The following is a 124,739-nucleotide window of genomic DNA, read 5'->3' on the forward strand; positions in this document are numbered from 1 at the left end:
AACTGTCGAGGAATGCAGAAAATCGAGGCCCCACACCCTCTGGTCTGAAAATATCGTAAGAAGTCTCACAACACCAGGTTAAAGTCCAACAGGTTTATTTGGTAGCAGACACCATAAGCTTTCGGAGCGTGCTGCTCCTTCGTCAGATGGAGTGGAAAATATCCCCAGCAGAAGGAATATAGATCAAGAATCTGGGAGCTTTGTCCCGATCCTGACGGTACAGGTGTAATAATTAGAAAGTAGCAGTGGTGGAATAGCTGAAATTGATTATCACAGAGTCGCCTTCGAACTGTGTCGCTGTAACCCGGCTCCTGTGAGACCGAGTCTGCAGCATGAACACCTGCAGAAATGAAGAAATAGAGAACATTTTGTTGCCATTTTATTGCAGCCAAGATTGTCAAGTTAACAGAATATATTGCAAATGCAGGAAACACATGGTTAAAAGTAAAAATACTCTGTGAGCGGCATGGTAGCACAGTGGTTAGCACTGCTGCTTCACAGCTCCAGGGTCCCGGGTTCGATTCCCGGCTCGGGTCACTGTCTGTGTGGAGTTTGCATATTCTCCTCATGTCTGTGTGGGTTTCCTCCAGGTGCTCTGGTTTCCTCCCACAGTCCAAAGATGTGCGGGTTAGGTTGATTGGCCAGGTTAAAAAAAATTGCCCCTTAGAGTCCTGGGATGCGTGGATTAGTGGGTAAAATATGTGGGGGTAGGGCCTGGGTGGGATTGTGGTCGGTGCAGACTCGATGGGCCGAATGGCCTCCTTCTGCACTGTAGGGTTTCTATGATTCTTTCTATGAGTAACGTTAACAAGTTGAAAACTGAGTAACTTGGGAGTTAACAAGTTAGGAGGCCAGTAGCTGTGAGGAATGAATAAAGGGTATCACCCAAAATGCTCACAGAGCTGATGCTGGATCTGAACGCAGTGAGTTAAAGCTCAATAGTTTTAGGTAAGAGTTGAGAAGATGAGCAGTGACATTCGGCCTGGCAACCTGATTGGTCTATTCCTGACAGAGCGACAAGTGACAACCAATCGGTTCATTGCTCCATTGTCCCACATTTCATCCAATCAACTCGCAGTTTGTGCCGTCAGTGAGCTGGGTAGATGAAAGACCAGCAGTGGCCACTTTGCCTTGCAAAAATGCTCCTACTATCTACCTGTCTATCTCCCACCATCTTCATGCACTACCCGAAGTCCCATTTTACTCTTAAAATCCACAAATGTATCATCATCAGTTCGAAATAAACCCAAAGACTGCACAATCACTGCTCTGTGGTGTAGAGAATGATAAGAGTTGCTTTAAACTCAATATGGCTTCATTAACAGGGTCAATATTTAAGTTGGAGGTGATGGGTAATTGTTAAAATGGTTCTATTATCATGGCCGGAGTTTCTCATTAAGAGAGCTGCTCGCTGAAAATGAAAAATAAAATACTTACCGCTGATAGAAACAGGACTTTGATGTATAACGACACATTGTGCAGCACAGAACGTAAAAATTCTGGCAAATTGGTCTTTATATGATTTGGGTCATACTATAAAACCCTAATCCAGTTGACAGATCTGATTCAGTGAGAGGAGGCGAGAGTGCCCTTGCTGTTTTTTTGTGCGGGCTGACTGTGCCTCTGTAACAGTGCGGGGCTCAGCGCACAGTAATACACAGCAGAGTCAGACACACGGACCCCGGTGATATTTAACGGAACTGTTTTCTTGTCTTGGTCCAAATCAGCAGAATACCGGTCCGGGAAATCGGGAGACTTATCCCCCTGCCGCTTCCCGTAACTCTTCAGTAAATATCTCGGAGCTTCACCAGGATTCTGGATGTACCAGAAGAGAGTTGGCATTACTTTTTTTGTAGTGTAGTTGCAGTTCAATATTCCCTCCTGTCCTTCCTGAACCGTGAATTCAGGCGCTGCTGGGAAGCTGAATCTTGGCCATTGGTTCCTGTAACAACATATAGAATGTGTGAGAAATCTGTGAGTGAATATAACCCGTGAAACACACACTGAGGATTTGAGCTCAGACTAACCGGGCAATGTGACCATTATTATCAGTAAAGCACACAGGGAACACATGGTTCCTGATTGGCAGTAAACAGCGACACTGCTTAACATTTGTCGCTGTTTCCAGTCTTATATCACAGAGCGAACTCAGATCAGAGACAGCTTCAATTATAGGAAAGGGGGGGGGGGGCGTTTCTTAGTGCTACGATTGGCTAGTCTCCCTGAGGATCACCTTTGGACCTGGTAGCTTTGGACCAATCACTCTTAGTTGAGGAGGAAGTACAGCTGGCGATCTCCAATCAAATTGTAGCCCCGGCTGCGTGTGTCTTTCTCACTCTCACCTTCTCTGTCACAATATCAGTCATTCTTTCTCCGTTTAACTCGCTTGCCTTCGAACTCAATGTCAATGTATTTTTTTAGGTAGATCTTTCCCCCTAATTAAGGTGAAAATTGAAGCAGATAATTTGAAATCCCTCTGATGCACAGTTTTTGAGTGCCGCCCAGTGCATGAGGATAATTAATAGATGCCGTTTTAAGAACACTGGGGAAAAGTAATCACCCAGCTCCACATTGAGATGAGCTTCCACTGGGAAGGCATGGATTTCAGTCAGTCAATATTTTTAACCCAGCAACTTCAACATGTGGCAACTCTGAGTCTGCCTTTGATATTTGATCACTTCTGAAATGTGTGATCTGTCAGACAGTCAACTGATTAGGAACATTCAAAATACAGCTTGATGACGTTTTTCACTTGGGAGATTTGCAGATTTGTGTGAATGTGATATGGGAACGATTGGACTTGATCTGGTAGTAATATGAGTAAAAATGTCAAACTTCCCAACAGTGACAATCATTGACCTCAGTGAGCGAAAACCCTCAGACGGGACTGTATTGTCACCTTCTCTATGGTTGCATGCTCTCTGAATTTTCAACCCCATGTGTTGCCCTGACAATGAATCATTGATTTTCGACCTGTGCCAGTTTTTGTATGAGGCCCGCGGGATCCTCATTCACTGTGGGCCTCAGTGCACAGTAATACACGGCGCTGTCTGTCATCTTCTATCCTTTCACTGACAAGTGAAAAGTGCTTTATTTCAGGTTGTGATTCCCGCTGAGGTGTTCAAAGCCGGGAGCCGTATCGGTAAACCCATAACTCCCAAACCAGATCCTTGCGGTACACCACTAATAACTGAACTCCAGGATGAACATTTCCCATCAACCACCACCCTCTGTCTTCTTACAGCTAGCCAATTTCTGATCCAAACCGCTAAGTCACCCTCAGTCCCATGCGTCCGTATTTTCTGCAATAGCTTACCGTGGGGTACCTTATCAAACGCTTTACTGAAATCCATATACACCACATCAACTGCTTTACCCTCATCCACCTCTTTGGTCACCTCCTCAAAGAACTCAGTAAGGTTTGTGAGGCACGACCTACCCTTCCCAAAATCGTGCTGACTATCCCTAATCAAATTATTAATTTCCAGATGATTATTAATCCTATCTCTTATAATCCTTTCCAAAACTTTGCCCACAACAGAAGTAAGGCTCACTGGTCTATAATTACCAGGGTTGTCTCTACTCCCCTTCTTGAACAAGGGGACAACATTTGCTATCCTCCAGTCTTCTGGCACTATTCCTGGAGACAATGACGACATAAAGATCAAAGCCAACGGCTCTGTAATCTCCTCCCTAGCCTCCCAGAGAATCCTAGGATAAATCCCATTCGGCCCAGGGGACTTATCTATTTTCACACTTTCCAGAATTGCTAACGCCTCCTCCTTATGAACCTCAACCCCGTCTAGTCAAATAGCCTGTATCTCAGTATTCTCCTCGACAACATTGTCTTTTTCCTGTGTGAATACTGACGGAAAATATTCATTTAGCGCCCCCCCCTATCTCTTCGGAATTCCCACTACTGTCCTTGACTGGCCCTAATCTTATCCTAGTCATTCTTTTATTCCTGATATACCCATAGAAAACTTTAGGGTTTTCCTTGATCCTACCTGCCAAAGACTTATCATGTCCCCTCCTGACTCTTCTTAGCTCTCTCTTTAGGTCCTTCCTGGCTAACTTGTAACTCTCAAGCGCCCTAACTGAGCCTTCACGTCTCATCTTTACATAAGTCTCCTTCTTCCTCTTCACAAGAGATTCAACTTTTTTAGTAAACCACGGTTCCCTCGCTCGACCACTTCCTCCCTGCCTGACAGGTACATACTTATCAAGGACACGCAGTAGCTGTTCCTTGAACATTTCAATTGTGCCCGTCCCCTGCAGTTTCCTTCCCCATCATATGGTCCAATCCAGCTCCTGTTCCCTATTCTCTGATGTTCTTCTGTCCAGTTCATTGTTCTGAGAAAAGAATCAACTGAATGAAGAATTCCAGAAGAAGAGATAAATATCTCATAATGTAACTAGTACATAATAAGGAATAGCGTGATTTCGGAGGGCTGCTTGTTCATCTAGAATACTAGACAGCAGCATATCCACAATGCTATTGCTCCCGTAATCGTTGCAGCAAACATACAAACTTGGTGAGGCAGCTCCATCCGGTGGCAATCTGAGGTAAATGACCATTTCCTGGAAAATCACAGAATTCATAAATTACTGAAGGCTGTTCGTTTAATATTATTATTATGTCACATTATTCCTGAAAGTATTATTACTATTGCAATGCAGTGAACATATCCACCAGAGCTAATTCTACCTTAATTTGAAATCCCGGTGAACAGTGATAGGGCTAGTAGATGAGGGGAGGAATAGTCCCTCTTCGTATGAAAAAATATTTCGGTTACTATTGCTCACAAACTCAAAGTATCCAGAAAACAACGGGACCCGCAAATCTTGTCACTCCACTATGACGGTCAAAGTGACAACTCTTTCTGGCAGAGACCCATAAGACCCCGTGTCTTCTGTATAAATAATGTTTCTAACAACATTACAGCGGCAACACTGGAGATCAATTTCCATAGTGTGTAAAGTGCTTTCAAATGTCCAGGGTGCTGGACCAGTAGAAACTCTTCTTTCTCTTGTCGAGTAATAGTTCGTTCCAGGGGTTAAATTTATTGTCCGGCTGTTTCCACCGGGCCCAGTAATGTTTTTTTTAAATTTCCGTTTTTTAAATTTCGATCCAGCTTTTCCATGATTGGGTTGATGAGCAGTCACCACTTTCAGGAATTCCAAGTATTAGGTATCCAGTCTGTTCCGAGATTCTTTCCTCTCCACAGGAGTGCTTCAGGAAAAACAACCTGAATAGATACTTGGGTGACGTTGATGGAAAGTGACCGAAGCACTGAACGGCTGCTTGCTATCTATCTCTCAGTTCTGATCCTGGTCACCTCGATTAAAGGTTTACACTAATCTACCTTCATGTGTAAATATAAACTATATATTGATTGTTAAAGCGGTGCAATATCCAAAATTAGCAGTACAAGCGCTAATCTACAAACGCCGCTCCCCAGGTGAGGTTCAGTTGTTAGCTCTATCGTCTCTGGAGCAGATGTTTTCAGAATTCCACTCTCTCTACAGAGACTCTCCTTACAGGACCCATTCAGATGCGGCAGTGCAGCCCTAGGGGAATGGTGAATTGTCCGGGGTGCCGAATGAGATGTTAAATGGACGGCACCGACTCCCCTCTCAGAGGGAGGTGATAGTTCACAAGGACACGATTGTGAAGAAGAGCAGTTGAATTGCTCGAGTCAATTACTACCCAAAATAAACGTTCTGAAACAAGCGATCCATTAAAATGTTGCTGTTTGAAGGATCAACCGGGGATCAAATTGGCTGCCGTCTCTTCTCTACTCATTGTAACAGTGACGGTGAACACTCTGTGGTACATCAAGGAAGGCGCCATATAGATAGTTCATTCTTATTCACTCAACGACCCAAGTTTACATGCTGAGTGATATTCTAAGAGTATTTCGACAGCTTCAGCGCAGCTCTGCGTCTATGTGGGTCTCAGTGCACAGGAATACACCCTGGAGTCTGTCAGCTCAGTTTTAGATATCTTCATTGTGCTCTTCACAAAATCAAACTCCGCAGAGAAACGGTCCCCTCGGAATCTCTCTGTGCTCCCGCTGTATGTATATCTCTGCAGCAGAAACTCCATCGACCCGCCGGGATGCTGACGGTACCACAATATGTTAGGATAGTCGCTGGTTGTAGCTGTAAAGTTACAGAACAACTGAACATCCTTCCCTGTACTCACTGTGACGGCAGCCGGTGTCTGTGTAACAGAGTCTCCTCGACAATGTCCTGCAAGTGTCCAGAGAGACATCAAATCCAATATCAATTAACTACGTTTGGCTTTTTGACCCGAATTAAAGCCCGGTAAATAAATAGATGCCGCTAAAGTGAAAGATATTTTCCACAGCTCAGGATCTGTCACTGGAAGGGGTTTGGATCGAATATGCAAACTTTTCATGAACGCACATTTGGCGCCGTCTATCGAGATCAGTTCCCCAAACGCATTTCCTGCTATTTGAAGGGAAAACTGAAAACTGCCCCCAGTTTTAAATTCCAGTGTTTGTCACAGGCTGCGTGGAGACAATGTGGGTAGGATTAATTTACGGTTCTCTGATCAATCCATTGTTAGCTATGTATTAATGTAATGTGTTAAAGATGTCAAACAAGTTTGTGCAACTTGGGAACTTACCGATTAACAGAGCTGTCGCTGTGAGGACTGAACACAAAGTGACAGGAGGCATTTTCCAGACACCTCCCGGCACAGTTAACAGCAATGAGCTGAAGCTGAAGTTGTTTCACTCAAGTCTTTAGCTGAGTAACACGCACGACACTGCTGATTGGTTCATTGCCGGCTGAGTCATCAGTTGACATTCAATCATCTTAAAGCGTCTTCTCGTCAATCAAATATATCAAATTCCTTGGATATTTAATTCCTACCATCGGAATTGGGCGAAAAGAACAAAGGGTTTCTGTTCAAATCTAAGCTGAGTATTTTCTGAGGAAATACTCCAAGGTCGGTCCTTTCACAGGTTCAATCTGTCAGGGGGAGACAGAGAAAGAAAACAGTGAAAGTTGTTCTGGTCCTAAAGCCGGATTCCCCAATTGGGGGAGCTGCTCTCTGACTACATTACATTCCGCTTTCGGTACGGGGCGGTACGGTAGCACAGTGATTAGCACCGCTGCTACACAGCAGCCGGGACCGAGATCGATTCTCAGCTGCGGTCACAGTGTGTGTGGAGTTTGCACATTCTCCATGTGTCTGGGTGGATTTTCTCCAGTGCTCGCTTTTCTTCCCACATTCTGAAAGACGTGCTGTTAGCGGCATTGACCCGAACAGGCACCGGACTGTGGCGATTAGGGTAATTTCGCAGTTACTTCATAAGCCTTACTTGTGACTTTAAAAAAAAACTTACAACAATGAATGGAATAGAAGCACCAAATGTTTTTAATGAATTATATAGCGGGGGTTGTATGTGGAGGCGACTGTTTAATGGATTTGAGCTGAATGGGAGTGAGGAGACACGCATTGGCTCAGTGATCTTGGATTAGTTGATCATCAGAAATATTCGCAACACACATACAATAAAAATAACGTTTTCCCTGTAATTTATTGCTTAACCGTCAGAAACACAGGCGTCCATCGTCACCGATTTCCGAATTTAATATCATTAAATAAACAGGTTGAACCTTTATTGACAGCACCTCCCAAACCCGCAATCACTTCCACCAGATGATGCATGGGAACATCAGCACCAATATGTTCCCCTTCAAGCAATGCGATATCCTAACATATTGTGTTCATTTCACTGAAGCTCAAAATCATGGAAACCCCTCCCTGACAGTACTGCGAGTGTCGCCACATTACGTGGAATGCGAAAGGCAGCTCACCAAGATCTTTCCATGGACAATTAGTGGTAGGTAATAAATACTGGTCTTGATAGCAACGTTCACTTTTATTAAATGTTTTAAAAACACTCAATCTGTAACCAATCCCGAGCATCAAACCAACAACTGAACAAATCTCCTCCTGCCGCCTGGTGGCGAATGCTTGTAAAGTTTCTGAAACTAATTCAGAATAGGTGGATGACTCGGGCTAATTTTCACCAAGCAAAGACAAAGGAAGCTAAAATCGTGAACTAACACAAACAAATAACAGATTGTACGAATCAATGTTATTCACAATTGATCTGTTCTACAACAGACGTCAGCTGCAAGAGTTTCTATTGCACAAAGAGGCGAGATTTTCTTTCCGAGATTTAACTGTTTTTATCACTATAAGTCTCACGGAGCAGTAACAGCTCAGAGATTGTTCAAGTGAAATTTCTTGTCAAGATGTTGAGTTGTTCCAAAAATGGTCTTTGGCTTGAATGCTGAACCGCTCGGGTGTTTTATCAGAATAAACTCTGGCTGTATTTCAGAGTCTTGCCAATAGCAGTCTAATGCTTAACAGTCGCTCCATGTATTGTTAGAGATTCATTTTAAAGTAATCGCGTCTCCTTCCGTCTTAACTGCTGAGGGTAGCAGCTGGTGGCAACCTCCACGAATTAGATCTAAAGGACATGTCACCATGGTGAAAGATAAAACAAGCGGGAGTTTAAAACTCAGATTCAAAACACGTTGGAAATATTAGCCATGATGTGGAGTTGCCGGCGTTGTACTGGGATATATCTGGACTTTACCCTGATGTTGTGAGACTACTTACTGGAAATATTAGCAACATCTTTACCCCGCAAATACCATCATTATTTCCATTCTACAAACAATAGTGTGCCGCTTAGTGCAACCAAGGGGGAGAATAGATTTTTAGCCGGGAGAAAGTACTCACTGAGATGTCATAGGAAAAGCAAGAGGTGGTCACAAATGTCTCCGCCCTTGTCTGTAACTGCAGACCATGAACTCCTCTGTCACAGCAAATACAGATCCCCACCCACAGCACTGCTGACCCAACCGTTGGCAATGATGGAAGCGGAACAACAAGCGGAACAACAACAACCAGAGGGGCACCAATATCCTGGGAGGGAAATTTGCTACGGCTCTTCAGGGGGATTTAAACTAATTTGTCAGGGGAGTGGGAAAAGGAGTTGTAGTCCAGAAGTCAGTGTTGAGGGTGGTGAGGTATTGGGGAAGGTATCAAGGTCAAGGGTGGGTACCGGTAGACAGGAAGATGGGTTGAAGTGTGTCTACTTCAATGCAAGGAGCATCCGGAACAAGGTGGATGAACTTGGGGCGTGGATTGCTACTTGGGACTACGATGTTGTGGCCATTACGGAGACGTGGGTAGAACAAGGACAGGAATGGTTGTTGGACGTTCCGGGGTATAGATGTTTCAGTAAGTGTAGGGAAGCTGGTAAAAGAGGTGGAGGAGTAGCATTGTTAATCAAGGATAGTTTAACGGCTGCGGAAAAGCACTTTGAGGGGGATATGCACACTGAGGTAATATGGGCTGCAGTTAGAAACAGGAAAGGAGCGGTCACGTTGCTAGGAGTTTACTATAGGCCCCCAAATAGTAATAGAGATGTGGAGGAAGAAATTGCTAAGCAGATTATGGATACGTGTGGGGGTCACAGGGTAGTTGTCATGGGGGACTTTAACTTTCCAAATATTGATTGGAACCTTTGTAGGTCAAATAGTTTGGATGGGGCACTTTTTGTGCAGTGTGTGCAGGAGGGTTTCCTGACACAATATGTGGATAGGCCGACAAGGGGTGAGGCCACATTGGATTTGGTACTGGGAAATGAACCGGGCCAAGTGTTAGATTTGGTTGTGGGAGAGCACTTTGGAGATAGTGACCACAATTCGGTGTCTTTTGTTATTGCAATGGAGAGGGATAGGGCCGGACGGCAGGGCAAGGCTTACAATTGGGGGAGAGGTAATTATGATGCGATTAGCCAAGAATTAGGGGGCATAAGATGGGAACAGAAACTGTCAGGGAAAGGCACTGATGAAAAGTGGAACTTTTTCAAGGAACAAATACTGGGTGTCCTTGATAGGTATGTCCCTGTCAGGCAGGGAGGAAATGGCCGAGTGAGGGAACCGTGGTTCACAAAAGAGGTGGAATGTCTTGTGAAAAGGAAGAGGGAAGCTTATGTAGGGATGAGGAAACAAGGTTCAGATGGCTCGACTGAGGGTTACAAGTTAGCAAGGAACGAGCTGAAAAAGGGGCTGAGGAGAGCTAGGAGGGGACATGAGAAGTCCTTGGCGGGTCGGATCAAGGAAAACCCCAAGGCTTTTTACTCTTATGTGAGGAATAAAAGAATGACCAGGGTGAGGTTAGGGCCGGTCAAGGACAGTGGTGGGAACTTGTGTATGGAATCAGTAGAGATAGGCGAGGTGATGAATGAATACTTTTCTTCAGTGTTCACCAAGGAGAGGGGCCATGTTTTTCAGGAAGAGAAGGTGTGACAGGCTAATAGGCTGGAGGAAATAGATGTTCGGAGGGAGGATGTATTGGCAGTTTTGAATAAACTGAAGGTCGATAAGTCCCCTGGGCTGATGAAATGTATCCTAGGATTCTTTGGGAGGCGAGGGATGAGATTGCAGAGCCTTTGGCTTTGATCTTTGGGTCCTCGCTGTCCACTGGGATGGTGCCAGAGGACTGGAGAGTGGCAAATGTTGTTCCTCTGTTTAAGAAAGGGAATAGAAATGACCCTGGTAATTATAGACCGGTTAGTCTGACTTCGGTGGTTGGTAAATTGATGGAAAAGGTCCTTAGGGATGGGATTTACGACCATTTAGAAAGATGCGGATTAATCCGGGATAGTCAGCACGGATTTGTGAAGGGCAAATCGTGCCTCACAAATTTGATAGAATTTTTTGAGGAGGTAACTAGGTGTGTTGATGAAGGTAGGGCGGTTGATGTCATATACATGGATTTTAGTAAGGCGTTTGATAAGGTCCCCCATGGTCGGCTTATGATGAAAGTAAGGAGGTGTGGGATAGAGGGAAAGTTGGCCGATTGGATAGGTAACTGGCTGTCTGATCGAAGACAGAGGGTGGTGGTGGATGGAAAATTTTCGGACTGGAGGCAGGTTGCTAGCGGAGTGCCGCAGGGATCGGTGCTTGGTCCTCTGCTCTTTGTGATTTTTATTAATGACTTAGAGGAGGGGGCTGAAGGGTGGATCAGTAAATTTGCTGATGACACCAAGATTGGTGGAGTAGTGGATGAGGTGGAGGGGTGTTGTAGGCTGCAAAGAGACATAGATAGGATGCAAAGCTGGGCTGAAAAATGGCAAATGGAGTTTAACCCTGATAAATGTGAGGTGATTCATTTTGGAAGGACTAATTTAAATGTGGATTACAGGGTCAAAGGTAGGGTTCTGAAGACTGTGGAGGAACAGAGAGATCTTGGGGTCCATATCCACAGATCTCTAAAGGTTGCCACTCAAGTGGATAGAGCTGTGAAGAAGGCATATAGTGTGTTAGCTTTTATTAACAGGGGGTTGGAGTTTAAGAGCCGTGGGGTTATGCTGCAACTGTACAGGACCTTGGTGAGACCGCATTTGGAATATTGCGTGCAGTTCTGGTCACCTCACTATAAGAAGGATGTGGAAGCGCTGGAAAGAGTGCAGAGGAGATTTACCAGGATGCTGCCTGGTTTGGAGTGTCGGTCTTATGAGGAAAGGTTGAGGGAGCTGGGGCTGTTCTCTCTGGAGCGGAGGAGATTGAGGGGAGACTTAATAGAGGTTTATAAAATGTTGAAGGGGATAGATCGAGTGAACGTTCAAAGACTATTTCCTCGGGTGGATGGAGCTATTACGAGGGGGCATAACTATAGGGTTCATGGTGGGAGATATAGGAAGGATATCAGAGGTAGGTTCTTCACGCAGAGACTGGTTGGGGTGTGGAATGGACTGCCTGCAGTGATAGTGGAGTCAGACACTTTAGAAACATTTAAGCGGTTATTGGATAGGCACATGGAGCACACCAGGATGGTAGGGAGTGGGATAGCTTGATCTTGGTTTCAGATGAAGGTCGGCACAACATCGTGGGCCGAAGGGCCTGTTCTGTGCTGTACTGTTCTATGTTCTATGTTCTATGTCTCCACGAGCAGAGATCAGGGCAGGCGGGTCAAAGGGAAACTGTGTGAGACTCGATAACTAGCGCTCTTGTCCAACACAGTGTCAGTCTGTGATAAATTATTACACTTCTCTCACTTTCTAGCTCTGTGATCCCTTCATTCTTTCTGTGAAATAAATTCCTCAACAAGACAAATTCCAGCCACTGTGACCCGCTACAGAAATTACACATTTCCTTCAATCACAACCCGATCCAACTCACCGAATGGCGCCTACAACAATATCAGATGCTGCAGTCTTAAATCATATCCTGCAATTTTAATCCAAATTGAATTGTTGAGACTTACACCGAGAGATGGGTTTAAAGTATGAAAAATAATTATCGGATAATATCGAGACATCCATCTTATATATCCTGGAAAGTGTGAAATGTGTGAAATAAGTTTCCTGTTGGAATGGAAGAGGAGTAGACATTGAGATAGTTTAAGGAGGTGTCTGGAGGAACGTTGGGAAAGGAAGTTACTACATTTCCGGATTATTCATACAAAATTTGTCGCATGACCTCCCTCATTCCCAGTGGTCACATGAACCGGAATACAGCAGGAGAGGCTAAATAGTGTCTAAAACGTCAAAGCACAATTCTGGAATTGTTCAAATGGACTGGCTGCAGCTTTGAAGACAGAAATAGAGCGAACATTTTAAACGATTATGCTTATCAGAACTGGGGAAAATGTTGTTGATGCAACAGGTTTTAAGCATTTGGAGTGGCAGCTAAAGACGAGAGGGCAGAATGAAAAAGGGGCAGGTCAGTAATTCAGTGGAAGACAGGTAGCCCTAAATGATGAAGCCGATGATGGCCCAAGGGGAAGATGTGGTACTGGGACAGGTGGACAAACAATTAGTAATTGTGGCAGCGTTTTACTTATGAAAAACAGAACCATCACCCCAAGGTGCCGTCTAAAATACAAAGAGAAAACAATGTAAACTGTTGTACGGTGGAGAATCAGTAAGTGTTGAAAGCAATCTTGATTCCGGGAGGTGAACAAATCTGTTTTTTTTTTGTAAATGCTGCCGCCACCAGAGAGTAGTGAGAGGTTGCTTGGGTTTAATGTTGGGACGAGTTTCAGACTCACAACAGTGTTCAGTTCTTTGTTATATTAAAACAAATGAAACGAGCAGCTGTGGAAACACACTATTATTGACAGAAATAGGATGTTTATATTTAACGTAATGTATTCTTGTGCGTGGTTAATGTTGCGATTGATGTTACAAATATTCGACATTATGGCCGCGATTCTCCCATTGCGGCCCGCCACTTTTCTGGCGGGTCGGGCTGGGAGATGCGCGTGTCGGCCATTTAGTGGGTTCCCCAACAGTTCTTTTCGACCCGCGCGCATCTCCAAGCCAGAGAAAAATGGCGCCGCCGGGAACCCGCTGAAAATCGGCGGGCCGTTGTTTAGCATGAGTTTATATACTTCTGCATGCTATTATCGGAGTCCACATGGCAATCTCCGCACACGTCTGCGTCTCCCAATTCTTTGGCATGATGTAATTTTGGCACGAATCAGAATAGGTATTTAAAAGTTGCAACCTGGCGTGGCAGCCTTGAACTGGCGTGAGGAGGTAAGTGCTGCTAACAGGGCACGAGGGGGGTTGCAGGCACGCCCTGGAGATGTCTGGTGGCCTTCCTCCTGCTGCCTTTAGGTTTTGGCCCATTGACGAGTGACATCTGTGGGAGGCGTCAGGGGGGGGGGGGCTTCCATTTCCTCACAGATCGCTGGGTGATGTTCCATCAGGGAGTCCCGCTCCCCACCGCCCCAATCTACAAAGATATAAAATGAAAAAGAGTGGCTAAAGTAAACATTGGTCCTTTAGAGGACGAGAAGGGGGATGTAATAACTGGAAATGAGAAAATGTCTGTGGCATTGAACAGGTATTTTGTGTCGGTCTTCACAGTGGAAGACACAAATAACATGCCAAAAATCGATGACAGGAAGGCTATGGAAGGTGAGAACCTAGAAACTATCAATCTCACGAAAGGGGTAGTGGTGGGCAGTTTAATGGGGCGAAAGGTAGACAAGTCTCCTGGTCCTGGTGGAATGCATCCCAGGGTACTAAAAGAGCTGGTGGGAGAAATAGCAAATGCACCAGTGGTAATTTACCAAAATTCACTGGACTTTGGGGTTCAGAGTTAAAGATTTCAGAGAAAAGGGAGTTGAAAGCAGGTCCCATGGACAAGATGAACAATCAGAGGGTTTGATGGGAAATAGGAGAGAGACAGGAGAAAGATGTGAGTTCAGAGCTTGGACACAGAGGAGCTTTACAGACAGTCTGGCCCAGTGGGTGAGTGGAAGGGAAGGAAGCAGCTGATCAGATTGTCTCAATCTTAGTGACAGAAACTCATCAGCTCCTCACACTTTGTTGTTGGAGGTGAGGTTGGAGGAGACAAGAGAAAGGGAGAGTCCTTCAAAAGGAACTAACTTGTGTTAGAGATATTAGAAAGGCTCGACACAGCATGTTTAAATCAAAGACAACATGTTTGATTTTTGTCCAGAATATTAGTCTCTATAACTGAACTGAAGTTTATTAACATCAGCAGAAACAGACCCTAATGGACATAGCTCAGTTCTCAATCTGATTGACAACACAATCCAATCTCTGGAGTTAACTGTGAATTTGCTGGTGTCTCAGCAGATTGGATGACTGAGTAAATCCCATCGCACACACAGAACACGTAAATGGTCTCTTCCCAGTGTGAACTCACTGGTGTGTCAGCAGGTTGGATGACCGAGTGAATCTCTTCCCACAATCATTGCAGGTGAACAGCCTCTCCCCAGTGTGAACTCGCTGGTGTCTGAGCAGTGCTGATGATTGAGTGAATCTCTTCCCACACCGAGAGCAGGTGAATGGTCTATCTCCCGTGTGAGTGCGCTGGTGAACGGTGAGATGAGATGATCGCCTGAACCCAGTTCCGCAGTGAGAGCACCTGAACGGTCTCTCGTCAGTGTGAACTTGTTGATGGTACATAAGTTCCTGAGAGGTTTTATAACTCTTCCCACAGTCCAGACATTTAAACGGTCTCTCGTCAGTGTGACTTCTTTGATGTGTTGTCAGGTTGGATAAATTAATGAATCCTTTCCCACACTCGGAGCAGGTGAATGGTCTTTGCCTAGTGTGAATTCGCTGGTGTGTTAACAGCGTGGGTGACTGAGTGAATCCCATCCCACACACACAGCAAGTGAATGGCCTCTGCCCAGTGTGTGTGCTGGTGTGTCAGCAGGGTGGATGACTTAGTGAATCCTTTCCCGCAGTCCGAGCAGGTGAACGGCCTCTCCCTGGTGTGACCACGCCGATGAGTTTCCAGCTGGGATGGATAATTGAATCCCTTCCCACAGTCCTCACATTTCCACAGCTTGTCCCCATCATAACTGCATTTATGTTTTGACAGGGCAGATGATCGATTGAATCCCTGTCCACACACAGAACACGAGTAGGGTTTCTCTCCGCTGTGAACGGTGCTTTTTTCTTTCATGTTTAAAATATGACAATATTCAGGTTACGATAAATTAGCCGACAGTATCATTCCCTAATGTGATGTTTGGTTTCAGTTTCCCAACTGCAAATCGTCCCCTTCTAAAACCCTGTGAAATTGATTTAAAACAGAAAAAAGGGAGTGAGAGAGAACCCACAAAAGCACAAAGACAGGTTGTGAAATTGAGCTGAATGAATCTGGTCACTTGTGGGGCCGGCACTGGGAAAAAGTGACCATGAAAACTGCTGGATTCAATTGATTCACTCATGTCCTTCAGGGAAAGAAACCTGCCAACTTGTCTGGACTCTGCACCCAGGTCCTATCCCCGTAGCCCCACATATCCTGTTACTTCCCCGAACCTACACATCTTGGGGCACTAAGGGGCAATTTAGCATGGCCAATCCACCTAGCCTGCACGTCATTGGACTGTGAGAGGAAACAGGAGCACCCAGATGAAAACCCACGCAGACACGGGGAGACACAGTCACCCGAGGCTGGAGTTGAACCTGGGTCACTGGAGCTGTGAGGCAGCAGTGCTAACCACTGTGCTACCCTTTTTCAAAGAACTGGAACAATTTTGTGAAATGTCTGGGACTATTTTATTTTGTTAAAGACACAGTATGAATACAAATTATCTTCGCTGCCCTGATTTTGTTGTTCTGCTCATCAGTAAGAAATTGGAAGTGAAAGAGTGAAGCACTTTGATGGACAAGTTGTTCAAATTCTGTCACTGGGAAGAATTTCAAAACATTGCCCCTAACAAACATGGCGGCTACGCATGCGCCCTACTGTTCCACCTCTTTCTCCAATTCCTCTCCGATCCCCCATCCGCCAAGGAACAGCAGCCGGGCAGAGCGGGCAAGAAGTGACACCCAGGGGGAGCAGCAGCCGAGAGGGTTACAGCGAACCCTGGTGGACTGGAGGGGAAACAGCAGTAGCACAGTCTCTGCCCAAAGGCTTTCGCTGTTCAGCTGCTCAAAGACTCTGAGAACCTCTTCAAATGTAAACTTCAGCTTCTCACATTCACCTATCCATCCCTTCCTCCATCCATCTCGCCCTCTCTCCATCCATCCCTCTCCCTCCATCCACCCCTCCTTCCATCCATCTCACCATCCCTCCCTCTCTCCATCCATCCTTCCTGATAACAAGAACCATTCACTCTGCACAGCAGTTTCATCCTCATTCCTCCAGTCTGTATTCCAGCCTTCATCACATCCACTCTGCTCCCAGATATTTTAGACCAATAGATATTACAACTCAAACTTCACAATCTCTACAATTTAATATTTGTTTGGTAACCTTATAGACAGCAGAGAAATCATCAATTCCAAAGCAACCCGAGCTGGAGGATATATTTATACATTTTCTCATTTCACAATAAAACCCACGCACTGAGTTTCAAATTTGCTTCTGTCATTATTTTAGTGATGATGTGGAGATGCCGGCGTTGGACTGGGGTGAACACAGTAAGAAGTCTAACAACACCAGGTTAAAGTCCAACAGGATTATTTGGTAGCAAAAGCCACTAGCTTTCGGAGCGCTGCTCCTTCGTCAGGTAAGTGGGAGTTCTGTTCACAAACAGAGCATATAAAGACACAACTCAATTTACAGAATAATGGTTGCAATGCGAGTCTTTACAACTAATCAAGTCTTAAAGGTACAGACAATATGAGTGGAGAGAGGGTTAAGCACAGGTTAAAGAGATGTGTATTGTCTCCAGCCAGGACAGTTTGTGAGATTTTGCAAGCCCAGGCAAGTTGTGGGGGTTACAGAGAGTGTGACATGAACCCAAGATGCCGGTTGAGGCCGTCCTCATGTGTGCGGAACCTGGCTATCAGTCTCTGCTCAGCGACGCTGCACTATCGTGTGTCTTGAAGGCCGCCTTGGAGAACGCTTACCCGAACATCAGAGGCCGAATGCCCGTGACCGCTGAAGTGTTCCCCAACAGGAAGAGAACACTCTTGCCTGGTGATTGTCGAGCGGTGTTCATTCATCCGTTGTCACAGTGTCTGCATGGTTTCCCCGATGTACCATGCCTCGGGACATCCTTTCCTGCAGCGTATCAGGTAGACAACATTGGCCGAGTTGCAAGTGTATGTACTGTGCACCTGGTGGATGGTGTTCTCACGTGAGATGATGGCATCCGTGTCGATGATCTGGCACGTGTTGCAGAGGTTGCTGTGGCAGGGTTGTTTGGTGTCGTGGTCAGTGTTCTCCTGAAGGCTGGGTAGTTTGCTGCAGACAATCGTCTGTTTGAGATTGTGCGGTTGTTTGAAGGCAAGAAGTGGGGGTGTGGGGACGGCCTAGGTGAGATGTTCGTCTTCATCAATGACATGTTGAAGGCTCCGGAGACGATGTCGTAGCTTCTCCGCTCTGGGGAAGTACTGGACGACGAAGGGTATTCTGTCCACCGTGTCCCGTGTTTGTCTTCTGAGGAGGTCGGTGCGGTTTTTCACTGTGGCGCGCCGGAACTGTCGATCGATGAGTCGAGCGCCATATCCTGTTCTTATGAACAGGATTATGTAAATTATTTTGTAAATTGAGTTTGTGTCTTTATATGCCCTGTTTGTGAACAGAACTCCCACTTTCCTGATAAAGGGGCAGCGCTCCGAAAGCTAGTAGTTTGTGCTACTAAATAAACCTGTTGGACTTTAACCTGGTGTTGTGAGACTTCTCACATTATTTTAATGCCCAGCAGATTATTTGGACTGAAATTGGTCTCAGTGTGTCTCTGTGTTGTGAGTGTGTGTGTATTTGTGGAAGTCAGAGTGTTTTTTTGTCTGCATGTCTGTGTGTGCGAGTTTGCCTGTGTCTGTCTGAGAGTGTATGTCTGTGAATGTGTTTGTCTTCGAACTCGCCTGTTGCTATTTCTGAGGTTAGTTTCAACTCTCTAAATAGATTCGTCTGCGTTAATATAAAAAAATAGGAACAAGAAAAATATAGCAGCACAATCCTCCTACGTTTCTATGTTTGAAAATGACCCTTCAGTAGCCTGAGGGTTCAGTGATCTCCCAGGTAGAAGCCATTTACCTCATTTCGCCACTAGAGGGAGCTCCCTCACTGTGATTGTGTGGAATGAAGGAGTCTTGTGTTATTGTCAATATTTTCATGTTTAAAAGATGTTTTTGTTAAAAGCTCATTGTCCGTCCAGTGACTCTGTTCATCCACATTTCTAAAACAAAAAGGTAAAGGTTACGGTCAATTGAGCCAGGGTTTTATTCTGGGACCTTCCTGCCCAGAAGTAACATCAGCTGGGATTGTAACTTAGCAGCAGAAACCCATCTTCTGTTCTATTCCCCCAATTCCCACAAAATAGTTTTTAGATTTGGGTGAGTTTGTATAAAATTGACAACGGTGGAGATTCAAGACACTTAACAAGTGAATAAAGGCAAAAGATTCCACAGATTCTGCACAAACAAAATAAACTTTACTATACAGTGAGAAAGGGAAAACAAGTTACAATATGTGGAAGGTAAAACATTCAAGGACTTTAGAGAGGAAAGGGAGATGGGATGGTAGTTTACAAGGGCATGTGTCAAAGATATTTTATTGAGAAGTGGGTGATGATATCGGATTTGAAGGAGAGGAAGATATTGACAATATCAGCTGATGTAGAGAAGTTGTGCTGTCAGTAGCTCAGTGGGAATAGGATTGAGGGATCAAGAGGTGGGTCTCATGGACAAGATGAGCTCTAAGAGGACATGAGGGGAGGCAGGAGAGAAACTGCAGAAAGATGAGAGTTCAGAGCTCAGATAAAGGGGAGCGTTAGAGGAGGTTTGTTCCAGTGGGTTAGGGGAAGGGAGGGAAGCAGTGGAGACAGCTGATTCGATTGTCTCAAACTTAGTGACAAAGAAGATTGTGAGTTTTATTCCCAATGAGCACTTGTGGGGAGGTGAAGATGGGAGAGGGACAAAGGGAGAGCAACTCAAAAGGAATTCAGTTGTGCTGATGATATTAAAAAGATTCACAGCACTGAACACAAAGATAATTTATTTGACTTTTATTCAGAATATTAAACAGTATAACTGGCTGGAGTTCATTAACATCAACAAAAACAAACCCAATTAACATATTACAGTCCTGGATAGGATTAACAGCAGATTCCAATCACCATGGTTACTAGTGAATTCTTTCGTGTCTCAGCAGGTAGGATGACTGAGTGAATCTCTTCCCACTCTCAGAGCAGGTGAATGGCCTTTCCCCAGTGTGAGCTCGCTTGTGTCTCAGCAGGCTGGAGGACTGAATGAATCCCTTCCCACATTCAGAGCAGGTGAATGGCCTTTCCCCAGTGTGGGTGCGCTGGTGTAGAATGAGGTCATATGATCGCCTGAACCCAGTCCCGCAGTGAGAGCACCTGAATGGTCTCTCATCAGTGTGAACACGTTGATGGGAAGTCAGTTCATCAGAACTTTTAGAGCACTTCTCAGTCAGAGCATTTAATAGGTCTCTCCCCAGTGTGAATACGCTGGTGTGTCATTAGTTGGGATGACCGAGTGAATCCCTTTCCACACTCGAAGCAGGTGAATGGCCTCTCCCCAGTGTGAATTCGCTGGTGTACAGTGAGGTTATGTGAATGCTTGAACCCAATCCCACAGTGAGAGCACCTGAACAGTCTCTCATCAGTATGAACACGTTGATGGGACATCAGTTCCCAATAACTTTTGAAGCACTTCCCACAGTCTGAGCATTTAAAAGGTCTCTCCCCAGTGTGAACTCGTTGATGAGCAAGTAGATTGGATGACTGAGTGAATCCCTTCCCACACTCAGAGCAGGTGAATGGCCTCTCCCCAGTGTGACTGCGCCGATGAATTTCCAGCTGGGATGGGTAATTAAATTCCTTCCCACAGTTCACACATTTCCACAGTTTTTCCAAGGAGTGATTGCACTTACGTTTTGACAGGCCAGAGGATCGGCTGAAGCCTCGTCCACACACAGAACCTGTGTACGGTTTCTCCCCACTGGGAATAGTGCTTTTTCCTTCCATGTTCAAAATCCACTGATATTCAGTTATGATAAATTAGACGACTCTGGCAGTTCCTGATATGATATTTACTTTCAGTTTCCTGACTGCAAATCGTCCCCTTCTAGTCCCTGTGAAACTGATTTAAAACAGAAAAAAGGGGATTGAGAGTGAACCCATAGAGACAGGTGATGAATAGAATCCAAACCGAAGCAACAATAAATAAAACACGCAGGAGGCCAGGAACTGAGTATCGTCGAGATATTCAGCAGACTAGGCAGCCTGTGAGAGTTACAAACAGAATTGAGGGCTCCGGTTGCTGACTTGCCCTCAGTCTATAATGAAACATCTAGAGTCACGCACTGACTAATGGCGGTCGCATTTCCCACAATGCTCTGCGCCCCAGAAACCCCTCTATTCAAAAGTTGCTCACCGTAAATCACTAATCATAGAATCCTTACAGTGCAGAAAGAGGCCATTTTACCCATCGAGTCTGTACTGACTCTGAGAGCATCTTTCCCAGGCTCACCCCCTATCCCAGTAACCCCACGCACTTACTCTGCTATTCCCCATCCTGACCTTTTTCTTCACCCTGCCTGCAACCGCAACAATATATTCTGTACCCGACTCTGTTCCTTTCCCCCTGTGTACTTTACCAAGTTATGACTTTTTTCTGTATAACACGCAAGAAATAATTTTCACTGTATCCCAGAACACGCAACAATAATAAATCAAATTAGACCCTACACATCTTGGGACACTAAGGGACAAATTTAACATGGTCAATTCACCGAACCTGCACATCTTTGGGCAGTGAGAGGAAACCAGAGCACCCAGAGGAAATGCACACAGACAGGGGGAGATTGTGCAAACTCCACACCTGAGGTGAAGATGTTGGACTGGGGTGGGCACAGTAAGAAGTCTCACAACATCAGGTTATTTGGAACCACGAGCTTTTGGAGAGCTGATGAAGGAGCAACTTTGACAAACGGTCATCTGGACTCAAAATGTCAGTTCTTTACTCTCTTTACAGATGCTGCCAGACCTGCTGAGATTTTCCAGCATTTTCTCTTTTGGTTTCAGATTCCAGCATCCGCAGTAATTTGCATTGATTCCAAATGAATTTATTGGAATTTAACCTGATATTGTGAGACTTCTTACTGTGTAAACTCCACACAGTCACACACCCACGGCTGGAGTCGAACCCTGGCGTTGTGAGGCAGCAGTGCTAACCACTGTGCCACAGTGATGGGAGTTTGCCGCAAATTTTGGGTGATAACAATGGGCTGGATGTTGCTCAGAATGTGGAGCACTGCAGCAAAGTACACAGAGACAGAGACAGAGCAGCAGACTGGACTGAGAAATGGAGTCTGCAGACTGGAACTGGCAGCATGAGGAGAGGTTATTTAGTCTAACACTCACAGCAATCTACAACCCACCCCCATTACCGAGACAGTGAGACAGAGATTACAAACACTCACCAACACAGCTCCACTGAAACGTCCCAGGAAAAAGGGGGAATCTGTGGCAGTTCCTGTCCTGATATAACCCCAGGACTGTCACTCAAACCCCCAACCCGGCCCAGTTCACAGCTCAGCCTCTCAGCTTGCAGCTTCCTGCACCTCGAGCCAACCTTGAACAGGTGTGGGAGGGTCTGTGGAACCACAGAATGGGGGGAGGGGTGACCTCCTGCTGTGTCCCAAATAGTTTGTCCTTCCCCTCCCCCTTGGCGCTCTAAGCTCTCAATGTGGACAGATTGCTGGACTTTGCAGAGCCTCACTGAGCTGCGCCTGTCCCTTATCCTGGGTCACCCCCTCTCCCTGGGTTTAGTGTGTGTGAAATCGCTGCTTGTTTCCCTGCTGAACCTTCAGTTAAACACAAACAGAAAATGCTGGAGAACCTCAGCATTTCTGGCAGCACCTATGATCATCCAGACTGGAAGCATTAACTCTATTCGCTCACCACAGATGCAGTCAGATCCGCTGAGATTTCCAGCATTTTCTGTTTCAGATTCCAGCACCCGCAGTATTTTGCTTTTATCTTCGTTTAAACACGCATTCTGTGATGGCCATTGCTCCTTTCCAGAGCTTCCCACCTTCTGCTATTGTCCCTGACTCCCACATTAACTCTGTCATTCCTCCCCTTTACCCCGCTCACCCTGTCTAAAGTCAGGCTCAGAGTTTTCCCGCCATCTCCCCCTCCCCCAGCCTCCACATCCCAACACCCGGAATCTCTAACCCAGCGGTTCCAGTTTGTCTGGTTTGAGTTCAGATTTGCCGCAGCACCGACAGGATTTCACTTCAAACCAGCCGGAACTGACTGCTCACAAATCCCTAAATGTTTCTCCAGCAGCCCGGGCTTGTTAATGTTGTTTAAAGTCAGTTTCAGTTACTCTCTTCAGTTTAAAAAACTTCTCCATTTAATTTAAGATAACATTCGCACCAGACACAAATATAAAACAGTGAACATTATCCCCCCACCCTGACCCGAGCTGGGGTGTCCCGAGGAAGAGACATCTGTTCCGGGTGTGACAATTCTTACACATTCTCTGTGACATAAAGCAGGAAACGCTGGAAATACTCAACAAGTCAGGCAGCCTCTGTGGAGAGAGAAACAGACTGAATGTGACCTGTCATCGGAACTGGGAAATATAATATTTCCTGCAACTAAAAGAGACACTTTACAGCCTTCAGAACAACACTGAGTCCAACAATTTTACACCACAATCTCTGCCCCCATTGTGTTCTGTGTTTCGTTGTTGCTTCTTTCACCTCATTTCCCTCTTGTTTTCTTTACTTTGCATTCAGACTATTGCTAACCGGCTATTCACACCTCATCCAGATCATCTTTTGTGTCTTTACTTGTCCCATTAACACTCGTTTTGGTCTTGGGCTGTGAATCATGTTATCAGTTTGCAGATTTTTCATTTTGTTCTCCTCCACCTCCCTCTCTCCCTTCTTCACGGGTCTGGCTTTCCCTGTGTGGTTCTGGGGAGCAAGCTGGATTTAAGACTTCTGAAAGAGAGAGAATGAGATGGTTTTTTTTCTCTCAGAGGGTCTTTGGTCTGTGGAATTCTCTTTCCCAGAGAGCAGTGGAGACAGAGTCATTGAATATTTTTAAGGTTGATTCATTGGATTCTTGAGAGGAAAGTGGAGTTTTGGTCACAGTCAGATCAGTTGGGATCTTATCTGGAGCAGAGCAGCCCAAAGGTCTACTGCTGCTCTTGATTCATATGGATCTTTAACTGTGTGTTTCACTCTGTTTCTGCCTCCACACAAACTGCCGGGCCTGTTGACTCTTTGTGGCGTTGACTGTTTTATTTCAGATTTTAACACTCTAACCTCACGGTAAGCTATTGCAGAAGATACGGAGGCATGTGATTGAGGGTGATTTAGCGGTTTGGATCAGGAATTGGCTAGCTGTAAGAAGATTTTAAACTCTCTGGGAACTGTGCCCAGGGACACACACACACACACGCAATTAATCCAGTTCTCCTGGATTTCTGCTCTGTAACATATCACTGTGTAATCTAACAATTAATCCAGTTCTCCTGGATTTCTGCTCTGTTACATTTCACTGTGTAATCCAACAATTAATCCAGTTCTCCTGGATTTCTGCTCTGTTATATTTCACTGTGCAATGGAACCCGCTCCTGCTGCAGTGAACACACAAATACAGCCAGGGAGCTCCCTCTTGTGGTGATGTGAGGTAAATGGCCTCTGCCTGGGAAATCACTGAATTCTCAGATTCCTGAAGGATCTTGTTGGAGGATTGTGCTGCTATATTTTTCTTATTCCTATTATTTTTACTTGAATATATTTTAATGCAGACGAATCTATTCTCATAACTGACATCAATCTCGGAAACAGATACAGACAAACTCATAGACACACAAATACTCAGAAAAATGCAGACACATACATATGATTCCAAGAATAAATTAGATATAGCTCTTGGGGCTAAAGGTATGGGGGGAAGGGGGATCAGAATATTGAATTCGATGATCAGCCATGATCAAAATGAATGGCGGAGCAGGCTCGAAGGGCCGAATGGCCTACTCCTGCTTCTAGTTTCTATCTTTCTATAATCTCACACAAACTCACGCACACACATCGACACACATGCACAGATACACACTCATACATACACACGCTCAGACACACACTATCTCAGACACTCTCACAAGCACAGAGACAGACTGAGACCATGAAGGGTTGATGTCAGTCTCACTTCAAATAATCTGCTGGGCAAATTAAAATAACAGAAGCAAATCTGAAATTCAGTGTGTGAGTTTTATTGTGAAATGAGATAATGTATAAATATATCCCCATAGCTCAGAATGGGAGTGGAATTGATGATTTGTCTGCTGTCTGAACAAATATTAAATTGGAGAGATTATAAAGTTTGAATTGTAATATCTAATGGTGTAAAGTATCTGGGAGCAGAGTGGATGTGGTAAAGGCTGGAATACAAACTGGGGGAATGAGGGTGAAACTGCGGTGCAGAGTGAATGGTTCTTGTTGTAGGGAGGGATGGGAGGAGGGATAGAGAGAGGGTTGTGGGGATGACCTTCCAGAATGTCTTTTCCAGCCTTGACATCCAGGGAAGTTTTCAGTATTAAAACAGAAAATGCAGAAAATAAGAATCCACACTTTTCCATACAATCCACACAATCAACACTAGTTGATTGTGCCCCAGATTATGGATTTCATTTTTCTCCACCACTGATGTTAAGATGATAGTTCTGTAATTTTTTGAACAGGGATGTTACGTTTTTCCCAAGGTGGAAATGGCTGCTACGAGAGGACACAGGTTTAAGGTGCTGGGGGGTAGGTACAAGGGACATGTTAGGGGGAAGTTTTTCACACAGAGGGTGGTGGGCGAGTGGAATCGGCTGCCGTCAGTGGTGGTGGAGGCAAACTCAATAGGATCTTTTAAGAGACTCCTGGATGAGTACATGGGACTTAATAGGATGGAGGGTTATAGGTAGGCCTAAAAGGTAGGGATATGTTCGGCGCAACTTGTGGGGCTGAAGGGCCTGTTTTGTGCTGTAGATTTCTATGTTTCTATGTTTACAATCTCTCAGCCTTTTGGCACCACAACTCTATGAGAAGGATTGGAAGATTGTGGCCAGAGCCTCCACAAGCTCCATGTGAAGGACAGTGTGTGTCAGAGTGCAGCAGTCCCTCAATGTCAGACTGGAGTGTCAGCCTAGATAATGTGCTCAGCTTGATGAGTATTTCCTGTTGTTATTGATGTGGATCATTCAGAAACAATGGACTCTGATGATGTCATCCAGTCCTGCTGCGATGATGTCATAGAGACTATTACATCACAGCGGAGCCTTAGTGGTGAAAACAGTTTTGTTCCAGACGGCAGCAAGTCCATTACTGATAGATCAGCAACTAGAATTACTGGGTCACAGAGCACAATATTAGGATGGATGGTCAAAACCTTGTTTGGAGAGACAGACCTTAACAAACACCTTTAATTTGGACAGTTAGGGAGGGAGTTTCAGAATCTCATATCCAGGCCTTGTTACATTCACTCAAAATATTTTACAGAAATTGATAAGTTATAATGATCAGGAAGGTTTGAAAAGTATTAATCTCTTCTCTTTGGAACAATGTTGACCCCATTTTCTGTCTCAATCTGTTTCTCTTTGTCTCAGTTTACGAACTTCCATCCCATTCACTCTCACTGTCTCTTTTCCCCATTAATTTTGCTCCCTCTATTCACTTGCTCTCTGTCTGTAATAATCACAATGGCTCCCGGTGATTCTCTGACTACAATCAGATCAGAAATTAATCCGAAGTGTGCAGTCCCACCCAGCTGGACAATAATGGAGAGGCACTGGAGGAAGATGGTTTGGTCAATGGTGTCAATAACTGCAGACTGGCTAAAAAGGACAGTGACAGATAACTTACCTCAGTCATATTCACGCAGTAATTTGAGACTTTGGTAAGAGCTGTTTAATACTGTGTGAAAGACAAATGTAATCAGAGGGATTCACACAGGGAATTTCAGGACATATGGGCAGAGATTTGGGAGACGACAGGGATTTTGGAAGTTGTAATGAGAGATGGGCAGGAGGGGAACAAAGACACTGGTGTCAAGGATGGGCTCGTGGGAGGAAGGGAAGCAACAGAGGCAGCTTTTTAAATTTCATCTATGGGACATGGATGTTGTTGCATGGCCAGCATTTATTGCAAGTTGCCCTTGAGAAGGTGGTGGTGAGCTGCGTTCTTGAACAACTGAGTGGCTTGCTCGGACATTTTAGAGTCAACCACATTGCTGTGGCTCTGGAGTCCCATGTAGGCCAGACCAGGCAAGGACGGCAGATTTCCTTCCCTAAAGGACATCATTAAACCAGATGGGTTTTTACGACAATTGTTTCACGGTCATCAGTAAATTCTTAATTCCAGATATTTTTTATTGAATTCAAATTTCACCATCTGCCCTGGTGGGATTGAAACCTGGTACCCAGAACATTAGCTGAGTTTCTGGATTAACCGTCTAGTGTTAATACCACTAGGCCATCACCTCCCCTCAATCTTAGTGACTGAAGTCGGGAATGGGTTAATGAACTTTGTCACACTTAAGCATTAAGACCCAAACTCTGTGATTTTGTTGAGAAGACTGCAGAGTTCATGTTTTCGTCAGAGTTCGGTGTTTTTCATGTCTGTACCAGATAAGAGGAACAGCTATTCTTGTTATTAAGAAATGCGATTAACCCAGCTCGAAATAAGCTAAACAGTCTCCATTTTTATGTACCTTTGTTTAACACGATGGAGTTGACATGTATGCCGTCTGTCGTTGAATCACCATAGATTCATATATATATTCATCATACGTTATTCATCTTATCCTGATATAAAGTATTATACAAACTTGTATGTAGATTAGTTAACTTGTTTGTGCAAAACCTATGATGTTGTTTCAAGGATATAAATGACGAACAATCGTGGCCTTGGAGATCGAACAAACTACGCAGAGGAAGATACTGCTAATACAACAAGAATCTCACCATGAACAATGACAGACATCTTAGAGAATTGCAATGTAATGAGGGCGGGGCCCGGGACATATATAAATTCTGTTCTTACTTGTGTTCGATGAGAAGGCTGGGGGTCCACTGTTAGGAACCTCACTTCTCCCACAATTGTGAAAATAAACACTGCATTTTGAACCACTAATAGTGTCAGAGGTTTTTTACCTACAACAGTGACAAAGAAGCTCCATGCGCTCCTCACACTTGTTGTTGGAGGTAAGGATGGAGAAGACAAAGGAGAGGGAGAGCCCTTCAAAAGGATCCAAAGTGAACATAGAACATAGAAAAGCTACAGCACAAACAGGCCCTTCGGCCCACAAGTTGTGCCGAACAATTTCCTTACCTTCTAGGCTCATCTATAACCCTCTTTCTTACTATCCTCCATGAACCTATCCAAAAGTTTCTTAAAAGACTCAATTGAATCCGCTTCCACCACCACTACCAGCAGCCGATTCCACGCACCCGCCACCCTCTGAGTGAAACACTTACCCCGAACATCTCCTCTGTACCTACTCCCCAGCACCCTAAACCTGTGGCCTCTCGTGACAACCATTTCAGCCCTGGGTAAAAGCATCTGAGAATCCATTCTATCAATACCCCTCAACATCTTATACACCTCTATCAGGTCACCTCTCATCCTTCGCCTCTCCAAGGAGAAAAGACCTAGCTCTCTCAACCTATCCTCAAAAGGCATACCACTTAATCCTGGCAACATCCTCGTAAATCTCCTCTGCACCCGTTCTATGGCTTCCACATCCTTTCTGTAATGAGGCGACCAGAACTGGGCACAGTACTCCAGTTGGGGTCTGACCAGGATCCTATACAGCTGCAGCATTATCTCCCGATTTCTAAACTCAATTCCTCTATTGATGAAGGCCAGTATTCCATACGCCTTCTTAACCACAGCCTCTACCTGTGACGCTGCTTTGAGCGTCCTATGAACCCGGACCCCAAGATCCCTCTGTTCTTCCACACTGCCAAGCGTCTTACCCTTAATATTATATTCTTCCATCCTATTCAACCGACCAAAATGACCTACCACTCACTTATCTGGGTTGAAGTCCATCTGCCATTTCTCTGCCCAGTCTTGCATCTTATCTATGTCTCGTTGCAACTGTTGACATCCCTCTACACTATCCACAACACCTCCAACTTTTGTGTCATCAGCAAACTTGCCAACCCATTCTTCCACTTCCTCATCCAGGTCATTTATAAAAATCACAAAGAGCAAGGGTCCCAGAACAGATCCCTGGGGCACCCCACTGGTGACCGACCTCCACTCTGAAAAAGACCCATCTAGAACCACCCTTTGCCTTCTGTGAGCAAGCCAGTTCTGAATACACAAAGCAACATCCCCTTGTATCCCTTGCCCCTTCACTTTCTCCATAAGCCTTGCATGGGGCACCTTATCAAACACCTTACTGAAATCCATATAAACCACATTTACCGCTCTTCCGCCGTCTAAGTGTCTAGTCACATCTTAAAAAAACTCAATCAGACTCGTAAGGGATGATCTGCCTCGGACAAAGCCGTGCTGGCTACTTCTGATCATACTATTCCTTTCCAAATGTTCATAAATCCTGCCTCTCAGGATCTTCTCCATCAACTTACCTACCACTGAGGTTAGACTCACCGGTCTATAATTTCCTGGGCAATTTCTTCTCCCTTTCTTGAATAACGGAACCACATCCGCCATCCTCCAATCCACCGGAACCTCTCCCGTCTCCATTGATGACGCAAAGATCATCGCCAGAGGATCAGCAATCTCTTCCTCACCTCCCACAGTAACCTGGGGTACATCCCATCTGGTCCCGGCGATTTATCTAACTTAAGTGAGTTAGAGACATTAAATAGATGCAACACAGTGTGTTCAATATAAAAATAGTAATATGAAACTGATTTATTTGACCTTTATCCACAATATTAGCCCAAACAACTGGCTGGAATGTATTGACATCATCCAATAGACCCCAACGAACATAATCCTGGATGTCATTGACAGCAAAATTCAATCATTGTCGTTGTTTGTGAGCTTGTTGGTGTCTCATCAGTACAGAAAAATAAGCAAATCCCTTCCCACATTCAGCACATGTGAACGGCCTCTCCCCAGTGTGAACTCGCTGGTGTGTCAGCAGGTTCGATGACTGAGTGAAACCCTTCCCACACACAGAGCAGGTGAACGGTCTCTCCCCAGTGTGCACGTGCTGGTGCATCAGAAGTTTGGATGAGGAAGGGAAACCCTTCCCACACTCAGAGCAGATGAATGGTCTCCCCCCAGTTTGAACACACTGGTGTGTCAGAAGGACGGATGACTGAGTAAACCCTTTGCTACACTCAGGGCAGGTGGACAGCCTCTCCCCGGTGTGAATTTGCTGGTGTACAGTGAGATGAGACGATCGCTTGAATGCAGACCCACAATGAGAGCATCTGAACGGTCTCTCATCAGTGTGAACAGGTTGATGCTGCATCAAGTCCTGGGAACTTTTAAAGTGTTTTCCACAGTCTGGACATGTAAAAGGTCTCTCATCAGTGTGAACTCGCTGGTGTGTCAGCAGTTTGTATTGCTGAGTAAATCCTTTCCCACACAAGGAACAGGTGAATGGCCTCTCATTGCTGTGAACACGTTGATGGCGCACCTGTTCCCCAGAACATTTGTAACACTTCCCACAGTCTGAGCATTTAATTGGTCTCTCCTCAGTGTGAACTCGCTGGTGATTCAACAGGGTAGATGACTGAATGAATCCCTTCCCACACACAGAACAGGTGAACGGCCTTTCCCCAGTGTGAAGTCGCTGATGTGTCAGAAGGTAGGATTGACGAGTGAATCCCTTCCCACATTTGAAGCAGGTGAACGGTTTCTCCCCAGTGTGACTGAGCCAATGACTTTCCAGGCCAGACGGGGATTTGAATCCCTTCCCACAATCCCTGCATTTCCACGGTTTCTTCCTGGATTGACTGCATTTGTGTTTCAACAGGTCAGATGATTGGCTGAAGCCTCGTCCACACACAGAACACGTGTATGGATTTTCCCCACTGTGAACGGTGCTTGTTCCTTCCATGTTCAAAATCAAATGATATTCAGGTTACGATACATTGGAAAACTCCACCAGGTTGTGATGTGATGTTTCGTTTCAATTTCCCGACTGCAAATCCTGCTCTTCTAAAACCCTGTATAACTGTTTCAAAACAGAAAAAAAGGGAGTGAGAGAGAACTCATAAAAACACAGGCAGTTTGTGAAATTGAACTGACTTAATCTGGTCATTTGTACGTCCGTCACTGGGAAAAAGTGACAATGAAAACTGCTGGATTGTTGTAAAAATGCAACTTATTCACTGATATCCTTCGGAGAAGGGAACCTGCTACACGGTCTGGGTCTACAGAAGACTGTCCCCACTAATTTCAAAACTGTTCCTGAACACCAAGGTCTGGGTCATTTGTGAACATTAGGAAGAGCAGGGTGTTAACACCAGCTCCTGAGAACTCCCAAACATCCATTAACCAATATTTCATTAGTTTCCTGTCCCGTGGACAATTTTGTGTCAATGTTGTTACTGTCCCTTTCATTCCACGAGTCATAACTTTGTTCCTAAGTCTGTTGTGCAGCAATTTATCTAATGCCTTTTGGAAGTCCATGTTCACCATATTAATAGCATTATCCTCAACACTGGTGTCTGTAACCTCATCAAAAAACAGGTTAAGCAGGTTAGTTCCCTTCACAAATCCATGCTGGCTTTCCTTATTAACCCACATTTACTCAGGTGACTATTAAATTTGTCCTCAATTATTGTTTCAGGAATTTTCCCTATTGCCAAGACTAAACTGACTATAGTTTCTGGGATTATCTTCACACCAGTTATTGGCCACCCACCTCATCTGCACATCTTTAGACTGTGGGAGGAAATATGGGGGAGGACATGCAAACTCCACACAATCACCCGAGGCTGGAATCGAACCTGGGTCTCTGGCGTTGTGTTGCAGTAATGCTTAACCACTGTGCCACCCCAGAAATCTGAAATCGTTCCCAACAGACAGAGCAGACAAACCTTTGACCTTTCACATTCAAAAGCTGATGATATTCAGATTCTAAAGAACGGGATGGCTGCCAGATGTGATGTGATCTTCGGTTTGAATTTTCCAATTGTCGTATTCTGTAAATCAAGATTACAAAACAAAAATCACTGTTAATCCAGGACAGAAATTTAGAAGAGATAAATATTTCTCTTGGGTTGAGTTTTCTGTGTGTAAATCCTCCCCTTCTAACTCCCTGTAAAAGGAGTTTCCAAAGTCCATCCCTGTCAGTCCCGGAGAGAAATTCACAACATTCTCTCCTCCTGCTGACAGGAAGCAGCGAGCATGCGCACTCCTGCACATCGCCCCAAAGATGGTGGCCGTTAACCCGGGTTTGTTACCGAGCGAAGCGGCGCGGAGCAGCTGTTGCCCCAGAGATACAAATTCGGGACCGTTAGCACCTTATGCTGCTTTCAGGTCCATTACAAGTGCTTATGAAGCTTCTCCATCCACCCACCAGCTCTATCTCTCCGGCCACGCCGCAAACTCACCGTCTGTGAATCGGTCAAAGCTAATCCACACTGCGCATGTACTCCATACTGTGATTGACGGCGGCTCCGGACCAATAGGAAGAGGGGGCGGGGCTGGAGGACTGAGCGGGAGCGGCTGGTCCTCCAACCAATCGGAGTGAATGAGGGGCGGGGCTGACTCCGGATCGCTCTCATTGGCTGAAACTCTGCATCATTGTGAAAGCTGCTTTGTGTCAAACTCCAGGAGAAAACTGGACCTTTCTGTTTGTGGCTTCAAACAGATGGAGCCCTGTGGGTGCGGAGCAAACAGATGGAGCCCTGTGGGTGCGGAGCAAACAGATGGAGCCCTGTGGGTGCGGAGCAAACAGATGGAGCCCTGTGGGTGCGGAGCAAACAGATGGAGCCCTGTGGGTGCGGAGCAAACAGATGGAGCCCTGTGGGTGCGGAGCAAACAGATGGAGCCCTGTGGGTGCGGAGCAAACAGATGGAGCCCTGTGGGTGCGGAGCAAACAGATGGAGCCCTGTGGGTGCGGAGCAAACAGATGGAGCCCTGTGGGTGCGGAGCAAACAGATGGAGCCCTGTGGGTGCGGAGCAAACAGATGGAGCCCTGTGGGTGCGGAGCAAACAGATGGAGCCCTGTGGGTGCGGAGCAAACAGATGGAGCCCTGTGGGTGCGGAGCAAACAGATGGAGCCCTGTGGGTGCGGAGCAAACAGATGGAGCCCTGTGGGTGCGGAGCAAACAGATGGAGCCCTGTGGGTGCGGAGCAAACAGATGGAGCCCTGTGGGTGCGGAGCAAACAGATGGAGCCCTGTGGGTGCGGAGCAAACAGATGGAGCCCTGTGGGTGCGGAGCAAACAGATGGAGCCCTGTGGGTGCGGAGCAAACAGATGGAGCCCTGTGGGTGCGGAGCAAACAGATGGAGCCCTGTGGGTGCGGAGCAAACAGATGGAGCCCTGTGGGTGTGGAGCAAACAGATGGAGCCCTGTGGGTGCGGGGCAAACAGATGGAGCCCTGTGGGTGCGGAGCAAACAGATGGAGCCCTGTGGGTGCGAAGCAAACAGATGGAGCCCTGTGGGTGCGGAGCAAACAGATGGAGCCCTGTGGGTGTGGAGCAAACAGATGGAGCCCTGTGGGTGCGGAGCAAACACATCAACATTTACCACTGAGATGGGTTCATTCAGCACAGACAGCAGGGATTAATTCAAGAATTAAGCGCAGTAATTATTTATCTTTGAACTCATCCCTTGGAGAACAGAATTTCAATTTGAACGTACAATTTGATTTATTATTGTCACATGTATTAGTACAGTAAGAAGTCTCACAACACCAGGTTAAAGTCCAACAGGTTTATTTGGTAGCACAAGCCACAAGCTTTCGGAGCGCTGCTCCTTCATCAGGTGAGTGGGAGTTCTGTTCACAAACAGGGCATTTACAGACACAAACTCAATTTACAAAATAATGGTTGGAATGCGAGTCTTTAAGGTAATCAAGTCTTAAAGGTACAGACAATGTGAGTGGAGAGGGGGTCAAGCACAGGTTAAAGAGATGCGTATTGTATGCAGGCTGTAAATTTTGTAAATTGATTTTGTGTCTTTCTATTCCCTGTTTGTGAACAGAACTCCCACTGACCTGATGAAAGAGCAGTGCTCCGAAAGCTAGTGGCTTGTGCGACCAAATAAACCTGTTGGACTTTAACCTGGGGTTGTGAGACTTCTTACTGCGTGGAGCAAACAGCTCAATATTTGTCACTGAGATATGGGAACATCAAACAATTCACAAACAGTGTCTCGTCACTGGACGCATGTGAGGTCCCAGAGGATTGGAGGATAGCTAATGTGGTCCCGTTATTTAAGAAGGGTAGGAAGGATAACCCGGGTAATTATAGACCGGTGAGCTTAACGTCCGTGGTGGGGAAGTTGTTGGAGAAGATTCTTAGAGATAGGATGTATGCGCATTTAGAAAGGAATAAACTCATTACCGATAGTCAGCATGATTTTGTGAGAGGGAGGTCATGCCTCACTAGCCTGGTGGAGTTATTTGAAGAAGTGACCAGAATGGTTGTCGAGGGAAGGGCCGTGGATGTCGTCTATATGGACTTTAGTAAAGCGTTTGACAAAGTCCCTCATGGTAGGCTGGTGAAAAAGGTTGGATCTCATGGGATAAAGAGGGAGGTGGCTAGATGGGTGGAGAACTGGCTTGGTCACAGAAGACAGAGGGTGGTAGTGGAAGGGTCTTTTTCCGGCTGGAGGCCTGTGACTAGTGGTGTTCCGCAGGGCTCTGTATTGGGACCTCTGCTGTTTGTGATTTATATAAACGATCTGGAAGAAGGTGTAACTGGGGTGATCAGTAAGTTTGCGGACGACACAAAATTGGCAGGACTTGCAGATAGTGAGGAGCATTGTCAGAAGCTACAGAAGGATATAGATAGGCTGCAAATTTGGGCAAAGAAATGGCAGATGGCGTTCAATCCTGATCAATGCGAAGTGATGCATTTTGGTAGAAATAATGTAGGGAGGAGCTATACGATAAATGGCAGAACCATAAAGGGTGTAGATACGCAGAGGGACCTGGGTGTGCAAGTCCACAGATCCTTGAAGGTGACGTCACAGGTGGAAAAAGTGGTGAAGAAGGCATATGGCATGCTTGCCTTTATAGGACGGGGCATAGAGTATAAAAGTTGGGGTCTGATGTTGCAGATGTATAGAACGTTGGTTCGGCCGCATTTGGAGTACTGCGTCCAGTTCTGGTCGCCACACTACCAGAAGGACGTGGAGGCTTTGGAGAGAGTACAGAGGAGGTTTACCAGGATGTTGCCTGGTATGGAGGGGCTTAGTTATGAGGAGAGATTGGGTAAACTGGGGTTGTTCTCCCTGGAAAGACGGAGGATGAGGGGAGACTTAATAGAGGTGTATAAAATTATGAAAGGCATAGATAGGGTGAACGGTGGGAAGCTTTTCCCCAGGTCGGTGGTGACGTTCACGAGGGGTCATAGGTTCAAGGTGAAGGGGGGGAGGTTTAACACAGATATCAGAAGGATATATTTTACACAGAGGGTGGTGGGGGCCTGGAATGCGCTGCCAGGCAAGGTGGTGGAGGCGGACACACTGGGAACATTTAAGATTTATCTAGAGAGCCATATGAACGGAGTGGGAATGGAGGGATACAAAAGAATGGTCTAGTTGGACCAGGGAGCGGCACGGGCTTGGAGGGCCGAAGGGCCTGTTCCTGTGCTGTATTGTTCTTTGTTCTTTGTTTAATTCAAGAGGTAAATTAAAGGAATAACCGTGCCGACAGGTTAAAAAGGGAGAGAGTCCCTGGTTTCAATTAATGAACTGACAGGAGGTTTTGGACAGGTTAGAGAGAAGCTTAATATTGTCATCAAAGAACAATACAGCACAGGAACAGGCCCTTTGGCCCTCTAAGCCTGCGCTGCTCATGTGCCCACTAGACCATTCTTTTGTATCCCTCTATTCCCAGTCTGTTCATGTGGTTATCTAGATGAGTCTTAAACAATCCCAGCGTGTCCGCCTCAATCACCTTGCTTGGCAGTGCATTCCAGGCCCCCACCACCCTCTGTGTAAAATACGTCCCCCTGACATCTGTGTTTAACCTTGCCCCCCTCACCTTGAACCCGTGACCCCTTGTGTTCGTCACCTCCGACCTGGGAAAAAGCTTCCCACTGTTCACTCTATCTATGCCCTTCATAATTTTATACACAATTTTATATCATTCAGGAACGACTGATTTCAAAGACAATCTCTTTAGGTGGGGTGGGGGGGGGGGGGGGAGCGAGAAGGGGGGGGAGGGAGAAGGGGGTGGAGGGAGAAGGGCGTGTATGAATTCAAAGTGGCTAAAAGATGCAAGGTTTCTACATTGGACAATCACATTAAAATCCAACAGATGCGGGTGTGAAATGGTGTTAGCTGGGAAGAGCATGATCAGTTTATTGCACCAGGAAGCCTTAAAATCAGATTATTTGTGTTTCACAACTGATTTTGGACGGCACGGTGGCACAGTAGTTAGCACTGCTGCCTCACAGCACCAGGGACATGGGTTCAATTCTTGACTTGGGTCACTATCTATGTGGAGTCTGCACATTCTCCCTGTGCCTGTGTGGGTTTTCTCTGGATGTTCTGGTTTTCTTGTGCTGGTTAGGGCATTGGCTATGCTAAATTCTCCTTCAGTGTACCCGAATAGGTGCTGGAGTGTGGCGACTGGGGAATTTTCACTGTAACTTCATTGCAGTGTTAATGTGACACTAATAAAAAAGAACTTTAAAACTAATATTCCTGCTAGATAGTCACATGAGAAAGTCTGTTATCTATCACCTCAAGTGCACAAAACAGAGAAAGATCCCAAATGTAAGAAACTGTCCAATCATTTGTAAATATATTTTATATGTTGACATTCTAACAGTCAGCTTCCATCACATTGAAGTCAATGGAAGGGGAGAAATGGTTAAAGGTTCCATATAGAAATGTAACTTGATGTGTTGAAGATTATGAGGGGCATGGACAGGGTGCAGAGGGAGCAACTGTTCCCCTTAGTTGAACAGTCAGTTACAAGGGGACACAAGATAAAAGTGGGGGGTTGGAGGTTTAGGGGGGATTTGAGGAAAAACTTTACCCAGAGGGTGGTGACAGTCTGGAATGCACTGCCTGAGAGGGGGTGGAGGCGGGATGCCTCACATCCTTCAAAAAGTACCTGCATGAGTACCTGGCACGCCATAACATTCATAACATGGGCCAAGTGCTGGCAAGTGGGATTAGGTGGGCAGGTCAGGGCCTTTCATGCATCAGTGCAGACTCGATGGGCCAAAGGGCATCTTCTGCACTGTAGTAATCTGTGATTCTGTTACCATGACCTTACATTGGTAGATTCACAAATGTTACACTAACATTTTGAAACTTAAACCTGCCATTTTACTCAGTCAGGAACAGATCCCAATTTTACACCAATCTCTGATTTGACAGCCCGTTTCCATTATTCACTGTTGTTCTTCCTGACTCTAAAACACATTGTAAAGGAGTTTCTGTTCCGTGTCCAGGAGCTCAGAGTCATGGAAGAGAGCGGCTGGACACATTTCTCACGCACCTCAGGATTAACCCACATGGAGATTTTGCTGTCAGTGAAGAGAGGTGAGATAAAGATAAAGTGGGGGGTGAGCCCACTTGTGCTTCAGCCGGGGGGTTGGGGGGGGGGGGGGGGAGGGGGAGGGGGGGTGGAATGAACAAATGAATCACTTCCCACAGTCCCCACATTTCCATGGTTTCCCCCCAGCTTGACTGTGCTTTTATCTTGTGTCCCCTCATAACTGACTCTTCAACTAAGAGGAACAGCTGCTCCCAGTGCACCCTGTCCATGCCCTTCTTTCTTCAGCCAGAGAGTGGTGAATCTGTGGAACTCTTTAGCGCAGAAGGCTGTGGAGGCCGGGTCATTGAGTGTCTTTAGAACAGAGATAGATAGGTTCTTGATTAATTAGGGGATCAGGGGTTATGGGGAAAAGGCAGGCGAATGAGGATGAGAAAAGTTTCAACCATGATTGAATGGCAGAGCAGAATCGATGGGCTGAGTGGCCTAATGCTCCGATGTCTTATGGTTTTCTAGAAAGACCAAAGTGCTGTTTGTCCCTCTCAGTGTGACCCTGAAGGACTGTGTCCAGGTTGAAGTTCTCTTCCTGCCATATGATCCTCCCCTAGATTACCCTTTCTGAGTTCCAATCAAGTGATGTTAAACACTCAGGTGGGAAAGACAAAAATATACAATAGGTTTAAACAAAGCTCAGTTACTTGACAGTCTCCATTCCAGTTATAGGGACTGTCAGAATGAACATGGTTCAGTCCTGGATGTGATTAACAGCAGCAATTACAGCAGAATCCCTGACTAAGTGACAAAGAAGCTCCATGAGTCCTCATACTTGCTGTTGAGGTGACGATGGAGGAGACAGTGGAGGAGGGGAGCTCTTCAAAAGGAACTAACCTGTGTCAGAGAAATTATAAACATTCATCAAACCGTATTTCACACATCGCCGGTTTATTTGACTTTTAACCCACAACATAAGCTCTACAACTGGGCTGGGGCTGATTAACATCAGCAGAAACAGGTGCCAATGAGAACGGTTCAGTCCTGCGTGTGATTAACAGCAAATCCAGTCACTCATGAACTTGCTGGTGTTTCAGCAGCTGAGATAATGGAGTAAATTCCTTCCCACACACAGAGCAGGTTAACGGTCTCTCCCCAGTGTGAACCTCGCTGGGTGTTTCAGCAGGATAGATGACTGAGTGAATCCCTTCCCACACTCAGAACAGATAAACAGCCTCTCCCCATTGTGAATTCGCTGGTGTTTCAGCAGGTTGGATGAATCAGTGAATCTTTTTCTACACTCAGAGCAGGTAGGTAAAAGCTCTCTCCCCAGTGTGAACTCGCTGGTGATTCAGCAGGATAGATGAACGAGTGAATTCCTTCCCACACTCAGGGCATGTGAATGACCTCTCCCCTGTGTGAACACACTGGTGTGTCAACAAGATGGATGAGGTAGTAAATCCCTTCGCACACTTATGGCAGGAAGAAGGCCTCTCCCCAGTGTGAGCCCACTTGTGTTTCAGCAGGTGTTTCGGGGGGGAATGAACAAATGAATCCCTTCCCACAGTCCCCACATTTCCATGGTTTCCCCCAGCTTGACTGTGCTGGTGTCTTGACAGGCCAGGTGATGGGCTGGATCATTGTCCACTCACAGAACACGTGTACGGTTTCTCCCCACTGTTAACCGTGCTTTCCCCTTCCATGTTCAACTTACAATAATATTCGGATTACAATTATTTAGGTGATAGCGTCAGATGCTGCTGCGATGTTTTGTTTGAGTTTTTTGCCTTCCACCACTGAGCTTCTGAAGTCCTGTGAAAAAAATGTCCAAAGTTAAAGATTGATCAAAGACAAATATTTTTCTTAGTTTAGGTTTACGATGTGTAAATCCTCCCCCTCTAAGTCCATTTGAAAGGAGTTTCCAAAATCCATCACAGCGAGTCCAGGATAGAAACATTCCCTCACAGGGACAGTGATGATAGTTAACTGAAAAACGTAAGAACTAGGAACAGGAGTCGGCAATTCAGCCCCTCAAGCCTGCTCCACCATTCAATCTGATCATGGCTGATCTCACCTCTGTCTCAATTCCACTTGGGAAGGTCCACCTGATGTTCCAGATAGATTGGAAGAAACAGATTTTATAATAACTAATTGGAAATGAGGGAAGGAAGCACAATAACTGTTACCAGGGAGATCAGTGTAAGCTGTACAAATAGAAAAGGTCAGATAACTGGATGGAGAATAAACGCTGTGTTTGATTTTATTCAACAGGGACAAAATGTGGATGGTCACCGTGTTCCTGGACTGTGTCCAGCCTGAAGTTCCGTTCCTGCCGTACGATCCTCCCCCAGATTGTCCTTTTTGAGCCCCAGACAGGTGATGTTAAACACTTGGGTGGGAAAGATAAAAATCTAAAACAATAGGTTCAAAACAAAGCTGGTTTATTGGACATATAACCAGAATATAAAACTTCAGTTAAATTATTTTCAGCAGAAGGAAACACTAACTGTCAGAATGAACATGGTTCAGTTCTGGATGTGATTAACAGCAGAATCTAATCCCTGCAGTCATTTGTGAAGCCGCTGGTGTCTCACCAGATGGGGTGACTGAGTGAATCCCTTCCCACACATGGAGCAGTTAAACAACTTCTCCCCAGTGTGAACTCGCTGGTGTCTCACCAGGTGGGATGAATGGATGAATGCTTTCCCACACTCAGAGCAGGTGAACGGCTTTTCCCCAGTGTGAACTCGCTGGTGTGCCAGCAGGTGGGCTGACTGACTGAATCTCTTCCCACAGTCAGAGCAGGTGAATGGCCTCTCTCCAGTGTGAACTCGCTGGTGTATCCTGAGATCGGATGATTGAATGAATGCCTTCTCACACGTGGAGCAGGTGAATGGTCTTTCCTCATTGTGAGTGGTTTGGTGTCTCAGAAGGTCGGATGACCGAGTGAATCCCTTCCCGCACATGGAGCAGAGGAACGGTCTCTCCCCAGTGTGAGTGTGTCGATGATATTCCAGCCGAGATTGGTATTTGAATCCCTTCCCACAGTCCCCACATTTCCATGGTTTCTCCATGGTGCCAGTGTCATTGTCTCTCTCCAGGTTGGATGATCAGTTGAAGCCTCAACCACACATAAACCACGTGTACAGTTTCTCCTCGCTGCGAATGGTGTGATGTTTTTTTCAGGCTGTGTAACTGGTTTAAGCTCTTTCCACAGTCAGCTCACTGGAACACTCTCACTCGGGTGTGTGTGTGTCTCAGTGTTTTTCCAGTCACACTGATGTTTGAACAGAAAAGCATTTTTCCTTCCACATTGAACAGCCGATGATATTCAGGTCCTGATGAATTGTGTCACTCTGAAGATCTTAAAAATTATTTTTTTTCCTATCTGTAAATCCTCCTCTTCGAACATCCTGTGGAAACAGTTTACATAGAATTACACAGAATATACATAACAGAAACTGGCCATTTGGCCCAGTCAGTCTCTGCTGCTGTTGGTACTCCACAAGCATCTCCTTCCATTCCACCTCCCTCAGCTCAGTCTTTCACTTTCTCATTCTATTCTTTTCCCTCTTATCCACTCATTTTGTTTCATTTTGAAAGGTTTTTTGCCACAACTATTTCCTGTAGTAGCGAGTTTCACATTGTAGCTGCTCTGACCAACACATTTCTCCTTATTTCCCCTATTGGATTTGTCAGTGACTAACTTACATTTCTGGCCCCTCATTTTGGATGATTCTACTTATTTATTTATTAGTGTCACAAGTAGGCTTACATTAACACTGCAATTAAGTTACTGTGAAAATCCCTGCGTCGCCACACTTCAACGACGGTTCGGATACACTGAGGGAGAAGTTAGCATGGCCAATGCACCTAACCAGCACGTCTTTTGGACTGTGGGAGGAAACCCACGGAGAATGTGCAGACTCCGAACAGGCAGTGCCCCAAGCTGGGAATTGAACCCAGGTCTCCGACGCTGTCAGGCAGCAGTGCTAACCACTGTGCCACCCATTCTCCCACACAAGGAAACATTCTATCCCCATCTACAGTGTTCCCACATGGCAGACTGGGCAGAAACATCAAATCTCAAGAGATCCACGAGCAAGTTACATTTTGGATACAAAATTGCCTCAATAGCAGGAAATGCTAAAATGGGTATTTTTTGTGATGGAAGATGGTGACACAGTGGTAATATCACAGGACTAGTAATCCAAAGGCCCAGGCTAATATTCTGGGGACCCAGAAACCATCCGAAACCTCCATGGGCTGCTGTGGTTAGGGAAGACAGATTGTCATCACCTTCTCAAAAGTATTCAGCAATGATAATAAATGCCAGTGACACCTGCATTCTGTAATAAATGAAAATGAAAAGAGCTGCAGCCTGTTTCCAGTAATTCAGTTTTATTAGTGTGCTAACATGACTAAAATATATTATCTAAGTCATACACGAGGTCATACAATTACTCACTGATAGGATTCACTTGGTCAGTTCCTATGTGATTGCAGGGGTTGGTTTCTGCAGTTCTTGCCACTGCTTTGTGAACTCTTGATTCTCCACCAATTCGCACTTTCCTTCTTTCTATGGAGGATCTGTGCACTTGGATTTACATATTATTTGGTTCCTAACTTCATTTATTTGCCTCGCCGCCCTAATCCCCACATCATAGCAGAAAAACTAATTTGGACAGTAGATGGTGGGTACTTTACCCAGAGTTCTCCGCGGCGGTGGATGTCCCCTATCCAGGGCAGTGCGCAAACGCAATAGCGCTCTGTATTCGGAGCATGCGCAGCAATGGCCACGGAGTGTTCGTTGTTCGTCGTATCTCCAAACGGGTAAGAATATGGTGACCTAGAGAGAGTGATAGTGCCAGCCGTGGAACGGGGAATGTTTCGAAACACGTGGTGAAAGCCTCAAACCCCAAATACTGACCTGAAGGTCCCGTGTCTGCGGCTCCGTGTCTGTTTCCCGGGACAAAGCCGTAGTTAACGGCCGCCATCTTGTTCCAACGGGGAATGGCGCGCATGCGTGCCCCCTTGGTGACGCAATAGAGGGCGGGGCTTCAGTGTCTGTTTCCAATGAGGTCCGAGTTCCCGCAGAGTCACAGGAACCAATAGAAAGTTTCAACGTTTATTTATTAGTGTCGCAAGTAGGCTTACATTAACACTGCAATGAAGTTACTGTGAAAATCCCCTAGTCACCACACTCCGGCGCTTGTTCGGGTACATTGAGGGAGAATTTAGCATGGCCAATACACCTAACCAGCACGTCTTTCGGACTGTGGGAGGAAACCGGAGCACCCGGAGGAAACCCACGCAGACACGGGGAGAACGTGCAAACTCCACACAGACAGTGACCCAAGCTGGGAAAACACCCGGGGTCCCTGGCGCTGTGAGGCAACGTTGCTAACCACTGTGCTGCCCAGAGGAGTTTGTGGATCATTAACGTTTAAAGTTTATTTATTAGTGCCGCAAGTAGGGTAAATTAACATGGCAATGAAGTTACTGTCACACACTGGCGCCTGTTCAGGTCCACTGAGGGAAATCTAGGTGGCCCTTTTGGCAAGTGGTGTGCCACAGGAATCACTGCTGGGAACTGAACTGTTTACAATATATAGAAATGACTTTGATGAAGGGATTGCAGCGATGATTGCCAAATTTGATGATCACACAAGATAAACCATAGAAGCATTGAATCCGTACAGTGGAGAAGGAGGCCATTTGGCCCATAAGGTCTGCCCTGACTCTCCAAAAGAGCACCTTACCCAGGCCCACCACCAGCCCTATCCCTATAATGCCACACATTTCATCATGGTTAGTCTACCTAACCTACATATCTTTGGACACTAAGCATGGCCAATCTACTATAAGCAGGAAAATAAGTCGTAAATATGACATAAGGAGACTACAAAAATATACACATAGGATAAGTGAGTGGGCAAAAAACTGGTAAATGGAGTAGAATTGGGCGACTGTAAAATGTCCACTTTGGCAGAAAGAATAAAAGATAAACTTATCTAAATGGTGAGAGATTGCAGAGTTCTGAGGTGCAGAGAGACCTTTGTGTCGCAGTGCATGAATCACAGAAGGCCCTTATACAGGCAGGGCAAGTAATTAGGAAAGCTAATAGCATGTTACCATTTATTGTGAGGGAGTTGATTGCAAAAGTAACCAGGTTGTGCTTCAGTTGTGCAGGGCATTGGTGAGACCACATTTAGAATATTGTGTACAGTATTGGTTACCTTATTAAAGGAAGGATGTCAATATGTTGGAAGCAGTTCAGAGAAGGTTTAACAGACTAATAGCAGCAATGGGTGTATTGTCTTGAAAGGAAAGTTTGAACAGACTTGGCTTGTATCCACTGGAGTTAAGAATACCAAGAGAAGACTTGACTAAACCATTATAAGATCCTGAGGTGTCTTGACAAGGTGATTTTAAAGAGGCTGTTTCCTCCTGTGAGAGAACTTAGAACGAGGGGTCACTGTTTAAAAATAAGGAGTCGCCCGTTTAAACCAGAGGTCAGGAGAAATTCTTTCACTCAGAGGGTTGCGAGTCTGAAACTGTCTTTCTGAAAAAGTAGTGGAAGCAGAACCTTTGAATATTTTTAAGGCAGAGGTGGATAGATTCTTGGTAAGCAAGGGGGTGATAGATTATCAGAGGTAAGCATGATGCAGATTTGAGGTTACCATCAAATCAGCCACAGTCTTAATAAATGGTGGAGGGGCTGAATGGCCCACTTCAGCTCTTTATTCATTTGTTCGTAAAAAACATTCTGGTTTAGTTAAGAACATTCCCTTTCCTTTTGTGAGGACTTTGTTGCTGATTTTAGCTTATTTTAGTTTGATTGGATCACATATTTGGAAGAACAGAGGGTGGGAATGTTGCACAGAAACTAGATATTTCTGTTCTGAATTTCTATCCTGGACTGAGTGATACTGACACCATCAATTCTTTTTACAGGGGGTTAGTAGGAGATGATCTGAAGACAGAAAAACATTTCTTTGCGATCAGTCAGAGTCACTGAATTAATCAAGAGCTAAATATCATCGACCTTTCACTGTGCAAGGAGAAATGTTTCTCTGTTCTGCCTGTGGGGAAAGAGTTCAAGCATCGGTTTGACTGGAAAAGCACCGAGACACACACACACCCGAATGAGAGTGTTCCAGTGAACTGACTGTGGAAAGAGCTTTAACCAGTTACACAGCCTGAAAACAAATCACACCATTTCCAGCGGGGAGAAACCATACACGTATTCCATGTTTGGACGAGGCTTCAACTGATCATCCAATCTGGAGAGGCACAAGGATACCGGCACCATGGATAAACCATGGAAATGTGGGGACTGTGGGAAGGGATTCAGTTACCCATCCCAGCTGGAAACCCATCGACGCGCTCACACTGGAGAGAGACCGTTCATCTGCTCCACATGTGGGAAGGGATTCACAAAGTCATCCAGCCTCGGGTCACACCAGAGAGTTCACAGTGACAAGAGACCTCATAAATGCTTTTACTGTGGGGATTGCTTTAAAACCTCTCCAGATCTAATGAAACACCAGCTTGTTCACACTGACAAGCGACCATTCAGCTGTCCTCACTGTGAAAAGAGATTCAGACAATCATCTCATCTTATTCAACACCAACGAGTTCACACTGGGGAAAGAATGTTCAGGTGCTCTGTGTGTGGGAAGCAGTTCACACAATCATCCAATCTCCAGACACACCAACACACTCATAGTGGGGAGAGGCCGTTCACCTGCTCAGAGTGTGGGAAGGGATTCAATCGGCCATCCAACCTGCTGAGACACCAGCGAGTTCATGTGTAACTGCAGGGGTTGAATGCTGTTGTTAATCCTTTTTTTATTTCTCCTGTAACTGGACGGGAGTTTGATGCTCTTCACAGGGTAGGTGGTGTGCCAGAACTGCAGCATGTGAGAGTTTGTGCAAACCTGGACAATCATATCTGTGGCGAGTGTCTGCAGCTGGCGGAATCTGTGCTCAGGGTTATTGAGCTGGAGTCTGAGCTGCTGTCATTGTGGGGCATCAGAGAGGGAGAAAGTCACCTGCACACTTTCCTCCCCAAGGTTCAGGAGCTATTTACAGTTAATCAATGGTCAGGATATATCAGAATATGTAAAATAAATCAGTTTTAGTGTCCGTGTCTCACAGGAGCCAGTTACAATGACACAGTTTGAGGGAGATTCAGTTACCATTAATTAGAGTTTTTCGAGCACAGCTCATTCATATTCCTTACGGCTGTACCATCAAGTCCAGGATAAAGCTCCTAACTTCTTCATCCGCATCCCTAATTACGGAAGTGTTTTTAGAGCAGAGGGTGTGGGGACTTAATTTTCTGCACCATTCGACAGTTCGAAAAGTGAGGAACCATCCATGAGCTGCTGTCTGACAGCACGGTAAATTACTGCGGGCTGAGAGACACAGAGACAGGAATCAGAGGGAACCATGTACAAAAATGGAACAAGCTGAATGGAGAAATGTGCTGTGCAGGGAGATATGCAGAGTTCCAGTATTTTACTGAAAATAGTGTCCAGACAATGTGTTCTCAAGACTGCTCCCATTGACTCCAGTTGGAGAAGTCAGATTCCATTCAATGCCCATGTATTTTCCTGCTCTATTTGATATGTCAGGAACAGGATGACAAGACAAAATCTTCTCCTTGTATGTCCTCAGTAGAAGGTTCAGCCTGATTCATCAGAGTGAGCAAAATAAACTGAACTCTTCATTTATATTCAACACCTGTATTCTTTCCGTATGCTGACTTATTTCAAATTAATTGAATATCAAACTATGTCTCGTCAATGAGATCACTGCCATTATTTCCTTGGCATCACTAGGTTACATCAGTGATATTGTGATTCTAATCAACCTTGGTACAGTGGTGAGCGCTACTGCCACACAGCGCCAGGGACTTGGGTTTGATACCCAGCTTGGGTTACTGTTTGTGCGCAGTCTGCACGTTCTCCCAGTGTCTGCATGGGTTTCCTCCGAGTGCTCTGGTTTCCTCCCACAGTCCGATAGACATGCTGGTTAGGGTGCATTGGCTATGTTAAATTCTCCCTCAGTGCACCCGAACAGGTGCCGGACTGTGAGTACTGGGGGATTTTCACAGTAACTTCATTGCAGTGTTAATCTAAGCCGACTTGTGACTAATATAAACTTTACTTTAACTAATACATGCAAATTGTCCACCCTTCAGTTCTCATACTTGGAGGAAGCCGCAATGTTATATTTTTCTGTCCGTTGTAACTTGGCTGGAAGGATCAGCCCTTCAAGGCAGAATGTAAAATACTGCAGAAATGTGAAATAAAAACAGAAAATGATGGATAACATCAGCAGGTCTGGCAGTATCTGTGGAGAAACCCAGTAACATTGGATTGGTTTTGGTTGCAGAATGAGAAGGATAATCTGATCCTTTAGCTTTAGAGTCCCTCTAAGGTGATCGGGTGGGAGGGGGGTGAATCTCTGCCAAGGGGAGTGGATGTGCACGGGGGGGCGTTCAGGAATTGGCCAATTGGAGGGGGCATCATGGTGATTGAATAAGCAGTGACCCTTAATTGAGTTACAATTAATGAATCAGTCGTTATAGTAAAAGACTGAGTTTTTATTTGCTGTTAAAATGTAAAAGCTTAATTGCTGTGTATGTAACGAATGTGCAATGAAGATAAATTTTTAAAGTTTATTTATTTATTTGTGTCACAAGTAGGCTCACATTAACACTGCAATGAGGTTACTGTGAAAATCCCCTAGTCACCACACTCCGGTGCCTGTTCGGGTTACACTGAGGGAGAATGTAGCATGGCCCAATGCACCCTAACCAGCACATCTTTCAGACTGGGGAAGGAAACAGGAGCAACTGGAGGAAACCCACGCAGACACGGGGAGAACGTGCAGACACCACATGGACAGTGACCCAAGCCGAGAATCAAAACCAGATCCCTGGCTCTGTGAGGCAGCAATGCCAACCACTGTGCCACCGTGCCGCAGCTGGCGTAGTGTACCGGCGAGAGAGATCTTCAAGCTCTGATTAGCCTCAACATTTGAAACTGTGTGAATAAGGGGATTGTACACAATCAGATAAAGGGATAACATGAACCAGTTCTCTTGTATTCCTGTCTGAGACAGTGATAGAAAGTGGTGTCAGTAATTGAGGATCCAATTCAATTAATCTGGTGACCAAATTGATCAATTGTCATGTTACAACAGGCCCAACTCTGATGTGTGGTAACGGTCACTTTGGGGATAAAAGTAGAGGTTCTGAAGGTTTTTCATGTGAACCAAATTCTGAAGACTCCCAAGGCTGAATTCCAAGGAAATTCCTGTCAAAGAAGGAGCCAGACTCCCAAAGTTGATTTCCACAAGAATTCCTGACAAAGAAGGAGCCAGAGAGGGTTACTCTTCTACAGACTGATCACCCGCATGAAGTTGTGAAAGTCAATGTCTTAAAGTTTATTTATTAGTCACAAGTAGGCTTACATTCACGCTGCAATGAAGTTACTGTGAAATTCCCCTAGTTGCCACAATCTGGCGCCTGTTCAGGTACACTGAATGAGAATTTAGCATAGCCAATCCACCTAACCTGCACATCATTGGCTGTGGGAGGAAACCGGAGGAAACCCATGCAGACATGGGGAGAATGTGCAGACTCCGCACAGACAGGGACCCAAGCCGGGACGCTGTAAGGCAGCAGTAACCATTGTGCCACTGTGTTCAGTAAACCTTTTTCATTCAATAAACTTCTTTTTAAATTTGCGATCCAGAGAATTCTGCCTTTACCACAAAGAAGTCAGGGAACAGATAAAGAGAAAACATTTGTGTCCAGAACATTGTGAACATCCTTTTGCTCTGGTTGTCTTTGATCCTCAAGTAATTTTCTGTTTGTTTTAATCATGTTCTGTTTCATTAATAAACTTTTATCAGTAAAAATACTTGATTTTTCTGGACTTTTCCTGATGAGATTGATACACTTTAGGGAAAGTGGGTGAGAGGGGTTGGCAGGCTCTTTAACAGAAAGTGAGTCCCTCGAAGGTAATTGGCAAAGGGGTCAGAGGGGGAGATGAGATTTTATTTTTTGACACAACAAATTGTTCTGATCTGCTTGAAAGATTCAATAGTATATTTCCAAAGGGTAAAGACTTGAAAGGGAAGAATTTGCAGGGCTGTGGGGAAAGAACAGAGCAGTTGGATAAATCAGAGAGTTCTTTAAAAGAGATAGCAGGGACATGATGGGCTGAATGGTCTCCTCCTGCAGCCTGTCAATCTCAGCCTCCTGCTTTTGTGCAGGTTAAAAGGGACAGATTTCAGTGCAGCCTCTTCCCTGTATCTGTATTTAAAGAGACAGGTTTCTCTTTAGCTCTGAGTGACTGATATAACAATTGGTTGGAGGCCCATTTCCCACTCAGTCCTCCAGCACCTTCCTGTCTCTCTATTAGTGCGACGTCCATGGCAGTTTCCCAACTGGGGCGCAGGCCCCATTATTCTCAGCTAAATTCAGCTCTCAGCTCCGTCGCCTGGCTGTCATTGACACGAGCAATAGAGAGACAGAAAGGTGTCCCAGACTCAAATGGGAAGTCGAAACGTGGGGCTTTAAATGAACTGTTAGGATCTCTGACGATCAACAATTTTAAAAAATGAATTCTAAACCCAGTAAACAAATTAAAGATTCACACGACAAAACTTCAAGTTTTCTGATGTTTCCTCCAACAAACTGGAAGCAACAATGATTAAACACTTTTTCATAGGGAACATAGCCCTTAAACTGTAAAATTAAACTTTGCCCTTTTACTCTTAACACCATTAAATATCCACTCAATGGATATATTTTACCCTGCCTTGGAATGTTGACATACTTTCTCCAAAAACCAGTCCAAAGTGATTCTTCACTCCCCAAGGGTTTATTTCCATTGTTTTCCTTTTCCAGTCTGGCAACCTTTAATCCCAGAACTATCCTTCACAGTGATGGTTCTCCTGGACATTTTCCCACTAACACAAGCAAGGCGAATCTTCCAGCCTTGTTTCACAATCCTCAGGAATTTGTGACCAACATTCGACATCAGAGCAGAAGTCGGCCATTTGGCCCTTTGAGTCTGCTCCATCATTTATTTAGATCATGGATGATCTTTTTGTGTTGCGTTCTCGTGCTATACCTGATACTTTTGATGCCCTTATCCAACAAGAATTAGTATAAAGGCAAAATTCTGCTGTTGTTGGAAACTGAAACAAAAACAGAAAATGCTGGACAATCTCAGCAAGTCTGACAGCATCTGTAAAGAGAGAATAGAGACAACATTTTGAGTCAGGATTACTCTTTATCAGAGGTGAAGACAAGAAAAATCGGATAAAATTTATCCTGTGAGGGTCAAGAATTGGGAAGCAATCTATTAAACCTCCTCTGAGCCACTTTCAATGCATTTGTATCATTTCTTAAATAGGAGACAAAGCTGCAGCCAGTGTTCAAGATGCAGTCTCAGCAACGCCCTGTATAACTGAAGTACATGATGTGGAGATGCCGGCGTTGGACTGGGGTAAGCACAGTAAGAAGTCTCACAACACCAGGTTAAAGTCCAACAGGTTTATTTGGTAGCAAATACCATAAGCTTTCGGAGCAATGCTCCTTCGTCAGATGGAGTGGTCTCTGTTCTGAGACCACTCCATCTGACGAAGGAGCATTGCTCCGAAAGCTTATGGTATTTGCTACCAAATAAACCTGTTGGACTGTAACTGAAGTACAACATCTTTACTTCTCTGTTCAATTTCTCTCGTAATAGAACAAAGAAAATTACAGCAGTAACAGGCCCTTCAGCCCTCCAAGCCTGCACCGACCATGGTGCCTGACTTATCTGAAAACCCCTACCCTTCCGGGGCCCACATCCCTCTATTCCCATCCCATTCATGTACTTGTCAAGACGCCCCTTAAAAGTCTCGACCGTATCCACTTCCACTACCTCCCCCGCCAACGAGTTCCAGGCACCCACTACTCTCTGTGTAAAAAATCTGCCTCGTACATCTCCTTTAAACCTCGCACCTTAAACCTATGCCCCCTAGTAATTGACTCTTCCACCCTGGAAAAAAGCTTCTGACTATCCACTCTGTCCATGCCTCTCATAATCTTGTAGACTTCTATCAGGTCGCCCCTCAACCTCTGTCGCTCCAGTGAGAACAAACCAAGTTTCTCCAACCTCTCCTCATAGTTAATGCGCTCCATACCAGGCAACATCCTGGTAAATCTTTTCTGTACCCTCTCCAAAGCCTCCACATCCTTCTGGTAGTGTGGCGACCAGAATTGAACACTATATTCCAAGTGCGGTCTAACTAAGCTTCTACAAAGCTGCAATATGACTTGCCAATTTTTAAACTCAATACCCCGGCCAATGAAGGCAAGCATGCCGTATGCCTTCTAGACTACCTTCTCCATCTGCATTGCCACTTTCAGTGACCTGTGTACCTGTACACCCAGATCCCTTTGCCTATCAATACTCTTAAGGGTTCTGCCATTTACTGTATATTTCCTATCTGTATTAGACCTTCCAAAATGTATTACCTCACATTTGTCCGGAATAATAAAGGATAACATTCCATTTGTCAGAACTTTGATTTATTTGAACTAAGATTTATGGGGGTTCTCTTGTTTACAATAACCTCCCTAATCGTAAATCACACCAGGTTCCAGTGTCTTAACCATATGGCAAGAAAGAACACTTTAAATGGTGAATTCAGAAAGTTTATTAATCATTAAAAATTTAACAGGTCAGAAAGATAAAAAAAACAGAGTGTTGATTCACAGTTCATAGAGAAAGTTTAACATTAACAATTGAACAGACTTCTCTCCATCCCTCTCAGACCAGGACATGAAGTGACCGCTCCAAAAACATGGATAACTTGTAAAACCAACAGCTCTCAACACCTCTCTGTAAACATCTCTCCCTCCACCTCTCTCTACCAAATTGCATTCTCAAGACCACTTTTTTATACTTTAAAAATGTCAAAAGACCATCTGAGCCAATTCCCATAAATCTTCAATTATGAACTAAAATAGACACGAGTTTCCGGGCGATTTAAAAACAAATGAACTGTCTGCTGAAAGGGTTAACTTTTCTACAGAACCTAAAGGGGTGGTGAGTAAGCAGCAAAAACTTGGCACACAATTACATCACTTTACACAAGTTTAAAACAAAACAAATGATCTTAAACTTCATCTATTAATTATTTTTGTTATATTCCTCAACCTATTTAATTTGATCAGTTTTTGTTAGGGATGGGTAACTTCTGTTCTTTATAAACTGGTTCACTCATTTTGTTAATTCTACATGGGCTCGGAGAATCAGAACCCAGACTCTATCATCCATATCCTTTTTCTCCTCTCCCACCACTCCCTCTGTTTTGCGGGAGAGTTGTGGGGATTCCAATCAGACCAAATCAAATTATCATAAAAGTAAAATACTGCGGATGCTGCAATCTGAAACAAAAACAGAAAATGCTGGAAAATCTCAGCTGCTGAACACCAGCCGGTCCTGCAATAATCTCATAGAATCTCTACAGTGCAGAAGGAGGCCATTCAGCCCATCAAGTCTGCACCAACCACAATCCCACCGACCCTATCCCCATAACCCCATTCATTTACCCTAGCTAGTCCTCCTGACACTAAGGGGCAATTTAGCATGGCCAATCCATCTAACCCACATTTCTTTGGACTTTGGGAAGAAACCGGAGCACCCGGAGGAAACCTACACAGACACGGGGAGAATGTGCAAACTCCACACAGACAGTGACCCAAGCTGGGAATCAAACCCGGGTTCCTGGCGCTGTGAGGCAGCAGTGCTAACCACTGTGCCACCGTGCCGCCCCAGTTTAATTCTAACTCATTCTGAGTAAATATTCTCACCAGGTCCTCTGTTGGGGCTCTGCTAAGTAGCTTTAATGGTCCGTGATTGCAGAAACTGAGCAGTCACAGGAATGTGGTCAAGATAGTCCAGTCCCATAATGCCTCACATTCAATCTGCTGTCCTTCAATTATAACAGAATATGTGGCTGTATGTAGCTGCCTCGGTCATGGTCAACCCCAACACTGCCTTCCTGAACTGCTACAATGCCTGAGGTGTAAGTACACCCACAGTGCTGTTAGGGAGGGATTTCCAGCTACACATTCCAGACTTTCACTAACTGTTGGTGGATATCAGATTGATATATTCCATTCAACCACACCCAAGGTGAGTAATTCCAAATCCTTTATTGTCCAGGACAATATATTTACAATATCTTTAAAACAGAAATTAAACATTCCCATTTGATTTCAGGTATTAACATATTCTGTTAGTTTGTTCTTTATTGTCAATGTCAGGCTGGGGTTGTTCCTCTTGGAGCAAAGGAGGTTGAGGGGAGATTTGATAGAGGTGGACAAGATTCTGACAGGTTTAGATAAGATGGACAAAGAAAAGCTGTTCTCATTAGCTGACGGGACAAGGACGAGGGGGACACAGATTTATAGTTTTGGGTCAGAGAGGAAGGGGGGATGTGAGGAAGAATATTTTGATGCAGCGAATGGTAATGACCTGGAACTCGCTGCCGACGAGGATGGAGGAAGTGGAGACAATAAACAATTACAAAGGAAATTGGATAGGCATTTGAGGGGGTTTCAAACAGAAATAATGACTCTTAACTTCCTCACACCCGGTCACTCTGTGATCCTTGTGAAATTTGAAACCATGTATTTGCAACAAGACTCAAAGAGCATCAGCCCACTGGAGGCAAAGTTGTGAGACCGGCCAGTCCAGCAGAAAGAAACCCTCCGACCCTCCCCATTGACCAACTGTGAGAATGAACAAAATGCAGTCCTGGATGTAATTGAGAGCAGAAACAATTACAGCAGAATCCAGCCCCTGGAATCACTTGTGAACTCGCTGATGTCTCAGCAGCTGGGATAAAAGACTGAATCTCTTCTCACACACAGAGCAGGTGAACGGCCTCTCCCCAATGTGAATTCGCTGGTGTGTCAGCAGGCTGGATGAATCACAGAATCCCTTCCCACACTGAGAGCAGGTGAATGGCCTCTCCCCAGTGTGATATCGCTGGTGTCTCTGCAGGTGGGATGACAGAGTAAATCCCTCCCCACATCGAGAGCAGGTGAACGGCCTCTCCCCAGTGTGAACTCGTTGGTGTTTCCGCAGGTCGGAAGACTGAGTGAATCTCTTCCCACACTGAGAGCAGCTGAACGGCCTCTCCCCAGTGTGAATGCGCTCATGGACCGGCAGATCGGAAGATCGAGTGAATCTCTCCCCACACTGAGAACACGTGAAGGGCCTCTCCCCAGTGTGAACTTGCTGGTGTCTCTGTAGGCTGGATGACTGAGTGAATCCCTTCCCACACTGAGAGCAGATGAACGGCCTCTCCCCAGTGTGGCTGTGCCGATGAGCTTCCAGCAGAGAGGGGGCTCTGTATCTCTTGCCACAGTCCCCACATTTCCATGGTTTCTCCATGGTGCAGGTGTCCTTGCCTCTCTCTTGGGTGGACAATCAGTTGAAGCCTCGTCCACACACAGAACACGGGTACAGTCTCTCCCCGCTGTGAATGGTGTGATATTTATTCAGGCTGTGTAACTGGTTAAAGCTCTTTAGTCAGTGCACTGGAACACCCTCACTCGAGTGTGGCAGTGTGTTGGTGCTTTTCCAGTCACACTGACACTTCAAATCTTTTCAAATCAACAGACCGGACAATCATTTCTCCGTCTAGATTCAAAGTCCGATGATATTCAGCTCCCAAGGATTATGACTCTGTCTGATCTAGACGTGACGTTTGAGTTTTCAGTCTGTGATTCCTCTTTTAATATCCTGTAAAATGAGTTTATAAAAGTCATCAGTGTCAGGACAGGATGGAAATTCAGAACAGACAATTCTAGTTTCTATGGAACATTCTTTCCTATTTCAGTCCCAAAAAGCTGTGAACTCCATCCCACACACTCTCCCTCCATTCTCACTCTGCTGTATCTAATATTCACCCTCCCAATTCTCCTGAAGGTGCTGATTGAGGCTGATTGACAGATCCATGCTCACTGCTTCCTGTCCTGGACACAGAGACCATAACAAATAGGAGCTGCAGTCGGCTATTTGGCTCATCGAGCCTTTTAAACTATTCAATGAGATAATTCGTTCATCTACCTCAGCATCATTCTCCCCACACTAAACCCATATCCCTTGATATCTTCAATATCTAGAAACCAATCAATCCCTCTCTTGAAAATAGTTGATGACTGAGGCTTCACTGTCGTCAGGGGTTGAGAATTCCAAATCTTTACCACATCCTTGAGTGAAGAAATCCCCCCACATCTTAGCTTTTGCTCCATCTTCTTGTCTGTTCCCCATAACCTTTGACACCCTTGTCAGTCAAGGATCTGTCTAACTGGAATATATTCAATGATCCTCAGCCTCCACTGGTCCCTGTGGAAGAGAAATCCAAAAGACTAACAACCCTCTGAGGGAAGAGATGTCTGGAAATATATAACGTAGCTACAGTTCCATATTACAAAATATTCAGATCCCAAGGAATATGACTCTGTCTAGACGTGACGGTTGAGATTTTTGCCTGTGATTCCTCGTTCAAAATCTTGTGAAATGAGTTTGTAAAAGTCATCACAGTCAGTAGAGGATAGAAATTCAGAGCAGACAATTCTAGTTTCTATGGAACATTCTTTCCTATTTCATTCCCAAAAAGTTGTAAATCTCCATCCATATCAATGGATTCTCACCTGGTGTTGTGAGATTACTTACTGTGCTTACCCCAGTCCAACGCTGGCATCTCCACACTCTGAGTGGAAACAGAGAGAAGTAGGAGAGGCCGGAGGTGAAGAGAGAGATTTTATTCATCAACAACTCAACAGGAACTTTGACAGAATTTCCAAACCCTGTGAACACCATCAGCTCCAAGTTTCTCTCCAACCCACACAGCATCCTGACTTGTCTGACATCCAGTACTGAAAGAACAGAAATTTATTTCATTTAAATACTGGGAAGACTGAACCCATTGTGTTCAGTCCCCACTATGAACTCCACTCCCTCACCAACAACTTTATCTCTCCTCCTGGCAACTGTCTGAGGCTGAACCAGGCTGTTCACAACCAGGGTGAAATAGTTCATCCCAAGATGAGCTTCCAGCCACATGTCCACATCATCATCAAGACCACCTTCATTCATAGAAGCATTAATAGTAATTAATTAATAATAATGAATAATAAAATAGTGTAGAAGGAGGCCATTCAGCCCATCAAGCCTGCACCGACAACAATCCCATCCAGGCCCTATCCACATATTTACCTGTAAATTCCCCCTGATACCAAGTGGCAATTTATAATGGCCAATCCGTCTAACCGGCACATCTTTGGACTGTGGGAGGAAACCGGAACACCCGGAGGAAACCCACACAGACACGGGGAGAATGTAGAAACTCTGCACAGACAGTGACCCGAGGCTGGAATTTAACCCGGGTCCCTGGCGCTGTTAGGCAGCTGCACTAACCACTGTGCCACCGGGCCACATGTCAGTGCCATCGTCCGACTCCAGCCCAGTCTCAGCTCATTTGGAACCCTCACCCATTCCATTGTGACGTCACACCCTCACCCATTCCATTGTGACATCACACTCCGACCCATTCCATTGTGACATCACACCCTCACACATTCCATTGTGATGTCACACTCTCACCCATTCCATTGTGACGTCAGGGCTTCACTCTCCGATCACAATCCCTGCCGGCCTCCCACATGCAGCCTCAATGGCGGCAGTCAGCCCGGGTCTAACACTACAAGCTGCCGCTCCATTTGGTACAAAGGGGGGGACCGGGAAGTTCATTTCCGGGGTTTGGGTTTGAACAACATGTTTGCAAAGCCTCTCCACCCACCCGCCACATTTATCATTCCCCGCGCGCCCCCTCTACCTCGTATTGATCTCGCTTCCGAGTTAAAACCATCCGTCTGTCCATCGCCATTACCCGCACTTCCTGCCCCTCATTCACTCCGCTTGGTTGGAGGACCAGCCGCTGCCACTCGGTCCTCCAGCCCCGCCCCCTCTTCCTATTGGTCCGGTGCTGCCGTCAATCAGTGCACGGGCATTGTGATGTGGAGCATGCGCAGTGTCATTGCTGTCCTTGGCGCTTGTTTGTCCCGGAGAAGCGGAGTCAGCGTTAGGCGGTGGCTGGGAGGATTTGGAAACACTTTGTGGATCCGCAAACCCTTCAGAATCATTGTCAGCTCCCTGGTTTGCAGCTGCGGGGCTTCTCCCTCCCGGGAACAGGCCCAGGTTAACGGCCCCATCCTGGCTCAGCCACTGGAGGATGGTTCACATCAGAGGATGGGGGAGGGGGACAATAAATAAGAGGTTACACTTTGGCCTCAAATCAATGAGGACTCTGATCTCTGGGAAGGAAGGAAACCCTGGGAGGTGGGCGGGGAGGATTCACAAACACCCGCTGGAGGCCCCAACACCCCCAATAAGACCCATTGGTTTTATTGTCAGTCTGCAGATAGCAGCTGGAGAACTGAACCCAGTAAGAGTTTTAACAACACCAGGTTAAAGTCCAACAGGTTTATTTGGTAGCAAACACCATTAGCTACCATTAGGTGTTTGCTACCAAATAAACCTGTTGGACTTTAACCTGGTGTTGTTAAAACTCTTACTGTGTTCACCCCAGTCCAACGCCGGCATCTCCACATCAGAACTGAACCCAGACAGAGGAGAGGGAGGGAGAAAACTGGGAGTGGAGAAAAGAAATGGTGAGATGGGTTTGGATTTCAGCCCAGGGAGGAGGAAGAGTTTGTGGGACAGGAATTTATTGATTTGGGGAACAAGAGAGGAAGAAATATTCCAGAGAATTAGAATTGCCTGTTCAAAATTTCTATCTTGGACTGACAGTGATTAATTTTGTAAACTCCTTTTACAGGTGAGGTGAAGAAACATCACATCAAAATCAGACAGAGTCTCGATTCACTTGGACTGAAATATCCTCAGACTTTGACCGTGGAAGGAGAAATGTTTGTCTTCTGTCTGGAGGAGATGATTTCAAACATCAGCGTGACTGAAAAAGCACCAAGATACACGCACACCCGAGTGAGAGTGTTTCAGTGAATTGACTGTGGAAAGAGCTTTATCCAGTTACGCAGCCTTAAAAAACATCACACCATTCACAGCAAGGAGAAACTGCACACGTGTTCTGTGTGTGGATGAGGCTTCAACTGATCGTTTAACCTGGAGAAACATAAGGACACCAGCACCATGGAGAAACCGTGGAAATGTGGGGACTGTGGGAAAGGATTCAGTTACCCTTCTCTGCTGGAAAACCATCGGCGCAGTCACACTGGTGAGAGACCGTTCACCTGTTCTGTCTGTGGGGAGGGATTCATTCAGTCATCTGGCCTTTGGTCTCACCAGAGAATTCACACTGAGGAAAAGCCATTCACCTGCACCTCCTGTGGGAAGAGGTTCAGGCATTCTTCAGCACTCACTGTGCACCAACGCACTCTCACCGGGGAGAGACCATTCATCTGCTCCGTATGTGGGAAGGGATTCACTCAGTCATTCCACCTGCTGTCACACAAGCGAGTTCATTCTGGGGAGAGGCCGTTCACCTGCTCCGACTGGGAAGGGATTCACTGGGTCATCCCACTTACTGTCACACCAGCGAGTTCACATTGAGGACAAACCATTCAGCTGCCCTGACTGTGGACAGAGTTTCAGACAAGCATCCTCCCTCATTGCACACCAGCGAATTCACACTGGGGAGAGACCGTTTACTTGCTTTGTGTGTGGCAAGGGATTCACAGTTTTACCCAGTCTGCTGAGACACCAGAAAATTCACACTGAAGAGAAGCCATTCAGCTGCACTGACTGTGGAAAGAATTTCAGGCAGTCATCCAACCTCACTGCTCACCGACGCACTCACACTGCAGAAAGACCATTCACATGCTCCGTGTGCGGGAAGGGATTCAATCGGCCATCCAACCTCTCTGCTCACCAGCGAGTTCACACAGGGGAGAGGCCATTCACTTGCTCCGTGTGTGGGAAGGGATTCGCAAAGTCTTTCAACCTGCTGGCTCACCAACGCACTCACACTAAGAGGCCATTCAACTGCTCTGTGTGTGGGAAGGGATTCACTCAGTCACAATGGCTCCTTAGACATCAACAAGTTCACAAGTGACTGCAGGGGTTGGATTCTGCTGTTTTTGCTGCTGTTCAGTATTGACAGTCTGACAATATTTTATTTCTGCTGATGTGAACAAACCCTATAACTAGTTGGAATTTAATATTCTGGAAATGTCACTGATTTTCGGGGCTGCAATGTCACTTTTTAAAAGCAACACCTGTGATCTTCCCTCTTAACTGAAGAACTCTCACAGGAACCTGTTGAGAATAAAATTAAGAACTTTTGCTTCAATTCTAATTTGATCTTTGGGGCAAAATCTACAACTCATTCTCTGAAAGATCCATCTGCAGGGCACAAAGTATTTATTTTCAATGCTTGTATTGAGATTTTCTGGAAAGCTGCTCTTTGATTTTTAAGGGCTATTTTTTGGTTTCCAGGGCATCGTTTTCCATTCTCAGTAACTCCTTTATTAGTGATGTAGTCACGTAGTAACATTACCTTTTGTGTTTCTGTTAGTTTACTTCTTTGAATAAGATAGCACAAATACTGAAGACTGTGTATATATTAAATCTTTTAAATTGGAATCTATGAATGATATTTTTTGTTAACTTATTTTAAAAATACTCCCATACTCTCTTTCCAAAATGAGAATTCTAACTATTTGACACAAGGTAACTGAATCAGATGTTTACTGGTTCAGACAGTGGAGCAGGAAAAATCTCTCCCGATTCTGATCTTCATTGTGTGTGGATTTACATTGATAACCCATCAATAACCTCACTACACCAGCTGAGATCCGCTCTGACCGGGGATTCTGTATGTTGTCTGTGAACGTTAAACTGCAAATCAAAGCAGTTTAGAATATGAACCTGGATGAATGGATCTCAATTTCTAATGTGACGACCCAAGTGATTGTAAGTACGTTCACAATATCTGTTTACTCAAATTCCTGAGCTGTAAACCCCACCTCCTGAGATATATAAAAATAATCAAGACTTGTTCAGCAGAATGGGGAAAGCTCTGCCGATGGTCGGATCATTCCTTTTGAGGCTCACACTGCTATGAAACTAGTTCTGTAGCAGGAAGACACAACTCCTCCACACATCACCGATAGGCTGCTGACTCAGGGAACTTCTTTTCTCAAAATAGGTGGCAAAGCTGTTCCTCCAGTTTGAGACTGTCTATGCAGATGTAGCAACATCAGGAGAGACAGAATCTGTGATTGGAGGAGATGGTCCTCACAGTTTCTGTCTCTCCCATGTACAGGATGATTTATTTTTTCCAGTAGTTCCTCCCAAGACAGAATTTCTGCGGGCCTTTTGGCAAGTCATGTTGCAGCTTTATAGAACCTCAGTTAGGCCGCACTTGGAATATAGTGTTCAATTCTGGTCGCCACACTACCAGAAAGATGTGGAGGCTTTGGAGAGGGTGGAGAGGGTACAGAAAAGATCTACCAGGATGTTGCCTGGCATGGAGGGCATGAGCTATGAGGAGAGGTTGGAGAAACTTGGTTTGTTCTCACTGGAACGACGCAGGTTGAGGGCGATCTGACAAAGTCTACAAGATTGTGAGGGGCTTGGGCAGATGGATAGAAGCTTATTCCCAGGGTGGAAGAGTCAATTACTCGGGGGGCATAGGTTTAAGGTGCGAGGGGCAAGGTTTAAAGGAGATGTACGAGGCAGAATTTTTACCCAGAGGGTGGTGGGTGCCTGGAACTCGCTGCCGGGGGAGGTAATGGAAGCAGATACAATAGTGAATTTTAAGGGGCGTCTTGACAAATACATGAATAGGATGTGAATGGAGGGATATGGTCCCCAGAAGGGTAGGGGGTTTTAGTTCAGTTAGGCAGCGTGGTTGGTGCAGGCTTGGAGGGCTAAAGGTTTTCCCGTGCTGTAATTTTCTTTGTTTTCTTTTGAGAGTGAATTCACCATCCACAGCCGTTCACTTTGAACCCTGGTTTGAAATATTCTCACTCTGGGTTTAAGGCTTCCTGGCGTAATACACAGATTTAGATCTTACCACCGAACAGCAATTCATATCCTCATCCCAGTCCCAGATTTAAATGTTGTTGTCCAAACTAGAAAACATATATAATTTGACTCTTTTTAAACCTGATTCACCACACCCTGCCACACTAACTACAACAGATTGTGTTTGGGACCAGTTGTTCTGTTAAAGTCTGTGTTGTTCTCAATGATGACAGTTTTAACCTCTCCATAACCTGTCCTAACCCTTCTGCCCTCCAGGGGGCTCTGTTTTTCTGATGGTGACATTCCCTGTTTACCCAGTCAGCCCTTGAATTGTTTGTGAATCCAGTCACATGTCGGTTAGACTGGATCAGGGCGGCAGATTTCCTTCCTTAAAGGGCATTACAGAACCAGATGTGTTTTTACAACAATTAATTCATGCTCATCAATATTTTTATTGAAACGTGGTGGGATTCAAACCCAGGTCCCAAAATCATCATAATAAATAGAGAAAATGCTGGATAAACTCAGCAGGTCGGTTCTTTTCAGAACTCCAGCATCTGCTGGATTTTGCTTTACCTCCAAATCATTCTCCTGGATTACTCCTGCTCTGACTCTAATTCCAGTTAGCTCAGACAACAAAAACAGGTTTCACAAAATCACAAACGTTTAAAAAAGGGGGTAGACAAAAGGCAGGTAACTATAGGCTGGTTAGCTTAACTTCTGTCGGAGGGAAAATGCTTGGATCTATCATCAGGGAAGAAATAGCGAGACATCTGGATATAAATTGTCCCATGGGTAAGACGCAGCATGGGTTCATGAAGGGCAGGTCATGTTTGACTAATTTGGTGGAATTCTTTGAGAACATTACATGTGCAGTGGACAATGGGGAACCTGTGGATGTGGTGTATCTGGATTTCCAGAAGGCATTTGACAAGGTGCCACACCAAAGACTGCTGCATAAGATAAAGGTGCACAGTGTTACGGGTAATGTATTAGCATGGATAGAGGATTGGTTCACTAACTGAAAGCAAAGAGTGGGGGTAAATGGGTGTTTTTCTGGTTGGCGATCAGTGACTAGTGGTGTGCCTCAGGGATCAGTGTTGGGACCTCAATTGTTTACGATTTACATAGATGATTTGGAGTTGGGGACCAAGTGTAGTGTGTCAAAATTCGCAGATGACACTAAGAGCAAAGTGTGCAGAGGACGCTGAAAGTCTGCAAAGGGATATAGATAATCTAAGTGAGTGGGCGAGGGTCTGGCAGATGGAGTACAATGTTGGTAAATGTGAGGTCATCCATTTTGGTAGGAATAACAGCAAAATTGACTATTATTTAAATGGGAAAAAATTGCAGCGTGCTACTGTGCAGAGGCCAAGCTGATTGGAGGAGGGAAAGCAATTCCTCCTCCAAGACTTGATCTCATTTGCATCTTAGCCAAAAGGCCGAGATACTGCTTTTAAAAATTGCTTCATATGAAACATATGAAGCTTCAATGTAACCTAATGACCTCAAACAAACCTCTGCAAGACGTGCCGGATCATTGACACGGATGCCATCATCTCACGTGAGAACACCATCTACCAGGTACACGGTACCTACTCTTGCAACTCGGTCAACATTGTCTACCTGATACGCTGCAGGAAAGGATGTCCCGAGGCATGGTACATTGGGGAAACCATACAGACGCTATGACAACGGATGAATGAACACCGCTCGACAATCACCAGGCAAGACTGTTCTCTTCCTGTGGGGGAGCACTTCAGCAGTCACGGGCATTCAGCCTTGGATCTTCAGGTAAGCGTTCTCCAAGGCGGCCTTCACGACACAGGACAGCGCAGACTGTGGCACCAAGTTCAAGACTCCTTCATGAATCATCCTCTTGGCCTCTTGCCTGTCAACTGTCCATGAGAATCTTATAGGTTTCAGAATGTTCACTGCTCATTCTTCCAGACCTAATGAGTATAGGTGCAACCTTTCCCCAAAAGACAACGAGTTGGATTCTGTGGGATCACTTCCCCAAAACTGGAGAATCCCCCCCTGAGGTCAGAGGACCCCCCGGCCTGCTACGATTCCTGTGGTGGGTGGGATGGGAGAATTCTCCCCTACACCTTCACAACCTTTCCTCAAAAGCCAACACCTTCATCTTAGGAATGGGCCTGGTGAACTTTCTCTGAACTCATTCCAATGAAAGCATGTCATTCCATAAGTAGGGAGACCAAAACCGTACACAGTATTCCAGCTGCTATGTCAGCAATGTCCTGTGTAGGTGCAGCAAGTTCCCTTTTTCAAACTCCACCCCCTTGCAGTAAAGTCCAACACTCCATTTGCCGCCTTCTTTACTTGCTGTACCTTCATCCTATTTTTTCACGATTCATGTACAAGGACACCCAGATTCCTCTCTACGGCAGTATTCTTCAGTTTCTGTATATTTAAACAATTTTTTGCTTCTCTATTCTTCCTGCCAAAGCGGAAAAGCTCCCACTTTCCCGCACTATACTCCATCTGCCATTTTTCTGTCCATTCAGGTAACTTATCTGTGTCCGTTACAGATTTTTTGTAATAACCTCACAGCTTGCTTTTCTACCTATCTTTGTATCATCAATTCTGGCTTCATCCAAGTCATTGATCAAGGTGGCTGTTTTTCTCTCTCTCAGTTGTGGGTGATATTTGTCTCTATTCTCCTGGAAACTGAATGAATCTTGTTCCAAACTGGGTTCAATATCAGACATTTCAGGGAGTCTGGAATCATTCGCCCCTGAACCTACACTGGTAAAACCCCAGGCAGTTCCTCAGTAAGGGTTTTTCTGGTTCCTCACCATATATTAGTCAGGATACTGAAACCCAGCTTTTTTACAGTCCACTCCTGGAGGTCCCACTCCCTGAGCCGACAAAATTCAGCAGTGTCAGTGCTGAAGTTTCACAGTGGGAGTGATTCCCAGAGTAACTGTCAATCAGATCACCATTGATGTCCAGGTTTGTGTAGTTTTAGTTATCCTGATGTCTAACACACACACATCAATAAAACAGGGAATTCCTGCAAACAAACTGCAGCTTCTTCTCTATCTGGAGATCCAATGTTTGTCGAATAATTGTCCCAGCGGTTAACAGGCTCCTGTGAACTCATCCAACTCGTATTTTAATACTGACTTTAACAAATATATTTTAAACAGGTTTATTTTAAATGAGTTAAAACCAGCCTTAAAATGGTAGATATAGAATAATAACCAGAGTAATTTTCAGGCTGGAAACTTTAACCTGCTGTTTCACTTTGATTTAGGAGCAGATCCCAGTTTTACACCAATCTCTGATTCATGTATCCAGCATTCACCGTCATTCTAAAAGCAGAAGTTGCTGCAAAATCTCAGTACGTCTGACAGAATCTGTAAAGACAGGAACAGTTAATGTTTCCAGTTGAATGTGACTCTTCTTCAGTGTCAAAACATTAGCTCTGTTTCTCTCTCCAGAGATGCTGTCAGACCTGCTGAGTTTTTACAGCACTTCTTGTTTTTATTTACGAGTTCAGGACTCAGACAAGACAATCCACAATACAAATCTTACAACTGGGCCAGGGTTTATTAACATCAGCAGAAACAGACACCAATGAAAATGGTTGGGACCTCGATGTGATTAACAGCAAAATTCAGTCCTTGCAGTCACTCGTGAACATGATGGTGTTTCAGCAGGTGAGGTGACTGAGTGAATCCCTTCCCACACACGGAGCAGGTGAATGGCCTGTCCCCAGTGTGAATTCGCTGGTGCTTTACCAGGTTGGATGATTGACTGAATCCCTTGCCACAATCAGAGGAGGTGACAGGTCTCTCCCCAGCATGAACTCGCTGGTGTCTCAGCAGTTTGGATGAATCAATAAATCCCTTCCCACAACTGGAGCAAGTGAATGGCCTCTCTCCAGTGTGACTTGGCTGGTGTTTTAGCAGGTTGAATGACTGAGTAAATCCCTTCCCACACTCGGAGCAGATAAATGGCCTCTCCCTATTATGAATTCTCTGGTGTTTCAGCAGGTCGGATGAATCAGTGAATCCCTTCCCACAATCAGAGCATTCTCCCCATTGACCAACTGTGAGAATGAACAAAATGCAGTCCTGGATGTAATTGAGAGCAGAAACAGTAACAGCAGAATCCAACCCCTGGAATCATTCGTGAACTCGTTGGTGTCTCAGCAGGCTGGATGAAAGACTGAATCTCTTCTCACACACAGAGCAGGTGAACGGCTTCTCTCCAGTGTGAACTCGCTGGTGTCTCAGCAGGCTGGATAATCGAGTGAATCTCTTCTCACATTGAGAGCAGGTGAACGGCCTCTCCCCAGTGTGAACTTGCTGGTGTCTCAGCAGGCGGGATGAATCACAGAATCCCTTCCCACACTGAGAGCAGGTGAATGGCCTCTCCCCAGTGTGAACTCGCTCGTGTGCCCGCAGGCTGGATGACCGAGTGAATCCCTCCCCACACTGAGAACACGTGAACGGCCTCTCCCCAGTATGAACTCGCTCGTGTGTCCGCAGGCTGGATGACCGAGTGAATCCCTTCCCACACTGAGAGCAGGTGAACGGCCTCTCCCCAGTGTGAACTCGCTGGTGCCTCCGCAGGTAGGATGAAGAAGTGAATCCCTCCCCACACTGAGAGCAGGTGAACGGCCTCTCCCCAGTGTGAACTCGCTGGTGCCTCCGCAGGTAGGATGAAGAAGTGAATCCCTCCCCACACTGAGAGCAGGTGAACGGCCTCTCCCCAGTGTGAGCTCGCTGGTGTCTCTGCAGGTTGAATGACTGAGTGAATCCCTTCCCACACTGAGAGCACGTGAATGGTCTCTCCCCAGTGTGGCTGCGCCGATGAGCTTCCAGCTCAGTTGGGTATCTGTATCTCTTCCCACAGTCCGCACATTTCCATGGTTTCTCCATGGTGCAGGTGTCCTTGCCTCTCTCTTGGGTGGACAATCAGTTGAAGCCTCGTCCACACACAGAACACGGGTACAGTCTCTCCCTGCTGTGAATGGTGTGATAGTTATTCAGGCTGTGTAACTGGTTAAAGCTCTTTAGTCCGTGCACTGGAACACCCTCACTCGAGTGTGGCAGTGTGTTGGTGCTTTTCCAGTCACACTGATGTTTGAAATCTTTTCAAATCAACAGACTGGACAACAATTTCTCTTTCTAGATTCAAAGGACGATGATATTCAGCTCCCAAGGAATATGACTATGTCAGATCTCGACGTGACGTTTGAGATTTCGGCCTGTGATTCCTCTTTCAATATCCTGTAAAACAAGTTTACAAAAGTCATCATTGTCAGGACAGGATAGAAATTCAGAAAAGACAATTCTAGTTTCTATGGAACATTCTTTCCTCTCCCATTCCTCAAAAGCTGTAAATCTCCATCCCACACACTCTCCCTCCATTCAAACTCTGCTGTATCTAATATTCACCCTCCCAATTCTCCTGAAGGTGCTGATTGAGGCTGATTGACAGATCCATGCTCACTGCTTCCTGTCCTGGACACAGAGACCATGACAACGAGGAGTTGCAGTCGGCCATTTGGCTCATCGAGCCTTTTAAACTATTCAATGAGATAATTCGTTCATCTACCTCAGCATCATTCTCCCCACACTAAACCCATATCCCTTGATATTTTCAACATCTAGAAACCAATCAATCTCTCTCTTGAAAATAGTTGATGACTGAGGCTTCACTGTCCTCGGGGGTTGAGAATTCCAAAGCTTTACGACATCCTTGAGTGAAGAAATCCCCTCACATCTTAGCTTTTGCTCCATCTTCTTGTCTGTTCCCTATAACCCTTGACACCCTTGTCAGTCAAAGATCTGTCTAACTGGAATATATTCAATGATCCTCAGCCTCCACTGGTCCCTGTAGAAGAGAAATCCAAAAGACTAACAACCCTCTGAGGGAAGAGACGTCTGGAAATATATAACGTAGCTACAGTTCCACATTACAAGATATTCAGATTCCAAGGAATATGACTCTTTCTAGATGTGACGGTTGAGAGTTTTGCCTGTGATTCCTCGTTCAAAATCCTGTGAAATGAGCTTGCAAAAGTCATCACAGTCAGTATAGGATCGAAATTCAGAGCAGACAATTCTAGTTTCTCTGGAACATTCTTTCCTATTTCATTCCCAAAAAGTTGTAAATCTCCATCCATATCTATGGATTCTATTTACAAATGAAAGTGGATGGGCAGTTGAAGGAAATAACCTTTCAGGAGAATGGGGATATCGAGTGGGAATGGGACTGGAATGTTATACAGAGAGTCAGCATGAAATCAAGTTACCAAATGGATTCCTTCTGTGCTGTAATGACTTTATGACTGGAAGTGTATAACATCGCTACAGCATTATACTACAATGCAAGAAATAATAATAAATGTATTTTATTACAGAAGCATAAAGAATGTATCTAATCTGGGTACATAGAATAACACTAGACATATCTCTGTCCTATATTAAGTTACTGTACGCTTAAATGTCAGCCAGCTCCTGGGGAAAGCTGCCCTTTAATGTGAACATGAGGAAAATAACCATCCTTTTCGACAGACAAATAAATGTGTCAAGCTGAGGGAGCAAAGGATGTTTACCAGGCTGATTCAGGGAATCGCGGGACTGATGTAGGAGGAGAGATTGACTAGGTTAGGATTGTTTTCATTGGAGTTCAGATGAATGAGGGGGGAATCTCAAAGAGACTGATAAAATTCTAACTGGTCGAGGCAGGATAGATGCAGGGAGGATGTTCCTGATGGAGTTCCTTCGATGTTTCGATATCAATGTCTTTAAGAGAGAGAGAGAGTCCTGGGCCAACCTTTCCAGAGTTTGCACCCTCCCTGGATTCACTTCCTTTCCCTTCAGTTGCTGCAAGTCCCCAATTTCCCCCAGATTGAGAAAAGAAACTCACAGATGTTGGCCTCTTTTAGGTCAAACTCACAGATGTGGCCGACAGGAGAAACTTTGACTCTCTCTGAAACTCCATCTTCAGTCACACAAAGCCCGCGCTCTCAATGGCGGGAGGACCAGAGTCCTTCCGGTCCTCCAACTCTTCCTATTGGCCAGAGCTAGTAAGGGGCCCTGAATCAAAGATGCGCATGTGCGTATTTTGGGGGGAATGCGCATGTGCGGGTGTGGGGCGGGGCCCGGGACAAAGCCGGCGCGCTCACCATTGTCTGTCCGGATCTTCCAGCCTTTCCCATTGGACAACAGCTCAGCGCGGCTGGAGCACAAAGTCCCGCCCACCCCCACGTGGGGCTCCGCCCCTCATTGTCTGTCAGCGGGGGATTGACCAATGGAAACTCTGGAGGACCAGAAGTTCTTTGGTCCTCCAGCCAATCAGAGCTCCCCCATTGTCTGAATGCGGAAGTGGACAATGAACTTGTTCAGCTGCTCATTCCTGCCCAGCAAAACTAACTGCTTCTCTCGGTCTGAGTGAGAATTGAGCTTCAGACGGCCTGAAACGTGCCTCCTCTGGGGCAGCGCCTGCACTTTGTTTCCGGGGTGGGTTTGTTTAAGAAGACGCCCGGTTCTGTTTGTTTTTGTTTTGTTTGTTTGTTCTTGGCTCCCTGCGGGGAGGAAGGAGGGAGGTGAGCTGCTGCCTGCCTTGCCCGGCCTGCCTGTTGCCTGCCTGCCTGCCGTCTGGCCTGCTTACCTGCCTGCCTGCCGTCTGGCATGCTTACCTGCCTGCCTGCCGTCTGGCCTGCTTACCTGCCTGCCTGCCGTCTGGCCTGCTTACCTGCCTGCCTGCCGTCTGGCCTGCTTACCTGCCTGCCTGCCGTCTGGCCTGCTTACCTGCCTGCCTGCCGTCTGGCCTGCTTACCTGCCTGCCTGCCGTCTGGCCTGCTTACCTGCCTGCCTGCCGTCTGGCCTGCTTACCTGCCTGCCTGCCGTCTGGCCTGCTTACCTGCCTGCCTGCCGTCTGGCCTGCTTACCTGCCTGCCTGCCGTCTGGCCTGCTTACCTGCCTGCCTGTCGTCTGGCCTGCTTACCTGCCTGCCTGCCGTCTGGCCTGCTTACCTACCTGCCTGCCTGCCGTCTGGACTGCCTGCCTGCCTGCCGTCTGGGCTGCCTGCCGTCTGGACTACCTGCCTGCCTGCTTGCCGTCTGGCCTGCCTGCCGTCTGGACTGCCTGACTGCCTGCTTGCCTGCCATCCGGCCTCTGGAGGGTGCGCTCTCCCCGGGGGGAGGGAGGAAGAGAGGACAGGGAGTGACTGGAGGAGAAGGGGGGGGGGGGCGAAGGCGTTTGGACTGTCTCTTTTCCATCTGCAGTGGGGGGGGTGAAGACCTTTTCCTAATTCCCCTACCCACTGCTGCTGCCCCCGGGACCGGCACCCCCTCCCCTTTTTCCCTCCTGACTGGGGCACCGGCCTTGTGCCTCGTCTCCCTCCTGCTCCTCCAACCTCCTCTCTCCCTCTCTCACTCCGGGGAGAGAGCACCTACACCCCTCCCCGCCTACCCCACCCTGCCTTATCGTCCCCATCCCACATACGCCCTGCCGTACGTCTGGGCAGTCTCGGGGTGGGCGTAGCACTTCCCTTGATACCATGGCGACATCACCAGCGTCGCCGGTGGCAGGGCCTTCTCGGCCCACCTATGCGGGCGTGGCGGCTGCCAGAGCCCCCGCCGCTCCCAAGGCCCTGCCGCCATTCTCCCTAATCACGCGGCAGCTCGGGGTGAAGTGCTACGCCCACCCCGACATGTCTATCGAGGCCTGCGTCAAGGCAATGGCTGGGGTTGTCGGCCCCTCAGCCATTGTCGCGACCTCAAAGATGTACGGCCGGGCCGTATTCTTCCTGAAGGCCGAGCGGGCGGTTCGCCTCGCCCTGGAAAAGGGGCTCACGGTGGGCGGGACGTTCCTGGCGGTGGACCCTTTGGAGGCCACCGCCCACAAGATAGTAATATCGAACGTCCCGCCTTTCCTACCGAGTGAGCTCCTCCTCCCCCACCTCCATCTACTGGGGGAGGTCAGGTCCGGGGTGCAGCCGATCCCGCTCGGCCTTCGGGACCCCTCCCTCCGCCATATATACTCCTTCCGGCGCCAGGTTTTTGTCCGCCTGGCCCGGGAGGAGGAACTGGAGGGAGGGTTCAATGTCCCCCACGAGGGGACCACGTACCGGGTCTTTTGGTCCGCGGACGGTGTGCGGTGCCATGCCTGTAAGGAGGCGGGGCACGTGAGAAAAAACTGCCCCGTCTCCAAGGCCGCCGACCACCAACCCAAGGCGGCCGCAGCTGGCACCGCAGCCCCCTCTCCCCCCAAGCGAGTACCATCTGCCCCCCCGCGAGGGGAGGCCACGCCGGCAGCAGCTGCCACCTCAGCTGCCGGCGGGGGGGGAGCGGAGCCCCCGCGCGGCCAAAAGGCCCAGAAGGGACCTACAAAAAAGAAGGGGGGTACCGGAACCCCGGCCCCCAGGGAAAACACCCCAACCACCCCGGCAGCCGGCTCGGGGACCGCCTCAGTCTCCACCTGCGCCCCCCCCCCCACCACCACCACCACCATCTGCCGGGCCCGTGGGCTCTCCGGGGCCTAGTGCTGGGTCCGGCGCCCGGGATCATGGGCCCGAGCATGGGGGGGTAAGCGACCCCGAGCCGGCAAAACTGGCGACGCCGCCACCTCGGGGGGAAGTGACGGGAGAGCAGGGGGGGCGCGGCAAGGCGAAGAGGGGCGGAGGGCGAGGGGCCTCGCCTGCCCGAGGGCAGGTTAACAAAAAGAGGCGGGGCCCCTCGGGCACCGTAGAGTTCGAGGTCTGCGTGCCCCTCCCCCCTTGTGAGTCATCTCCTGCCGTGCCCCCACCTGTCTTTGTGCCTTGTCCCGCGAAAAAAGGGGGCAAGGCACCCTGTAAATCCAAGCATGTGTTGCCTCAGTCCCCCGGCGAGGAGTCTCCGGGGCCGGGTGGCAGCGGGGCCCCCACGGTTCCGTTCCACCCGGCCGGTTACAACCCGGAGTTCTTCTTCAGTCTGTCGGGGGACTGGGGCGACACTCCAATGTTCATGTCCTCGTGCGGCGGCGGCGAAGAGACGATCCACTCGTCCTCTCCGTCCCGACCTTGGACGCTGGACATCCCCAACCTCAGTCCGAAGGATACACCGGACCTGGGGGGTGTCCAAGCGTCTGGGGCGGGGGGGGGGGCTGGGCCGCCGTCGCACGGGGGCCCGCAATCCGGGAAAGGTGAGCCCGGGGGGAACCCCTCCTCCACCGATCCTGGGGGTGGGATCGGGGAGGGGCTAGGGCTAGTTGGTGGCTCCGTGCCGCCCGCCGTACGTCCTGCGGCGGGGGACTCGGAGTCGAGGGGCGACCGCCCTGAGGAGGTCAGCGGCTCGGTGGAGGGCACGGGGACACTTTCAGAGTCTGCCCAGAGCGAGGCGGGGGACTCCCTCGTGCCCCCCACCGAGTCGTCCCTCATCCCCTCCAAGGACCTCAGGGTCTTTATCCGTAGCCATTCCGGTCGCTCCGACATAATCCGGCTAGCCCTCGGCCGCTGGCCGGACCTGGCGCGGCTCGTCCGGTCCGTGAAGGCATGCTCGCATGCCTCCGCGGGCCTGAAGAAAATAGAGCGGCGCTGGGTACTGCGGTTCCTCCACAGGCTCGAAAAGGTGGGGGGTGGACTGGTGAGAATTGCGCCAGCGCCCCCCCACACACCTAGTTAAGTGGTGACGGTGGCACAAAGCTGCTGACATGAAGGTGACCATAGCCAGCCTCAACATCAACGGCAGCAGTGAGCCACACCGCAGGTTCCAGAACTTCTCGGTCCTCCGTGACGGGAAGTATGCGGTGTGTTTCCTGCAGGAAACCCACACCGTTCCGGGAGACGAAGCCCAATGGCTCCTGGAGTGGCGAGGGGGGGTCTACATGAGCCACCTCACGCTCGCTTCTTGCGGGGTGGCTATCTTGTTGGCCCCGCGTTATAAGCCGGAGATCTTGGGGGTCAAGGAGCCGGTGCCAGGCCGGTTGCTGCACTTGACGGTCCGTGAGGGGGGCGTGGTCATTCACTTGCTGAATGTCTACGCCCCGACCGCTGGACCGCAGCAAACGACTTTCTACGAGAAAGTGTCCGCTCACATCGACACCATCGCGGGGGGCGAATGCATTATCCTCGGGGGAGATTTCAACTGCATCCTCGAGGCACGGGACCGCACCGGCCCCTGGCTGCGCACTCCGGCGGTGGTGAAGTTGCGGGACCTGATCGGGTCCCACGACTTGGTGGACGTCTGGAGACATCTCCATCCTGGCTCCAGCGCCTTCACTTTCGTGAGGCCTGGAGTCGGAGCGTCCAGGCTCGACCGCCTTTACATTTCGAAGGCGCACGTGTCCGGCGTGTCCTCGGTCTCCATGCGGCCGGTGTCGAGCACGGACCACAGCCTGGTGTGGGCGGACTTTGCGCCGTCTCGCATCCGGCGGGGGTCCGCGTACTGGCACTTTAACAACACGCTGCTGGAGGACGAGCGCTTCCTGGACTCGTTCCGTCGATTCTGGGCCGGCTGGAGAAGGAAGCGGGGAGGCTTCCCCTCCTTGAGGCTCTGGTGGGATGTGGGCAAGACTCACGTCCGTACCTTCTGTCAGGGGTACGCGAGGGGGTCGACAAAGAGGCGGAAATCCAGGCTCGAGGAGTTGGAGAAGGAGGTGCTCGACCTGGAGGCACGTCTCAGTCGGCCTGACGCGGACCCGGCCCTGCGTTCGGAGTACAGGGAGAAGAAGGACGCGCTGCGAGACCTGCAGCTTGCCAGGTCTCGCGGCGCGTACGTGAGGTCGCGGCTCCAGTTCCAGGTGGACCTGGACCGCGGCTCCCCCTTCTTCTACTCGCTGGAAAGAGGGCGGGCTAACCGTCAGCAGCTCCTTACGCTGCTGGCCGACGACGGTTCCCCCGTCTCGGATCCGGAGGGCATCCGGGCCATTGCCCGGGAGTATTACACCTCGCTCTTCTCTCCGGATCCGTCCAGCGAGGATGCCCGCAGACTTCTGTGGGAGGACCTGCCGCAGGTCGGCCCGGAGGGCGTCGGCAGGCTCGAGGCCCCTACCACCATGGCCGAGCTGACCGGCGCCCTAAATGGCCTCAGCCGGGGCAAGGCCCCTGGGCTGGACGGGCTGACAGTAGAGTTCTTCAGGGCGTTCTGGGACGTCCTGGGGAGCGACTACGCGGGGGTCCTGGGGGAGAGCGTCGCTACCGGGGAGATGCCCCTTTCGTGGCGCAGGGCCGTCATTGCCCTGCTGCCCAAGAAGGGGGATCTCCACCTGCTCAAGAACTGGCGCCCGGTCTCCCTCCTCAGCACGGATTATAAAATCTTTGCCAGGGCTATGGCTTCACGCCTTGGATCCGTGCTGGACCACTTGATCCACCCTGACCAGTCCTACACGGTCCCGGGCCGTTGCATACATGACAATCTCCACCTGGTCCGGGACCTAATCCATCACACCCAGAGGGCTGGTCTGTCGGGCGCCTTCTTGTCATTAGATCAGGAGAAGGCGTTCGACAGGGTGGAGCACGAGTATTTACTCGGGACTCTGCGGGCATTCGGGTTCGGGACGCATTTTGTCGCCCGGATCCGATTACTGTACTCTGCCGCAGAGTGTCTGATTAAGGTTAACGGGTCCCTGACGGCGCCCCTTCGCTTCGGGAGAGGAGTACGGCAGGGCTGCCCCTTGTCCGGCCAACTGTATTCCGTATGCGTGGAGCCATTCCTGCGCCTCTTGCGGAGGAGGTTGTCAGGTTTGGTCCTGCGCGGACCGGACGTAGGGGTGGTCCTGTCAGCTTACGCCGACGACGTGCTCCTCATGTTCACGGACCCGGCTGACCTGCGGAGGATGCGAGAATGCCAGGCGGTGTACTCCGCCGCGTCCTCCGCCAGGATCAACTGGGCCAAGTGCTCCGGACTCCTTGTCGGTCCTTGGGAGACGGACCCCCTTCCGGAGGAGCTCAGGCCTTTCACCTGGAGCAGGACCAACCTCCTCTACTTGGGGGCCCATCTCTGCCCAGCCGAGGAATCCTGGCCGGCGAACTGGCGGGAGCTGGAGGCCAAAGTCTCCGCCCGCCTGGGTCGCTGGACAGGACTGCTCCGAGTGCTGTCCTACGGGGCGCGAGCTCGCGTCATAAACCAGCTGGTCGCCTCCATGCTGTGGTACCGGCTGGTCCCTTTGACCCCTCCCCCTGGCTTTGTCACCGATATCCAGAGAACCCTCGTGCGGTTCTTCTGGGGCAATCGACTGCACTGGGTCCCTGCTGCGGTCCTGTATCTCCCGCTTGAGGAGGGCGGACAAGGTCTGGTGTGCCTCCGCACTCAGATAGCGACCTTCCGCCTCCAGGCCCTGCAGAGGTACCTTTACGTTGAGCCCCCTCCACAGTGGTGTGCCATGGCGACGTATTTCTTCCGCCAGTGGCACGGCCTCAATTATGACGTGCAGCTCCTGCATATCGAACTGGGGCGTGCTTCGACCGCCCTGCAGGAGTTGCCCGTCTTTTACCAGGACCTCCTCACTGTCTGGAACAAGGTCGCCTCGCGACGCAGCTCTCCCCCGTCAGGAGTAGCGGCTCTCGTGCGAGAGCCGCTGCTCAGGAATCCGCTCCTCCAGCCGTATAACTTCAGGTGGCTGGCGGAGAGGGGGGCTGTGGACGCCGGGGTGACCAGAATCGGGGACGTGCTCGATGGCGGAGGAGCGGGCTGGATGAGTCCCCGCGTGCTGGCTGAGCGCGCGGGGACGTCCGTCCGGCGCGCGGCCAAAGCCATCCTAGACCTTAGGACGGTCGTGCTCGGCCCCGAAACTGCACGCAAACTTGAGACGGCACAGGCGTGCGGTGGGATCCCGCCCGAGCGTTCCCCTGTTCGGGCGGAATTCCACATTGGCCCAAAGCCTCAGCCCCCTCCCCTGGGTGAGGTGCCCCACAGCCTGAGCCGCCTCGCGGAAATGCCCTCCGTGCCTTTTTCTACCGCGCGGAGGCGTTTCCTGTGCGGGCTGCTGCTGCACACCTTCCACTACCGCCTCCTCGCCTGTCGCCCGGATACACCTTGGCGGGCCTTGTTGCCGCCGGGCGGCGGAGGTCCCCGCTGGAGGTCCCTCTACGGAGGGATCTCCCCCAATTACGTCGGGGACCTGGGGTGGAGGGTGATGCATGCAGCAGTTCCGCACAACCGTAGGATTCACTGGTTCACGGGCTCCGAAGACTGCCCTTTCTTTAAATTTAAAGCCCTTTGCTTTAAATTGAGGGGTGATAGATATAGGACAGATGTCAGAGGTAGGTTCTTCACTCAGAGAGTAGTAAGGGCGTGGAATGCCCTGCCTGCAGCAGTAGTGGACTCGCCAACATTAAGGGCATTTAAATGGTCATTGGATAAACATGAAGAGAGCAGGTGAACGGCCTCTCCCCAGTGTGAACTCGTTGGTGTCTCAGTAGGTCGGATGAAACTCTGAATCCCTTCCCACACTGAGAGCAGGTGAACGGCCTCTCCCCAGTGTGAACTCGGTCGTGGGTCCGCAGGTTGGATACCCGAGTGAATCCCTTCCCACACTGAGAGCAGGTGAACGGTTTCTCCCCAGTGTGAACTCGCTGATGTGCCCGCAGGTTGGATACCCGAGTGAATCCCTTCCCACACTGAGAGCAACTGAATGGCCTCTCCCCCGTGTGAACTCGCTGGTGCCTCCGCAGGTGGGATGAACAAGTGAATCCTTCCCCACACTGAGAGCAGGTGAATGGTCTCTCCCCAGTGTGAACTCGCTGGTGCATCCACAGGCTGGATGAACAAGTGAATCCCTTCCCACACTGAGAGCAGGTGAATGGCCTCTCCCCAGTGTGAACTCGCTGGTGTGACTGCAGGTAGGATGATCGAGTGAATCCCTTCCCACACTGAGAGCAGGTGAACGGCCTCTCCCCAGTGTGAACTCGCTGGTGTCTCCGCAGGTCGGATGACTGAGTGAATCCCTCCCCACACTGAGGGCAGGTGAACGGTCTCTCCCCAGTGTGAACTCGCTGGTGTCTCTGCAGTTCGGATGACCGAGTGAATCCCTCCCCACACTGAGAGCAGGTGAATGGTCTCTCCCCAGTGTGGCTGCGCCGATGAGCTTCCAGCTGAGATGGGACTCTGTACCTCTTCCCACAGTCCACACATTTCCATGGTTTCTCCATGGTGCAGGTGTCCTTGCCTCTCCCTTGGGTGACCAATCAGTTGAAGCCTCGTCCACACACAGAACACGAGTACAGTCTCTCCCTGCTGTGAATGGTGTGATATTTATTCAGGCTGTGTAACTGGTTAAAGCTCTTTAGTCAGTGCACTGGAAGACTCTCACTCGAGTGTGGCAGTGTGTTGCTGCTTTTCCAGTCACACTGATGTTTGAAATCTTTTCAAATCAACAGACTGGACAATCATTTCTCCTTCTAGATTCAAAGGCCGATGATATTCAGCTCCCAAGGAATATGAGTCTGTCAGATCTAGACGTGAAGTTTGAGATTTCAGTCTGTGATTCCTCTTTCAGTATCCTGGAAAATGAGTTTACAAAAGTCATCAGCGTCAGTGCAGGATAGAAATTCAGAACAGACTATTCTAGTTTCTATCGAACATTCTTTCCTATTTCAGTCCTAAAAAGCTGTGAATCTCCATCCCACACACTCTCCCTCCATTCTCACTCTGCTGTATCTAATATTCACCCTCCCAATTCTCCTGAAGGTGCTGATTGAGGCTGATTGACAGATCCATGCTCACTGCTTCCTGTCCTGGACACAGAGACCATAACAAATAGCAGCTGCAGTCGGCCATTTGGCCCATCGAGCCTTTTAAACTATTCAATGAGATAATTCGTTCATCTACCTCAGCATCATTCTCCCCACACTAAACCCATATCCCTTGATATCTTCAATATCTAGAAACCAATCAATCTCTCTCTTGAAAATAGTTGATGACTGAGGTTTCACTGTCCTCAGGGGTTGAGATTCCAAAGCTTTAGCACATCCTTGAGTGAAGAAATCCCCCCACATCTTAGCTTTTGCTCCATCTGCTTGTCTGTTCCCCATAACTCTTGACACCTCTGTCAGTTAAAGATCTGTCTAACTGGAATATATTCAATGATCCTGAGCCTCCACTGGTCCCTGTGGAAAAGAAATCCAAAAGACGAACAACGCTCTGAGGGAAGAGACATCTGGAAAGATATAACGTAGCTACAGTTCCATATTACAAGATATTCAGATCCCAAGGAATATGACTCTGTCTCGATGTGACAGTTGAGATTTTTGCCTGTGATTCCTCATTCAAAATCCTGTGAAATGAGTTTACAAAGGTAATCACAGTCAGTGTAGGATAGAAATTCAGAGCAGACAATTCTAGTTTCGATGGAACATTCTTTCCTATTTCATTCCCAAAAAGTTGTAAATCTCCATCCATATCTATGGATTCTATTTAAAAATGAAAGTGGATGCGGGGGGATCAACTAAAAATAAAGGTAAAAGAGGTGGAGGAGTGGCATTGTTAATCAAAGATTGTTTACCGGCTGTGGAAAGGCACTTCGAGGGGGATCTGCACACTGAGGTAATATGGGCTGAGGTTAGAAATAGGAAAGGAGTGGTCACGTTGTTAGGACTTTACTATAGGCCCCCAAATAGTAATAGAGATGTGGAGGAAGAAATTGCTAAGCAGATTATGGATATGTGTGGGGGTCACAGGGTAGTTGTCATGGGGGACTGTAACTTTCCAAATATTGATTGGAACCTTTGTAGGTCGAATAGTTCGGATGGGGCAGTTTTTGTGCAGCGTGTGCAGGAGGGTTTCCTGACACAATATGTGGATAGGCCGACAAGAGGTGAGGCCACATTGGATTTGGTACTGGGAAATGAACCGGGCCAAGTGTTAGATTTGGTTGTGGGAGAGCACTTTGGAGATAGTGACCACAATTCGGTGTCTTTTGTTATTGCAATGGAGAGGGATAGGGCCGTACGGCAGGGCAAGGTTTACAATTGGGGGAGAGGTAATTATGATGCGATTAGGCAAGAATTAGGGGGCATAAGTTGGGAACAGAAACTGTCAGAGAAAGGAACTAATGAAAAGTGGAACTTTTTCAAGGAACAAATACTGGATGTCCTTGATAGGTATGTCCCTGTCAGGCAGGGAGGAAATGGCTGAGTGAGGGAACCATGGTTCATGAATGAGGTGGAATGTCTTGTGAGAAAAGGATAAGGGAAGCTTATGTACGGATGAGGAAACAAGGTTCAGATGGCTCGATTGAGGGTTACAAGTTAGCAAGGAATGAGCTGAAAAAGGGGCTTAGGAGAGCTAGGAGGGGACATGAGAAGTCCTTGGCGGGTCGGATCAAGGAAAACCCCAAGGCTTTTTACTCTTATGTGAGGAATAAAAGAATGACCAGGGTGAGGTTAGGGCCGGTCAAGGACAGTAGTGGGAACTTGTGTATGGAGTCAGTAAAGATAGGCGAGGTGATGAATGAATACTTTTCTTCAGTGTTCACCAAGGAGAGGGGCCATGTTTTTGAGGAAGAGAAGGTGTTACAGGCTAATAGGCTGGAGGAAATAGATGTTCGGAGGGAGGATGTCCTGGCAGTTTTGAATAAACTGAAGGTCGATAAGTCCCCTGGGCCTGATGAAATGTATCCTAGGATTCTTTGGGAGGCAAGGGATGAGATTGTAGAGCCTTTGGCTTTGATCTTTGGCTCCTCGCTGTCCACGGGGATGGTGCCAGAGGACTGGAGAATGGCGAATGTTGTTCCTCTGTTTAAGAAAGGGAATAGAAATGACCCTGGTAATTATAGACCAGCTAGTCTTACTTCGGTGGTTGGTAAATTCTTGGAAAAGGTCCTTAGAGATGGGATTTACGACCATTTAGAAAGATGCGGATTAATCCGGGATAGTCAGCACGGATTCGTGAAGGGCAAGTCGTGCCTCACAAATTTGATAGAATTTTTTGAGGAGGTAACTAAGTGTGTTGATGAAGGTAGGGCAGTTGATGTCATATACATGGATTTTAGTAAGGCGTTTGATAAGGTCCCCCATGGTCGGCTTATGATGAAAGTGAGGAGGTGTGGGATAGAGGGAAAGTTGGCTGATTGGATAGGTAACTGGCTGTCTGATCGAAGACAGAGGGTGGTGGTCGATGGAAAATTTTCGGATTGGAGGCAGATTGCTAGCGGAGTGCCGCAGGGATCAGTGCTTGGTCCACTGCTCTTTGTGATTTTTATTAATGACTTAGAGGAGGGGGCTGAAGGGTGGATCAGTAAATTTGCTGATGACACCAAGATTGGTGGAGTAGTGGATGAGGTGGAGGGCTGTTGTAGGCTGCAAAGAGACATAGATAGGATGCAAAGCTGGGCTGAAAAATGGCAAATGGAGTTTAACCCTGATAAATGTGAGGTGACTCATTTTGGTAGGACTAATTTAAATGTGGATTACAGGGTCAAAGGTAGGGTTCTGAAGACTGTGGAGGAACAGAGAGATCTTGGGGTCCATATCCACAGATCTCTAAAGGTTGCCACTCAAGTGGATAGAGCTGTGAAGAAGGCCTTTCGTGTGTTAGCTTTTATTAACAGGGTGTTGGAGTTTAAGAGCCATGGGGTTATGCTGCAACTGTACAGGACCTTGGTGAGACCACATTTGGAATATTGTGTGCCGTTCTGGTCACCTCACTATAAGAAGGATGTGGAAGCGCTGGAAAGAGTGCAGAGGAGATTTACCAGGATGCTGCCTGGTTTGGAGGGTAGGTCTTCTGAGGAAAGGTTGAGGGAGCTAGGGCTGTTCTCTCTGGAGCGGAGGAGGCTGAGGGGAGACTTAATAGAGGTGTATAAAATGATGAAGGGGATAGATAGAGTGAACGTTCAAAGGCTATTTCCTCGGGTGGATGGAGCTATTACAAGGGGGCATAACTATAGGGTTCGTGGTGGGAGATATAGGAAGGATATCAGAGGTAGGTTCTTTACGCAGAGAGTGGTTGGGGTGTGGAATGGACTGCCTGCAGTGACAGTGGAGTCAGACACTTTAGGAACATTTAAGCGGTTATTGGATAGGCACATGGAGCACACCAGGATGATCGGGAGTGGGATAGCTTGATCTTGGTTTCAGATAAAGCTCGGCACAACATCGTGGGCCGAAGGGCCTGTTCTGTGCTGTACTGTTCCATGTTCTATGATTCAAGGTGAAGAGAGATCTTTTCTCTCAGCGGGCTGTTGATCTTTGGAACTCTGTCTTCACCAGTGAGGATTGGAGGCAGGTCATTGAATATATTCAAAGCTGAGGTTCTGATCCACAAGAAAGTCATGGGTATTGACGGGGTGGGGGTAGCAAAGTCATAGATTCATAGAGATTTGCAGCATGGAAAACGGCCCTTTGACCCAACTTGTCCATGCTGCCCTTTTTTTTAAACCCTTAAGCTAGTCCCAATTGCCCACATTTGGTCCATATCCCTCTCTACCCATCATACCCATGTAACTATCTAAATGCCTTTTAAAAGACAAAATTGTACCCGCCTCTACTACTACCTCTGGCAGCTTGTTCCAAGTACTCACCACCCTATCCAATTGCAACAGGATCTTGATCAATTGGGCCAGTGGGCTGACGAATGGCAAATGGAGTTTAATTTAGACAAATGCGAGCTGATGCATTTTGGTAGATTGAACCAGGGCAGGACTTACTCAGTTAATGATAGGGCGTTGGGGGGAGTTACATAACAAAGAGATGGAGGGGTATATGTTCATAGCTCCTTGAAACTGGAGTCACAGGTGGACAGAGTGGTGAAGAAGGCATTCAGCATGCTTGGTTTCATTGGTCAGAACATTGAATGCAGGAGTTGGAATGTCTTGTTGAAGTTGTACAAGACATTGTTAAGGCCACACTTGGAATACTGTGTGCAATTCTGGTCACCCTATTATGGAAAGGATATTATTAAACTAGAAAGAGCGCAGAAAATATTTACCAGGATGCTACCGGGACTTGAAGGATTGAGTTATAAGGAGAGGCTGGATAGACTGGGATTTTTTTCTCTGGAGCGTAGGAGGCTGAGGGGTGATCTTATCGAGGTCTATAAAATAATGAGGGGCACAGATCAGCTAGAGAGTCAATATATTTTCCCAAAGATAGGGGAGTCTAAAACTGGAGGGCGTAAGTTTAAGTTGAGAGGGAAGAGATACAAAAGTGACCAGCGGGGAAATTTTTTCACACAGAGGGTGGTGAGTGTCTGGAACAAGCTGCCAGAGGTAGTAGTAGAGGCAAGTACAATTTTGTCTTTTAAAAAGCATTTAGACAGTTACATGGGTACGATGGGTACAGAGGGATATGGGCCAAATGCGGGCAATTGGGATTAGCTTAGGGGTTTTAAAAAAAAGGATGGCATGGACAAGTTGGGCTGAAGGGCCTGTTTCCATGCTGTAAACCTCTCTGACTCTATGACCCTCTGTGTGAACAAATTGCCCCTCTGGACACTTTTGTATCTCTCACCTTAAACCTCTGCCCTCTAGTTTTAGACTCCCCTACCTTTGGGAAAAGATATTGACTATAGCTGAACTGTGCCCCTCACTATTTTATAGACCTCTATAAGATCATCCCTCAGCCTCCTATGCTCCAGAGAAAAAAAGTCCCTGTCTATACAGCCTCTCCAAAGTAGACATGATCTTGTTGAGTGATGGAGCAGGCTCGATGGGCCGAATGACTGACTCCCATTCCTAATTCTTATGTTCTTGTTCCGATGTTCTTGGATAGTTGCGCATGCGCCCTGCAACCTATTGTCCCCCTGAAGATAGTGGTTCTGAACCGAGCCCCCTGAAGCCACGCCCATTATGACCAGCCCGAGAGCATGTGCTCTCATTCCCCGCTGAAACAAGATGGTGGCCGGAAACCGTGGCCTGTTCCCGGGAAAAAATGATATGGAGATGCTGGCGTTGGACTGGAGTCAACACAGTAAGAAGTCTCACAACACCAGGTTAAAGTACAACAGGTTTATTTGGTAGCACAAGCCCCTAGCTTTCAGAGCGCTGCTCCTTCATCAGGCAAGTGGGAGTTCTGTTCACAAACAGGGCATACAGAGACACAAACTCATTTTGTGTCTTTATATGCCCTGTTTGTGAACAGAACTCCCACTTACCTGATGAAGGAGCAGCGCTCCGAAAGCTAGTGGCTTGTGCTACCAAATAAACCTGTTGTACTTTAACCTGGTGTTGTGAGACTTCTTCCCGGGAAAAAAGCCCGGGAGCTTTAAACCCGGGACCCACATTTTTTTTTCGGGCCTTGCGGCCTCCAGCAGCTGTTTGTGAAGCTTCCGCTCTCTCCTCACCCCGACTCCATTCCTCCCTCCCCACCCCGACTCCCGGCTCCATTCCTCCCTCCCCACCCCGGCTCCATTCCTCCCTCCCCACTCTGACTTCCGGCTCCATTCCTCCCTCCCCCTCCCGGCTCCATTGCTCCCTCCCGGACTCCCGGCTCCATTCCTCCCTCCGCCCCACTGTCTCTCACCCGCTGAAAAAAAGTCCCCGACTCGCAGAGCTCTGAGCAAAGTGACACTGCGCATGCTCCAGATACAGCAGTGTGCCTGCGGAATGAATGGGACACTTTCAAGCCCGCTGGGGCACCAGGGAATTAATGGCGCCATTATCAATCAAAGACATAATAGAAAACTGTCTGTGCAATTGAGATTAATTAATTTTTAAAAATACATTCCTCTGAATTTGTGATGTGTACTTATGTACTAAGCAGATATTAAGGTGCCACTTAAAATTAAAAGGTGCTGGAAAATCGCAGCAGAATTGAGAGGCAAGTTATGAATAGAGTTCAGACTGAAACAACAATAAATAAAACCCACACGGGGGAGTGCAGGAACTGAGTTCTGCATCCAACAGACAACCTGATTCATGCCAGCTCCTAACTGTGTTTCTAAACTCGAACTTATAAAACAATAACACAGAAACAAAACTCTGTAGAGACTGTTTCTGGGACAAAGAAAATAAATACTGGAGATATTCATCAGGCCAGGCAGCCTGTGAGAGTCACAAACAGAATTGAGGGCTCAGGTTGCTGACCTGCCCTCAGTCTACAATTAAACATTTAGAGTCAGTCACTGACTAATGGCGGTCACAATTCCCACAATGCTCTGCGCCTCAGAAACCCCTCCATTCAAAAGTTGTTCGCCGTAATTCACTAATCATGGAATCCTTCCAGTGCAGAAAGAGGCCATTCGATCCATCGAGTCTGTACTGACTCTACGACAGAGCATATTTCCCAGGCACACCCCCTACACCCGTAAACCTACGCATTTACCCTGCTAATCCTCCTACTGATCTTTTTCTTCACCCTGCCTGCAACGGCAACAATATATTCTGCACCCGACTCTTTTCCTTCCCCCCTCTGTACTCCATCAATTTACGTTTTTTTTCTCTATAGCACGCAAGAAATAATACTTTTCACTGTGTCCCAGAAGATGCGACAATAATAAATCAAATTAGACACTACATATCTTGGGACACCAAGGGACAAATTTACCTAACCTGCACATCTTTGGGCTATGAGAAAAAACCGGAGCACCCAGAGGAAATGCACACAGACAGAGGGAGATTGTGTAAACTCCACAGATGAGGTGGAGATGCCAGCGCTGAACTGGGGTGAGCACAGTAAGAAGCCTCACGACATAAGGTTAAAGACCAACAGGTTTATTTGGAACCACAAGCTTTCAGAGCGCTGATGAAGGAGCAGTGCTCTGAAAGCTCGTGATTCCAAATAACCAAAAGAGAGAATGCTGGAAAATCTCAGCAGGTTTGGCAACATCTGTAAGGACAGAAAAGAGCTGACATTTCGAGTCCAGATGACCCTTTGTCAAAGCTTTGACAAAGGGTCATGTGGATTCGAAGCATCAGCTCTTTTCTCTCCTGACAGATCCTGCCATATCTGCTGAGATTTTCCAGCAATTTCTCTTTTGGTCTCAAATTCCAGCATCCGCAGTAATTTGCTTTAATTCCAAATAAACTTATTGGACTTTAACCTGGGGTTATGAGACTTCTTCCTGAGCAAACTCCACAGAGACAGTCACCCACCGCTGGAATCGAACCCAGACTCAATGAGGCAGCAGTGCGAACCACTGTGCCACAGTGAAGGTAGTTTGCCGCAAATTTCGGGTGATAACAATGGACTGGATGTTGCTCAGAATGTGGAGCACTGCAGCAAAGTACAGAGAGACAGAGACAGAGCAGCAGACTGGACTGAGAGGTGGAGTCTGCAGACTGGAACTGGCAGCATGAGGAGAGGTTATTTAGTCTAACACTCACAGCAATCTACAACCCACCCCCATTACCGAGACAGTGAGACAGAGATTACAAACACTCACCAACACAGCTCCACTGAAACGTCCCAGGAAAAAGGGGGAATCTGTGGCAGTTCCTGTCCTGATATGCCCCAGGACTGTCACTCAAACCCCCAACCCGGCCCAGTTTACAGCTCAGCCTCTCAGCTTGCAGCTTCCTGCACCTTGAGCCAACCCTATCCAGGTGTGGGAGGGATGTGGAACCCCAGAGCGGGGGGAGGGGTGACCTCCTGCTGTGCCCCAAATAGTTTCTCCTTCCCCTCCCCCTTGGCGCTCTAAGGTCTGAATGTGGATGTGTTGATGGACATTGCAGAGCCTCACTGAACTGTGCCTGTACCTTATCCTGGGTCACCCCCTCCCCCTGGGTTCAGTGTGTTCAGTTCCCTGCTTCTTTCCCTGTTGAACCTTCAGTTAATCAAAAACAGAAAGTGCTGGAAAACCTCAGCAGGCCTGACAGCATCTGTGATCATCCAGACTGGAAGCATTAACTCTATTCTCTCCACAGACGCTGAGATTTCCAGCATTTTCTGTTTCAGATTCCAGCACCCGCAGTATTTTGCTTTTATCTTCATTTAAACACGCATTCTTTGACGGCCTTTACCCCCATTGCTCCTTTCCAGAGCTTCCCACCTTCTGCTATTGTCCCTGACTCCCACATTAACTCTGTCATTCCTCCCCTTTACCCCACTCACTCTGTCTGAAGTCAGCTCAGAGTTTTAGCGCCATCTCCCCCTCCCCCAGCCTCCACATCCCAACACCCGGAATCTCTAACCCAGCGGTTCCAGTTTATCTGGTTTGAGTTCAGATTTGCCGCAGCACCGACAGGATTTCACTTCAAACCAGCCGGAACTGACTGCTCACAAATCCCTAAATGTTTCTCCAGCAGCCCGGGCTTGTTAACGTTGTTTAAAGTCAGCGCCCAAATGCAGCTACTCTCCTCAGTTTAAAAAACGTCTCCGTTTAATCTAAGGTATTATTCACACCAGACACAAATATAAAATTGTGAACGTTACCCCCTCCCCCCCCCACCCTCCCCCCACCCCCCCGCCACCGCCCCCCCCCCGGCCACCGCCCCCCCCCCCCCCCCCCGGCCACCCAGACCCGAGCTGGGGTGTCCTGAGTAAGAGACATCTGTTCCAGGTGTGACAATTCTTACACATTGTCTGGTTGACATCAAACGGAAAACGCTGGAATTATTCATGAATGAAAGCAAATTGCTGCTTTTGTCAAAGGGGTCACCTGGACTCGAAACCTCAGCTCTTTTTGTCTCCTGCCAGACCTGCTGAGATTTTCCAGCGTTTTCTCTTTTGGCTGGAAATACTCAACAAGTCAGGCAGCCTCTGTGGAGAGAGAAACAGACTGAATGTGACCTGTCATCGGAACTGGGAAATATAATATTATTTCTCGCACCTAAAAGAGACACTTTACAGCCTTCAGAACAAAACTGAGTCCAACAATTTTACACCACAACCTCTGCCCCCATTGTGTTCTGTGTTTCGTTGCTGCTTTTTTCACCTCATTTCCCTCTTGTTTACTTTACTTTACATTCAGACTATCGCTCACCGGCTATTCACACCTCATCCAGAACATCTTTTGTGTCTTTACTTGTCCCATTACCACTCGCTTTGGTCTTGGGCCGCGAAACATTTTGTCAGTTTGCAGATCTTTCATTTTGCCTCCTCCACCTCCCTCTCTCAATTCTTCAGAGGTCAGTCTTTGACAAAGGGTCATCTGGACTCGAAACGTCAGCATTTCTCTCTCCTGACAGATGCTGCCAGACCTGCTGAGATTTTCCAGCATTTTCTCTTTTGGTTTCAGATTCCACCATTCACTGTAATTTGTTTTTATCCTGATTTTCCCTGTGTGGCTCTGGAGAGCGCTTGAGACGTTAGGGACAGAGAAAACGAGATTTTTCACTCTCTCTCAGAGGGTCTTTGGTCTGTGGAATTCTCTTCCCCAGAGAGCAGTGGAGACAGAGTCATTGAATATTTTTCAGGCTGAATAAATGGATTCCTGATTGACAAGAGAGTCAGATGGTTGGGGGGGGGGGGGGGGGCGGGGGGGGGGGCATTCGGGGGGGCGAGGGGGGAGACAGAAAAATGGAGCTCTGGCCACAATCAGATCAGTCGGGATCTTGTCAAATGCTGGAGCAGAGGGGCCCAATGGTCCACTGCTGCTCCTCATTCATATGGATGTTTAGCTGTATGTTTCACTCTGTTTCTGCCTCCATAGAAGCTGCTGGGCCTGTTGACTATTTGTGGCATTGACTGTTTTATTTCAGAATTTAAGACTCTGTAACATATCACTGTGTAATCCAACAATTAATCCAGTTCCCCTGGATTACTGCACTGTGGCATAGTGGTTAGCACCGCTGCCTCACAGCACCAGGGACCCGGGTTCGATTCAAGTTTCGGGTCACTGTCTGTGTGGAGTTTGCACATTCTCCCCGTGTCTGCGTGGGTTCCCTTTGGATGCTCCAGTTTCCTCCCACAGATCAAAGATGGGCGGGTTAGGTGGATTGGCCGTACTAAATTGCCCCTTAGTGTCAGGGGGACTAGCTAGGGTAAATGCATGGCGTTAAGGGGATAGGGCCTGGATAGGATTGTGGTCATGCAGACTCGATGGGCCGAATGGCCTCCTTCTGCACTGTTGGATTCTGTGATTCTAGTTAGAAGTCTCACATCACCAGGTTAAAATCCAACAGGTTCATTTGTTATCACGAGCTTTCGGAGCACTGCTCCTTCATCAGGTGAGTCAATCGTCTATGATTCTACATGCAGACATACTCACAGATGCACAAATACATTCAAAGACATGAATATATGATTTCAAGAAGTAATTAGATATCGCTCATGGGGCAAAAGGGATCAAGGGATATGGGAGGAAGGGGGGAATCAGGACATTGAATTCGATGGTCAGCCATGAACAAAATGAATGGTGGAGCAGGCTCGAAGAGTTGAATGGCCTACACCTGCTTCTAGTTTCTATCGTTCTGCACACGCGTACGCATACACTCCGAGACCACCTGCTGGGCACCAAAATAATAACAGAAACAAATCTGAAAGTCAGTGTGTGTGTTTTATTGTGAAATGAGATAATGTATAAATATATCCCCATAGCTCCGGGTGGGAGTGGAATTGATGATTTCTTGACTGTCTGTCTGCACTGCTGTCTCACAGCGCCAGGGACTTGGGTTCAATTCCCGGCTTGGGTCACTGTCTGTGCGGAGTCTGCACATTCTCCCCGTGTCTGCGTGGGTTTCCTCCGGGTGCTCCGGTTTCCTCCCACAGTCTGAAAGATGCGCTGTTTAGGTGCATTGACCCAAACAGGTGCCGGACTGTGGCAACTAGGGGAATTTCACAGTAACTTCTTTGCAGTGTTAATGTAAGCCTTACTTGTGACTAATAAATAATTTTAACTTTTAGTTTGTGATCTCATAGAATTGTAGAATCCTACAGTGCAGAAGGCAGCCATTCAGCCTATCGAGTCTGCACCAACCACAATCCCACCCAGGCCCTATCTCCATAACTCCACATATTTAACCTGCTAATCCTCCTGACACCAGGGTCAATTTTACATGGTCAGTCAACATAAGCAGCACATCTTTGGACTGTGGGAGGAAACCGGAGCACCCACAGGAAATCCACATAGACACGAGGAAAATGTACGAACTCCACACAGACAGTGACCCAAGCTGGGAATCGAATCCAAATCCCTGGCACTGTGAGGCAGCAGTGCTAACCACTGTGCCACTGTACCACCCAGTGCTCTAAGGTTAAGTTTCTTCTTCAAACCTAAGAAGATTCAGTGTCACATTAGGGCGGGGAAATGGGAGTCCATTCACTTCAGATGGATAATGGTAAAAGTTAATTCACTTTGGGATTCACTTTGGGATTCACTTTGTCCTCCGAGCTGCTGGGACACCAGAGCGATCACACTGATTGGAGCCTTTCTTGATGTTCTGACTCTATTGTATTGATTAATGTGAACTACACACATGTGGAGGTCATTGATTGGATGCTTACTTGAAGATATTTAAAGGGACAGTTAGTGACAGTGCCTGGAATTAGGAGATATATCTGTCATGTTTCACTCTATGAATAAATCAACACCAAATAAAGATTGACTCCACCCTAAGGCTGTCAGGATTATTACATTCATTGCAGCGCAGGTCTCTTTCCTCAACTCCAGTCGATGTTCCGACAGCTTCAGGATGCACTTCCTGTCAGGAAGCAGGGATCTCAGTAAGTTCCCCTTTGGATCATCGGTTATGGTCACTCGCTCCCTGTGAGGAGGCCGGATGTGGGTTATTGCCGAAAGTCTGCGTGTCATTGGGGTGTCTGGGGGGTGGAAGCAGAAACTGGAGTTGGTCACTGGGCAGTGGGTGTTACTGGTATTGAGGCTCCTGGGTGGTCACATGGGATGCCAGCTGCGTGGGTTCATGGTGGGCACTGGAAATTTCCAGAGTATAATTTAGTGTGGTGTTACATCCCCAGCCTACAGGGTGTGGGCGGACAACATTCCTCCCTTTCTCCCGACACCCCACAAACAAGATTCCCAGAGAGAGGGATTCACTCTGAGTTATAGTCAGTACATTTAATCAATGCAGTAGATTGTGTGGACATAAAAGATTCTCCAGCTCTCCATTCACCTGGGTCCACCTTGTGGATAAATGTTATGAAGTATTATTTCTCCCGAGCCTTCAATTGTCCCAATCCAAAATTCCTTTAGCTTTTTTTTTCATTGTCTCAACGTCCATTTGTCTATGGAGGTCTGTGTCAGTGCCTTGATCATTTCAAAATGTTTTCTTATTCTTCAGGCCATGTTAACCATTGCACGTCGTGTATTCTTAGGGAGTCTGTATCAGTGTCCTGTACACCCTGTCCTACTGGGTAACTACTGTTAGGAGGCTGAGGGACCACTCCCACCCTCTTTCCTGTGCTATTTCTCATCTCTACCCAGTCTGATTATTTGTGTTGCTCTTTCGAGCTAAGGACATCTCTCACTACTGTACTAATGTCATCCTTCATTAACAGAGCTACCCCACCTCCTTTTCCAAGCTTCCTAGCTTTTCAAAGTGTCAAATACTCTGCAATATTTAGTTCCCAGCCTTGGTCACTCTGTAACCATTGTTAGGATACCAGACTGGAACTCCAAGTTTTATTAGGAAGCCAGACGAGACACCAACATTTTTTCTTTCTGGCAAAAATGTGAGGAGAGGAGACTTTGCTCCAGGAGTGATGAGAAAATAGGGATTTTTTAATAAAATAAATTTTATTCACAACAGTTTAAATACAACACTAACAATGCAAACAATTAACAGCTGAACAATACTTACAATGAAAGGAAACAATTTAATTTCTAACTTAACAACATCCATTCAGAGGTTTAAATACAGTTAACAAACACAGATCAGAGAGTCATCGAGGTTTACAGCATGGAAACAGGCCCTTCGGCCCAACTTGTCCAAGCCACCCTTTTATTTAACCACTAAGCCAGTCCCAATTGCCCGCATTTGGCCCCTGTCCCTCTATACCCATCGTACCCATGTAACTGTCTAAATGCATTTAAAAGTCAAATTTTACCCACCTTTACGACTACGTCTGGCAGCTTGTATCAGACACCACCCTCTGTGTGAAACAATTGCCCCTCTGGACCCTTTTGTATCTCTCCCCTCTCATTTTAAACCTTTGCCCTCTAGTTTTAGAATCCTCTATCTTTGGGAAAATATGTTGACTATCTAGCTGATCTATGCCCCTCATTATTTTATAGATCTCTACAAGATCACCCTTAAGCCTCCTACGCTTCAGGGAAAAAAGTCCTCATCTATCTCGTCTATCCTTATAACTCAAACCAAGTCCCGGTAGCATCCTAGTAAATCTTTTCTGCACTCTTTCTCGTTTAATAATATCCTTTCAATAATAGGGTGACCAGAACTGTACACAGTATTCCAAGTGTGGCCTTGTGTCTTGTACAACTTCAACAAGACGTCCCAACTCCTGTATTCAATGTTCTGACCAATGAAACCAAGCATGTCAAATGCCTTCTTCACCACTCTGTCCACCTGTGACTCCACTTTCAAGGAGCTATGAACCTGTATCCCGAGATCTCTTTGCTCTATAACTCTCCCCAAAGCCCTACCATTAACTGAGCAAATCCTGCTCCAGTTCGATCTACCAAAATGTATCACCTTGCATTTATTTAAATTAAACTCTATCTGCCATTCATCAGCCCACTGGCCCATTTGATCAAGATCCCGTTGCAATCCTAGAAACCTTATCCACTGCCCACTATGCCAGCAATATACTGGCTATAATACGTGTAGACAATCTTGGAGCTTGAAGAGAGAAAGGAAGTTTCAGATCAGCTTCCAGAAGCTCGTGCCTTCAAACAGAACTGCAGCTAACTTCCAAACCTCGCCTCACTCCTCCCATTAACCCCATCATCACAACACCCCACATTCCTCAACCCACACTCCAATCCTTTTAGCAAAGCCCCAGGGCATCTCCTTTCAACAGACACAAGTCCATTAAAGTCACTCAGATAAACAACTGCGTGGCTGAAATGGGAAATTATCCTGCTCGTAGTCCCCTGAGCTGCATTCTTCCTGGACATAGCACTGCTTGTCGAATAAACCAGAAGCTTTAAACATTCTCCTGAAACAAATAAAAAACAAATTTTATGAATAAATATTGCACACTTTCATTTCACCATCACTGAAACAAAAATGAACCAACAATATGAATCCTTACAGAATACTGTAAGGCCTGGATAGAGCAGACGTGAGGAAGATGTTTCCATTAGTAGAAGAGATTAGAATCCGAGGGCACAACCTCAGAGTAAAGGGATGACTCTTTAGAACCAAGGTGAGGAGGAATTTCTTCAGCCACAGGGTGGTGAATCTATGGAATTCATCACCACAGAAGGCAGTGGAGGCCATCATTGAGTGGATTTAAGGCAGAGATAGATAGGTTCTTGATTAATGAGGGGATCAGGGGTTATGGGGAAAAGGCAGGAGAATGGGGATGAAAAAAGTATCAGCCATAATTGAATGGCGGAGCAGACTCGATGGGCCGAATGGCCTAATTCTGCTCATATATCTTATGGTCTAAAACTTGGCCGGTTCACTTAGTGAAGAATGATTGAAGACTAAGTGCTCGACACCCAGCTCTGTTCCAATCATCAAATGGTCTATTTTACAGCGGCGGGGATCAAGTCGCTGGTCTCACCTTGCAACCTCCACCCTGAACATAGAAAATCACACATTCTTATCCATTTACCGATGCTCATCCTGGCTGGTTCTAAACTAATCACAATATGAATCGATTCCAGACATATCCAATCAAGCTAACAATTAGGCATCATGTGGCTGTGTGATCAGCTCATGGACAGCTCTGGACCATCTCAACATGTGGACCAGACACCTTATAACAACTGACCTTGTGACATCACAATGACTCACTATACTCAGGACTTTCTGATCTCCACCACATCCCAGCCTATTCCGTTAGCAGTCGGTTACTCAGTGCAGCTGCCTGTGTGCTGATAAGAGGGGCCCTGCTGAGCAGCTTTAATGGTCCGTGATTGCAGAAACTGAGCAGTCACAGGAATGTGGTCAAGATAGTCCAGTCCCATAATGCCTCACATTCAATCCGCAGTCCTTCAATTATAACAGAATATGTGGCTGTCTGTAGCTGCCTTGGCCATGGTCGACCCCAACACTGCCTTCCTGAACTGCTACAATGCCTGAGGTGTAAGTACATCCACAGTGCTGTTAGGGAGGGATTTCCAGCTACAATTCCAGACTTTCACGAGACTGTAGGTGGATATCAGATTGATATATTCCATTTACCCAGACCCAAGGTGAGTTATTACAATTCCTTTATTGTCCAGGACAATATATTTACAATATCTTTAAAACAGAAATTAAACATTCCCATTTGATTTCAGGCAGTAACATATTCTGTTAGTTTGTTCTTTATTGTCAATGTCAGGCTGGTGTTGTTCCCTTTGGAGCAAAGGAGGTTGAGGGGAGATTTGATAGAGGTGGACAAGATTCGGACAGGTTTAGATAAGGTGGACAAAGAAAAGCTGTTCCCATTAGCTGGTGGGACAAGAATGAGGGGGACACAGATTTAAGGTTTTGGGCCAGAGATGCAGGGGGGTGATGTGAGGAAGAATATTTTGATGCAGCGAATGGTAATGACCTGGAACTCGCTGCCTATGAGGGAGGAGGAACTGGAGACAATAAACAATTACAAAGGAAATTGGATGGGCATTTGGGGTCTTTCAAACAGAAATAGTGACTAAATATCTCTGAACTTCCTCACACCCTGTCACTCTGTGATCCGTGTGAAATTTGAAACCAGCTATTTGCAACAAGACTCAAAGAGCATCAGCCCACTGGAGGCAAAGTCGTGAGACCGGCCAGTCCAGCAGAAAGAAACCCTCCGACCCTCCCCATTGACCAACTGTGAGAGTGAATAAAATCCAGTCCTGGATGGAATTGAGAGCAGAAACAATAACAGCAGAATCCAACCCCTCATGTCATCACTCATGAACTTGTTGGTGTCTCAGCAGCAAGAATGAATCTCTGAATCCCTTCCCACACTGAGGGCAGGTAAACGGCCTCTCTCCAGTGTGAACTCGCTGGTGTCTCCACCAGCTAGAGGACCGAGCAAATCTCTCCCCACTGTGAATTCGCTGGTGTGTCTGCAGAGTAGATAACCGAGTGAATCCCTCCCCACACTGAGGGCAGGTGAACGGCCTCTCCCCAGTGTGAACTCGCTGGTGTCTTTCCAGGCTGGATGACAGAGTGAATCCCTTCCCACACTGAGAGCAGATGAATGGCCTCTCCCCAGTGTGGCTGCGCCAATGAGCATCCAGCAGAGATGGAGATCTGTATCTCTTCCCACAGTCCGCACATTTCCATGGTTTCTCCATGACGCAGGTGTCCTTGCCTCTGTCTTATTTGGACAATCAGTTAAAGCCTCGTCCACACACTGAACACGAGTACAGTCTCTCCCCACTGTGAATGGTGTGATATTTATTCAGGCAGTGTAACTGGTTAAAGCCCTTTAACCACTGGTTAAAACCAGTGTAACTGGTTAAACCGCACTGACCTCCTCAGACGACAAACACGGGACAAGGTGGACAGAGTACCCTTCATCGTCCAGTACTTCCCCGGAGCGGAGAAGCTATGGCATCTCCTCCGGAGCCTTCAACATGTCATTGATGAAGACGAACATCTCGCCAAGGCCATCCCCACACCCCCACTTCTTGCCTTCAAACAACCACGCAACCTCAAACAGACCATTGTCCGCAGCAAACTACCCAGCCTTCAGGAGAACAGTGACCACGACACCACACAACCCTGCCACAGCAACATCTGCAAGACATGCAGGATCATCGACACGGATGCCATCATCTCACGTGAGAACACCATCTACCAGGTACACGGTACCTACTCTTGCAACTCGGCCAACGTTGTCTACCTGATACGCTGCAGGAAAGGATGTCCCGAGGCATGGTACATTGGGGAAACCATGCAGACGCTACGACAATGGATGAATGAACACCGCTCGACAATCACCAGGCAAGACTGTTCTCTTCCTGTGGGGGAGCACTTCAGCAGTCACGGGCATTCAGCCTGGGATCTTCAGGTAAGCGTTCTCCAAGGCGGCCTTCACGACACACGACAGCACAGAGTCGCTGAGCAGAAACTGCTAGCCAAGTTCCGCACACATGAGGACGGCCTAAACCGGGATGTTGGATTTATGTCACATTATCAGTAACCCCCACAGCTTGCCTCCTGGGCTTGTAGAATCTCACTCGCTGTTCTGTCTGGAGACAATACACACCTCTTTAACCTGTGTTGAATGCTCCCTCCACCCACCTTGTCTGTACCTTTAAGACCTGGCTGTCTGTAGAGATTTGCATTCTAATCAGTATTCTGTAACTTGATTTCTGTGTCTGTGCACTGTTTGAGAGCAGATATCCACTCCATCTGACGAAGGAGCAGTGCTCCGAAAGCTTATGGTATTTGCTACCAAATAAACCTGTTGGACTTTAACCTGGTGTTGTGAGACTTCTTACTGTGCTAAAGCCCTTTAATCAGTGCACTGGAACACTCTCACTCGAGTGTGGCAGTGTGTTGCTGCTTTTCCAGTCACACTGACATTTGAAACCTATTCAAATCGACAGATTGGACAATAATTTCACCTTGTAGATTCAAAGGCCAATGATATTCAGATCCCAAGGAATATGACTCTGTCGGATCTAGACATGACAGTTGAGATTTTAGCCTGTGATTCCTCTTTCAATATCCTGCAAAATGAGTTTGCAAAAGTCATCAGTATCAGTACAGGATAGAAATTCAGAACAGACAATTCTAGTTTCTATGGAACATTCTTTCCTCTCTCATTCCCCAAAAGCTGTAAATCTCCATCCCACACACTCTCCCTCCATTCTCACTCTGCTGTATCTAATATTCACCCTCCCAATTCTCTTGAAGATGCTGATTGAGGCTGATTGACAGATCCATGCTCACTGCTTCCTGTCCTGGACACAGAGAGCTGGAAATCTCCATGCAGGCTGCCAGACAGATATATGTCGATATGACTGGACCAAAAATGTCTGAAATATACAGACTGGGCTCACTTCCTTTCCCTTCAGTGGCTAAGGGCGGACAAGTCACCAGGACCCAATGAACTGCACGCTAGGCTTTTAATGGAGGTTGCTGAAGTGATTGTGGCGAATTTTGTTGAAATTTTTCGTAACTCGCTAGATTCCGGGAGAGTATCAGAAGATTGGCAATCAGCCAATGTGACTACCTTGGTCAAAAAGGGAGAAGGCAGAAGGCAGGGAACGATAGGTCAGTTAATTTAATATCTATTATTGGCAAGACGCTGGAGTCAATAATCAAAGAGCAAATAGAAAATCATTTAGGAAAGCTGAATATCATCAAACCTCATCAACATGGTTCTATGAAAGATAAATCATGTTTGACAAATTTGCTTGAATTGTTTGAGGATGTAAGAAGGAGGGTAAATCGAGAGAAATCTGTACTTGTAGTTTATTTAAAAAGGGCGCCACGGCAGCACAGTGGTTAGCACTGCTGCTTCACAGTGCCAGGGACCCGGGTTCAATCCCGGCCTTGGGTGACAGTCTGTGTGGAGTATGTGCATTCTCTCCATGTCTGTGTGGATTTCTGAGTACTCCAGGTTCTTCCCACAGTCCAAAGATGTGCGGGTTAGATTGATTGGCTGTGCTAAATTGCCCCTTTGTGTCCCAATAGATGTAGATTAGGTAGATTAGTGGGGTGAAAATGTAGGGCTACAGGGATAGGGCCTGGGAAAGATGAGTCAAGAGTTGGGGAAGATGCAATAAAGTCACCCCTCTGTCTTCAAAACCTGGCAAATGGAGTTTAAAGTGGGGAAGTGTGAGGTCATGTATTTCAGTTGGAGGAATCAACAGGATGATTATCTAAATAGAGAGAGGCTGCCGGTGAGTGAAGTACAGAGGGATCTTGGTGTTCTTGTGCATGAATCACAAAAAGCTAGCAGGCAGGTCCCACATGAGGTAAGAAGGAAAATGGCATTTTGGCTTTTATTGCAACGAGGTTGGAGTTTAAAAACAGGGAGGTTTTGTTGCAACTGTACAGTGTGTTGGTGATGCCTCACCTGGGATAATGCATACAGTTTTGATCCCCTTCCCTAAACAAGGATATAGTAACATTGGACATAGTCCAAAGGACATTCACCAGGCTAATTCCTGGATGGGTGGGTTGTCCTCTCAAGAGGGAGGAAATTGTCAAGGTCTGTGTTCCTTGAAGTTTTGAAGACAAAGGGGTTATTGAAACATATAAGATCCTGAGGGGGCTTGACAGGGTAGATGGTGAGATATTTTCACGAGTGGGAGAGTCTCAAACAAACTAAATACCTCATTGAAAGTTTTTAAGGCAAAGATAGATACATTTTTGAACAGTAAAGGAATTAAGGGTTATGGTGAGTGGGCAGGTAAGTGGAGCTGAGTCCACGAAAAGATCTTATTGAATGGCAGAGCAGGCTCGTGGGGCCAGATGGCCTACTCCTGCTCCTAGTTCTTATGTTCTTATAAGCACTGATTCCAGATTGTTCAATACTTCTACATTGAATCCCTCTCCTTTCCTTCTCCCATATGTACTCTATAATGTACCGATCATGGTGCCCTAACTAAACTAAAACAAAAACCTTCTGACTCAACTAGGGATGGGTAATAAATGCTGGCCAGCCAGCGACGCCCATGTCCCATGAATGAATAAAAGAAATCACAGAATTGTTTTGATTCAAAGTTGAGACCTCATCCACACACACAACACGAGTAGTCTCTCCCATTGTGAATGCTGTAATTTTTTTTAGGCTTTGTAACTAGTTAAAGCTCTTTCCACAGTCAGTGCACTGGAACACTCTCATTCGAGTATGTGTGTGTCTCGGTGATTTGACACTCACATTGATGTTTAAAACTTTCTGAAGCAGACGGTACAGAGAAACATTTCTTCTTCTGGATTCAAAGGCCAATGATAATCAGATCCTGATGAATTGAGTGAGGACGGGACGTTTGGTTTGAGATTTCTGTCTGTAAAGCCTCATCACCTGATATCCTGTAAAATAAATTTACAAAAGTCATCATTCAGTACAAGATAGAAATTCAGAACAGATAATTCTCGTTTCAAAGGAACATTCTTTCCCCTCTCATTCCACAAAGGCTGTAAATCTCCATCCCACACACTCTCCCTTCATTCTCACTCTGCTGTATCTAATATTCACCCTCCCAATTCTCCTGAAGGTGCTGATTCAGGCTGATTGACAGATCCATGCTCACTACTTCCTGGCAATCTTTACGGTTAGACAATTAAACTAAATCAAATCAACTGAGGGACAAATAAACATTCTGTTAATCTTTTTGGCAAAACAATTAAACGTGAAATAAATCACTAACTATTCTGTTAATCTTTTTGGCAAAACAAGTAAACCAAATTAAATTAAATGAGGGATAGATCAAAAGGGCTGACCTCAAAAAGAAGGTAATCGCCTGTCCTGGACACAGAGTACTGAAAACCTCCATGCAGGCGGCCAGGCAGATATATGTTTATCTGACTGGACTAACAATGTGTGGAATGTACAGACTGGATTCACTTCCTTTCCCTTTAGTTGCTGCAAGTCCCCAATTTCCCCCAGAATGAGAAATGAAATGGAAAGGGAGAAACATTGATTTCCTCCCAGATGTGGCCCAGAGGAGGAAGTTTCACTCTGAAGCTCATTGGACAACTTCCGCACGGTGACGTCACAACGGAGCCCTGCCTGAATCAGCCAATAGGCATCGGCCTGCTCCGCGATGACGTCCTGGGGTTCCAGTGCGCAGGCTCGGCGAGCGGACGCGGGAGCCCCGCCCCCACCTATTGTTCCCGTCCCCCTTGCACTTCCTCGAGCCAAGGTTTCCAGGCTCGCGGCTCCGGCCAGAGCGAGAAGCCGCTCGGTGATCTCCCCCCCGCCGGCCCGGGACTGCGCATGTCCAAGGGAGAGGGGAAGCTGCGCATGTGCGGAGGGCTGCCCGCCCCTTCCCACCAGCACGCTGAGGCATTGACCAATGGGAAGAGTTGGAGGACCGGAAGTACCTTTCTCCTGCAGCCAACCAGAGCCCCCCTTGTCTGAATGCGGAAACTGCACAAAGCGGCTGCTGTTCTCTCTCTGAATGAATATTGAATACAGACAGACTCAAACTTCCTTCTGTCTCCCACATCTGTGAGTAAAACACTTTCTTTCATCCCCCTTTCCATTTCTTTTCTCATTCTGGGGGAAATTGGGGACTTGCAGCAACTGAAGGGAAAGGAAGTGAATCCACGGAGGCTGCAGACTCTGGAAAGGTTGGCCCAGGTCTCTCTCTTTCTGACTGAAAGACATTGACATCCTTTGCTCCCTCAGCTTGACACATTGATTTGTCTGGCTAAAAGAATGGTCTCTTTCCGAATGTTCACAATTAAAGGGCTGGTTTCCCCAGGAGATGGCTGACATTTAAGAGAACAATAAATTAATATAGGACAGAGATATGCCTGGTGTTGTTATATTGTAGATTTGGTATATTATTTATGGTTCTGTAACAAAGTACATTTATTATTATTTCTCATCTTGTAATGTAGCACTGAAGCTATGTTATATATTTTCACTCATCGAGTCATTACAGCGCAGGAGTCCATTCAGTAACTCAATCTGAATCAGTAAGTTTACGGACAACACAAAATTGGCAGGACTTGCAGATAGTGAGGAGCATTGTCAGAAGCTACAGAAGGATATAGATAGGCTGGAAATTTGGGCAAAGAAATGGCAGATGGAATTCAATCCTGATAAATGCGAAGTGATGCATTTTGGTAGAAATAATGTAGGGAGGAGCTATACGATAAATGGCAGAACCATAAAGGGTGTAGATACGCAGAGGGACCTGGGTGTGCAAGTCCACAGATCCTTGAAGGTGACATCACAGGTGGAGAAGGCGGTGAAGAAGGCATTTGGAATGCTTGCCTTTATAGGACGGTGTGGAGATGCCGGCGTTGGACTGGGGTAAACACAGTAAGAAGTTTAACAACACCAGGTTAAAGTCCAACAGGTTTATTTGGTAGCAAAAGCCACACAAGCTTTCGAGGCTCGAAGCCCCTTCTTCAGGTGAGTGGGAATTCTGTTCACAAACAGAACTTACAAAGACACAGACTCAATTTACATGAATAATGGTTGGAATGCGAATACTTACAACTCATCCAGTCTTTAAGAAACAAAACAATGGGAGTGGAGAGAGCATCAAGACAGGCTAAAAAGATGTGTATTGTCTCCAGACAAGACAGCCAGTGAAACTCTGCAAGTCCACGCAACTGTGGGAGTTACAAATAGTGTGACATAAACCCAATATCCCGGTTGAGGCCGTCCTTGTGTGTGCGGAACTTGGCTATCAGTTTCTGCTCAGCGACTCTGCGCTGTCGTGTGTCGCGAAGGCCGCCTTGGAGAACGCTTACCCGAATATCAGAGGCCGAATGCCCGTGACCGCTGAAGTGCTCCCCAACAGGAAGAGAACAGTCTTGCCTGGTGATTGTCGAGCGGTGTTCATTCATCCGTTGTCGCAGCGTCAGCATAGTTTCCCCAATGTACCATGCCTCGGGACATCCTTTCTTGCAGCGTATCAGGTAGACAACGTTGGCCGAGTTGCAAGAGTATGCCGTGTACCTGGTGGATGGTGTTCTCACGTGAGATGATGGCATCTGTGTCGATGATCCAGCACGTCTTGCAGAGGTTGCTGTGGCAGGGTTGTGTGGTGTCTTGGTCACTGTTCTCCTGAAGGCTGGGTAGTTTGCTGCGGACAATGGTCTGTTTGAGGTTGTGCGGTTGTTTGAAGGCAAGAAGTGGGGGTGTGGGGATGGCCTTGGCGAGACTTGCGTGGACTTGCAGAGTTTCACTGGCTGTCTTGTCTGGAGACAATACACATCTTTTTAGCCTGTCTTGATGCTCTCTCCACTCCCATTGTTTTGTTTCTTAAAGACTGGATTAGTTGTAAGTATTCGCATTCCAACCATTATTCATGTAAATTGAGTCTGTGTCTTTGTAAGTTCTGTTTGTGAACAGAATTCCCACTCACCTGAAGAAGGGGCTTAGAGCCTCGAAAGCTTGTGTGGCTTTTGCTACCAAATAAACCTGTTGGACTTTAACCTGGTGTTGTTAAACTTCTTACTTTATAGGACGGGGCATAGAGTATAAAAGTTGGGGTCTGATGTTGCAGATGTATAGAACGTAGGTTCGGCCGCATTTGGAATACTGCGTCCAGTTCTGGTCGCCACACTACCAGAAGGATGTGGAGGCTTTGGAGAGAGTACAGAGGAGGTTTACCAGGATGTTGCCTGGTCTGGAGGGGCTTAGCTATGAGGAGAGATTAGGTAAACTGGGGTTGTTCTCCCTGGAAAGACGGAGGATGAGGGGAGACTTGATAGAGGTGTATAAGATTATGAAAGGCATAGATAGGGTGAACGGTGGGAAGCTTTTCCCCAGGTCGGTGGTGACGTTCACAAGGGGTCATAGGTTCAAGGTGAAGGGGGGGAGGTTTAACACAGATATCAGACGGACATATTTTACACAGAGGGTGGTGGGGGCCTGGAATGCGCTGCCAGGCAAGGTGGTGGAGGCGGACACACTGGGAACGTTTAAGACTTATCTAGATAGCCACATGAATGGAGTCGGAATGGAGGGATACAAAAGAATGGTCTAGTTTGGACCAGGGAGCGGCACAGGCTTGGAGGGCCGAAGGGCCTGTTCCTGTGCTGTATTGTCCTATGTTCTTTGTTCAAATCCATGCCGACTCTCTGTCGAACAATCCAGTCAGTCCTATTCCCCTTCTATATTCCCTTTCCCCTCAAGTTTATTTCCTTCATGAGCCCATCTAATTTCTGAAATATATTAAAGGGGACAGTAAACTAATATCGGACAGAGACGTGTCTGATGTTTTTTTATTCATCCTTGGGACACAGGCATTGCCGGCTGGGCCAGCATTTATTGCCCATCCCTAATTGCCCTTGAACTGAGTGGCTCGCTGGGCCATTTCAGAAGCTGGTTGAGAGTCAACCACATTGCTGTGGCTCTGGAGTCACATGTAGGCCAGACTGGGTAAGGACGGCAGATTTCCTTCCCTAAAGCACATTAATGAACCAGACGGGTTTTTTGGTCAATCGACAATGGTTTCATGGTCATCAGTAGATTCTTAATTCTAGATTTTGTTTTTAAATTCAAATTCCACCATCTGCCGTGGCAGGATTCGAACCCGGGTCCCCAGAACATTAGCTGAGTTTCTGGATTAATAGCCTAGCAATAATACCACGAGGCTTTCAGCTCCCCTGTTGTTAGATGGTACAGATTAGATATATTATTTATAGCTCTGTAATAAAATACACTTATTATATCTGGCTGTGTAATTTTGGACTGCAGCTATATTATATATTTCCAACAATCTCTTCCCTCAGAGAATTGTTAATATCTAGATTTCTCTTCCATAGGGACCAGTGGAGGGATTGAATATATTCAAGGATGAGTTAGACAGTTTTTGAATGACAAGGGAGTCAATAATTATTGGGAACAGGCTGGAAAATGGAGAGAAAGCTCAGATGAGGAAGGATTTCTTCACTGAAGGATGTGGTGATGTTTTGGATTCTCTACCCCAGAGGACTATAGAGCCTCAGTCATCAAGAATTTTCAAGAGAGGGATTGATAGGTTTCTAGATATTGAAGATATCGATGGATATGGGGGACAGTGTGGGGAAAATAATGCAGAGGTAGATCAACCAATAATCTGAATGAATGGTTGAGCAGACTCGATGGGCCGAATGCTGACTGCAGCTCCTATTTGTTCTGATTTCTGTGCTGGACAGGAAGCAGTGAGCATGGATCTGTCAATCAGCCTCAATCAGCACCTTCAGGAGAATTGGGAGGGTGAATATTAGATACAGCCGAGTGAGAATGGAGGGAGAGTGTGTGGGATGGAGATTCACAGCTTTTGGGGAATGGGAGAGGAAAGAATGTTCATTAGAATCATAGAATTGCTGCATCTTATCAACCGTCCCTGAGCTTTCACAATGAATCCCACTTCTGAGGACACCCTTATCTCTGACTTGTCTGTACTGCTGGCAGTCTCACAAAGCAGCTGCCTGTGTGCTGATACGGGAGGCCCTGCTCGGCAAGTTTAATGCTCCATGACTGTGTCTTTACTGATTGCTCCATAAACTAGAAATGTAGATTTGAATTTCGATCGTATTCTGAATTGCGATGTTTTTTTCTAAATTGACTTACAGGATATTAGACAAGGAGAAATCAGACAGAAATCTCCAACATCACATCGAGATCTGACAGAGTGACTCGATTTCTTGGGACCTGAATATCATCCGCCTTTGAACCTAGCAGGAGAAATGCCTGTTTGGCCTGTTGGCTTCAAAAGATTGTAAACATCGCTGTGACTAGAAATGCACTGAGATACACACACCCGAGTGAGAGTGTTCCAGTACACTGAGTGTAGAAAGAGCTTTCACCAGTTCCACAGCCTGAAAATACATCGCAGCATTCACAGCGGGGAGAGACTGTACCTGTGTTCTCTGTGAGATTTAACTGATTGTTTAACCTGGAGAGTCACAAGGACACCCGCACCATGGAGAAACCATGGAAATGTGGGGACTGTGGGAAGAGATACAGAATCCCATCTGAGCTGGAAATTCATCAACGCAGTCACACTGGGGAGAGACCATTCAGCTGCTCTGTGTGTGGGAAGGGATTCAGTCAGTTATCCTACCTGCTGAAGCACAATGTCACTCACACCCAGGAGAGACCCTTTAAATGCTCTGACTGTGGGAGTGGTTTCAAAAGCTCTCAGTATCTGGTGTCCCACCAGCGAATTCACACTGAGGACAGACCGTTCACCTGCTCTCACTGCTCAAAGAGATTTAGAACATTATTCAACCTGCGGAGACACCAGCGAGTTCACACCGGGGAGAGACCGTTCACCTGCTCGGTGTGTGGGAAGGGATTCACTCATTCATCCCACCTGAACAGACACAATCTCACTCACACCAATGAGAGACCGTTTAAATGCTCTGACTGTGGGAGTGGTTTCAAAAGCTCTGGAGAACTGGTGTCCCACCAGCGCATTCACACTGAGGAGAGACCGTTCAGCTGCTCTCACTGCTCAAAGAGGTTTAGAACATCATATAACCTGCAGACACACCAGCGAGTTCACACTGGGGAGAGACCGTTCACCTGCTCTGTGTGTGGGAAGGGATTCACTCAATTATCCAGCCTGCAGAAACACAATCTCACTCACACCCAGGAGAGACCCTTTAAATGTGGGCGTGGCTTCAAAAGCTCTCGGGAACTAATGTCCCACCAGTGAGTTCACACCAGGCAGAGGCTGGTCACCTGCTCTGACTGGGAAGGGATTCACTCAGTCAGCAAACTTGGTGAAACACCAATGAGTTCACAAGTGATTACAGTTCTGGGATTATTCTTGTGAATCTTTCTTGCCCCTTCTCCAGTGCCTCTGTTTCCTTTTTCTAAATGGAGATCACAAATAGAACGTAGAACAGTACAGCACAGGAACAGACCCTTCAGTTGTGTCGAACATGACGCCAAATTAAACTATTCCTTTCTGCCTGCCCTTGGTCCATATTCCTCTATTCCTTACATATTCATGTGCTTATTTAAAACTCCCTTAAACGCCCCTATTGTATCTGCCTCCACCACCACTCCGAGCAGCGCATTCCAGACACCTACCACTCTCTGTGTAAAAAAACTTCCCTCTCACATCTCCTTTGAACTTTCTTGAACCCCAAGATCCCTCTGCACATTAACTGTATACTTATCCTTAATATTTGATCTCCCAAAGTGCAGCACCTCACACTTGTCCGGATTAAAATCCATCTGCCATTTCTCCGCTCATATCTGCAGCTGATCTACATCCCACTGTATCCTTTGACAACCTTCTACACTATCGACAACTCCATCTAGCTTTGTGTCGTCTGCCAGCTTGCTAACCCACCCATCCACGTTTTCATCCAAGTCATTGATATATATCACAAATAGCGCAGGTCCCAGTACAGATCCCTGCAGAACACCACTAGTCATGGACCTCTAGCCAGAAAAACACCCTCCACCACTACTCTCTGACTTCTATGGGCAAGTCAATTCTGAATCCAAGTGGCCAAGTCACCGTGAATCCCATGCATCTTAATCTTCTGGATGAGCCGACCATGAGTGACCTTGTTGAAAGCCTCACTAAAATCCATGTTCACAACATCCACTGCTCTACCCTCATCGATCACCTTCGTCATCTCCTCGATAAAATCGATCAAGTCAGTAAGATGTTGACGGTGCTCCCACTGCAGTCCTGTGATGAAAATATAGACTGGTTGGTGAAATGTAGATAACAGGTAGAATTGATATCTAATGAGGACTTTATACTTTAGAATTGAATACAGGGCTCATTGTTACTAACGGGGAAAGAAGGGTTAAAACCCTGACCCAGAACCCTTTTCACACACACGTGGACATCTCTGAATCTGACGCACACCAAATGGAACGTTACACAAGGGGCTGGAATTCACTGGAATTTCTTAACAACCTTTCAATAGAAATGTCCTGGTACCGACTGTGACAAAGGACACAACAGACAGCAAGAACCAGGAGGAACCTTTAACACAGAGAATGTTAATCACCTTGTTCAGGACACCGGTGCCAGGCACAGAAGGATCCCAAGAAAAAGGGAACATTCAATTTCTGTCTGTTTCACAATTCTAAATGACTGATTCTTTAACAAAGGAATGTTTAAAAACAGCATTGTGATATTCCAAGGTCAACTGTGTCTGGGAAAGGGACACACTGATGTGTTTTTATTTTAAACAGGAGGATCCATTGAAAAGCAGCTCTGGGCGATACGAGCACCTCCTGACCGACTTTCAATTCATTTCAAATCACCCATCACTTTCCGTGGAATATTCTTTAGTCTTTCCTGGGATGTGGACACTGCTGGCAAAGCCCCAGCACACGTTGCTCAGCTCCTAATTGCCCCTGAACGGAGTGACTTGCTCGGCCATTTCAGAGGGACAGTTAAGATTCACCCACATCGCTGTGTGGGTCTGGATTCACATGTCGGCCAGACTGGGTAAGGATGGCAGATTTCCCTCCCTAATAGGGAGCATGAAGAGGGTGAACTGGATGGGTTTTTACAACAGTCGATAGTTTCATGGTCACCGTTTCTGAGACTAACTTTATATAATTCCAGATTGATTCACTGAATTGAAATCCCACCAGCTGCCTGTCCCCAGATCCTTTGCTGGGTCTCTGCATTACTCGGCCAGAGACATTCCCACTATCCCACCACCTCCCACTGAATGGAATATTCCACACAACCCCTTAGTTAAACAGGAAGTAGAAAAGAGAAAGGCTTTGACCTTTGGATGACCTCATCACCAACTACAGAAACCTTCCAGCTGACCATTCTGTAAAAGTTTATAAACTTTATTTTTATAAAACACAGAGTAAGAAACAGGTGAAAAGTAACGATGGACGTTGTGACTGACATCAGAAACATTGATTGACCGGATAAACACTCACTACATCACAGAGCGATCCTCAACCATTAAAGAATTGACCCACAATAAGGAATGAGAGAGCCTTATAAAAAGGGGCAGGAGTTTACACAGAGAGGTGACATCCACAGCTGCTCAGGATGATGGAATTCAGTTCAGGAAGGGGATAAAGTGAGAAGCTTTTGTGATTCAAGACAGAAGTATTGAACAATCTGGAATCAGTGCTTCTCGAGCTTGCTGAAGAGCCGAACACATCAATTAATCTCATCATAAAAACCCCCAGTGTAAATAACATGGATTTGACTGGCAAATGTTGAAGTGTTGATTCAGAGACACAAGTTTTGACTTCCCATTTGAGCCTGGGACACCTTTCTGTCTCTCTATTGCTCATGTCAATGACAGCCAGGCGACGGAGCTGAGGGCTGAATTTAGCTGAGATTAACAGGGCCTGCGCCCCAGTTGGGAAACTGCCCTGGGCATTGCACTTATAGAGAGACAGGAAGCTGCTGGAGGACTGACTGGGAAATGGGCCTCCAACCAATCAGGGCACCGGAGGAGGTGACCGGGGCTGATGGTGATGTGACCCCCGGGGTTCAGTGTCCCTGTATCCAAAGCGGGGAGTCGCGGGAACAGGGTACAGAGGAGCTGAAGAGAAACCATTTGTGTCCAGAACATTGTGAACATCCTTTACTCTGGTTGTCTTTGATCCTCAAGTCATTTTCTGTTTGTTTTAACCATGTTCTGTTTCATTAATAAACTTTTAACAGTAAAAATATTTGATTTTTCTGGACATTTCCTGATGAGATTGATGCACTTTAGGGAAAGTGGGTGGGAGGGGTTGGCAGGCTCTTTAACAGAAAGTGAGTCCCTCTAAGGTAATTGGCAAAGGAACCAGAGGGGGAAATGGGATTTTATTTTTGACTCAGCGATGTTAGAAAATGGAGTTCAGGGAGTCAATTAACCCTTTCTCCCCTTTTCCCAAACTCTGAAATGATTGCCAGTGATAACCCTTATTGGTGACAGTGGTTAGATTTTATTCAGTATCAATAAGAGCTGACACAGTCTAATGTCTGAGCAGTCGTATCAAAGTGCAGCAGCATTACCATTACACTCTGGGTAGAAGCAGCATCTCCACGGAAATGCTCCCTGCTCTGCACCAGATGCCATGGCACCAGTCAATGCAATATGTAAAACCTCGACAAATCTCTGTGCTCGGGAATCCCTTCTTATACTTTTTTACATCACAAAGTCTATGGAGACTGATTTAACCCAATCATTGCCCAGCTAACACGTGAACGGATCAATTACAAAACCTGTCATTGAACCATCTGTACCTGCCCAAGCCATGTCAAACTCTCAAACAATTGTCTTCTCACACTCCGTCCCTGGTACAGGGAGTCAGCATTCCCATGCCAAGCAGTGAAAACATGGTGTTCGTGACACCCAGGTGTCATCCAGGATTCAAGGCACTCCTGTATTCTCTGTCCTCTGGGAGCTGTTTATCTCCCTGTTCCCACACAGCAAGTCGTCTGTTCTCAGCTCTGCTGGATTTCTGCTGAAGTTTGACCCCTTTTACACCTTTCGGATCAATAAAACATTTGGTTAATGAAGATCCAAACCACAATTTCCCATCCTGTCACCTGCCAACCATCCTTACCCAGAGTGTAATCACAACAGGAATAAAAACAGGAGAAGTGTAACAATCAAATTCAAAATCAATGCACAGCCAGTCATAGAATCTAATATAATATTCACTAATTAGCAAGAAAACCCAAAGTAGGGGGTCCCCCAGGATTCTTACAGTCCACACCTTGAGGGGGGGGAACTCTCTCTCTGACCCCTCACTCAATTTCAATCCGTTATTGTCCAGTTCTGTTCTGGCCCCGCCTGGGGTAACATCTACTTGATCTTTCCTACTCCTGAAGGAGCACCGTGAGTTCTAGGTTACTTGTACATAAGGACAGATGCTTCAAGCAACAGATCAAGCATGGATGTAAAAGATTCTCCAGCTCTCTCTTTACCCCTATCTAAGTTGTGGACAGTTCTTACTCTGTGTTATTTCCCCCAAGCCCTTAATTGTCCCAATCTATAATATTATCCATTTTATTTTAATTTTCCTCACTTTGTGTCCCTGTGCAGTGTGTTTAATTGGATCCTGATTGTTTTGAACTCAGTTTCTCTGGAGTGTGTGTCAGTGCCTTGATGATGTCACAATGTTGTCTCAATGCCCTGGCCACATGAACCATTTCATCTCCTGCTGTGTCTCAAGTAGCTGTGTGTGTTTGGGACCCGCTCTTCACTCCATCTCACCATGAATTTAGGCTTGCTATTTTTCACATGTAACACATCACATCTGCACACTCACTCCGGTATCCCAAAATCATGTCACACATTCTTAACTCTCAGATGTGCTGATGAAAAGATCAAAGTGAGTGTCTGTCTTTCTTATCTCCCCCTGTTATGGTGCTGATATTTCATGTAGTGGCCGGGCTTTCAAACAAAGTTCATGGACAAAGTTGTAAATATCTCCCAGAGAAAGTGATCAACTTATTCATCCCATCCCATTCCAGACTTTCACTAGACTGTAGGTGGATACCAGATTGATATATTCCATTCAACCACTCGCAAGGTGAGTTATTCCAATTTCTTTATTGTCCACAATATATTCACAATATCTTTAAAACAGAAATTAAACATTCCCATTTGATTTCAGGTATTAACACATTCTGTTAGTTTGTTCTTTATTGTCGATGTCAGGCTGGGGTTGTTCTCCTTGGAGCAAAGGAGGTTGAGGAGAGATTTGATAGAGGTGGACAAGCTTCTGACAGGTTTAGATAAGGTGGACAAAGAAAAGCTGTTCCCATTAGTTGATGAGACAAGGACGAGGGGGACACAGATTTAAGGTTCTGGATCAGAGGCGTGGAGGGGAGGGGGGGCGGATGTGAGGAAGAATATTTTGAAGCAGTGAATGGTAATGACCTGGAACTCGCTGCCTATGAGGGAGGAGGAAGTGGAGACAACAAACAATTACAAAGGAAATTGGATGGGCATTGGGGGGTTTCAAACAGAAATGCTGACTAAATATCTCTGACCTTCCTCACATCCTGTCACTCTGTGATCCTTGTGAAATTTGAAACCAGGTATTCGCAACAAGACTCAAAGAGCATCAGCCCACTGGAGGCTGAGACCGGCCAGTCCAGCAGAAAGAAACCCTCTGACCCTTCCCATTGACCAACTGTGAGAATGAACAAAATGCAGTCCTGGATGCAACTGAGAGCAGAAACAAGAACAGCAGAATCCAACCCCTGGAATCACTCGTGAACTTGCTGGTGTCTCAGCAGGTGGGATGAAACTCTGAATCCCTTCCCACACTGGGAGCAGGTGAACGGCCTCTCCCCAGTGTGAATTCGCTGGTGTGTCTGCAGGCTGGATAACTGAGTGAATCCCTTCCCACACTGGGAGCAGGTGAATGGCCTCTCCCCAGTGTGAACTCGCTGGTGTGTCTGCAGGGTGGATAACTGAGTGAATCCCTTCCCACACTGAGAGCAGGTGAACGGTCTCTCCCCAGTGTGAACTCGCTGGTGTGTCTGCAGGTTAGATGAACAAGTGAATCCCTTCCCACACTGAGAGCAGGTGAACGGCCTCTCTCCAATGTGAACTCGCTGGTGTCTCTGCAGGCTGGATAACTGAATGAATCCCTTCCCACACTGAGAGCAGGTGAATGGCCTCTCCTCAGTGTGAACTCGCTGGTGTGTCTGCAGGTGGGATGACTGAGTGAATCCCTTCCCACATTGAGAGCAGGTGAATGGCCTCTCCCCTGTGTGAACTCGCTCGTGTGTCTGCAGGCTGGATAACTGAATGAATCCCTTCTCACACTGAAAGCAGATGAACGGCCTCTCCCCAGTGTGGCTGCGCCAATGAGCTGCCAGCAGACATGGGTATCTGTATCCCTTCCCACAGTCCACACATTTCCATGGTTTCTCCATGGTGCAGGTGTCCTTACCTCTCTCTTGGGTGGACAATTAGTTGAAACTTCGTCCACACACAGAACAAGATTACAGTCTCTACCCGCTGTGAATGGTGTGATATTTATTCAGACTGTGTAATTGGTTTAAGCTCTTTAGTCAGTGCAATGGAACACTCTCACTCGAGTGTGGCAGTGTGTCGATGCTTTTTCACTCACACTGACATTTCAAATCTTTTCAAATTGACCGACTGGACAATCATTTCTCCTTCTGGATTCAAAGTCTGATGATATTGAGGTCCCAAGGAATATGATTCTGTCGCGTCTAGACGTGATGTTTGAGATTTCAGCCTGTGATTCCTCTTTCGATATCCTGTAAAATGAGTTTACAAAAGTCATCAGTGTCAGTACAGGATAGAAATTCAGAACAGACAATTTCTATGGAACATTCTTTCCTCTCTCATTCCCCAAAAGCTGGAAATCTCCATCCCACACACTCTCTCCCCATTCTCAGCAGGTCTGGCAGCATCTGGATGGAGAGAAAAGAACTGATGTTTCAGAGCTTTGACAAAGGGTCATTTAGACAAGAAACATCAGCTCTTTTCTCTCCTTACAGATGCTGCCAGACCTGCTGAGATTTTCCAGCATTTTCTCTCTTGGTTTCAGATTCCAGCATCCGCAGTAATTTGCTTTTATAAGGCTGCAGATACCTCCTCCCAAGTAACATGCGTGTGCCCAAGACATCATCACTTGTTTCCCTTATTTCTTTAGCACCCATGGTGCTCTCCGCAGTAAACACAGAGGAGAAGTATTCATTAAAAATCTCACCCATCTCCTGTGGCTCCACACACAGATGGCCATACTGATTTTTAAGGGGATCTATTCTCTCTCTAGCCACCCTTTTACTCTTAATATATCTATAGAACCTCTTGGAATTGTCTTTAATCTTACCTGCCAGATCCATATCATACCCTCTTTTTGTCCTCCTGATTTCCCTCCTCAGTATTTTCTTACACTTTTTATAGTCAGAGTGATTCACTTGTCCCCGATTTCCTAAACCCAATGTATGCTTCCTTCTTTTACCTGACCAGAGCCTCAATGTCCCTTGTCTGCCAAAGATCCTTAAATTTACCATTCTTTCCCTGCATCTTAACAGGAATATACTGCCCCTGGATTCTTGATATCACACTTTTAAAACCTCCCATTTGCCAGTCATTCCTTTCCCTTCAAACAAACTCACCTAATCGACATCTGCTCGATCCTGCCTAATGCCCACAAAAGTGGCCCTGTTCCAGTTTAGGGCCTTGACCTGTGGACCTGTCCTATCTTTTTCCAGAACTATTTGGAAACTATTGGTGCTCCCAATAGTGCTCCCTGACTGACACTTCAGTCACTTGCTCCACCTCATTTCTTAACTGTCTAACAGAAAGTGAGTCCAGGAATTGATAATGAAAAATAAGGAGCTGGGAGATGAATTGAACAAGTATTTTGCCTCGGTGTTCACAATAGAGGATACAGTTAAAACTCAGAAACAGCTGGAAATCAGAAAACAGAAGTGTGGGATGAACTCTGAAAAAGCACAATTCCCAGGGAAGTGGTCCTCAGCAAACTGTTGGAGCTGTGGGCTGATGAGTCCTCGGGTCCTGCTGGGCTTCATTCTCGGGTCTGAACAGAGTGAGATAGTTGATGTGTTGTTCAATTTTCTAAAATTCCCCATCGGGAATTGGATAAAGGGAAACCGGTGGATGCGCTGTACTTAGATTTCCAGAAGACATTTGATGAGGTGCCACATCAAAGGTTATTGCAGCAAATAAAAATTCATGCTGTGGGGATGACATATTGGCGTGGATAGAAGATTGGCTAACAGCAAACAGTGGGCAGAAATGGATCATTTTCTGGTTTGAGAGAGAGAGAAACCTGAGCCAACCTTTCCAGAGCCTGCAGCCTCCCTGGATTCACTTCCTTTCCCTTCAGTTGCTGCAAGTCCCCAATTTCCCCCAGAATGAGAAAATAAATGGAAAGGGGGAGAAAAGAAAGTGTTTTACTCACAGATGTTGGCGACAGGGGGAAGTTTGAGTCTGTCTGAAGATCAATCTTCATTCACACAAAGCCCATGCTCTGATTGGCTGGAAGACCAGAGTCCTTCCGGTCCTCCAACTCTTCCCATTGGTCAATACCTCAGCATGAAGATCAGAGGGTGGGTTCTCCCCCGCACATGCACAACTTCCCCTCTCCGTCGCACACTATTCTGACTTGTACTGAAAGAACAGAAATTTATTTCATATAAATACTGGGAAGACTGAACCCATTGTGTTCAGTCCCCACTACAAACTCCACTCCCTCGCCAACAACTTTATCTCTCCTCCTGGCAACTGTCTGAGGCTGAACCAGGCTGTTCACAACCAGGGTGAAATAGTTCATCCCAAGATGAGCTTCCAGCCACATGTCCACATCATCATCAAGACCACCTTCATTCATAGAAGCATTGATAGTAATTAATTAATAACAATGAATAATAAAATACAGTGTAGAAGGAGGACATTCAGCCCATCGAGCCTGCACTGACAACAATCCCATCCAGGCCCTATCCACATATTTACCTGTTAATCTCCCTGATACCAAGTGGCAATTTATCATGGCCAAATTATCATGGCAATTATCATGGCCAGGGGCGGCGCGGTAGCACAGTGGTTAGCACTGCTGCTTCACAGCTCCAGGGACCTGGGTTCGATTCCCGCTTGGGTCACTGTCTGTGTGGAGTTTGCACATTCTCCTCGTGTTTACGTGGGTTTCCTCCGGGTGCTCCGGTTTCCTCCCACAGCCAAAGATGTGCAGATTCGGTTGATTGGCCATGCTAAAATTGCCCCTTAGTGTCCTGGGATGCGTAGATTAGAGGGATTAGCGGGTAGAATATGTAGGGATATGGGGGTAGGGCCTGGGTGGGATTGTGGTCGGTGCAGACTCGATGGGCTGAATGGCCTCTTTCTGTACTGTAGGGTTTCTATGATTTCTATGAATCCGTCTAACCGGCACATCTTTGGACTGTGGAAGGAAACCTGAACACCCGGAGGAAACCCACACAGACATGGGGAGAATGTAGAAACTCTGCACAGACAGCGACCCGAGGCTGGAATTGAACCCGGGTCCCTGGCGCTGTTAGGCAGCTGCACTAACCACTGTGCCACCGAGTCACATGTCAGTGACATCGCCCGACTCCAGCCCAGTCTCAGCTCATCTGGAACCCTCACCCATTCCATTGTGACGTCACTCTCTCCCTCCCGTTCCATTGTGACGTCACACCCTCACCCATTCCATTGTGACGTCACACCCTCACCCATTCCATTGTGATGTCACACCCTCACCCATTCCATTGTGACGTCACACCCTCACCCATTCCATTGTGACGTCACACCCTCACCCATTCCATTGTGACGTCACACCCTCACCCATTCCATTGTGACGTCACACCCTCACCCATTCCATTGTGACGTCACACCCTCACCCATTCCATTGTGACGTCAGGGCTTCACTCTCCGATCACAATCCCTGCCGGCCTCCCACATGCAGCCTCAATGGCGGCAGTCAGCCCGGGTCTAACACTACAAGCTGCCGCTCCATTTGGTACAAAGGCGGGGACCGGGAAGTTCATTTCCGGGGTTTGGGTTTGAACAACATGTTTACAAAGTCTCTCCACCCACCCGCCACATTTATCATTCCCCGCACGCCGCCCTCTACCTCGGATTGATCTCGCTTCCGAGTTAAAACCGTCTGTCCGTCGCCATTACCCTCACTGCGCATGCTTCAGGTCCCGCCCCTCATTCACTCCGATTGGTGGGAGGACCAGCCGCTCCCACTCGGTCCTCCAGCCCCGCCCCCTCTTCCTATTGGCCCGGAGCTGCCGTCAATCAGTCCCCGGGCATTGTGATGTGGTGCATGCGCAGTGTCATTGCTGTCCTTGGCGCTTGTTTGTCCCGGAGAAGCGGAGTCAGCGTTAGGCGGTGGCTGGGAGGATTTGGAAACACTTTGTGGATCCGCAAACCCTTCAGAATCATTGTCAGCTCCCTGGTTTGCAGCTGCGGGGCTTCTCCCTCCCTCCCTCCCGGGAACAGGCCCAGGTTAACGGCCCCATCCTGGCTCAGCCACTGGAGGATGGTTCACATCAGAGGATGGGGGAGGGGGACAATAAATAAGAGGTTACACTTTGGCCTCAAATCAATGAGGACTCTGATCTCTGGGAAGGAAGGAAACCCTGGGAGGTGGGCGGGGAGGATTCACAAACACCCGCTGGAGGCCCCAACACCCCCAATAAGACCCATTGGTTTTATTGTCAGTCTGCAGACAGCAGCTGAAGAACTGAACCCAGTAAGAGTTTGAACAACACCAGGTTAAAGTCCAACAGGTTTATTTGGTAGCAAACACCATTAGCTACCATTAGGTGTTTGCTACCAAATAAATCTGTTGGACTTTAACCTGGTGTTAAAACTCTTACTGTGTTCACCCCAGTCCAACGCCGGCATCTCCACATCAGAACTGAACCCAGACAGAGGAGAGGGAGGGAGCAAACTGGGAGTGGAGAAAAGAAATGGTGAGATGGGTTTGGATTTCAGCCCAGGGAGGAGGGAGAGTTTGTGGGACAGGAATTTATTGATTTGGGGAACAAGAGAGGAAGAAATGTTCCAGAGAATTAGAATTGCCTGTTCAAAATTTCTATCCTGGACTGACAGTGATTAATTTTGTAAACTCCTTTTACAGGTGAGGTGAAGAAACATCACATCAAAATCAGACAGAGTCTCGATTCACTTGGACTTAAATATCCTCAGACTTTGAACGTGGAAGGAGAAATGTTTGTCTTCTGTCTGGAGGAGAAGATTTCAAACATCAGTGTGACTGAAAAAGCACCAAGATACACGCACACCCGAGTGAGAGTGTTTCAGTGAGTTGACTGTGGAAAGAGCTTTATCCAGTTACGCAGCCTTAAAAAACATCACACCATTCACAGCAAGGAGAAACTGTACACGTGTTCTGTGTGTGGATGAGGCTTCAACTGATCGTTTAACCTGGAGAAACATAAGGACACCAGTATCATGGAGAAACCGTGGAAATGTGGGGACTGTGGGAATGGATTCAGTTACCCTTCTCTGCTGGAAAACCATCGGCGCAGTCACACTGGTGAGAGACCGTTCACCTGCTCTGTCTGTGGGGAGGGATTCATTCAGTCATCGGGCCTTTGGTCTCACCAGAGAATTCACACTGAGGAAAAGCCATTCACCTGCACCTCCTGTGGGAAGAGGTTCAGGCATTCTTCAGCACTCACTGTGCACCAACACACTCACACCGGGGAGAGACCATTCACCTGCTCCGTGTGTGGGAAGGGATTCACTCAGTCATTCCACCTGCTGTCACACCAGTGAGTTCATACTGGGGAGAGGCCGTTCACCTGCTCCGACTGGGAAGGGATTCACTGGGTCATCCCACTTACTGTCACACCAGCGAGTTCACATTGAGGACAAACCATTCAGCTGCCCTGACTGTGGACAGAGTTTCAGACAAGCATCCTCCCTCATTGCACACCAGCGAATTCACACTGGGGAGAGACCGTTTACTTGCTTTGTGTGTGGCAAGGGATTCACAGTTTTACCCAGTCTGCTGAGACACCAGAAAATTCACACTGAAGAGAAGCCATTCAGCTGCACTGACTGTGGAAAGAATTTCAGGCAGTCATCCAACCTCACTGCTCACCGACGCACTCACACTGCAGAAAGACCATTCACATGCTCCGTGTGCGGGAAGGGATTCAATCGGCCATCCAACCTCTCTGCTCACCAGCGAGTTCACACAGGGGAGAGGCCATTCACTTGCTCCGTGTGTGGGAAGGGATTCGCAAAGTCTTTCAACCTGCTGGCTCACCAACGCACTCACACTAAGAGGCCATTCAACTGCTCTGTGTGTGGGAAGGGATTCACTCAGTCACAATGGCTCCTTAGACATCAACAAGTTCACAAGTGACTGCAGGGGTTGGATTCTGCTGTTTTTGCTGCTGTTCAGTATTGACAGTCTGACAATATTTTATTTCTGCTGATGTGAACAAACCCTATAACTAGTTGGAATTTAATATTCTGGAAATGTCACTGATTTTCGGGGCTGCAATGTCACTTTTTAAAAGCAACACCTGTGATCTTCCCTCTTAACTGAAGAACTCTCACAGGAACCTGTTGAGAATAAAATTAAGAACTTTTGCTTCAATTCTAATTTGATCTTTGGGGCAAAATCTACAACTCATTCTCTGAAAGATCCATCTGCAGGGCACAAAGTATTTATTTTCAATGCTTGTATTGAGATTTTCTGGAAAGCTGCTCTTTGATTTTTAAGGGCTATTTTTTGGTTTCCAGGGCATCGTTTTCCATTCTCAGTAACTCCTTTATTAGTGATGTAGTCACGTAGTAACATTACCTTTTGTGTTTCTGTTAGTTTACTTCTTTGAATAAGATAGCACAAATACTGAAGACTGTGTATATATTAAATCTTTTAAATTGGAATCTATGAATGATATTTTTTGTTAACTTATTTTAAAAATACTCCCATACTCTCTTTCCAAAATGAGAATTCTAACTATTTGACACAAGGTAACTGAATCAGATGTTTACTGGTTCAGACAGTGGAGCAGGAAAAATCTCTCCCGATTCTGATCTTCATTGTGTGTGGATTTACATTGATAACCCATCAATAACCTCACTACACCAGCTGAGATCCGCTCTGACCGGGGATTCTGTATGTTGTCTGTGAACGTTAAACTGCAAATCAAAGCAGTTTAGAATATGAACCTGGATGAATGGATCTCAATTTCTAATGTGACGACCCAAGTGATTGTAAGTACGTTCACAATATCTGTTTACTCAAATTCCTGAGCTGTAAACCCCACCTCCTGAGATATATAAAAATAATCAAGACTTGTTCAGCAGAATGGGGAAAGCTCTGCCGATGGTCGGATCATTCCTTTTGAGGCTCACACTGCTATGAAACTAGTTCTGTAGCAGGAAGACACAACTCCTCCACACATCACCGATAGGCTGCTGACTCAGGGAACTTCTTTTCTCAAAATAGGTGGCAAAGCTGTTCCTCCAGTTTGAGACTGTCTATGCAGATGTAGCAACATCAGGAGAGACAGAATCTGTGATTGGAGGAGATGGTCCTCACAGTTTCTGTCTCTCCCATGTACAGGATGATTTATTTTTTCCAGTAGTTCCTCCCAAGACAGAATTTCTGCGGGCCTTTTGGCAAGTCATGTTGCAGCTTTATAGAACCTCAGTTAGGCCGCACTTGGAATATAGTGTTCAATTCTGGTCGCCACACTACCAGAAAGATGTGGAGGCTTTGGAGAGGGTGGAGAGGGTACAGAAAAGATCTACCAGGATGTTGCCTGGCATGGAGGGCATGAGCTATGAGGAGAGGTTGGAGAAACTTGGTTTGTTCTCACTGGAACGACGCAGGTTGAGGGCGATCTGACAAAGTCTACAAGATTGTGAGGGGCTTGGGCAGATGGATAGAAGCTTATTCCCAGGGTGGAAGAGTCAATTACTCGGGGGGCATAGGTTTAAGGTGCGAGGGGCAAGGTTTAAAGGAGATGTACGAGGCAGAATTTTTACCCAGAGGGTGGTGGGTGCCTGGAACTCGCTGCCGGGGGAGGTAATGGAAGCAGATACAATAGTGAATTTTAAGGGGCGTCTTGACAAATACATGAATAGGATGTGAATGGAGGGATATGGTCCCCAGAAGGGTAGGGGGTTTTAGTTCAGTTAGGCAGCGTGGTTGGTGCAGGCTTGGAGGGCTAAAGGTTTTCCCGTGCTGTAATTTTCTTTGTTTTCTTTTGAGAGTGAATTCACCATCCACAGCCGTTCACTTTGAACCCTGGTTTGAAATATTCTCACTCTGGGTTTAAGGCTTCCTGGCGTAATACACAGATTTAGATCTTACCACCGAACAGCAATTCATATCCTCATCCCAGTCCCAGATTTAAATGTTGTTGTCCAAACTAGAAAACATATATAATTTGACTCTTTTTAAACCTGATTCACCACACCCTGCCACACTAACTACAACAGATTGTGTTTGGGACCAGTTGTTCTGTTAAAGTCTGTGTTGTTCTCAATGATGACAGTTTTAACCTCTCCATAACCTGTCCTAACCCTTCTGCCCTCCAGGGGGCTCTGTTTTTCTGATGGTGACATTCCCTGTTTACCCAGTCAGCCCTTGAATTGTTTGTGAATCCAGTCACATGTCGGTTAGACTGGATCAGGGCGGCAGATTTCCTTCCTTAAAGGGCATTACAGAACCAGATGTGTTTTTACAACAATTAATTCATGCTCATCAATATTTTTATTGAAACGTGGTGGGATTCAAACCCAGGTCCCAAAATCATCATAATAAATAGAGAAAATGCTGGATAAACTCAGCAGGTCGGTTCTTTTCAGAACTCCAGCATCTGCTGGATTTTGCTTTACCTCCAAATCATTCTCCTGGATTACTCCTGCTCTGACTCTAATTCCAGTTAGCTCAGACAACAAAAACAGGTTTCACAAAATCACAAACGTTTAAAAAAGGGGGTAGACAAAAGGCAGGTAACTATAGGCTGGTTAGCTTAACTTCTGTCGGAGGGAAAATGCTTGGATCTATCATCAGGGAAGAAATAGCGAGACATCTGGATATAAATTGTCCCATGGGTAAGACGCAGCATGGGTTCATGAAGGGCAGGTCATGTTTGACTAATTTGGTGGAATTCTTTGAGAACATTACATGTGCAGTGGACAATGGGGAACCTGTGGATGTGGTGTATCTGGATTTCCAGAAGGCATTTGACAAGGTGCCACACCAAAGACTGCTGCATAAGATAAAGGTGCACAGTGTTACGGGTAATGTATTAGCATGGATAGAGGATTGGTTCACTAACTGAAAGCAAAGAGTGGGGGTAAATGGGTGTTTTTCTGGTTGGCGATCAGTGACTAGTGGTGTGCCTCAGGGATCAGTGTTGGGACCTCAATTGTTTACGATTTACATAGATGATTTGGAGTTGGGGACCAAGTGTAGTGTGTCAAAATTCGCAGATGACACTAAGAGCAAAGTGTGCAGAGGACGCTGAAAGTCTGCAAAGGGATATAGATAATCTAAGTGAGTGGGCGAGGGTCTGGCAGATGGAGTACAATGTTGGTAAATGTGAGGTCATCCATTTTGGTAGGAATAACAGCAAAATTGACTATTATTTAAATGGGAAAAAATTGCAGCGTGCTACTGTGCAGAGGCCAAGCTGATTGGAGGAGGGAAAGCAATTCCTCCTCCAAGACTTGATCTCATTTGCATCTTAGCCAAAAGGCCGAGATACTGCTTTTAAAAATTGCTTCATATGAAACATATGAAGCTTCAATGTAACCTAATGACCTCAAACAAACCTCTGCAAGACGTGCCGGATCATTGACACGGATGCCATCATCTCACGTGAGAACACCATCTACCAGGTACACGGTACCTACTCTTGCAACTCGGTCAACATTGTCTACCTGATACGCTGCAGGAAAGGATGTCCCGAGGCATGGTACATTGGGGAAACCATACAGACGCTATGACAACGGATGAATGAACACCGCTCGACAATCACCAGGCAAGACTGTTCTCTTCCTGTGGGGGAGCACTTCAGCAGTCACGGGCATTCAGCCTGGGATCTTCAGGTAAGCGTTCTCCAAGGCGGCCTTCACGACACAGGACAGCGCAGACTGTGGCACCAAGTTCAAGACTCCTTCATGAATCATCCTCTTGGCCTCTTGCCTGTCAACTGTCCATGAGAATCTTATAGGTTTCAGAATGTTCACTGCTCATTCTTCCAGACCTAATGAGTATAGGTGCAACCTTTCCCCAAAAGACAACGAGTTGGATTCTGTGGGATCACTTCCCCAAAACTGGAGAATCCCCCCCTGAGGTCAGAGGACCCCCCGGCCTGCTACGATTCCTGTGGTGGGTGGGATGGGAGAATTCTCCCCTACACCTTCACAACCTTTCCTCAAAAGCCAACACCTTCATCTTAGGAATGGGCCTGGTGAACTTTCTCTGAACTCATTCCAATGAAAGCATGTCATTCCATAAGTAGGGAGACCAAAACCGTACACAGTATTCCAGCTGCTATGTCAGCAATGTCCTGTGTAGGTGCAGCAAGTTCCCTTTTTCAAACTCCACCCCCTTGCAGTAAAGTCCAACACTCCATTTGCCGCCTTCTTTACTTGCTGTACCTTCATCCTATTTTTTCACGATTCATGTACAAGGACACCCAGATTCCTCTCTACGGCAGTATTCTTCAGTTTCTGTATATTTAAACAATTTTTTGCTTCTCTATTCTTCCTGCCAAAGCGGAAAAGCTCCCACTTTCCCGCACTATACTCCATCTGCCATTTTTCTGTCCATTCAGGTAACTTATCTGTGTCCGTTACAGATTTTTTGTAATAACCTCACAGCTTGCTTTTCTACCTATCTTTGTATCATCAATTCTGGCTTCATCCAAGTCATTGATCAAGGTGGCTGTTTTTCTCTCTCTCAGTTGTGGGTGATATTTGTCTCTATTCTCCTGGAAACTGAATGAATCTTGTTCCAAACTGGGTTCAATATCAGACATTTCAGGGAGTCTGGAATCATTCGCCCCTGAACCTACACTGGTAAAACCCCAGGCAGTTCCTCAGTAAGGGTTTTTCTGGTTCCTCACCATATATTAGTCAGGATACTGAAACCCAGCTTTTTTACAGTCCACTCCTGGAGGTCCCACTCCCTGAGCCGACAAAATTCAGCAGTGTCAGTGCTGAAGTTTCACAGTGGGAGTGATTCCCAGAGTAACTGTCAATCAGATCACCATTGATGTCCAGGTTTGTGTAGTTTTAGTTATCCTGATGTCTAACACACACACATCAATAAAACAGGGAATTCCTGCAAACAAACTGCAGCTTCTTCTCTATCTGGAGATCCAATGTTTGTCGAATAATTGTCCCAGCGGTTAACAGGCTCCTGTGAACTCATCCAACTCGTATTTTAATACTGACTTTAACAAATATATTTTAAACAGGTTTATTTTAAATGAGTTAAAACCAGCCTTAAAATGGTAGATATAGAATAATAACCAGAGTAATTTTCAGGCTGGAAACTTTAACCTGCTGTTTCACTTTGATTTAGGAGCAGATCCCAGTTTTACACCAATCTCTGATTCATGTATCCAGCATTCACCGTCATTCTAAAAGCAGAAGTTGCTGCAAAATCTCAGTACGTCTGACAGAATCTGTAAAGACAGGAACAGTTAATGTTTCCAGTTGAATGTGACTCTTCTTCAGTGTCAAAACATTAGCTCTGTTTCTCTCTCCAGAGATGCTGTCAGACCTGCTGAGTTTTTACAGCACTTCTTGTTTTTATTTACGAGTTCAGGACTCAGACAAGACAATCCACAATACAAATCTTACAACTGGGCCAGGGTTTATTAACATCAGCAGAAACAGACACCAATGAAAATGGTTGGGACCTCGATGTGATTAACAGCAAAATTCAGTCCTTGCAGTCACTCGTGAACATGATGGTGTTTCAGCAGGTGAGGTGACTGAGTGAATCCCTTCCCACACACGGAGCAGGTGAATGGCCTGTCCCCAGTGTGAATTCGCTGGTGCTTTACCAGGTTGGATGATTGACTGAATCCCTTGCCACAATCAGAGGAGGTGACAGGTCTCTCCCCAGCATGAACTCGCTGGTGTCTCAGCAGTTTGGATGAATCAATAAATCCCTTCCCACAACTGGAGCAAGTGAATGGCCTCTCTCCAGTGTGACTTGGCTGGTGTTTTAGCAGGTTGAATGACTGAGTAAATCCCTTCCCACACTCGGAGCAGATAAATGGCCTCTCCCTATTATGAATTCTCTGGTGTTTCAGCAGGTCGGATGAATCAGTGAATCCCTTCCCACAATCAGAGCATTCTCCCCATTGACCAACTGTGAGAATGAACAAAATGCAGTCCTGGATGTAATTGAGAGCAGAAACAGTAACAGCAGAATCCAACCCCTGGAATCATTCGTGAACTCGTTGGTGTCTCAGCAGGCTGGATGAAAGACTGAATCTCTTCTCACACACAGAGCAGGTGAACGGCTTCTCTCCAGTGTGAACTCGCTGGTGTCTCAGCAGGCTGGATAATCGAGTGAATCTCTTCTCACATTGAGAGCAGGTGAACGGCCTCTCCCCAGTGTGAACTTGCTGGTGTCTCAGCAGGCGGGATGAATCACAGAATCCCTTCCCACACTGAGAGCAGGTGAATGGCCTCTCCCCAGTGTGAACTCGCTCGTGTGCCCGCAGGCTGGATGACCGAGTGAATCCCTCCCCACACTGAGAACACGTGAACGGCCTCTCCCCAGTATGAACTCGCTCGTGTGTCCGCAGGCTGGATGACCGAGTGAATCCCTTCCCACACTGAGAGCAGGTGAACGGCCTCTCCCCAGTGTGAACTCGCTGGTGCCTCCGCAGGTAGGATGAAGAAGTGAATCCCTCCCCACACTGAGAGCAGGTGAACGGCCTCTCCCCAGTGTGAACTCGCTGGTGCCTCCGCAGGTAGGATGAAGAAGTGAATCCCTCCCCACACTGAGAGCAGGTGAACGGCCTCTCCCCAGTGTGAGCTCGCTGGTGTCTCTGCAGGTTGAATGACTGAGTGAATCCCTTCCCACACTGAGAGCACGTGAATGGTCTCTCCCCAGTGTGGCTGCGCCGATGAGCTTCCAGCTCAGTTGGGTATCTGTATCTCTTCCCACAGTCCGCACATTTCCATGGTTTCTCCATGGTGCAGGTGTCCTTGCCTCTCTCTTGGGTGGACAATCAGTTGAAGCCTCGTCCACACACAGAACACGGGTACAGTCTCTCCCTGCTGTGAATGGTGTGATAGTTATTCAGGCTGTGTAACTGGTTAAAGCTCTTTAGTCCGTGCACTGGAACACCCTCACTCGAGTGTGGCAGTGTGTTGGTGCTTTTCCAGTCACACTGATGTTTGAAATCTTTTCAAATCAACAGACTGGACAACAATTTCTCTTTCTAGATTCAAAGGACGATGATATTCAGCTCCCAAGGAATATGACTATGTCAGATCTCGACGTGACGTTTGAGATTTCGGCCTGTGATTCCTCTTTCAATATCCTGTAAAACAAGTTTACAAAAGTCATCATTGTCAGGACAGGATAGAAATTCAGAAAAGACAATTCTAGTTTCTATGGAACATTCTTTCCTCTCCCATTCCTCAAAAGCTGTAAATCTCCATCCCACACACTCTCCCTCCATTCAAACTCTGCTGTATCTAATATTCACCCTCCCAATTCTCCTGAAGGTGCTGATTGAGGCTGATTGACAGATCCATGCTCACTGCTTCCTGTCCTGGACACAGAGACCATGACAACGAGGAGTTGCAGTCGGCCATTTGGCTCATCGAGCCTTTTAAACTATTCAATGAGATAATTCGTTCATCTACCTCAGCATCATTCTCCCCACACTAAACCCATATCCCTTGATATTTTCAACATCTAGAAACCAATCAATCTCTCTCTTGAAAATAGTTGATGACTGAGGCTTCACTGTCCTCGGGGGTTGAGAATTCCAAAGCTTTACGACATCCTTGAGTGAAGAAATCCCCTCACATCTTAGCTTTTGCTCCATCTTCTTGTCTGTTCCCTATAACCCTTGACACCCTTGTCAGTCAAAGATCTGTCTAACTGGAATATATTCAATGATCCTCAGCCTCCACTGGTCCCTGTAGAAGAGAAATCCAAAAGACTAACAACCCTCTGAGGGAAGAGACGTCTGGAAATATATAACGTAGCTACAGTTCCACATTACAAGATATTCAGATTCCAAGGAATATGACTCTTTCTAGATGTGACGGTTGAGAGTTTTGCCTGTGATTCCTCGTTCAAAATCCTGTGAAATGAGCTTGCAAAAGTCATCACAGTCAGTATAGGATCGAAATTCAGAGCAGACAATTCTAGTTTCTCTGGAACATTCTTTCCTATTTCATTCCCAAAAAGTTGTAAATCTCCATCCATATCTATGGATTCTATTTACAAATGAAAGTGGATGGGCAGTTGAAGGAAATAACCTTTCAGGAGAATGGGGATATCGAGTGGGAATGGGACTGGAATGTTATACAGAGAGTCAGCATGAAATCAAGTTACCAAATGGATTCCTTCTGTGCTGTAATGACTTTATGACTGGAAGTGTATAACATCGCTACAGCATTATACTACAATGCAAGAAATAATAATAAATGTATTTTATTACAGAAGCATAAAGAATGTATCTAATCTGGGTACATAGAATAACACTAGACATATCTCTGTCCTATATTAAGTTACTGTACGCTTAAATGTCAGCCAGCTCCTGGGGAAAGCTGCCCTTTAATGTGAACATGAGGAAAATAACCATCCTTTTCGACAGACAAATAAATGTGTCAAGCTGAGGGAGCAAAGGATGTTTACCAGGCTGATTCAGGGAATCGCGGGACTGATGTAGGAGGAGAGATTGACTAGGTTAGGATTGTTTTCATTGGAGTTCAGATGAATGAGGGGGGAATCTCAAAGAGACTGATAAAATTCTAACTGGTCGAGGCAGGATAGATGCAGGGAGGATGTTCCTGATGGAGTTCCTTCGATGTTTCGATATCAATGTCTTTAAGAGAGAGAGAGAGTCCTGGGCCAACCTTTCCAGAGTTTGCACCCTCCCTGGATTCACTTCCTTTCCCTTCAGTTGCTGCAAGTCCCCAATTTCCCCCAGATTGAGAAAAGAAACTCACAGATGTTGGCCTCTTTTAGGTCAAACTCACAGATGTGGCCGACAGGAGAAACTTTGACTCTCTCTGAAACTCCATCTTCAGTCACACAAAGCCCGCGCTCTCAATGGCGGGAGGACCAGAGTCCTTCCGGTCCTCCAACTCTTCCTATTGGCCAGAGCTAGTAAGGGGCCCTGAATCAAAGATGCGCATGTGCGTATTTTGGGGGGAATGCGCATGTGCGGGTGTGGGGCGGGGCCCGGGACAAAGCCGGCGCGCTCACCATTGTCTGTCCGGATCTTCCAGCCTTTCCCATTGGACAACAGCTCAGCGCGGCTGGAGCACAAAGTCCCGCCCACCCCCACGTGGGGCTCCGCCCCTCATTGTCTGTCAGCGGGGGATTGACCAATGGAAACTCTGGAGGACCAGAAGTTCTTTGGTCCTCCAGCCAATCAGAGCTCCCCCATTGTCTGAATGCGGAAGTGGACAATGAACTTGTTCAGCTGCTCATTCCTGCCCAGCAAAACTAACTGCTTCTCTCGGTCTGAGTGAGAATTGAGCTTCAGACGGCCTGAAACGTGCCTCCTCTGGGGCAGCGCCTGCACTTTGTTTCCGGGGTGGGTTTGTTTAAGAAGACGCCCGGTTCTGTTTGTTTTTGTTTTGTTTGTTTGTTCTTGGCTCCCTGCGGGGAGGAAGGAGGGAGGTGAGCTGCTGCCTGCCTTGCCCGGCCTGCCTGTTGCCTGCCTGCCTGCCGTCTGGCCTGCTTACCTGCCTGCCTGCCGTCTGGCATGCTTACCTGCCTGCCTGCCGTCTGGCCTGCTTACCTGCCTGCCTGCCGTCTGGCCTGCTTACCTGCCTGCCTGCCGTCTGGCCTGCTTACCTGCCTGCCTGCCGTCTGGCCTGCTTACCTGCCTGCCTGCCGTCTGGCCTGCTTACCTGCCTGCCTGCCGTCTGGCCTGCTTACCTGCCTGCCTGCCGTCTGGCCTGCTTACCTGCCTGCCTGCCGTCTGGCCTGCTTACCTGCCTGCCTGCCGTCTGGCCTGCTTACCTGCCTGCCTGCCGTCTGGCCTGCTTACCTGCCTGCCTGTCGTCTGGCCTGCTTACCTGCCTGCCTGCCGTCTGGCCTGCTTACCTACCTGCCTGCCTGCCGTCTGGACTGCCTGCCTGCCTGCCGTCTGGGCTGCCTGCCGTCTGGACTACCTGCCTGCCTGCTTGCCGTCTGGCCTGCCTGCCGTCTGGACTGCCTGACTGCCTGCTTGCCTGCCATCCGGCCTCTGGAGGGTGCGCTCTCCCCGGGGGGAGGGAGGAAGAGAGGACAGGGAGTGACT

At 46.9% G+C, this 124,739-nt stretch overlaps 7 protein-coding genes across 7 annotated transcripts; 2 read left to right on the top strand and 5 right to left on the bottom strand.

Annotated features, from left to right (window-relative positions):
* Nucleotides 1-14,741: 14,741 nt before the first annotated feature.
* On the bottom strand, nucleotides 14,742-30,583 carry LOC144487680 (uncharacterized). The gene is made up of 4 exons (XM_078205762.1): nucleotides 30,322-30,583; nucleotides 29,877-30,069; nucleotides 19,960-20,294; nucleotides 14,742-15,232 (listed from the first exon to the last, which is right to left on the bottom strand). The coding sequence occupies exons 1-4, from the start codon at nucleotides 30,581-30,583 to the stop codon at nucleotides 14,742-14,744; spliced, it is 1,281 nt and encodes a 426-aa protein (XP_078061888.1).
* An 8,992-nt stretch (nucleotides 30,584-39,575) lies between these two features.
* On the bottom strand, nucleotides 39,576-42,163 carry LOC144487681 (uncharacterized). The gene is made up of 2 exons (XM_078205763.1): nucleotides 42,079-42,163; nucleotides 39,576-40,561 (listed from the first exon to the last, which is right to left on the bottom strand). The coding sequence occupies exon 2, from the start codon at nucleotides 40,220-40,222 to the stop codon at nucleotides 39,716-39,718; it is 507 nt and encodes a 168-aa protein (XP_078061889.1). The 5' UTR covers nucleotides 40,223-40,561; nucleotides 42,079-42,163; the 3' UTR covers nucleotides 39,576-39,715.
* Nucleotides 42,164-44,303: 2,140 nt separating this feature from the next.
* Nucleotides 44,304-102,632, top strand: LOC144487683 (uncharacterized). The gene is given in 5 exon segments (XM_078205765.1): nucleotides 44,304-44,964; nucleotides 57,493-57,611; nucleotides 57,760-58,333; nucleotides 101,789-102,165; nucleotides 102,252-102,632. Coding segments are annotated over 5 exon segments (1,722 nt in total). The 5' UTR covers nucleotides 44,304-44,461; the 3' UTR covers nucleotides 102,401-102,632.
* On the bottom strand, nucleotides 50,866-56,162 carry LOC144487686 (uncharacterized). The gene is made up of 2 exons (XM_078205769.1): nucleotides 56,082-56,162; nucleotides 50,866-53,983 (listed from the first exon to the last, which is right to left on the bottom strand). Exon 2 carries the CDS (start codon nucleotides 53,630-53,632, stop codon nucleotides 53,042-53,044), a length of 591 nt encoding a protein of 196 aa, XP_078061895.1. The 5' UTR covers nucleotides 53,633-53,983; nucleotides 56,082-56,162; the 3' UTR covers nucleotides 50,866-53,041.
* On the bottom strand, nucleotides 63,584-67,294 carry LOC144487685 (uncharacterized). Its single transcript, XM_078205768.1, has 2 exons — nucleotides 67,160-67,294; nucleotides 63,584-65,514 (listed from the first exon to the last, which is right to left on the bottom strand). The coding sequence occupies exon 2, from the start codon at nucleotides 65,161-65,163 to the stop codon at nucleotides 64,405-64,407; it is 759 nt and encodes a 252-aa protein (XP_078061894.1). The 5' UTR covers nucleotides 65,164-65,514; nucleotides 67,160-67,294; the 3' UTR covers nucleotides 63,584-64,404.
* A 4,733-nt stretch (nucleotides 102,633-107,365) lies between the features above and the next one.
* On the bottom strand, nucleotides 107,366-121,463 carry LOC144487682 (uncharacterized). Its single transcript, XM_078205764.1, is given in 2 exon segments — nucleotides 107,366-108,650; nucleotides 120,192-121,463. Coding segments are annotated over 2 exon segments (1,944 nt in total). The 5' UTR covers nucleotides 121,440-121,463; the 3' UTR covers nucleotides 107,366-107,954.
* LOC144487684 (uncharacterized) lies at nucleotides 112,998-115,139 on the top strand. The gene is made up of 2 exons (XM_078205767.1): nucleotides 112,998-113,192; nucleotides 113,360-115,139. The coding sequence occupies exon 2, from the start codon at nucleotides 113,726-113,728 to the stop codon at nucleotides 114,611-114,613; it is 888 nt and encodes a 295-aa protein (XP_078061893.1). The 5' UTR covers nucleotides 112,998-113,192; nucleotides 113,360-113,725; the 3' UTR covers nucleotides 114,614-115,139.
* Nucleotides 121,464-124,739: the final 3,276 nt, after the last annotated feature.

This window comes from Mustelus asterias, unplaced genomic scaffold (assembly GCF_964213995.1).
Source record: "Mustelus asterias unplaced genomic scaffold, sMusAst1.hap1.1 HAP1_SCAFFOLD_974, whole genome shotgun sequence".
NCBI lineage: Eukaryota > Metazoa > Chordata > Chondrichthyes > Carcharhiniformes > Triakidae > Mustelus > Mustelus asterias.

What these genes read in the sequence shown, in the direction of transcription:
- LOC144487680 (XM_078205762.1), bottom strand. Translation starts at nt 30,583, where the DNA reads ATGGAAGGAACAAGCACCGTTCACAGTGGGGAAAATCCATACACGTGT. An exon ending in TCAATCCTACCTTCTGACAC is followed by an intron (nt 30,070 to 30,321) that starts ATCAGCGACTTC and finishes AACTGCTGACAC; the next exon opens with ACCAGCGAGTTCACACTGAT. An exon ending in GCGTATTCACACTGGGGAGA is followed by an intron (nt 15,233 to 19,959) that starts GACCTATTAAAT and finishes CACACACTGGGC; the next exon opens with AGAGGCCATTCACTTGCTGT.
- LOC144487681 (XM_078205763.1), bottom strand. Translation starts at nt 40,222, where the DNA reads ATGGAGAAACCATGGAAATGTGGGGACTGTGGGAAGGGATTCAAATAC.
- LOC144487686 (XM_078205769.1), bottom strand. Translation starts at nt 53,632, where the DNA reads ATGGAGAAACCATGGAAATGTGGGGACTGTGGCAAGAGATACAGAGCC.
- LOC144487685 (XM_078205768.1), bottom strand. Translation starts at nt 65,163, where the DNA reads ATGGAGAAACCATGGAAATGTGCGGACTGTGGGAAGAGATACAGATAC.
- LOC144487684 (XM_078205767.1), top strand. Translation starts at nt 113,726, where the DNA reads ATGGATTCAGTTACCCTTCTCTGCTGGAAAACCATCGGCGCAGTCACA.